Source organism: Toxotes jaculatrix, chromosome 18 (genome assembly GCF_017976425.1).
Source record: "Toxotes jaculatrix isolate fToxJac2 chromosome 18, fToxJac2.pri, whole genome shotgun sequence".
Lineage (NCBI taxonomy): Eukaryota > Metazoa > Chordata > Actinopteri > Toxotidae > Toxotes > Toxotes jaculatrix.
The window spans coordinates 8,681,858-8,787,545 of record NC_054411.1 but is presented as its reverse complement, the minus strand read 5'-3'; the positions used below and the strand labels follow the sequence as shown (position 1 = coordinate 8,787,545).

Genomic DNA, 105,688 nt, shown 5'->3' with positions numbered 1-105,688 from the left:
TTACGTTACCTTGATCTAATGGATTTGACTCTAGAGACAAAGTGATCTGGATGCATCTGCTCCTGTGTTTATAGAAAAAAAAAGACAGCGCCATCACCCACAAACAGACATACCAGCTGATGCATTATTACAAGAATCAATGGCAGGCATTTACTTTCACTGTATTTCCTCAATTTGTCATACCGGGTAGAAGACTGCTCTCCCTCTGTCTTTTTCTCACATTTATTCCTCTCTTTCTCCATCTCGCTCTCTCTCAGACATGTCAACAAATTCTGTGAGCCAATCCCATAGGTGCATGGTGCAGATTGCTTCAAGTTTAGGCTGAAAGGCTATTCCACTTGGCAGTCACTCAATGGAGACCCCTCCCCTCTTCCACCCATGTCTGCTCTGTTCAGCAGGTTAGATTGCAGACCATGAGACAGAGCGGCTGACTGTCATCGCAGAATGACAGTGTCCTGACCAGTCACATTCCTTTGAAGCTGATGCCTCCGGGTCTGCCCCTGGGTTGTTGAGGCATGCTGGAGTCTGCCATAGGTGGAGGAGTCCTGCAGTACCTCAGCTCATTTTGATTAATGGACCTCTCTCTGCCCCTGAGTGAGCAATTATCAGAGGGTAGGCAAAGTCGTTCATCACTGTAACTGAGCAGCAGGTCTCTTCCACTGTCGAAAGTCATACCTGGAGGGCGAGGGGTCTACGTCCACATCCCCAACCTCCTCCTTGACTTCCCTATAAACCAGACTGCAGCCCCATGTTTGACCAGGAGGGTCTGTTTACGGAAGGTCAGAGAGGGGGGAGGCTTGGTGCGGAGTGCAGACCATACAGCTTACGAGCAGATCAGATTTCCCCACAGTAATTGTTTAGCTGCTGCCTGGGCTCCCCTGCCTTGATCAAATTCAAGCCTGCATGTTATTGTGAGATCAAGTTCCTAATCAGTCCTGTGGCACCAAGCCTAGAATTCACTTAGTCTTTGAAACATGACTGGTACGTGCTGTGGATGTGTTCAGCATACCAACTGTCCTTCAGGGAATGAAAGACAGCTACAGTATTTCAATTAAAACCAACACAGACTCCATGAGGGTGCCACGCTGTCTAAATAACTCTGACCACCAAGAACAATAAATTCAGCACTGTCTTTTGTTATGGTTTATATGAAAGCGGTATTGCCATAAAAGCTTTTGTAGACTCCATTAACGGGCATGGTTTTATTTTCAGATGTACAATGGCAGTCATTTTAATTTTCTACTGCTTTAAGGATTGAGCAGAAAAGGTGAACCACCGCACCCACAAAGCAAACACACATTGATATTAAGAACATTACTAAATCATGTGGCTGTACTAACAGATTTTGAGGGAGTTGATCACTGACACATGATCAATAAATAATGTGCAAGAAGCTTGACCACATCATGGTCAAGCATTTCTATCAACTCACTCTTAACAGGCTAGAGGTAGAAACAACTGTGAAATGTGCGCAATCAAGACTCTTCACATTCAAGCACACAGACGCACAGACACACAGACACACACACACAGACACAGACACACACACAGAAACACACACACACGCACACACACACACACACACACACACACACACACACACACACACACACACACACACACACACACACAGATGTACCTACAAAAGCATTGACCTTAAAACTGTTAGTGTCCATTAGTGTGACTGACAGTTGGTTCCTGAGGTTTTGTTAGTATTCAGAGGATTTATATGTCTAGCCAAACAAACTCTGACCCTTCATCCATGCAAAAGTCATAACTAGTTCACTATCTTACAAATCATTTGCAAAACCATACATCTGTGTCTCTACTGTCAACATCTTTCTAGGCGCATGATTTCTTCAAATACAACATCCCAGAATTCACTACAATAATTCCCCATTACTGTGATGTTTGCATTTGAACTGGGAGGACATATGTTTATAGAGCTGGAAGTAATAGGACAGTCTGATTACAGGGCCCATTGCAGCACTGTCATTGCTATTATACACCTTTAATCCCAGGGACCAACAATTTACCTGCAATTTACCTGAATCTATTGGTCAATTACCAGTTTGTCTTTAGGCTGACCCCACTGGCTAATGGCTTTGGAGGAAGGCCAGAATCTTATTTCCTTTTAACGCTGTCTAATGGGCTGTCAACCTATACATTATGAATGCAAACCAACTGAACACAAACCATCCCACCACGCTATTAGGGCCTTTTTCTATTCATTGATTTCTCTCTTTACTTTCAGCTAATGGTTTCCTCCTCTTTTTATGCATGCTGGTGGATCTGTTAAATACTATTGTAGACTCCACAAAAAGAGGATTTGGAATGCATTTGAAGCACAGAGATTTTGTTTGACTGCCCTGTTATCTAATCACAATGTGTGATGCATCCGAGATGAGCGATGTCTGTGTCACTGTTTATGTGTATGTGTGAGTGTCTCTGTCTGTCCACCTGAGAGCAGATTTGGGAGGGCTGGCATTGTTCCCTTTGACCCATGTTTTGAATACTAAGTGGCTAAAGAAAGATACAGAAAAAGATACTGAATTTTTTTTTAAATCTAAATCACAATTTAACTGATTGACATTCTCCTGTAAACCATTCTTATAAACTATTGATTCCTTATACATTATTTTTCAGCAGTGTATATTTTGCTACAAGAAGCAAACAGTTTAAAGTAAATAATTTACTGAAGTTTGATAGCAACATAGTTTGTTTTGCCACATGAGTAAAAGCTATCACAAGAAATCTGGTCAAGACATTTGCTGCTGTGCACTGGAAATGCTGAAATCTGTGTGCTGCCACATCGTCCACCCTCCATCTCATGCTCTCCCCTATATCTCGCTGTCTGCATCTTTTGCCATTCCCTTGCCCTCCTTTTTACCATGTCTGACTGTCTTCTCCATCTCGAGCTCACATCTTTATATCACTCCAATTTTCGCACAGTGAGATGGAAATTGAGTGGGAGGACTGGGTTGCAGGATAAGATGGAGGTCTCAGAATGGACAAAAATAAAATCCAATTTTAACAAAAAAACTCATAGCCCCCCGAACTGCAGCCCTCCTAGCTCTCCCTGCCCATCTTCAGAAGGTCTCACCTGCACATTTCTGGAATCTCAAAAACTGACACACAGCAGGAGGGCTAAAAGAGAGGGACCATGCACCAGCCACCTCCATTCTCTCACAGCTGAGACTGGACACACACCATTGCCCTTGTTTTTACTTTTAAGGCCACCACTTACTTCATATTATAATAGATAGACAGTGTGTGCCAGGTGAAGCTGTGCTCCAAAGAATTTCTAATACTCGAAGATGCAGGTCCAGACATTTAAAAGATCCAAACAATTTTAGGAGTGAAAAGAGGAGAGTAGTGCTTCAAGGGGCCTCATGCTGTTTTTTTTTTTTTTTTTTTGGCTGAGCTTTGTGATAGCTGGAAGGTTTGATCTGGACAGATTAACAGCAATAAGCTCTTCGTCAGTTGAGATCACTTTCCATGCAGTACACATTGTGTGTCCATGGTGCAGGCCTCTCAAAGCAGCAATAGGCATCTCTCAGCCATGGATGGGCTCATTCTGCTCCTCTGAGGGGGAAAACACTGGACACCTCACATGGCCACATCTAACTAAGCTGACGGCTCAGTGCAACTGTTGACAGGCGAACAAAGAACCAACAGCTGAAAGAAATACAACATGAACATAGCTGCAAAACAAATAAAATGAAAAAGGACTGAAGGTTTGAACATGTCTGTTTGATTACCTTCTGGTTTTTAGATCAGATGATCTTTGCATCCACAGGGTTGTAAAGTATGTGAGGATTCACTGATTGATAGCAGCTTTGTTGAATCTAATTCAGTTTTAGTCTTTCAATTCTGTCCTTCATGTTGAGTATTTTGTACCTCAGCGTCCCCCCAAAAAAGAGCCATCCTCAGATACAGTGCATAGATACAGTTTTTGGAGGGTGAGCAATAAGGATCCTCTGGAGCTGTAATCTAGTTGACTGACAGCAGCACACAATACCTTTCTCCACACCTAACCAGAAGACATTCAGTAAAAGCCATGCAATTCACAAGAAGAGAACACAGGCAGGGAGCAAGGTGAGAGAAATGCACTCAGCCACAAAGAGATAAGAAAGAGTTAAGAAGATGAAAGACAGCAAAGGTGGGGGGAAAAATCCTCACAAGATCTTAAATTTTGTTCCTCCTACTGCACATTTTTGAGTTAGATCCATGACTTTCTACTGTTACCATGGCGTGTGCTCACATTCTGCTGGTTTTAAATGAACACATCTTTCAAGACAAGCCCCTTGAGACGAGGTATTTAAAGATGTGGTGTCGTCAATTTGTACAAGTCCACGTTGTATAGGGAAAAGACTCAATCCAGTCTTAATAAAATAGGACAAATATAGTGTGAGATACATTTACAACATACTCTTCTTTGAGGCAGAAAATTACAGCTTTTATGCAGCAATTGAGTATCTATTACATATTGATCTTAATCCATCATTTGTTAAAAAAAAAATAAAATTATATATATATATTTATTTATTTCAGTTCACATCAGAGCTCCTACTGGACATTTGATATTAAATTAAGACTTCACAATTTCAACCCCCTACTCTCCAGATATTTCAAGCAAATAAGCAGAAAATATGTATACAATGAAAACACACTCAGCGACAATCTCTTCATCAAGGTGAGTGAGGAATATACAAATTGTGTTGGACTCACAGGATTAACTGCAGATATGATAAATATAGTCACAAACTTTCAGGAGGATAAGGTCAGTTCAAGGAGTAAACTAGGTCATGCGGCATATCTACTGAGTTTGTGAGACATATGAATTTGAGTTGGACTGAATGCACTGCACAGAGTCCAGAGGGACCGTGAGGAGGAGAAAACAGGAGTAGAGATGAGTTGGGGACACAGTGCAGCCCATCAGACTCTGCAGCTCATCTACTGTTGTTAGATTTTCCTCATAAGACCTTATTCTAAGCTTCTTTTGATGCTGGGACATGGCTCACTCAATCATTAAAATTTCCATAAACTAGCAATTTTGTGGAGGATAATAAAAAGGTCTAATTCAGTGGAAGCAAATAGCACCTTGTGTCCTCGGGCACCCTTATCTCACAAAGAGATATCAGATTGTACACTGTGCACAACCAAATTATATTTTTGTTAGCCTCAAAGTGCAAAACAATCTTGCAGACATCTAACAAGTGGTCTGAAGTGCTGCATGTATTCCAGGATGAGGACATTTCTACACTTCAGTTTAATCTTCCAGATGAGCAAAATGCAACACTTTGGCTGGGTTGATGTTAGGGAATCCTGTTCGTCACTTGATGAGTCCTGCTGTCCTCCCTGGAAAAAGTAGGTGTCATCCAAACATCCAGATACACAAGAGATCCATCCACAATAAATGAGCTGCAGCACAGGGCTGGTGAGGTGGAGACGTGAGTCTTAAGCAGGATACAGTCTCTGCCATCCCATGGGTGTGACCCAGGAGAAGGAGAGCCTGTTTGTTCAGCCACAATAAACCTGAGCTTATTGTTGGGGTCATTGTTCTGAAAATAGAAAACATATAAATACCACTTGAAACACCTCTGGCAGGGCATTGCCATATTAAGTTTTTAAATAATTTATGACTTAATTCAAAACTTAATATATTCTATTATACAATATGAAACAGAGGCAATACATGATTATGCGTTATTTGCCTTCACACATAAAAGCTTTCATGACCTTTGAACTTACAAGTCTGCGGGAACGCACATGCACACACTACAGCTCTGCAGACAGCTTTTTTTCACACCCGTTGTCTCTGTGCTTCTCATCTCCATCCTCATCAGACAGCAGCATAGCTTGGCTCCACAGTCACTGCGGAACGAGCAGTCAGACTCTCTCCAATACACACTTGTCAATCAATCTGATGTAAAGGAGAGATATCAGGATTTCACTGGCCATGTTTTTATGCGCAGGTCATGTTGTGGGTCAGACTAACTCTATGGAATTTCATGCTGCCAATTCTTTATTGTTTGTGAGTTGAAATTATTGTGCAGGAAGCAGTCATTATTTTGTCAATACAACGTGAGTATAATGAATACATAAACCTTCTGTATTACAGAGCAGCCTCAGCAGCAACATAAAATGTTAAATCGCCTAAATGACTTTGTGAGATTCATGGCCCCAAATGTATATGCTGGGTTACAAATGTATTGGGTACATCTGCACAGTCTAATGCAATCCAAACACAACAGTCCTGCAATTAATTTTATCTTTGTGAACGACTTTCATGAATCATTCTGTGTTCAGTTCTGAGATTTCAGTCAGTGTTGCTGTTGTATAGGATTGCTGTAGTATTGGATTGCTAGTCATTAAAAGGAGTTGTTAATAAATAGGCAAGTGAAAACATAGGCTGTTTGATGTCCAGCTCTCTATGTCACGGGGGGGTTCTTACATGAAAACAGGAAACCAAGGTAAGTCCATGAGGGGGAAAATGCAAGACACGGGAACATGAATAAACACAGGGACTTGACATGGTGCAGACTCGAGCATAGACACAGACACAGAAACAGACGAACCGACAAGAACACAGGGAAACGAGACTTAAATACGTAAGGCAATGGGCAACAGGTGAAACCAATTAGGGCGGGGCAGACAATCACAAAGGCGGGAAACGAGACCAAGACAGGAAGTAGGACAAGACAAGATACACAAGGGCCATGATTTCAAAATAAAACAGGAACTATGAGCAAAACTTACACTTAACAAGAGTCCAAAACATAACCAAAAGGGTTCAGAGAACAGCCCCCTTAGGGGCTAGTCATGACACTCGAGGATGCACAATAATTCCAACTGTCTTTTTAGTCACAATATTCTGATATCACTGGACCAAATTAGACCAAATATATTCCATCTACTCAAAAAACACAACATGAAATACAATCATAGTTGTGTAGAATAAAAAACTTAATAAATATAAAAAGGAATTTTTTGTATAAATATATTTTTATATAATATATATATAAAAATATATAGAGTTTGATTCCTACATCCTGAATCTTGATCCCTCCAATCTATATTTCCTCATCTTAATTAATGTACCATCATTCCAAACTATGCTCGTATTTCACTGTCCTGTCTATGCTCAACCAAATCTGTGTTTGACTTGTTTCTGCCACTGTAATTGCATGTGTTGTCCACTGTAATCTTATTTTATTTTTACATCAATTCATTTAAACATTTGTCTTGCTTGAATTGTTCTGTATAATTTACTTGATTTGTAAATTACATGTTTCTGTGCTGTATGCTTGCTGCTCAGTTTTATCTCAAAAATATTTCGTAGATGTTCATTATGTTTAGGTGTTTGCATTCTATTTTATTCATTTTAATCAATTCAGTCATCTTTATCTGTACATATGTTATATTGAGAGTGATGTCTATTGTCAGTGGTAATATGTCGCTAGATATAAACAAACCTTTTACTAATTCAGGCTTCAGCTTTCATGTACACGTTCTGGCTTTTGAGTTTAACATCACATGTCGCAAGTCTACTTTCCTCACACACAATAGTGGGTCACGCCCTGGATCTGTCGGGTGTTGCTGTTAACCATCCACTCGGTCCCGCTGCCCTCTCCGTCTCTCAGACCACAACGCCATTTTTTTTTTCCTCTTGGAAAATTGTTCTCAATTAAACGTAAACACTCCCTGGACCATCACTTTCAGAAAACTGACAGACATCCATTCCGCTTCTCCAGCAGTTCTGCTCAAGACTTTTACCACCTCTGAACCCAAATTATCCATCTCCACTGTGGCAGCACAATTTCATGACTGTCTCATCTCTTCCCCAAAATGCACTCACTGCACTCAGAACACGGGCAGTCTTTGACTCACAATGCTCCATGTACATATCTAAACTCTCTCCCGCTGTACACTCAAACCTGTTCATACTAATCCATGCCTACAGCTAAGCCTTTCCCAGCTATTCAAATTTCCTTTTGAAGTATGACTGGCATTCTGTCTCTTACAGATTCTCAGGCTTGTCCTGTAATTGTAAAGCATATATACAGTATCTCTGTGTTAGATGGGGGAGTGTTTACAGCTCATGACAAAAATGTTAAATCACAGGTTTAATGTTATGGGTACTAAATGTTCTAGATGTTCTCATTATGTGAAAATCTAGAACACGTTTTCTTTTTCTTTAACTGTGGCACTCCAAACCCTTCAGACTTCTCTTCCTTTAACCTCACTGGAAGTTTCTTCAGTTGTTACATCTGGAAAAAAGCTATCTGCAGTTTTTCAAGGCCCCACAGTGCAGTTCTTTTGTTACTGGATCAGCCTGTACATAGTGAACGAGCACTACACTGATCATCCAACACAAAACAAGATGCACATTCTTTTTTTTCCCTGCTAAGCAGATGTGAGAAACCCCGCAAAAGGCACACCATCAGACCAAAAGCAACTTTGCACTTAATGCAAATGAGACAAAAAAACCCCCCCAAAAAACATTGGCTTAGCAATGTGATATAAACTGTCAGCATCAGGTTTGGGGAAACTTCCAAAAGATTTACCACTGACAGGTCAACTCAAGATAATTTAAGACAACTTACATACACATGCCTATTTTTGACCCTTGTAAGTTAGAAAGTTAGAGGGTGATTATTGTTTCTAGTTAAAGGCATTATGAGACTTCTGTTATTGTCAGCATGCCTTGGGATCAACGAGCTCTTTACCACTGAAATGCACTTATACTATCACTGGAGTGCACTTGGAAGTGAACAATACAAACGGCTGGATCTATTCCACAGAATGCTTGGCAGGAATTTTAGAGGTCAATGTGGATTAAATAGCTCAAATGAAAAATCTTCTCATTTAGTTACAGTGCAGCTGAAATTGGCATTAATCTCGTCTTTGATTAAACACAGGACCCAGCTGCATTAAAATCCACAGCACGTGTCAAGACCCCGGAGCAAACAAAACAAATGCTGTGCACCTAAGTTTAATTTACCTGGCGTAGCTGTGAGTTCTCAAATGAATGCATCTTTTGGGTTTGGTCCCAGTTCTGTCACATTTTCACTATGCATGCTGTTCTCAATCCATCATGGTCTATAGAACAGATGAAAACATTCGGGATAATAACTGCAGTGAGTGCACAGGTCACCCGTAAATGCATTTTGAACAACAGACTTACTTTGTGCTTCTGATGTTTCAGTTTGTTGGGTGGCAGAACGTGAGACACAGTGCTGTGCCAGGCCAAGGCAGAGAGTACAGAAGGTGTAGCTGCAGTCTCCTGAACACAAGCCAGAACACACGTCCACACACATCTGGCAGCAGATGTCACAGCAGCGGTCAGAGCAGTATCTCCAGTCGTTGCACACACATGAGCAGCCACCAGCTGGTTTGCATTTCTCCTTACTTTGTAGGCAGGAGTTGCAGGGCTTGCAAAACTGTAATCCCATGGGCCTGCCTTTTAAAAACACACATAGACACCACTCACTTTCAGTAAAAATGGTCTTCTTTTCAAGTCCAGAAGTGGAACTAAAGATGTATATATAAAAGAAATCTGAGGAGAAATAGATGCTGATAATTGGCTGTCAGCCTGTCCTGAACATTGTACAAGTTCCCTGCTGTCTTAAGTCCAAAGTTCTTGCTACATGCAGTATTTGCTTATGTTCTCTGTGAACAGTTTGACCAACTTTTAGATATGATGCTTGTTGTCATACTTTGCCCCCTGAGGCCTTACTTCTGTCTGCTCTATCATCTCCCACGTTCATGAGACGAGGAATGAAGTCAGCTGAACAGCAATTCAGTGAAGAAATCTGCCCTTCAAAAGAGCGTGGCAACCTCAAATGTCACAATCAACAGGGTTTTTCTCTTTTAACACAAACCCAAAATGCTCATAACACCAAGAAAGCATTTTTCTGTTCTGAGCATGAAATTAAACAGAGAAGCTCTTTCTCAGGCCTACTTGTCACGGGGCTTTCAAGATAGAGATGGTGGTGAGCAAGGATAATGAGCAATGCAGCACGAATGAGGGAACACTGTTTTAATTACAACGGCTGCACTAACCATCTAAGTTTCTGAAACTTTGATACTATTAGCATACCAACTGTTATTTTTTCTTGTCTTAAAAAGAAGACAATGTGTACGTTTACTGTAAATCAACTGAAATGATTCTTATTTATACATGGAATAAAGGCCTATAAATTTGCAGGGTAAGTCATACCTCAGATAAAGCAAATCTTACCAACTACTTACTCTGCAAACTGAAGGTTTGTGACAAATCAGAGCTTTGCCAGGAGTGCAAAACAGTTCCCTGTATGTCGCAGTGATAACACCTGATCATCATCATGGCAATTAGTCTGAAGCCAATCACATTAATGTCAGAACACGCAGTGAACCAAATAATTAGCGCCAACAGTGATGTGATATATACAGACCAGGAAGCTTACACAAAAAAACTAGAAACAACAACTTGAAATGCATGAGTGCAGTTATCAGGGAAAGCAATTGGTTTGCCCAGTACATTTAAGGCTGAAGTAATTTAGGTTATTGGAGTACGAATATCCAGGGTAATTGGGCTCAGTAATTACACTTAGTCCAATACAGCAACCCGGCAAGAAGGTTGTGAATCAACTTTATGGTCATTTTAGAGGTGATAGTGTTTGTTGCACTGTTGAAGTGCATTGTGTTATGCAGAGAGGTGTTTACATCAATTTGGCATTTCCAAGAGTCGAAGAGAAGATGTGAACAGCTGTTTTCAAAATCTGGTTGCAACTGCAGAAAATTTCAGGAGCTTGTGCCAAACAGGCTGCACCTGAAATAACTTGATACTCAATTATAAGAAACTGTGGCACATGAAACCCCTAATTAAAAAAAAACTTTTGCCAGGCTTGTGAATAAAACATGATTCTTTAGAGATTTTGCTGTCATCATGTACAGCATATGACAGAAAATGATAACAAAGTTGATTGATGAAAGTTAAATTGACTATCTTTCAGTTTGTGACAGATGCAACATTTAATTTTATTAAGTCTTCAACTGTCTTTGAAAAATGATCACCTCTTTCCAAAACCCAATGATCCTGTGATTAAAAATTCTCCACAGGAAACAGATTGCCTTTATATTTTTACTTACATATTGTATTCTCACAGGAGCTATGCTCATCACGGTTAATCAAGGACAGAGAACAGGCTACATCTGTTCACATGGCAGCTCTCCTGACGTTTTATTATTTCCCTTCCTTCTCCTCTCTGTCATACTCTCTTTTCTCTCTTTCACCCTCTTCCTCTTTTTAGACACACACACATTCCTTCTTGCTCCCTATAACACAAATGTCAGCAGGCTGAGTGTGACAGGTGAACGACAGTGAAGCAGATTTGACCTTGACGGCTCTGAGAGTGAAGTGACAGTAATAAAAGGCTGTAGTGAGCTATTGTTGGCCCTGGGGCATCCATTAATGAATGACATGAAACAGCCGTGAGATTCAGCGACACACAGGGGAGGTGGAATGATGGAGGACAGGTGGCAGAAGCCCACACACGGCCCTCACCTGTGATGAGCTCAGCCAGCACCTCAGCACCTCATACAGGGCTCACACTTAAACTCGATGGCACGTACTCAGACGCTGATGTGCACACAAGCATACAAGCAATGTACAGAGGTGTCAAAACACACAACCACCTACAAACTCTCACCGTCGCCAGACATTCTGTCAGAAGGGTGTGTTTACTGTAGAATAAATCACCCACTATTTCATTACATTATTCATGTGTTAAGTAGACCCCTTCGCACCTGAGGGAGACTTGCGTTTTTTTCACCTCCCACTCACTCTGACTCCCATACCCGGATCATGCACTGATACAAACTCCAGTGACAATTCAGCTTAATCCCCATCTTCCCCTGCAGTGCATCCTGTTACTCAATTGTTGTGAGTGTGGAAATGAGGCTATTTTGGGGATTTGAGAATCTCATATTCAAAGCACTGGAAGTACAGCACAGTCTTGGGTTCTTACAATCTAGTAGAATTTTTTGTACTTTTCAGCTGATATCAGGATAATTATAGATAATGAATTGATAGGAGCGATAAGTGTCAGACCACTATTGGAATGCAGTACTTAACCTCCATAATCCCCTTGTGCCCTTCACTTAGTGTCAGGATAATTAGATTACGGCTGCTGATGCCACACACACACACACACACACACACACACACACACACACACACACACACACACACACACACACACACGCACACACACACACACACACACTGAGCCTACATAATGGACTCATGAACTTGTCAACACATTTGAATACATGGTCATATTGTATATATAGATAAGTGAGAAGGAGACTAGTTTAAATAAAAGTGAGAAGTGCTGATAAGATTTTATCATTCTTACTTTCAGCTTAGGAATTTCCCTTTGATGGAGTCTAGACACAGTGCTGATCTCGAAATGATTTAGCGACCGAAGAAACATCTTCTTTCAGACAGACCTTCGGCTGAAGAGTGGAATAAATGTGACCTGGATCGGGATTTCTGTAGAGCTCACTTGATGGAACCTGGAGCTTCATCATTCTGGCGCAAGGGTGCATTTACATGCAGCACTGACATGCCAGCTAAGAGCAGTCCGGAGAGTAATCATCTGAAAACAACAAGGTGCTTGGTTAATGAGGGTCAGATCAGAATCAGACTTGTGAATATCAGATTGGTTAAAATGAACAGCAACAAAATCCAAAGTCAGCTGATACATGAAATATTCATTCATTTGAAATGAGTATGAAATCTGTCATTCTGATTGAACTTATGCTATGTTCAATCATCAAAAAATGTGTGTTCTAAGGAATAAGATGTGTCCTCAGAAATCACACGCTGGATAGTTGTAATTAAAGTTCCATCACTTCAGTACTAGGCCTAACAGTGCTTGGCATGATGTCCATAATGTTCCTCCACAACCTGCCTTGGGAGGATGGCTCAAGATAAGCAATGAGCACCAGTTTAAACAGTAAAAACAGTGAGAGATTTACTGAACCTGTTGGAGAAGATATGGCAGTAATGGGTGATATATGACGGCGGGGAGGGCACACTGCGAAACAGGCGACTCCAACATTTCATCAGGATTGGCAAGATGCTCATATTTTACCTCAGCCATCCCCCAAGGGCTCTGCTCCAGCACCCCACATCTCTACATCACTCCTATCAACTGGATGGGAAGCAAGATCTAATTGGCAGGGAGCATGTCATTTACAGGGGTGACAAAGAGAGAAAAAGAGGGGAGGGGAGGAAAAAGATGTTCGCAGAGGAGGGGCCTTGGTGGGTATTAGTAAAAGAACTTGTGTGAATTCATTCTAAGGACTGTATTTTTGTACAGATATCCATGGGGTTCAGAGGATATACCCAAATGACCCCATGGTGATCCCATGATCCCACCAGCACGACATAAAAAAAAATCTGATTTGACACCCCTCTCAAAAGGATGATAATTTGCAAGATCTGGTTTGGATTAAGGGAAGAGTGTGGTTTAAGGATAAAGCACTTGAGGTTATATAAACATTTTGGTTTGGGTTAAAACCAAACTTCATTAAGGTAAGGGGATCTTCTTCAACATGGTTACAAGGAATGACTAAAAAGAAACCAGCTTTGACTGTTGATAGGAAACAAACAACTATATCTCCTGTGGCAAAGTCCCACGGCCACTAGACAGCTTTGTCACATTTTGGGCAAGCGGGACTACAGACTCTTATTCTTGTTTGAGCATGAACACAATTTTAACCACCATTCACACTCACACAGATAAAGAGCCTCTCTGACATCTTTTAACCACTGCACAGCAGAATCAGACCAGGTGAAGGTTCAGTGCCTTGCTTAAGGGCACCTTGTCAGAGTAGATGTTGACAAAGGTTCTCACTTACATCCCCCCCCCCCGAGACCTCCGGCCTCTCTAGAGATTTGAATGAGCAGCCATTTCAGAGGCTTACTTCTTCGACTTTTATCCTATGGTCACTCAAGGACAGACTAACCATCTGGAGTGTGGGAGACCTTTGGGCCAGTGGTGGCTCCAGCAGCACTGATATGAAAAACGAAAGAAATAAACGGTCCATTCTGTTTGGCTATCCTAATTTAGACAGGCCCACTGGGTCCACAGAGATGCCTGTGAACAGAAGTCATCAATTTATACTATCTCAGGAGTCACATCTTTCTTTGCTGCCAACTTTACTTTGCTACCCTCATACACTAAGTTAACACCTACAAGCTATTTAAGTGTCAATGCTAAGATTTTATTGAAGTAAAATATTACATTGTATGTTAATTATCAGTTTCATTTTAAAGAAGTTGCCGTACGTGTGTTAAATTTCCTGTGACATCAAGGCCTGAATATTTTTCAGAACTCATCTTGCAGTTGCTGATAGGATAATTTAGAGACTGTTGACCAGGGTGTTTTTATATCAAATGTTTTAATGCGTAATTTATCAGCTCGACTCATACAAAAACATGTACAACCCCTGTTTGCCAGCTGGAAACTGACTACACTCTTTCCCTCATCACCTGTGAGGTATCAGGTGAAGTTGATACTGAGAGTGGCAATGGAGAAGTGCCATGACAGGCTTTTCATAATGACTGATGTCATCTGCCGTACTTTCATTTACTGTTCAAAGTGATGGACAAATGCCCAGATTGCACCAAGGGACTGTGTCATCAAGACGTCTTTTTGAATGAGTGTTTCTGGCACTTGACAGGCTGGCAGTGTGCGTCTGTCTCTTTCTTGCCCATGGTGAGGCAAGGCGATCGATTATGATTGGTTTCTCAGCAAGTAGTCAAGCTGCAAGATTGACTTGGTAATGTGTGTTGACATGGAGATCAACGGGGCCTGCTCAAGCAGCTGGTATTAATGAAGCACAAAATAACAACTGTTTGTTAGCTAGTGGCTGCGCAAATCCTCATTCCCTCTCATTAAGCACAACACGCACTCACGGTTGAGCTTGTGTGGCAACAAACTAGTCTTCTGCATGAAGCTAGCCCTGACTTATGTGTTGTTATGGCAATTAGATGATCCACTGTCATGCTTAGTCAAGCCTCAACCTTTGCTCATGACTTTGTACTCTGCCTTAAACATTTCACTGAGGAATTGAATCTTCAAAACATGACCTTCTTTTCTTCTTTTAGTGAGTGAATTACTTGAAACTGCTGGCTTTTATGATTGTCTTCTAGCTGGTTTGGGGTGTTTTTTACCCTCAGTATATAAAAAAAAATACAGGTGTTGGGACTGCATTCTTCCTGAACCTACCTTTACAAATTGACAGAAGATCTTACAAAAGATCAAAGCAAAAAATAGATAAAATAAAAAAGAAGAAGCTGTTCCCCAGCATTCAAGTATCAGCAGGGTGAACAACTCACCTGTATTCAAACTGCATTGTTTTCTACATTAGAGGTACTGAGAATCACCAAATAAATGGAAAGACAGATATGCTGATGCTAAGTTTAACATTGTCGAATCTCCACTGTCTGTTTGTGTGGATTATGCGCTCTACTGGAGTTTGCTTGGCATCCAGTACTTTCTGTAGCCCATTCATCAAAAGGACCAGTACTCTTGTGAGTGAGAAGATTTATGCACCATGGGAGAGAGGTGGAGAATTAGCCCAGATTTATGAGCACAGAATGCAATGGTAAGACACTGGCAGCTGCTACTTGACATTTGAACAGAGAATGTGAAAGAAAATTGGAGACAGGGGAAACAGGAAATTGGAACAACAGTGAGGTGGAGAAGTACTGAGGAATGAATGAGACGTGAGTTGGTCCAGGGAAAAAAAAAGGCCTGTGATTAGGAAAGCTAAATTCTGGTTAAAAAGGCTAAAGAGCTTTACATCCATAGCAATCAACTACTTCATTAAGTTGATTCCCAAATTTTTGTTTTTCATCTGTTCAATTAGAGGCACTACAAGTGAACAAAAAAATAATTATAGGCAATACATTTGACATTTCATAAAATGACTTGTAATGATGAGTAAGCGTAGGTCAGTAATGCAGATCCCACTAAGGATAAACTGAAAACATTACAGCATTTACAAGATTTCAGCTCATTGTTTTGCTCTGCATGATTGACTCCCACCAACTTTGGACCCACAGAACAGAGTCTCTGAGCTGAAATTAGATATTTTCAAATTCAATGAGGTGAAACATCCTTGACCTGAAAGAACCTGATAATCTTAGACATAAAACAACAGTGAACTACAGATTTTAAAGCTCTGGCGTAGCAACCTTCCAACTTTCAACTCTCCACTGACACATCATGGTTGATAATGTGGTCTCATTCCTTCAGCAGCTCAGAGGCTACAGCCTGTACATTGATGCCCAGGGACTGTTGACACACTACATGTCAGAGTTCAGTTCTCACCCTTGCAGCAGCCAAGGTAGTTATGATAGGTGTAGAAAATATCAGGTCAGGCTTTGGATACACAACAGAGCAAAGAAGCAATGTTGTGCAGAAAGCAAAAGAAAGCATGACAAAGCTTGTCAGGGATATTTGAGAAAAAAAAAAATCCAGTCCATAGAAGAATTTTTAAGCAATGCAGCATTCCCAAGTAAGTAAACATAATTTTAAACAAGACAAGCAATTCTCTGAGAAAATGGCTTACAGATATGACCTTCGAATAGAATATTACACAACCTTTTGCACCAGATTAGGAAAGAGGATGCAGAACCAACAGGACTGCTCACTGGGTCAACTTCTTTTTGTACATACAACCCCTAAAAAAGTGGGTCATTTTGCCTTGTAGGAAGAAACAGTGGACAGAACATGAATGCCCTGGATGGCCTGCACCACAGTGGGCGACTGCCCTTCTCACCTGGGTTTAGAACGCTAGAATGGCTGGAAGATCAGACAGAGGTGACAAAAAGCATGGAGAAGGCTTTTCGGCCATGGTGTGTGTGCAGTCACATCAACATGGGATGAATCATCGTGAGGTGACACAGAGAACCACAGAGGACAGTGGGCGCTTGGCCTCGAGGCATACATCCACATCCAAAGTGAGTCCAAACCTGACTCACAAAGTCGGTATTCAGCTTCCATTAGTCTGCCAGTGGCCTGCATTCTACCTACTGACTTCATCATGATTCACCTAAATCCTGTTAGCCATCTGTGAGCACTGACACAAAGGAGGCTACTCTCAGTCAGGGTCAGTTCCTGCCACAACTAGTCATGACTGTCCTGGCTGGATGGAAAGAGCTCCAGGAGCAGCTAGCTGGCATTAGTCCACTGTTCTTCACCATCTGAGAGTCGCTGCAACCAGGGTGGGTTGCTTGGGCTGACGAGGCTCGAACTGAAGCAGGCTGGGAGCCAACAGAGTGTCTTCATCTTCACAGATGCTCTCTCTTGAGCTGGAAGATCAGAAGGAGTGGAATAAACAGCAGTCTTTCTGGCCATGGTACAGTATGTGTGCCGATGTGCTCAGGCTAGATTGGTGAGATGTGATAAGGAAAACCACAAAGGACAGTGTTCTGTCACAAGGCACACAGATTCTCTTCTGACCTACTGTATTTAGGTCAAATCTATCGCACTGAGATTACAGAACTATATTTTTTTCCGCCAGAAAACTTTTATTTAAGTTGGCAAGAGGTTCTCTGGGTGCTCTCAACATGTTTTCTTTGTTCAGTGCATTCATATTTGGATTTATGGTATGAAATCATTCATCCTAAAGATGAAGCAGTGAAGAAATGTTCACTGACATCTCATGAGGCAGCTGATATTGAATCAGGAACAACAGAGTTAAGTCAATAAAGACCTGTGAGGGCAGGATTCAGAATCAGAAAAACTTTAGGTCAAGATCAGAATTTCTCCAGCAAATGTGATCTGTAGAATATATAAATTCTACAGATCACTCTAGTTTTTCTATACACTTTCAACCTTTTTGTGTTGATAGTCTTGCATAATTTAACTACACTTGATTCTAGCTATTTTATCACAGCATAATTACTTGGGGATGACATCAGCCGAGGCACAGCAGTGTCTTTTAAAGATAATTCCTAATGAAGTTTTTTTTTCTTCCTAGGGTTGCTATGTGCTGAGAATGTACATAATATTGGAAAGGGAAACATCAGTAATGATGGAGATAAAGCTGTTTCTGATGTGTTTGACTATGATCTCTTGACAGTGGTAAACCCCAAGCTGAAACATAAAGGCTTTGCGCTTGGGAATAGATAAGGTCTCAATTGTTGACTACTGAGACTGCTGAAGCCTGCAGGCATTCTTCCTGGAGGTTTGGAGGCTGACTGTATAGACTGATGCAGGCTGTTGCATCAACAGGAGATAATATCTGACTCCCCTTTCTAACTGCCTAAGGGGGAAATATATAAACCTGGAATGCGCTTACTCTCTTCAATCCAAGACTGTCGTCAATAAGACAACCACGGGCCTGCTCAGTGGTTAATGTTTAATGGACTTAAAGGACATGATTGCCCGTTGGCACTGTATCAAATTTATGGAGCAGCCATATTCAGTACCAGGATAAAAGCTTTGGCTCCATGCTCCTAATGACAGAACTGACCTCTACCATAAGTGTGTGTCTGCTGAAGTTACAGCAGCTGCCCAATTTCAAGCGCACTGTCTTGACGTCACAAGGACACTAATTATGTTTTTGACATAATCACTTCACAAGAGCTCTCTATGATTAGCTCAAGTGGCTTCTCTAATGAAAATGATGCCTTGCTTTGTTAACCTTGTGTGGCTTTAACACTCAGGTGTTAAACAGTGGAGGACGTGGGCTGCATGCCGAAAATAAGAAATTACATCAAGAATATAAACTCTCAGTCTGAACAGCTCCATCAAATCTCATCAGCTTTGATGCTGTTATAACTGTGTTATGGTTGGATGTACTTTACAGCTCACTTTATTGCTGCTGTATGAAAATCAATATGTCATTTTATGGCATATCTTACAAATACTGCCAATAAACAGTTAACAGGTCATCTAATCTCATTGGAGATTTGATGACCCTCTTTTCTAATGTAATTGACCAGCAGTGTGGCCAATTACATTAGAAAAGAGGGAAGGAGTAGTTTTTCAAGCTTCATTTACAGGACAGGATTGTGTTGCTAATGCTTTCATTTCTCAGTTGGGAATAATTTCCTAATGACAGTTAGAAATAATTTCCTAATGACAGTTAGAAAATGCTCTTGCAAGACATCTGTGAGAATCATTGATGTCATTACTCATTATAACCAATCGTTGGTATGTCAAAGGTGTATGCTGCATTATCTTTTTGTTGCTGTATAAATAGTGATTTATGTTAGTCAGAGTGTAAATTTCTCTAGCTGACTATGTACATTTGATGAAACTTACCATAAAGCTGTGTGCTCTAACATGCCATGATGTTTGGAAAGGATGAGTCACTCATTTTATAGTCATCTCATTTATGCAGTGATTGTGTTGACAATAAGAAGGAGAGGGCGCAGAGCATTTGGACTGAATTCTAATTTTTGTATACACCTTGTCTTGTGTTTTCCAGACAGCCCAAACAATGCCTGATCCACATGGGAGCACTCCAGCTCCACCACATTCATTTACATTACACCACAGCCCAAACTCCTGAAAACTACATTAATCACCCTGTCTCGGGCTAAGCCACTTTGGCAATTCAGTTGGCTTAAGTTTAGCCAGATAACATGGTGCAATGGCATCCTTGCAGTGCAATAATTCAAAAGCACTGATCTGATTACATGTATTCTGCCCCATAATTCATTGTGTTGAAAATGCAGTTAATGTATGCAGACCAAGCAGACAATAGTTTCATCTCTGTGGGATCAATTCAGTTGGGCTGAACCTGCTGTATGTGTTTTTAAAATTCTGCCCATGCTAGCTGTGAATATAACAGTGCTGGTTTTGGAAATCATTAGGTTTTAGAATCTTCACACTTTGTTAAACTCAAGAGGGTATTATCGCTCTGCCTCCTGTATTGCTTACAGACAAACTGAAGCATTGCCAGGCTGTAATGAACACCCAGAAACAGGCATCACGTCCACAGAGAGCCTTTTCATAATGTTATTAAGACTACGATATGGATTCGTCTCTGTTTTGACGTCGGGTTGAACAGGTATGCTGCAACAGTGCCGTACACACAAGAGACTTATGGCAGAGTGACGGCTACAGGGAAGAATTTCACAAGCTATAACCAGTGTGAAATCGTAAGAGACCTCTGGCTTCTATATCTCTGTTCATCCCACCTAATCTTTAGTGTGCCCAGGGTATTTTATAATGCCATGATATACCATGGCAGGGTTTATGGGCTCAAGGATTTAGCAGTATGATGCGATCAGCCAAAAGGCAGAGTTGAGAGTTTATGGGGAAATATTATTTTACTATGCATGTAAATAGCTGCTTTAATTACCTTCTAGAAGCTGAATACGAAGATGACAAAAATGACCTTTATCAGCCGGTGATCTAAAATTATCAGGGATATGCTCTCTCCTGCTTTTCTCTGTCACATTTTTAGCTTGCTTTTGTCTACAGTGATCCAAACTGTCTCGTGATTAATGAACCGCTTTTCATATGCAAGGAATAATTGTTGATTGGTGTGTTTCAATTTAGCTAGAACAAAATCTCATAACTCTGTGGCACAATGTGATAAACTCTGATTGTATCACTATCTATGTTGTGCTATAAACTAATTTTTCACTCTCTCTTCAGCTCAGAGTGACCACATGTAATGAAAATACTGTTCTTTATGCTGCAGTGCTACAGCTCTCACACTATCAGCTGCTCAGATGGAGCCAGCTAAGTGAGAGACAGAAGAGAGAAACAAAAAAAAAAACAATTTTCACAAGCAGTGCTTTCTTTTTCAAGCTATTCATTCTAAACAAGGACTCAGAGAGGAAGTAGAAACAATAAATTGCCACCTAAGTGTGGAGAAGGTCACTGGGAGTGACACTGAAAGGAGGAATATATGCGAACATAAAACAGGACACAACAATCACTATACAAATGTCACGTTGTCAGGTAACTTGGTGGATTCACGAAAAGAACTGTTCTGAAAGCAAACAGTTTGATAAAGACTTGGCCCTAGAGTGGCAGTCTACAGCATAACGTGAAGTCACAATGCAACTGTTAGACTCTGAGGTGGTCATTAAACGTAATGCGTGTGCATGTGTTTATACCATTTCATGTGCTCATTTCCGTCAGTGTATGGTGGACAGAAATTGCCTCAGGCGAGGCACAGAATCAATCCCAATAATGTTGTATCTTTCAGGTGGTGCAGTTTCTCTGACAACTTGAATGAAATGCACACTTCACATCTCCAGTTTAAGACATTCAATTTCCAGCTACTTCTTGGGGCAGAATTCTGCAGTGGAAGATCAATGCAAAATGACTGGAAAATTGCTAATGTTATTTACATCAAAGTGAGACTGGAGGAGACCAATTATGCTACTGATTCAAGGCAATATTCCTAAGTGAGTTGTCCCTTGGGTAATAACGGTATAATATTTTCATATTATTAACATTCTGAAACCTACCCAGTATTGTCTTTTTTTTTAACTCATAAACTTAGATAACCTAACAGGTATTTTATATGTTGTAGATGCTAAAGTCAATATTCTACTGTTCAGAATAATTTATTTGGAAACTTATTTTGTTATGGTGAAACCATGAAAAGAATTTCAGTTGGTAAGTCCAGAAGATGCACAAAGATATACAAAATGGGTTTTGTTGTGTGGCGAAAATGGTGTCTTTTCTGAGGTGCAGTTATGCCTCTTGTAGGCAGCAGTTTGGTTGTATTTTCCATGTTTGAATTAGCAGTTTGGGGTTTATCGCTGTCTCAGGGAAGGAGCAGTGAGATGATCTGTTACTGGGCAGAAATCAGACTTTCTCTGTGAGACACTACAGATGAAGTGCCAAGACTGATGCAGCAACTTTTGTATAGTGTATGTACTGCGCGTGTGCGTGTGTGTGTGCTAGCACTGGTGAGAGATCACACTTTTTTTTCCTGAGGAAAGCACATCCATGTTGGAAAATCAGCAATAGAAATATGTGTATCAAATGGAAGCAGCATCTATAGAGGAACACAGAGAGTGAAGAACAAAGAGGAAGCTAATGGCTGGACTGTTTTTCTGTTTAAACAGATGGACCGTGGTAACGTTACTGTTTGCACCCACAGATGTGATAGGAAGAGACTGGTATTTCATGGCCACTTTGTTTCCCTTTGCACTATCATGCCTGCATGCATAAGTGAGGCAGCACAGGGCCAATCTCAAATAAAGCTCATTTCAATCAAGCCATTTCAAATCAGGCGAGCTGATGGAATGAAAACAGCTTTCGAAAGGCCATGGTGCATTCCCCATCTCCCACACCAACATGAGCATTTATTTAGTTGTGACGCTGTATCGGAGTACATTATCGTTGCGGTCCCTCTGATGTTGAACTACAATAACCTGCCAAGTGACTGCCAGTGACCCTGGGAACATGGTAGAAAATTCCACGATACTGCTGTTAACAGAAAATAACAAAAGAAGACCAACAAAAAAACAATACTTATGTGTGAAAGATGCCTCTTAGAAGAATTGATTAGTTATATTAGTACAATTTATGTTAATGCTACACTGCAAAGAGCATCTATCTTAGCAAGTAAGTTTATTACAGATTCAGCTTTGAAGGGTTAGACTTTTAGTTTACTTGTCATATAGCCGAATCACTTTGATTAGAAAGATCTTTGATTTGATCTTTACATCAACTACTGGAGCAGTTGTGATGCTTGTAGGTCAGTAAATGAGTCTGTTTTTATGTTCTGTGTAACACTGTAATACCCTGTGTCTCACCTGGCGAATAAAACTTGCTACTTTCTGTAAGTGTAAGTATAAATGTCAGCTACACAATACCTTATTGTTTGACACCATCCTGTGGTGCCGCCCCACCCACCCTACCCCCCAGTGTGGCTTCAGTATCAGGCAGCCTCTGCCTCTCCTGCTGCAGAACAGTTTTTGAGACGGAGACAGAGCACCTGCCCTCGTGCCTGAGCACCGTTCCCAGCAGCTTGCTAATGTCAACCTGCCCGATACGCACAGCGGGGTGGGTGCTCCAAGACAGCAGCAATTTTCCACTGCATGCGAATGAGACTGAAGAGCAATCTGCTGGCCTAAGAGCCTCATAATCAGCACATCATTATCAGGAGGAGGTTGGTGCATGGGGTGGCAGCGGGGTGAGGAGAGAGGAAATAAAGGGAGGGAGCAATGGATGACACCAAATGAGCCCCAGGCAGCAATGAGACGTAAGACATAGGGAAAAGGGAAGTTGGTATTTGTAGAATAAAGGACGGGAGAACAGATTCACTGTGGGATTATAAAAAGCACAGCATAAAAGGGACTGAGGTGAGGCAACATCCCACAGGCAGAGAGTACCACCTCTGTTTACACTTTAACTTGGCCCTTTGAAAATCAGCGGCAGACTTTACCCAGCTCATAGTAGCTTGGATGTTCCCTGTTAGTCAATATTACTGCTGGTCTTCAAAACTCACACAATCTAATGGCACACACACAGATATGTTTTTAAGGCAGAAATATTCTGACAGCTCTTTGAAGCTTACCTTGCCCTGCATGCGTTTTTCAGCGAGTTCAAAAGGAGCAGGAACAACAAAGCTTATATCATAGCCCATATGTACCCTCCTCTGTTTTCAGGAGAGCCTGGCATTTCTGTGTGCTTAAACTTGCCCCTTTATCCTTTGTCTCGTGATAGATGGAACAGTCTGATTCACAGATGGCAACAGTCTGCCATTCTGATTGATCTCAGACTAATTCCTGGATCACATTAAATTGTTCAGGTATTTCCTATGCTATTTGTCTATGTAACAGTATAGGCTGTTCTGCGTTGAACCACACCACAGATCCAGGGTTTACTGGGGCCAGTGCAGAAGAAATAGAGTTAAAAGAGCACAGCTCATACCACTTACTTTTAGTCTGTGACCCAGTTAATACTTTATCCTTAGCAGCAAAAACATCAAAAAACAGCTATTTGTTAAGATTTAGTTGTCATCTGGTAGTTTTGAAATCCAGGCTTTTGGTTTTAATGTGTCAGCAATCAATCATAGCTGTCCAAAAAGATATTTCCTACCACTTTCTGCCGCGTGGTGGCAATAGCGTACAGAGCACATGGTCGAGCCTCGCTTGGCTCAGGCTGTGCGCACTGGTGTAGTCTTTGTGATGGTCAATTCATTAAAAAAACTGGCCGAATGTATGGTTAGCGACCACCCATACTGACAGAACTGGAGCACAATAGAGATCATTTTTGTGGGCATAAGGAGTCCTTTTTAATTTGTGTAGGAAGGTAGTCTGAGTCGGTTTTCACTTGCAAACAGCAGACAAACACACACCTGGGAGTCACAGTGCAACCTTACTGCTGGCCACTGGGTAATGAAAGGGAGCAGGTGGCTTCGCAGAAGTGGCGTCCTCAAAGACAGTTGCTGAAGAACGGCATCCGTGGAGGAAACATGTAAACAGTCATTTTCTTGAATCAGAAGACTTATGACAAATTTCAGTTTAGGCAAAAGCTGTCATCCAGACATCACATGAACTTGAAGACTATATGCAGTGAACATCTCGTCATATGTCCTTTAATTTTATTTCACTCATATTGCTCTGTGATACATTCAGAGGTTGTTCGGAGCAGTAAGAAGATGATGTCAATATTCTGTCTCGCACACTTGACAGCCGAGCAAATTCAATTGGACTGACTCCGCCTTGCTCATGCAGGACTTGTCCACAGGCTTTTCATACTACCGCGTGCCTGTCTGCATGCCTGGTGCTCTCTGACGGACTGAGCTCTTTCCACACTCCCCCAGTCACTCACCCTCATCACCAGTGAGAAGCAGTCTGACGCACAGGACCAGCAGCAGCCAGGACTCTTCCCGGGAGAGTGTGGCCACCGAGCAACATGTTCCCAGCGTGGAGACGGGGAAGGCGCACCGGCGGCTCGACGGTGGCGCCGTGGACCATGGTCACCGCTGTACGGACTGGACAGGTCGGACAGGTGTGGGTCTCCTGTTGGATTCTGCTGTCGGCGACTTGTATCCTCGGCGCTCAGGCTCAAGGTAAGATGTGCAACTCAGATTTGTTTTTAAAACCACATAGTGTAGCTACTGTTGTTGTTTGAAGCGAGCAGAGAAGCGCGCTAGAAAGTCTGTGATAGGGATTTATATTGGTGGATAAGGTTAGGACAACAAAATGGCAAACAAAAACTGCTCCTAAATTAGGCTATATGTTTTTGAAGGTCTGCTCACACAGTCAAAGTTACAGTACAGTGCCTGGCACACACTAAATAAGATTCGTTTTTGTCAAATTCGTTTTCTCAAACAACAGCGTGTGCAAACTGTTGTTTCCACCTCCACCTCATCGCCCACCGTTAGCACAAGGCCACTTGCAAGCTCTGAACGCTCGAGGAGCACATCCTGCCTTTGCAAAACTGGACTCTAATATTTAGGAACAAATGTTGGTTGGTTTGAGTTAGCATATTTCTGAGGAATCTAAAATCCATCATTCATCCAACAATTATTATAATGCAGTCTATCACTTTAAAGAGTTCTGTGTTAGTGACTTTAAATCTTCTAGATATAACATTTTCGTATTAGATTTACTGTTTTACAGTTGATTGTAACAGTTAAAAAAGGCTTGGGGTGAATAGTTATTTTTTATAAGGGTTCACATGACCTGTAAAATGTTTTTAATCTTAAGTGAAATCTGTAGAAAGACCGCTGACCCTGCTGAGAAACCCCAGAATATATTGTTCCACTGCCTGCATATTGAGCTGCCCCTTTTGCCTGTAGGCCACCTTAATAGCATAGCAGAGGCAGTCATTAACTTGTATGAATATGACTATGGGACAATGAAGCAGGGCCATTATTTGAAGGCTGTATTACATTTGCCTAATGTCCACTACGCTCTTGCACTCTTACTCACAGGCTGTGTGAAAGTAATGTTCATAGTTCAAAATAAATAAGTCAAAACATTTATGTTTCATCCATGTCCAGTACGGTCATAGATATTCAGATAAAGGCATAAAAATGATCTACACTAATCATACGGTCACTGTGAAATTAGTGTGGCATGTCATCATTTGTCATCTGTCACTGGATGACCTGTGCCTCTTGACCAGTGACATGGTAATGAGATATACAGTAGATGCTAGATAGAGACAGAAAGTCAGCAAGAGCAAAACCTTCCTGCTTTCATATTTCATAATTGGAATTATATACCAGTTGTTACAAGAACTGAAAGTAAGTTGATAAAGGACAAGGTATATTGCATGGGCTTACTGGGCTATGAATTTCATCAGCAGACTTGATGTATATTCACATTAGATTGCCTGAACCTTACGCTTCAGAATTCAACCACAAGGTCATGGTTTTTATTACGGAGTGGCGTGCAGAACGACAAAAGAAAGACGCATGTTTGTCAGACAAATCCTTGAGGCATTTCCTTCAATAGGTCCCAATGGAGAAAAAAGTCCTGTATTAGAAGTTGATTCATATGAGAAGCGGTTCCTTTATGCACTCCCCATCTTATAATCACAATGCTCGGTGCACCAAAGTGCTAAAAGCAGCATAATCCCTTTGCTTGTTTGTCTTTGAACAGGTCGCATTGCTCTAAAGTGCTCCCAACCTTATCTGAAAAGAGTCTCAGGCGTCTCTTATTATGCAGGTCACAGTTCCTCTAGCTGTTATTACCATCCTTTTCTCAAGCTAACATGCCTGGAGTCTGTGAGGATCTGTTGAGCGCTTCTAGGATACTTCACAGGGCTTTACCTTTCCTCCCCAAACAGACCTCTTTCTCATCCTTGCAGTTGGTATTCAGGCCCCCTTGAATGTTCCCGGCTGCGCATTAGCATTGGTGAGAGATTCACCCTCTGTCTGCCTGCTCTTTCAGTTGAGAAGGACCTCCTCCATGGTGCACAATCGCTGCTCTAGGTTCTTTAGTGAAGACGCAGTTGCGGCCTTTGCAGGGGATCCACTCAGCACCCAGAGAGGTCTTGTTCTTCTGAAGTAGGAAGCAGATCTCATCCTCGTGGGGCATCAATGTTTGCAAATGACTGGCAGTGTGGCTGTGCCTGCCTAAAGTTAGAGATGCTATAGTCATTTCCTGAGAGCAAAGGACCTCTGAGGATGTCATAAATTAGGCGATACACAGGCACACGAGGCCCCCAGGGAACCGGAGGTGGCATGTACTTGTTTTTCAGCAGGTTCCTACTGAGGCTCCTGCTGTGTTTAATACTCCAGGCTGCTCCGTTGCACAAGAGGATACTTGATAGAGTCCACGGGGGGACCTTTCTCCTGCCACAGGCTGCTCTCAGCAGGCCATTTTAAGACACATTTAGACCCCCTCATCGAAATACCAAATAAATAGATGTGAGGTTTTGTCATTCTATGCCTCTTGGCGGTCTCTGTAACTCCTTACCCCCCGCCCCCCCCCCCCCCCGAAAGCCTCTGCTGTTGAAATCTCTCTGCGTGTCTTGTGAGTGACTGTGTTTCTATGTCCATCTTGTTGTATGCATCTGAAAAATTGTGTGCATGTGCTTGCTGACGCTTATGTTCCTGTCTATTGAGCTTTAATCTAGATAGCAGCATTGACATTCTGCCAACTGGCAGCTGCTATAATTTTCTGGACGTACGTTATTATGCAGCTTGACAGCTGTCAGCCATTTCCAAATCTTTAAATCTTATGATAATCCACCATGCTTACAAAAAAGCATTTGTTTAAAACACTCTGAATCCTTGTGTGATTAAAACTCTCTGCTCTAACGCGGGCACCAGATCATAATTCATCTACATCAGTGACACACTAACACACACACGCATGCAAACACATCCACAGAAAGAGAGAAAAATCAATGTGCACCAGATTACACAACTCCATCAAGAGAAATATAATACAGTTTTAATAGAATCAAAGACATCTTCTAGTTCCAACAGAGAATGATCCATATCATCTGCGCCCACAGTTAAAACACTCCATCACAAATAATAAAAGGCTTAATCTGTTTTACATGTAACAACACAAAAGTAGATCCATATACTCACACTGATGTCATGTTGGCCTCAGGCGTTTGATTTTAGACATGATACTAAATCTGGAGCCCTATGTGATGAAATAATTGTGTTTCCCTAAACTTACAGCACTTTGATCACGTCACAAGTCCCATATGGGGCATAGTGACGTGGCAGTGGGAGTGCTGTAACTTCTCAGCTACCATACCATAATTACACACAGTGAATATTTATGACATATGTATCTCCCTGTTTGGTGAAATGTAGTCAATTAAACATGTTTACTACTCCAGAGCGCTAACAGATGTCTGCTGAAATTTGGACTAAATGCTTGTTTTCTTCTCAACGTGGCTCATGCCCAAAAAGACCAGCTCGTGGCTTGCACAGCCTCAGGTGAAACGCAGTGGCAGCCTGACTTCCAAATCAGACTCCTTGTGTGTCTTCAGTGCCTGCCTCCCATGTCTGGCTGGTTGGCTGCTTTTTCTTTGGCTGCCAAATGCTGTCTACACATGTTTATTCATGTTGCCACAGGATGCTTTATTCACCAAGATGGAACATATCACAGCTGAATTAAAAAAAAAAAAATCTGTGCTGACTGGCAGCAACATCTGAAATAAATGAATGAAAAAAACCTAATACATTCTCAAAAAACAAAAAAAAAAAAAATTATGGTAATGTTTCAGAACAGAGAAATGCAAGTACCTCAAACATGTTTAAGGGTGACAAATAATTATGATCTACTTTATTGTTGAAGAACAATAAGGCTGCTGCGCTGTCAACGTTTTTTAGCTTCAGGAGGCCTTTAATTGGCTCAGTCGAGCAGCAAAACTGTGTTTCTAGTTCATAATGGAAATGTAATCAAATGAACTTGTACCACGGGGTTTTGGCATTCACCCCTTGCCCAGTAATTGCCATTTGCCCGTGGGGTTATGGTAATGGCTGTTTGCATGGGGCAAGTCCTGTCTCCCATCATGTGTCTGTCATGCTGCCATATTAGGGTAGCTGGCTGAAATTATTACTTACTATGCAGGACTTTTGCTGTGTTAGTGTTAAGTACTTATTAGTATAATGTGAGTTTGTATTTGGAATTTTATTGGCTAAAGCAGGCATGTAGTAACCTGGGTTGTCTTTTAATGATAGGCTTTTAATATGGTAACCTGCAGCCGTGTGGGATAAGGAAAATTCTTCACCCCACAATATTATATACTGTAGACTGATTTTCTTTACCCACACAATGCCCTTCTTTGTCTTACTGGATGAAAAATACAGTTTGGGAAAGGTATAGGCTACAAATTAGATTTTTCAATAATAGCAGCATTGACTGAGGAGACAAGTCCTTCTTTTGGGGCCAGTTTTAATCACACAGCTGAGAGTGCTTTTGTTTCCATGTCTCCTTGTTTACTGATGAGACTGAGGGGAGAATCGCTGCAGGGGGAAACAGACAAATTCTTCACATATTAATTCTCTTGGCTAAAAGTCTAATCAATCTGACACAGGACCAGGAGGCGCATCTTCAACTATCAAGAACAAAGAGAAACTGTCTCAGAACGGGCCCTTGGACAAAAATTAGGAAATGACCTTGGATAGGGAGGGGGATGCGAAGTGGCACTGTTCGTTTAATTTGTTTAATATCATTTTGACAAGGGAGCAAAGATGTTGTGCATGCTGCTTCATCAAGTGTCATTCTAAGGAGACATTTGAAAAGCCCTCAAAATGGTGTCATTACTTTCATCCAGGGAAAAGAGGGATTGTACTGAGGCAGTATTCTTGGACCATACATCTGTCTTGAAGCCCCCAAGCTGTTCCATGTAAACATTTAAACAACACAAAGGCAACTCACCGAAAACTGTGGTGAGAAACAATGCTTTTTACAGCATAATGTGTTCACTGAATCTGCTCTCATTCAGCTTTCCCCTCCTGGGGACTGGTGAGTGTATTCTTGTGTTGTGAATAAATGGCAAAAGACGCAAAGAAACAGAGGAATGGAGGAGAAACTGTGGTGGAGGTGGGGGTTGTGGGTCCATGTTTTTTCTCCCTCTCCTAGTAAAAAGAACTGGTGATACCAATCCATTTTTCTTTGTACATTCACATAAATAAATTCTCATCTTGATGTTCGGCTGACCTCAAACCACCATCACAAGACTTGGTTATGTTGCCCTACCACCAGCAGCAAGATTTCCTGCAGTAAGTGATGGATAGACATGCAAAAATTTCTTTTTCAGTCAATACAGATAAATGGGAAAGGAAGTATGAAAGAATCAGTTCAAGTCCCAGCATATGAAACTGAAGAGAACAAAAGGCTTCCACTTTTTCTCTGACTGCTGTTTGACTATCACAGCTGCATCTTCCAGGTGATATTGCGAACTTTTACACTTTTTGTAGGGTTTTTTTTTTTGTACAAGCACCATGCAGGCAGGAAGTGGAGTCAGGGGTCAGCAAGTTGGCAGGGCTGGCTGAGCAGAGAAACTGTTTCAGTCTGTGGCATACTTCCTATCCAAGGGCAGGATCTTGTCTGGAAAGAAGGAGCCTCCATGGTCTCCATCTGCAGGCCTGAATTTGCTGCTCTGCTCAGGCTGTGCTTGGCAGGAGGCCTACCAGTCCCACTAGGGGGCCTGGCGAAATGCCTCCTGCTGCATCTCAATGCCTTGTGCTCACTATTGATTAGGGCCAAAGCTGACTCTCGTTCCCCATTGTCCTGCTCTTGGACACATGGTATCCCAAACCATTTTTGATATCAGTTTTTGTTTCCCTGCGTTTGCCTTCTCCCTCTCCCCCAAGATAGGCAGAACTCCACATCAGGCCCTCCCCACTCCTGTCACATTTTGACAGGACTCCACCTTCACTGTAAACAAATGGCTTGCAACCAAGATACCAAGGGATGTCAGTGTGGATGTTAAAACATGGAACATGCAAAGGCATCAACTGAGATAAATCTAATAAATTCCTGCCTATAATCTTATCCTGCAGTGCTTTTGGGTTTGTTGAGAATGAATTTCTGTCTGGTATGCTTGGCAGAGTAGAGTTGTCATGAGAGCATGGCTGCTCTTCAATGTACACATACACCGATCAGCCACAACTTTAAAACCTCAAGTAAATAACATTGATTATCTACTTAAAATGGCATCTATCAAAGGATGGCATATATTAAGCAGTAAGTGAACAATCAGTTCTTGATCTGAGCAATACTTAGCTTTAGCAATGGCCAAATTGGGATGGCTGGATGACTGGGTCAGAGTGTTTCCAAAGCAGCAGGTCTTGTCAAGTGTTCCGAATACGCAGTGGCCTTCCAAAAGTGGTCCAAGGAAGGACAAGCAATGAACTGCTGACAGGGCTGTAGCACAGATTGGTGAAAAAGTTAAGGCTGGTTATGATAGAAAGCTGTCAGAACACAAGGTACATCACAGCTTGCTGCACTTGGGGCTACTTAGCTGCAGACCAGTCAGAGTGTCCATGCTGATCCCTGACCATTGACAAAAGCGCCTACAGTGCGCAGGTGAGCGTCAGAACTGGACCATGGAGCAATGGCAGAAGGTTGCCTGGTCTGATGAATCACGTTTTCTTTTACATCATGTGGAGGGCTGGGTTCATGTTCATTGTTTACATGGGGAAGAGATAGAAGCAGGATACACCTTATAAGAAGGTTTAATGCTCTGCTGGGAATCCTGGCATTCATGTGGATGTTACTTTGACACTTACCACCTATCTAAACACAGTCGCAGACCAAGCACACCCCTTCATGGCAATAGTATTCCCAGATGGCAGATGCCTCTTTCAGCAGGATAATGCACCCTGCCACACTGTAAAAATTGTTCAGCAATGGTTTGTGGAACATGAAGAAGACTTCAAGTTGTTGACTTGGCTTACAGTATTTAAAGGATCTAGCATCTTGGGGCCTTATACAACAGGACACCTTCAGAGATCTTGTGGAGCCCTTGCCTTAACAGGTTAGAGCTGGTTTGGTGGCATGAGGAGGACGTCCACAATATTAAGCAGGTGGTTTTAATGTTGTAGCTGATTGGTATATCTTTGATCACTGTCCTTGCCTCTAACATCAGCAGAGTGTCAGTTAAGAAATGTGATGGTGATGGGACCTGACAGCAGAACTAGAGCTTCTGCTCTTTGGCTCATGTCACATCTGGATTCCCTTTCCTTGGCCCCTCAGTGCAAGCCATGAAAGCGCTTCAGGTGTGAGACTGGAAGCATATGGCGGGATTCAACCTTGGGTGAAAGCCCAGACAAAGCCTTTGTCCGACACTGAAGGAGAGGCTGCTTTCCTCTCCTAAGGCAAATTGTATGTAGTGAGATGTGTACAAAAAAAACACATTTCAGGCTGATGGTATCTGTGTTTTTCTTTTCTTTTTCTTTTTTTCTTTTTTTTTTTTTTTAAACCTTTTTATAGTTATCAGGGTATTTATCCAACTAAACACAAGTGTTGACATATTTGACCATAATGTCCTGGATCCTTACATTTTCAATTTTTGCTAAGGAAATAATTGACCGGTACAATTTTAATTTCTTAATCGAAACATACACAAAGAACACGGGCTCCAGAAAAATAGGGGTGGTTTGAGAGCTTGACTGCTTGAATGATACAAATTATGTAAGCATATAGTACAAAAATCAATACAGCCTAGCAGCCTCTATTGAAATCAACAAATTGAGAAACTTGTGGTATTCACTCTGCTTCTACATGCTTACGGGATTAATAGGTGCAAGACCATGGAGAGCCAGTGTTTGACAATGAAGCATGAATCCACCAATACGCAAATCGGGTCCGCCATGTGTTTCTGCCTTGAATGATTTAGGATCAGTTTGGGAGAGCTCCTCAGAGGTTAAGCGGGAAGTCTGTGGAGCATTGCATCTCTGAAAGCAACTGATACTGACAAGGATAAAAGAGATCCGGTGCAGATACATTTGCCTATTTATTTTAATTTCAAAGGCAGCTTGAAAGAGGAATCCAATAAATGTGCCTTTATTGCTTTAATGCATATTAGCAGATGCACAAACATGCACACAGCAAAAGTGTGCTTCCACGCTTATACCCAAACACATTTTCTTCCTCTAACACATGCATCCACACACGCGTGCAGATTGTTTCATTATCGCTAAATGGAGCTTTCTCAAAAGACCAAACCAGTTTTTGAATGCTGTTTTCGGCACAACTAATGAAAGTGGGGCACAGCCATGGTGTCTCGTGTGAATAGACAAAATCAGAATCAGCTTTTTCAGCGTGAAACGTCATGTTCGGATGGTCCTCTGTGCAAAATACTTTCCAATTTAACCTGTCTCCCTGCCATGTTGCAGCCTCTGCCAACTGCAGTGAGGTGGTGGAGAGAGGGGAATAGAAAGAGAAATGAATATGGACGTTGTGAGGAGGCAATGGGTAGGGGGGTGGAGTGGGTGTTGGGTGGGGTATTGATGAAGGAAAGAAAGGAGAGCGCTGCATCAGTGGGGTAGAGATTGCTGTAGTGTACAGTAGCACAAATCCTAAATTCTGTGCAGATCCGATGGTAGCTAGGAAACAGCTGACAGTAAAATGAGGGGATCAAAGGGATTAGTGTGCCCAGTTTGAGCCCAAACAGTAACCCTTCCACTTCTCCCACTGCCAGCCTTTTTATACATTCACCCTTGTATTTCAGTGGTTTACTCGGCCTGTTAGACACAACCCACCTCTGGTTATTCCCCCTTAGTCTAACTGTTTGATTTGGAATCACCCTTTTATACACTCTTTATCTTTTGCATACTTTCATAGATGGGCAATATGTAGAAAAAAGGTCACAGTTTTCAATTTTAGAGGAGAAGTAGGCTGTAGACACTCACTGTAACACACTCACATACACACACAGGCTACAAAAAATACAAATGCCTACACACAAATAATCCAGACAAAACAAAGACATTGCATCTGATGGAAGAGGATGCTCATGTCAGACGCAATCAGTGCTGCCTTTTGTGATCTGAGTGAGATTTCCTGTCACTGGGGCCTGAGACACAGCCTGTTTAATTCTGCAGGGCACTGCCATGTCCCAAATGCCTTGGTCACTGTCTTTTCTTGTTTCAGAGCCAGAGTGACGTACCTAAACAAACGAGCCCAAGCGTCCCCTGTTGGGGACATGGACTGTACTGCATCAGTAGGACTTCTGACAATGCTGGCCCCATGTCTCCACAGTGGAGATGCACTGGATATGTTAACACACTCTAGGTTGACACAGAGCTCTACCCAAGAGAGTAAAGCCAAATCAGATCTACATCACATGTGACGTACATATGATGCTTCAAAACTGATTTGTGATGCCTGACTTAAGTGAGAGCATTGTGGCAGCAACAAAGGCTGGGCTGGCTCTTGTTGTTCCCCTATGTGAGCAGATTCTACACGTGGACACATGAAGGGTGCAGCTGCTCTGACTTGTGTTGCTGTTGCAGAAGCCTCAGGCTAAATTTCACTGTCATTGTCCTCAAAGCTTTCACAAATCGCTGGTCAAGCTATTTTAAATTGCAAGTGGGGGGCTTTCAATGAGTAATTTTCTTCTTCTGTGAAAGGAAATGTTTTAGCACATATCTTATTGTAGCAATGCTGGACATGTTCTTTTCCTGTGGGGACAGCTGAAATGAGAGAGTCAGTGGGATTATATCAGTGTAATGAAGTTACTCTGGCCCATGTTTAATTTCATGAAATTCAATTAAAAAGCTTTATTTCCATTTCTGTAATCACTCAAGGGGTCGCCGTCATTAGATTATAGAGAAGGAATGTAAGAAGACATCACCAATCAAAAATGTGTTCTTTGAGTGCTTGTTACGCTGATCCTCGAGTGTCTTTCAAATTCTTCACAGCGAATATTGTGACTGTATAACAAGAGAAAAGCTGCAACCGAAGACTTAACTGTAGGGAGGTTAGGGAAGAGTGCAATAAGGACATGGCTGGGTCTGTGTGATATGCAGTCATAGGAAGAAGTACGACTGTTAGATGCGGACAATAGTTGCAATCACATCAGCACAGCAGCTACCTTTCTTCTTTTATCTTCCTCTGTGGGCCCTGCTCTTGATGCTCAGATTTTATTGTTGAAGCCGCCTGGTACTGCTATATACATACAGTATGTTAAAGTGGACATAACACTCTTTTTTTTTCCCCCTCACTGCTTTAATGAGGAATATAGAGGAACAGAAAAAAAGACAAGGCAAACAACAGGGAGAACGTGTGCCCTACCAACCTTCTTACAAACACAGACTGCAGAGCTGACATATGCAAACTCAAAGGGTGGCGGTGTTTAAAAGCTTTAATCACACCACTGCTCACAGCCCAATGTGGCGTTGCACTCTGCATCATTGAAAGCTTGTTTTATTAATGTTGTCCAGAGTGAAGTACGGTGGGTTAGAAGGGTTGGGTGGGGGAATGGATAGAGGGGGGGGTTGCATTGTGTTCTTGATTTAAAGTGGGGTGGAGCAGAAACAATGGCCATGAAAAAAACATGGCAAGGCTTTGAGAAACAGCCCACTTCCATTCCTTTAGTAAGCACGGTGACCAAAACGGTTCATGAGAAAGTAGACATACAGTATATGGAGAAACATTCACATATGACAGGGTCTTAATGATTTGAGAAAAACAGTATTTCTATGACAGAGTGTACAGGGATGTCATTCGTAGCAGAAGAGTGGGTTTGTCCAGGATATCACACATAGAGAAAAACTTGACTCTTGTGCTCGGGTGGACTGTAGAATTAGGTCATCATGTGCGTTATGTGACACATACAAGCCAATCAAGGCAAAGTATGCTGTCTTTGAGTGAGCGGGTGAAGTTAAATCTCGTGTGAGTCTGATGCCTAATTGCTCTCATTAGCAGCCGACTTTCACACCAGTTATTCTGCACAATTAACCGGCTGCCACCAAGATGTTATGAGGCAGAATATTGCGGTGGGTCAAGGGAAAAAAAAAAAAAGGTTGTAATTAATTCTCACTTAAATTAATGATTTCACATTTCAAAGGCTGGTACAATGGCATTTTTGTTGAGATTCCCCAAGGGGAGACCACTGATGAGTGTTTTTTTTGTATGTGTCGTGGAAATGAGGAAGTACGCACAGTTGATGGAAATCAGGAGCCATTGTTGTTTGACAGTAGGCACCTTTGCAGTGATTGCCTGTGTTATTAATTTGTGAGATGATAGGAGGCAGGCTCCTCCAGCCTCTGATGGTTACGCACCGCATTAAAGAACTGCTGCTATGAATGACACTCAGGACTAATGAATATGAATACATTTATAAAAATAGGCACGGGCTCCCCTCTCAGTGCAGATTGGGAGTGACAGTCACATTGGCTGGGCATGGTTGATGAGAGAGGGAACCGCTGCCCCTGGAGATGGAGGATGTTGCAGGGATCAGACAAACAACCCACACACAACACACACATACACAGTTACACATACATTCACACACAGACAAATGCCCCAGCATGATGACATTCAAAAGGGCTTCAGCATTTAAGACAATCTTGTCATCTTGTGATACTGTTTACTCACTGGACACAAACGATCTGATGTATCAAAGTCTGTCTACCTCACTGTTATGTCTCTGAAATAATAATTATCCCAGTATCCATCATAGCTAATTGCTGCATTTGTGCACAGTATCACAACAAATAGATAATTTATTTCTGTGTGAAATATTGAGCAGGTGGTGACTTGAAAGAGGATTTCTCTTACTTTTGGAAATATACAGGTGACATATTGTTAGCTAGTGATTTATGCTGCACAAACAATACATTTACATTGCCTGTCGACCAATTTATAGACCGTTTCCTGTGGAAATAAAGTGCAGTAATTTATTGTCATTAACGCACAATTCATTACTTTCAGACTGACTTTGGGGACATAAAGATATGTCAGTTTATCTCTCTGCGGTTGAAGCTTGGCATTTAAGCACAGCCATTACCTTACGTGGCCATTTATAATAAACCAATGTTAAATGAAAGGCATTTGTTCATATTGTATTCCATATACAAGGATGAATATTTTTTCAGCTAGTTGCAGAAATATGCAACTTACTTTTTTTTTATTCTTCAAGACATGAAACCATCAGCATCAAAAGCCCTGACCTCAAAAAAAACAAAAAACAAAACAACCCGCAGTCATCCCACCCCACAGCCATAAGAGAAATTTATTATCCGTGAGTGTGTTCTCTCTTTAAAACAGATGAGAGATATGCCAAACAAGAATAACAAGAATATGCAAATGCGTTCATCTGTTTGCCTCGGTAGGCGACAATTTTAATTGATTAATTGAAGATGTTTATTTGATTGGTTGCGGCTTAATAATCCGCAATGTTATTTGTCAGGCTATTCAGTTTAGGCGCAACAGCGTGACTGTTCCCCCCCTTACATATTTTCCCAGAAAGTTAATGTCCCTGTTTTTTCAAGTTTGAAGCACAGGCAGGACCAATTCCTCAAAGATTTGTGAAGGACTTTGATTGAGATAAGTGGGATACTCATTGGCTCTGACAAACGTAACCTTGGTGAGTGTTCTCTGGCAGCCACTTGAGGAGAATGGCAGACTGTGAGCGCCGGACACTGGGCATGACTGACACCATGGTGCTAACCTTGAGCCAGGTTCCTGTAGAGCAGCGGCTCAGTATTTAAGGCCCAGAGAAAACTCATTGAGCAGCTGACTTAACTGGGTTAGACTGCACCCATGGATGCGAGCCATCAAACTGAACTAATTAACAGCTAAAACAACCTTGAAAGCTGCAGACAACAGTGTGTTAGCAGCATTTGCCCCCACCACCACCACCCCTCTCATTCCCCCACCATTTTCTGGTGTCTGTGCTATGTGCTACGCTACTCAATTCATTTATTTTGCACTTGAACAACAGTTACTTTATAATCTTTTCTCACCAGCTGAAATTAGGTTAGAAGTACTTTCCCATCAAACCGTTCTGTTGAAAATTGGAGAGGCATAAAAGACAGATAAAAGCAATACATGTTGCCCCTGAAAAAACATGTTGGTTTGTGAGGTTGGAGACCGAGAGAGAAGGAGGGAGGGAGAGAGCAAATGCAAGAGCAATTTCAGAAAAATTCTCATCACTTTCTAGGATACTCATGAAGATGCTGCTTAATGGGATGACTCATTTATTTATTTGTTATTTATACGTTGCCGTGTCTGTCATATGTTCATGGTGTTGAGTTATGTTCAGGGCCCCGAAAAAGTTAATGTCTGTGCTTCTGACTTATGTTCGTATGAATCAAAAACAGCAAAAAGGATTTACTCAAAGGGGAGACTCATCAAATTCTGTCAGATTTGAACTCTGATACCACTGAGCCCCAGGGATTCTGTTTGATTTCCTCCTGATTCAGCAAAGCTGCCATTTTCTTCTGAGGGTAGTTTGGTGTGAGCTGCTGCTGGGGGTCAGGGGCCAATTCAACGTTATTGAATAATAAATAAATAGAAATGTGTTCCGGCTGTAGCTGATCCCTGTTGTTTCTTCTCCTCTCACTTCCCTGGGCAGACAGACAGCAGCTGGGGCCTTGTATTTGCTGTAATGGCCTGTATATATGCAGGGTTTCATATTTCAATCACCGCCACGGCAGCAGAAATAGGTGGTTTAAGATGAAGTTGAAATTGGAAAGTGGCTATCGTGTCTGCATGAGGAAACACATTTGAATCCTAGTGGAGAAGGTGCTTGGCAGCTGCATCTGGAACACCGACTGACAAGTCCTTAGGAGTGGAGTTAAAGTTAGAGCCACAAATACTCCTGCGCCTTTCAAGCCTGAGCCAACTGATTTTCCGCCGGAGGTTGCATCTGGGACATAAGATTTGATTTGAGGAAGTATTTCATAATAGCCTCCTAATCAATGATTCATCACTGGAAATATTAATGAGCCATAAATGATGTATTGGACTCTGATGAGGTAGATCTACAATCACATTGTTAAATGTCACAGGGCTGTTCATTCATGGTAATAAGGTATTTGTAATAATTAATGTTTCGTGTTATTTGGCTGTAAAGTCTGTAAGGGAAATGATACGCCAGTGTACATTCATTTGATTTTTGTAGTTGTGCTGTAAGGGTGTTGAAAATGCGTTCAAGAGTTTTACCTTCCTTTCTTGCTGTCACTTATTTCTGTTACTCACAGTCTCTTCTCTCTGCTACATTAACTGAATATTCATTATGTAGCTAATAGTGGTGCCTTTGAAGAGGAATGATCATATTTAATTTTCTCGCCTGAGAAGGAACAAGTCAGTGAGGAGAGCGTGTTGGAGAGGAGTGTATGGGAAAGATAAAGGGGAGGGAGGGAGAGAATTAGATCAAGCGATGAATGGCGCGGCACAGGGGCATGGAGTTTATGGACAGGCAGCCGTGGGGGGTGGGGGCGGAGGGAGGGGGTGAGATGAGTCTCCAGATTACAATATGATTATATCAGTCTATCTGCCTGATAGCATTGATTGACCTGCACCTGTGTCTCCATAACTCCACCGTCTCTCAATGCCAGTACAGTGTATGAGGATGCATTGTTCTCTCCCCCACATTGTGCCTTCTGTCTGGAAGAAGAGAGTCTTTCTTTCTGCTTTTTTCCCCCTCCCTTACTCTTGGCAAGAGGGGATCAGATTATGAGAAAAAAACTCAACCAGTGGCCGCAGCGGCATTTCTTCGCTCCAGCAGCTGCAGTGCCTGGCTGCATTTATCGCTTTATCGATTACCATCACAAGGCAGTAATTTGCCAGGACTTGCAGGGACATGATTAAAGATCCGCAAGCGATGCATGGTGGCTCAAGTTGGTGCCGGGGTGTCATGTTGATGAACACGCGCTGACACACATACACACATACAGAGACACTAACACGCTGGTAAGCAGGGAGTGCTCAAGGAAGGGGGGCGAGGAGTGCATTCCTGTCATAGACATCAATGGCTTTAAATCTCCTGAGCTAACCTTTTAATGCTCTCAGATCCTTATGGCTGGCTGGATAATTGATTGTGTTTGGTCTAATGGGATTAAGAGGCAGTAGTGGCCTTGGGCTGGACACAGTGACAGTGTTGGCAGCAATGGTAGTGGATTGGAAGATGGAGAGGTAGATAGAAGTATAGAGTGAATTGAGTGCGGATTGAATTGAGACAGAGGTGTGTGTCTATGGGTGTGTGTGTGCGTGTGTTAGAATGAGAGAGCGGGAGACAGAAAGAGTGAGACATAGTGACAGAGACAGACAGGCAGGGCAGAGACAGGGAAACGCAGCAGATTTGAAAAAGACTGAAAGGAGAGACGATAAAAACAGGGTGGATAGATAGCTGCAGGTCTGCGTCTCAGTCCATCCCTAATTAGCTGTATGAGAAAACCAGGGAGCTGATGGTATCCCCAAGTGAAAAGCTTGTTAGCGTAAGAGATGCTATCTGCCGGCTATTGGTTTTGGCTGTGTTTTGCTCACTGGGTGAGTCACTGGGTCTGCGGTGCGCAGCGAGATGAAAGCGGCGGGAAAATGAGAGCCAAGGTGGTGAGGCCCATCCCCCCGCTTATCACCCAGGATAAAACCTGTCCTATCCTAACTTATCAACAGCCGCTGTGCTTTAGCTTCATCCCTAACACCAGAGCTTGTTTGAATGTGTCAGTCTGCTGGCCCCCCTTTCTTCTCTGAATTATTTTTAACTTCCCTCCACACTTGGGATGAGATAAAAGCAGAACTTTGTGTGGGAGAGTAGTGAGGGATGAGGCTGCGGTTAGTAAATTTTTGCTGGAGTTTTCACTGACTGCCTGTCGCTCTGTATAGTGCTGCCGTGTGTCTGGAATCCCTAGTCTCTTTATGCGGCGCACGGCTCTATCATGAGCGCACACGCAGCACAGAGCTGTCATCATCAGTGCCAGTTTTTTAGTTTTTACATCTACTCCCTTTCTAATACTACACACCAGCACATCCCTCTCCATTTATGTTGTACACAGACAGGCAGAGCCTCATAGTATGAGGGTTAACAGGGTTTGTCGTTGCTGTATCGCTGGCTCTATTCATAAGTCCAGCCAGCCAGATCATACCACAGATCCAGGTTTTGTCTCTAGTGAATAGAGAAGCTGCAGCAGCCCACCGGCCTTTTATACTGGGCCACGTTTTCACTTGGGCTCCGAATATGCCAGGTCAGGATAACTGTTGCCATTTTGGTGGGCGGCGGAAGGCATTTTGCCAGCTTCCTGTGGTGAGAGTAGTGAAGCTGAAGTGTGTTATTGTGAGTATGTGTCTGTGTATGCATCGATGACAGTGCAAGTGTTGGTGGTGAATAAGAGACAGAGAGGAGAAAGCGCAGCAGAGAAGAGAAAAAAGGCACATGGTAAATCTGGTGTGTATAGAGAAGACTGTGTGTGTCTGCTTATGCTCTGGTGGGAATATGAGCGAGTATGGGCGACTGCATAGCACATGAAAAATCATCCTGTGTTTGCGAGTTAGAGAAAATGTGTCACTCTGACCTGGCTGTCTGCCTATTCTTGTCGAGGAGACGACAGGTGAGGGGTTGCTATGGTTACCTGAGTAGGGTTAGGGTTGGAATGAGTGTTTTTGTATGGTGGCTTCACAATTTCACATTTAGAACTTTTTTTTTTTACGCCTCACATGTTCCAGTTTTGTTTAGGTGATGGGTGATATTGTAGCGCCATATGGGTGCAGCAGGTGTTACGAGTAGCAGAGTGCCAGCCTGTGCACATAGTGGGTGTTAGAAAGAGCTATCAGTCAGCCCCTTTCTCACTCTATAGAGACTTCCCAGAGAGCTGTGTTGTCCCTACAAGGGCCAGATGCTGCCTTAGTTTGCTCTGCTGCCCTCTTTCCTCTCTTCCCTCGTTCCCAGGCCCACATCAAACACATGCAACCCATTTCCCCCACAGCTCTAAATCTCTTTAATTCCATCATCTGTTGCCCATTGAGGGCAGCAATTTAGTCTTTACGCAGCATTTTAGTGTGCCATTAAAAATTCTGTGAGGTTGGTGGCCAGGCCCTGTAGCGGAGAGGTGGCCAGCCTTCAATCTGTGTCTCTGTGTCTAACCTCTGCATTGCCATTAAAGACAGTGTTTGAACAGCTCGGCCTGAGCACATAGAGAATACATTAAATATGGCCTACGCGCCAAGCTGAACCACTCAATCATGATAACTGTCTACATCATTCATAAATTGCGATAACCACGGAGGCCACATGGTGGTGTAGTGAGGGGATGCCTGAGTAGTTAAGTAGATATTTTTCTTTTTTTTTTTTCTTTTTCTCTGCAGTTAACTAGTCTTATACATGTAAAAGTTAGTCACTTCAGGATCTGCCAATTGTATGATCTGACCTGAAGCAGCATCTGGAGTGGAAGGCGCTGCTGCAAGGATTTTATAGACACTAGTTTTATGTAATTTCCAGCAATTTCACCATTACTTTTACAGTGATTGGAAACTGGCTGTGCTCAGTTAATGACTTCCCTATCTCCCAGATGGAGAGCAACACCCACACTCAAAACAATGACAGAACAATGACTTGCAAAATAATTCTGTCTCACATAATGATACCAATATGAACTGTTTACATCATTACAGCAACAGCACTCCAGACTAACCTGAAGCTGCTCAGGCTTAATAAGCAAGCGGTTTTGCCCTGTATAGAGTTAGGGGTCTCCTGAGGTTGAGTTTCACAGGTTCACTCCTTCTAATAGGGTGGTTGGTTGAACCCCTCTGCCACTCTGGCCAGCCACTCTCCTCTTCAAAAGTGAGAGCGAGGCTATGTCCTTAGCAGACCTGACATTGACTCTATGAGCGATTGGTCTGTCTTAATCAGTGGAGTGCCTTGCAGCAGCAGGGAGTCTCTGTGCTTGGTGCACACCTGACCTGTCCTACTGCCCTGCTGCCCTGTTGCCCTGCTGCCCAGCTCTCCTTCTGACTCCAGTCAAGGTTGTGGAGTAAGAATTTTTTTTTTTTTAATTTTCTTACCAAGGTCTTCAAGTCAATAAACTTTAACAGCTATGAATACCGAAACAGATAAAAAAAATAAATAAATACATAGAAACTGTAAAAACCATAGAAACCTTCTGGAAATCTTACAAATCCATAGTATTATACAGTGGTCTTATCTGAACTTGCTTCTCGGCAGGGTCACAGTGACCAAATGAGAGTATCAAGTGTCCCTGGAAGAGGCAACAGAACCCAGGCACGCTCAGTGAATGAGTCATAGCACATAGACCAGCACCATCATCAAATATACAGTGAATCATTGCTTTATCTGTAGCACTGTGTGAATCATTCCCTCTTGGTCTATATGTACATTTAAACAACTATTTTTTTATGCTTGCTTATCCCACTGCATTTACCAGGATAGATGCAGAATGTGTTTTTCCACATTCCACATTCCTACCAGTCTAACACAACAAAGAAGATGTTTATTGTTGAAAAAAGAGAACTTCCATTCATCTGTTTGATGAGATTATTATCAGTAAATATTTCCTGTCTACCTATTTACTCTGGTATCTCATTGGCAGCGGCAAGCGCCCATCTGGGAGTGTTTTTCACCCAGTATCTCACAGACAAAGATAAACACTGGTGTTGTTTGCTGGTGAGCTGATGTCAACACCAGTGATGTCACTGATACCCATTGTAACAAACAAAACCACGAAACAATGATACAGGATTAGCTGCACGCCGATCAGGGACGGCCCAAGGGTAGCACAGAGATACGGGGCCTGTATTGCGCTTTGGTTTAGCACATCTTGCTGACAGCTGTCTGTCCACATGTCAGCCAGTGCAACAAGCCTAATCCAAGGTTGCATGGCACCTCACAGATACAGCAGCAGTGACAGTAAGGAGAGCAACAACATGTGCCTCCTCCCTCTCACTCTGGAAATGCTAGGTGCTGGATTATTCCTGGTGTGGCAGATCATCCGCGGCCCTCTCACCCACCCAGTCAGCCTCAGAGGTGGATTAGAGGCCTGGTAATCTGACTGTGTGTGGTGACACATGTCAACCATGGGATGTCTAAAGAGAGGAGCTGGGGTGAATTAGAAATGGCTGGGTAATCCAGGCTATAGACCCCCAGAGTCTTTCACTTCGCTCCCCCACACCAACCCTGCAGCCACTCAGAAACACTAATGTACGCGCGCACACGTATGTAGGCATGTATTGCACACATACCTTCCTGTTCCTGGGGCCCATGGGCTTCCTTGACATTACCTCTCTGACATTACCTCCTCAGCATAAGCCCAGCCTGGGATTCCTGTCACATCTTTCCATGGGCAAGACTCACATTTTCATTACGGTGGAGCCAGTGGCGCTGCACAACCTTTTTCTCCTCTCTTCCTCTCCTCTTCTCCTCTTCATCACCGTGTCAATCATCACAATGCTGTCACTTTGGATCTGTCTCTGAACTAAGCTGTCTCAGAGCTAAGATCCAGACATACTTGAGAGACCGAGGCAGACTACTCACCCAGACGCTTCTCTCTTGAAGTTGTACCAGCTTTTCACTCCTTTCTGCTTCTCGACACTTCCCTAAGTTTTTTTTTCTTTTCCCAGATTTTTTTTTTCCTTTTTCTTTTTTTACTGATCTAATTTGCAATATTTCCACATATTAGATGAAGCCTGTACATGCGGAACAGAGTACACATGGCCAGGGAATTGAGAAGTGCAAATAATTCCCTCATGTGGAAAGGCTGCAATTAACTGGGGATGTCAGCCTTTGTAAAATATAATTGAGTTCAGGACGAAATGAACGTCTCTAATCCGGCCGACAGAGCACTGTCAATCAGCGTTCCTTGCATCCCCAAAACCAACTGTCATGCTTGTTTATATCTGGCTCTCTACTGAATTTTTGGACACTAATGCTCTGGCAGCTGCCTCTCTTTAATGCGTGGGTGACTGGGTGATTTTGTGCATGCCCGACGGGAGCGGGATGCTGTAGTGTAGGGATAGACTGGACATCTGTTTTCTATGGTCGGGCTGAAGATAACATTGTGCGCTCAGGCATGGTGTCAGACACCTGTGTGATTGAAGAAACATTTTCTCCGTTACTGAGCATAAATCGCCTCGTGTGACGTGTGGAATGATATCAACAGGGAATGCAGCTATTAGCATAGCATGGCTTCACCTCAATTCTAAGGGTCACGTAACAGTCAGCCGTTCAGCTGTCTCTGTAGTCAATAGGCCTCTTCCTCTCCCGTAGATACTGTATGTGAATTACCTTTGCCATCATTGCAGAGCTGTGCAAGGCATCTCCAAGACATCCTCCTGGAAATGTCAACCATTTACAACACTCAGATATTGCCTGTCATGCCAAAAAGACGAGTGTTGACCTTAAAGTGCCTGGATAAATGAGTCCACTTAGAGAACAATCATTTTTTGTCCTCTTTAATTCCTTCCCACCTGTCTCTCCTATAGCGACGGCGGCATCAGGCTCTGACCCATGGCCTTTCTCTAATCAACCCACTTACAGAGAGGTAAAGGGTTGGGAACACATCAGATACCTCTGTGTCACTCAAAACAGGCCTCTATGTCTTTGTCTTGTGTGTGTCACACAGTTCAGTTTTTGTGTTATAATTGCCTTTCAAGGGCCTCCTCAGTGATCCCCACAGACTCCCAACAGGCTCCCATGGAAATGGATTAATTACAGGGTGCCTGACAAATGGCTGCCCACAGTTGCGGCAGCTTTGTAAACTCTCTTGACTAATCAGCTGAAGACAGAGCCTGGTCACTCAGCACGACCTTATCACCAGCCTGACACTGTAGCTTTGGCTGAAAGGCCTCTAGTCAGAGATTAATTGCAATGAGAGTTCAATGCTGTTCACCACTAACTGATGCTGTCATCTCAGTCTTGTCAACAAAAGCAGAGACTCTTCACCCCAGACACCTGTGAACCTGCTGTGATAGAGAAAAATCTCTCTGGTCCTCTTCAAACCTTTTATCTCTACGAGTTTTGATCTCTCAGTGGAATAGATTTGGGATTGATTGTTTGCACCTTGTGCTTGGTTTACTATGATTTGGTGTGTTTTTATGTGCACTCTGTTGCTGTGCTCTCTATTTTCTCTGGGATTGTAGAGCAGGTGGATGCACATTTGCGTTGCTGTCTTTAAGTGATCAAGATGAATTTTAAGTAGAAGTTCTTTTGCAGCCCACTGAAGTCTCATACGAGATGCATGACATTTCCGTATTTCCAAACAGGAAATACGGAAATGTGGATTATTATAAACAACTGATGTGCAAATATCCAACATGATTTCACTAAAATCCCTAATAACCAGAATTCTTTGTCTTCATTCCTGAGACCGGCACTGAACTACTACTGTCTGTAGCCTTTTCTCAGCCACTTACCCACCATATGTTGGTTTTGAAACTAGTTTCCTATCTAATGCGTCAAAATTAGATACTCATGTCTGAGTTTTCATTTAATATATTCAGTCAGCATTTTTTGAAATACAGAGAAATGCCTACAGCATTGTTTATGAATTTGAATAAACCTAAATCATTGAATACAGCAGGAATGCAGAGCAGTGCCCTGGTGTACCTCTAAGAACACCTTTGTTAGTGAGGAAATGTGTGTGTGTATGTGTGTGTGTGTGCGCACGTGTGTGTGGAGGGAAGAAGAGGGTGGATGAGAGAGCGTTGGTGGGGTGTTGGGCATGCGTGATCCCCTTGACTAGGATCCAGATCCACAGGCGGAGAGCACTGAGCCCTCAGTCAGCACATCACATAAAAGCACCAGGCTTTGCAGGATTGCAAACTGAGAGTTTATTTTTTCCTCGTTTGTTTTCCTTCCTCTTGGTGAGGACAGGTTTTCTACTATTGTGAGGAGTACACAAAAGAGTCTACCATTATCACAGCCGTAATCTGCCATTATAGTTTCTCTCCCACTAGAGTGCTCGTTAACTGCAGGACAAAAAGCCTCCAAAACAGACAGCGTGTCCTGGTGCAAACAACAGGGTGGTTCATCGTGCCAGCTTAAACCAACAGCTTGTAAATTGAATCCTGTGGCATACAGTCAAGTTTACAGTGTTCAGTGGAGCTTTGCCACTATCAACCAGCCAGCAGGGCCCTAAACTGACCCTGAAGCTCAACAACACCTGGCTCTTCCCTTGTTAATCATGGGCATGGATCCAATCTAAACAAAAGTTTCTGTGCAGCTATTGCATTTCATGTCAGGCGTGACCCATGCTTATACATCCCAGTATTTGTATACATCAAAAGCAATGTGTTTGCCTCGTGTCTATGGGTTTATAGTCTATGCCAGCTGTGCTGCATTGGAGCTTTTTCAGGGTTAGTCTAATTCACTGTGCTTCTCACCGTGTCTGCATCCATTTGCAGGTTTTTGTTCCCTTTGTCAAAACGCATTATTGACACTAATGGGCTTAGATGCCACACATGATTGGAATTGTCAGTATCTGGATAAAAATAAAGGCTAGCTGAAGATGGAGTACATGTTTGGAAAGTGTGTGTCTGGAGGACAAACTGTTACCTGTGTGTATGTGTCCATGCAACTTTACCTACGCTTCGGGTGGCTCATTCTAGGGGCTCGCTCGTGACAAATATCCAGTTGCATCAGAGAAATTACGTGCGACAGCAATCACTTTACATTCCCAGAGCTGAGCAGATGGAGCGTGCTATACAGTGAAATAAACACACTGGTGAATGTAGCAATGGTACAATCAAGCCAGCTCTTGGGGGGAAGGGGCAGAGAAAAAAAATCATGGAGAAAACAACATTTGGCAGGGCTTTGTTTGGGGTTGTCCACTGTGTTGATGGACTTAAGGTAGAGAATTAATCTGTTGGTCAAAGTAACATTTGTCCTTAACACCACGTCATCCGTTTATTTCAAACACATCTTTCCATCCCTCAATCTGCTCTCTAGTCTTCAAATGTCTTCTACTTTAACTGTGTTCTGGCCAAATAGGATTATTAAGAACTGGACCACATATGGCCTGTGCTGGTCCCCCTCCCTGTTGGGGGATGTAATCCCCCCCCCCCCCCATTCTGTTCTGCCCTGACTCATTATCAGATGGTCAGCATGTGTATTAGTATTATGCCACATACCAACACTATCAGCCTGTCACATGCCTGAATATGTTATTTTTTTCAGTTAACTGTCTCCTTTCTCTTCCTTTATCTCCCCCAAACTGTGGCTGACCAGGATGTTTGATATACTAGATGTGGTGGATTGGGGTGGGGGGGTAGAATGGACTTGCAAGGAGATTACAGTGAGGGAAGTAGAACAACAACAATGTACGGATTACAGGCAGGATTTGTGTGAGGAACACATGATATCCTCTCTCATCCTTTTATCAGATTGTCCGTGATGGTGAGGCAGTTGTGGCTGGGACCAGAGAGGAGTAGGTTTGGATTCATTAGGACAGAGCCAGATCAGGACAGAGAGTGATGATAGCGGCTCATAATTCAATAGAAAATCATCTCACAGTCAGATTAGGCGGCAGCCTGCAAAGTCCATCTTTGCAAGTAATGTTAGAATCAGCCTTTTCCTAAAACAAGAGAATAAATTTGCCGGTTGGATTGGATAATTTCAGCAGTCTATGATTCAACTTGACTTGATTCATGGATTTCTATAATTAAGGCACATTACTGTAGTTTAGAACAAGTGCAGTGATTTCACTTCATTGACAAAGTCTCTTGTTCCTGAAATAAGAGAAAACAGCCTGCTGGAAATGTGTCGTAAAAACCAACCGCGACAGCGGTTTGTTGTTTTTAGACTTCATTCCCTTGAAAATCAACAACATCAGTCACTTCAGGACATGTCTTGACCAACATATATATGTTCAAGTGACGAAGCTTTCAAGTGGCCATAGTAATTACGACTCTTGTCTGTCGATAGCTCAAAGGGAAGTGAGGTGACGTGATTAAAGTCTGCATCGGGAGGAGGTGGAGACAGCTGTTCATTTTCTGTCTGATTTCTTGTCACCATGACTGCAGTTGTTTTTTAAACTTAACCAAGTAGTTATACCTGCAACCATAACAAAGGTGCACCTACATTAACAGAGTAGTAATTTTAACCAAAAGCTAAATGTTTTTCTAACCTTGACAAAGTATTTATTTTGACCTAAACCATACATTTTGCCTGAACCTAATCCAGTCATTTTTGTGCCTAAACCTAACCAAACCTTAACCACAGGAGTGTCAGATCATAAAGCACATCTGTTTTTCCGTTAGTGTTTTGTAAGTTACTGATAAATTCTGCCTTTCTTCCTTCAGGAGCATCAGATTAGAAAACACTTAACTGCCTTCATTCTGAAAGGTGGTTACAAACAATTTATTTTGTAGTTTATTGTTGAGGATTTATTGCGTATTTACAGATAACTGATGATGTCCTATATGGGCAGGAATGGTCTCATTTCAGTTTGTTGTCACTCAGTAGTGCATTATATTGAAATATTCTACAGTAAAAACTCTTTTGGTTGTTTATTCAAAGAAACTTTTGTCTCCAAGGTTTGTGAGTTGCTCACTGTAAAGTAAAAACAGCAGTAGTGTAAAGCCAAGTTTATTTGTAGTTGATAGACTAGAACACACAAAAACAACTATTATGGTCCTTTAAGAGAACACAGTGGGCATTTTTCTGCAGTGAAGTCTGCTTAATAGGAGTCTATTGAATCCCAGTAGTGACGGAATTATAATTTAACCTGTACAGACAGAAAATCTATTCTTTTCCTCCCATGAAGCTGTACGCATACACAGCATTCAACAGCATGCCCTTTACCTATAGTTATCTGAACTGACCGAGGGGGAAATGGATACACAGTTCGCTGCCATATTTATGGTCTGTATCCTGGAGAACCCAACTCTGGCAGCATCAAACCGACAAGGTTTGGTCCATCACTATTCAAACTGATACACCTTTTCACAGTGCTGTCCTCCCACACCTTCCTCTCCGCTCCCTCCACTTGTATCTTCTAAATAGCCCCAGCACAGGTTTGCTATGCATGCAACCACTGTACAGACAAAACTCGGTAAGGCTGACCTTCTGCAGTGTAGTTTCACCACGGTGCCAGACAGAGGGAGTTGGGAAAGTGATAGACAAATGAAAGAGCAAAGAAATTAAATAGCTAGAGTGAGAGAGAGAGAATAGAGGACCTACGAATGGCAAAGAGCAGGAGGAATAATAGAGTGAGAGGAATAGGGAAGGAAACAGATCGAACAAGAGGATGCCATGACAATTATAGGCAACAGAGCCCTGAACGTCAAAGTGGAACCTTATTTCTGGGAGCTGTCTATTCTTCCAAATGTGAGACAGTAAATACCTTGTTTCTATCTTCCCCAGACATCATTGTGACCACCAGTGCCACAATGGAAACCCTGATGAGGAGAACATGCAATTGCTCTCTCTTAATAAAATCTCAGAGTTCCCATTACACCACAGCACAATGGGCTTCTCGCCTGGCCGCTGATTGAGTTCCTACTCTCCGGGAGCTATAATAGCAGCCAAGCCACTCCTTCCCACCACCCTCACCCATTTTACCCTGCTTCCCTCCTCCGCCTACGCCAACCCCTGTCCAACTCCTTCTCTTGCTCAGGCTTCGATTTTTTTCACAAGTGAGATCTTTTCTCTCCATCCTTTCCTCCTCTCCTGTCCTCTTTTCTCCTCTCCTCTCCTCTCCTCTCTGCATCTACCTTTCTTTATTATTTTTTACCCCCCCCCCGTTCTTTCCATCCCTGCGACATTTCCTCTCACATAGAGGAAATGAGTGACAGAGACCTGGTTTCTTTAGCTGCCATTGATCTGATCAATAAGTGGCTACTTTTAGAGTGTTACCCCATCTGATTGATGTGAGGCATACCTTTATCAGGACGGCTTTAGTAGCTGTGGAGACAGAGTCTGTCAGGGAGCAGTGCTGATTATGAGGGATTTTGAGGAGGTTTGCTGAAAGGGTCACGAGGTGGTTTGGACTCCTTTCCTCGGGAAAAGGGCGAAATGGTTCTCAGAAGTGAGTTAGGTGGTGGGAAAGGGGATTTATTTGGTGTAATTGCACTTTCTTCTCTAGCAGCGCTGTGGCCTTAAGCATAAATACAACTTGAAGGAGAATTCACTCCATAGTAGGAACGCAACTGACAAATGTAACAGTGGATTTAGACAGGTCGGCTCTTTAGGTTAAGATCAACAAAAAGTACTCAAACTCTCAGAGCCAGTTTAATGTCAATATTAATGTCTTTCATAGACGATGTCCGTGAATACAAAGTTGGCTTCCCATAATGAAAGGAGCATGAAATCTGCTCCAAAATGCATTTTAATCTAGCAGAGGAATGTAGTCAGTGGTGGCCAGACCATGACCTCATCTGACCTTTGCAGCTTTTTGAAGGTGTGGTTTTCGTGTTGAAATGCAGCTGTGGTTGAAACGGTCGCGTGGTTACTACAAATTAAAGGATGAGCAAGAAACTCGGATTTGATTTATTAAATTCTGCTGACGCACACCCACTTTGAGGGCCTTCACAGCACAGCCCACATCCACTTTGTAGTGGATCAAAGAGGTAATTTTCTTTTCCTTGTTGACTTGTAATGATATAATCAAAACATTATATGAACATATACACAGCGAAATTATTCACATGCACACCCACATCCACAGTCTGACCTGGTACATAAATACACACACATCAGTAAATAGACGAACACACACATGCAGCTCCACACAGGTGGTAACCCATTAGAGGCCTTCTGATTAGCTGTTTTCAAGATGTGAGTCAGGTAAACCGAGGCACTCCCTGCTGTTGTGTGATGCTAGTAAAGGTCAGCAGCTGGTGGCTCTGCTCCTGTCTACACCACACTTACTCCCTGAGCAGAGCTTAGACACCCTGGGAGTGAGGAGAAAAAAAAAAAAATGCTTGTATTCACTAGCTGGCTTCATGTGGAGGCCGCATATGTATGCTCCAGGGAAAACACGCAAAACTGTAAGCAGATATCTAAAAAAATAAAAATAAAAAATGGAATGTGCAATTTGACTTATCCTTCACTTTGTTTTTGTTTTTTTTAGATAAGAGTAGGACTTCAGCTGGCAAGGACAATTTCAGATTCCTAAACTTGGCAGTTTGTGTGAAAGCAGAGATAGAGAAGCGGAGATAGAAAAAAAGAGAGATGTTCATTCTGTCCAGTCTACTGTTAAACTTCACTGAAGCTGTTTCATGTAGGTCAGAGCTCTCAATGCAGGCTTTCTCTCACTCTGATACTCCCCAGGCCTAATATCAGCTGCTTATGTCATATTCATTTCATATGGACTGGTAGATGGGCAGCCTTTGATGTACTTTGTATTGATTTTTTGTGTCACTTATATTTGATCCAGTTGGCTGACTTGTCTATGTGTGAGGGGACTGATACCATGAAGATAAGGGTGTCAGATCGGTGCCATGCTTTATTTCCCCCTCGACAAATCCGCAGAAGTTTTCACATCTCATCCCCGCGCCACGGTGACAGCCCGACAGGAGGGGTCCAGCCCGACACACTGCAACGACAGACAGCTCACGCTGACAATAATGCCACTGTTGCTCATGCTGACAAGAGCCCATCCTTTCTCATTTCATTGAGAAGGGATGTGGAGAGAAGAGAGAGGGGTAGAGAGCGAGTGAGAGAGAGATGGAGGAAGGGAGAGTGGAGAGGTGGGAAAAAGAGGGAGGCTGACTGGTATCCAAGCAAGGAAAAAAGACCAATTTTTGAGCTCCAGACTGTCTGCCACCACAATGGTAATTCTTCAGCAACGCCCTTCTTCTGCTGTGTAGGTAGACTGTCAGACTGATAAACACGCACACAAACACAGATTATATAAACCAGGCCTGCACACACGTAAGCAACTTGTATGCATGGTGAGACACTGCTCAGTAATATTGTGACGTAGAAATCACTGTCACACTTTCAGCAATAGAAATGCAGTTACCGATAGAAATTAATCACTATCAAATGTCTAAAACCAAATTGTACCATGGAGCTATATTTACTGTAAAACAGTATTTCTATTTAATAATATAGGAGAGCTTTGTTTTGTATTGAAGACTGACTCTGACCCTGTAAGAGCAATGCTCATGTTTAAAATAAGCATGCACGTCTAATTTTCACTGGTACATATGTATGGTAATGTTGATGTAGTCAGCAGCATACCCATGGCTGTCTTCAAAAGTCATAACACTGGGCAGTGTTGAGCATTTCAGAGCAGCTGGTTGTTTGCACCCACGTCATAAAATCAAAAGACATATGCTTTCTTCCCCTGCACTGAAAAATATGTCAAACTCCCCCCAGTGAAAAGCTGCCAAAATCATGAGTGATTTCATACTATACTGAGAGGCAACTAGTCATTTACTGTGCTACAATGTGGGTGTGTGGCTCTTTGAAATTAATGTGATTTAGTGCTGCACAAATAAGTTCAACTTGACTTTTCACACCAGTAAGTATGATTGCTTTTAGCCTGAGCATAAGCCATTTTTTTATTAAAATTACAAATTCTCTCTAAGATCATTTTGGAAATGTTCCCTATACTTTTGCTCGAATTACGGTAGATGTCAGTACTGGAAATATGAACACAGTTTATATCCTTCGCTTGACCAACAACCTGTGCAGCCTGCTTTACGCTGCTGGGATGTATAGTTGATATGTTAAGAGAACAAGCACAAATGCATAAAAGAGTAGCGAGTAGGCGAGTGAGTTTTATTTTTGTGAGGAATCCCAAAAGTGTTAAACACATGTAGGACAGCACAGCAGAACTCGACTACTGAACATATAAACAGGACATTCTCTGGCTGATACTGTATGCATTGGATTAGATCAGAGTGGATTAGAGGAATGTGGAGGCAGGTTGGTGAGAACAGATCACCTAGATTGAAGAGGGATTTCTAACACTTCTAAATGAGATATGGGCACGCATTCAGAGATAAGAAGCTACATATGAAAATGGGTCAATTGTTCTGCAGGTTTAGCTTGTGATTAAGAAGATTACATTCCACCAGTGAATAACAATGGCAAAGTCAGACAGCAGCCCAGTTGTACTTAGCCACTCTGTCAGCCTGGCTGAGCCCTATTCTGTCCTTTCACCAGCATTCAGTCTTTCATGTTTTGAGCGAAGGGACTTAAGTACTGAGGCTGTGCTTGTCAGGCAGCAGATTTTCTGCTGGAACAGAACATAACAAAGCACAGTATAATTTGACTCATTCCCAGACCAAAGACTGTTTTGATGAAAGTTTATGTGGGTGTGTTTCTGGTCCTACCACCTCATCCTCCATTTTTCAGAGGACAGTGATTAGAGTGGGGGCACTTAGGCCAGATCCAGTGGACTGCTATTGATTGATCAAACCTTGCTGTTCAGACCTGGAGAAGAGGGAGCGTTTCCACGCAGTCCTCTATTCCTCCCTAATGAAAGGGAGGCAAAGCTTGCTGCCTCCTTTGATCCAGAAGGGATTAAAAAGAGTGTTGCTTATGGAAGTAGAAAGATCAGGGCCGTCTGTTTCTCTGTCTGTCTGATGTACTGCTGGGAAAGATACAGTTCTCTGCTGCGGAGTCGGAGGAAGGGTCAGTTCATGGTGGGGCCAGGAGATCTGATTCCCTACGCGGTCAACTAACAAACCACCTGCAATCAGCATTCCTTGATCATCACCATCATCACTTGCTCATCTTTATTTATTTTCAACCTCTTTCAACCTGTTTTCTCTCCTCTGCTGGTTTTGTAAGATGTGGGGTGTGCCTTTATATCTTGTTTCTCTGTTTGATTCTCATTTCCTTGCAGTATCATACCTGTGTTTACTACTATTACATGTTTCCTGTGTGTCTGCTAACAGTTGTCTTTGTAATGCATCACAAGCCTTCCACTGAAGGCAACAGATCTGAGGTTTTTGACAGTCTGTCTTTTTGCCACATGGAAAGCAGGTTAGAATCAATAAGATCATTTTGATATGCACAACGGCGCCTTGGACAGCAATTTGAAGGAAGTCCTGAAAAACACTAATAAAGTTGAAGACACGCTTTCAATAATTAAAGCTGATTTTCTCTGAGAGAAAACATTTTTGAGTGAGCTGGTGAGGTGGAAGGCTTTGATACAGCCTAGAAGCCTTCATAAAAGTTTTAGATGTAGAGAGAGTAATTGACATTTTTTGCAAGTTGGCAGTCAGAACCACATATGCTTTGCCAAGTGGGCCCTCAAGTTTGTGCGGTCGGTCTCTCCTTTTCTCTCTTTCTTTCTCTCTCTCTCTCTCTCACACACTCAAACACACACAAACAGAGTAGCACACACTTTCTGTCCTGTGCATTTTCAGTTTGATCTGTTTTATGGATTTCTCTCACAGCCCAGTTGAAAAATTCAATTAATTGAGCTATGCCGTGAAATATCTATCAGATGAGGATACAGTCATTTTTCAGAGTGTGGACCATGCAGTATTCATATCTGCATGATGCATAGAGTGCAAAACATAAACCATGGTGGAACAGTTGATTTATGCACATATCTGCCAGATTTATCTGCGCTGTCTCTCTCTCACACACACACACACACACATTGTGGCAGGCACTTTAGGTGATGAAGCAGTCGTCAGGTACTTAGGTTTTCAAGCCCTGGGGGCAGTTGGATGCACTGTGATATGTACAGTGACATGTTACTCTGCTGCTAACCGTACACTTGTTGTATGCCCTTGTGAAGCCACTGTTTGTATAGCCTTCAAGCACTCTAGAGAGGTCTATTTATGCTAAAGATGGCCACCAGAGGGTTTTTGTGTGGCGAGTTAACACACACACAGTTTTTCCCACATGTATGTAACCACGTGAGGGGGTGTTTAGGTTCGAGTTGTTAAAGAGACACTGATAGCCGCTGGCAGAAGCCGTAGCTCCGTCTGATCATTCTCTCTTAGTGCGTTGTGCATGAGAGAGTGAAAACACAGCAAGTGGCATCAGAGAGAGAGAGAGAGAGATCTCCCTCCAACTACCTGCTCATTAGGCTGGAGACCGGAGAGCTGCATGAGGCCTGGTAACTGTGTGCCTGCCAGAGAAATGTCTCACATTATCGCCTATTTATCAGAAGTTGCTGAACTCGTCAATGCACTACCAGGCATCAATACATCAATAAATCAGCTTTCACTCTGGGCGGTCTTGACTTCTATAGCTTCCTGCCGCCCTGACACACTTTTATATACTCCGTTTTATTCACTTTTTATGTGCTGGGTTGATGTATTTTATCGAGCTAGTTACTACAGAACATAAACTAGGGATTACAACCTTGTGCATAAAAAAAATCTGCCCCCAGAGAGAAATGGAAGCAATCTGTTTTTAATATACCCTATTTCCCATTCTCTGCACTGCTTCCATGCTTCTCTTTCCGTCACTCAGCCTGCCTTCCAAATGTATGCAGAAACTGAGCAACATTGTTTTTATATCCTATTATCCATAGAACTTGCCTGGCCCTCTCACCCACCCCCACCCCACTTTACCTTTCTACCTGTTAAGACTTCCAGAAGCAGATGCTGTTATCTCCCAGGCTTTCAACAGCCTGTCACATCCACTAGCTGCTCCCTTCCTCAAAAGCTGTCTCCTACTACCTTGCTGGATCCACTCCCTGTGGATGCACTCCCTGATACCTGCTGGGAGGCGCAGCCGGTGATATCAAACTTGGACAAATGTGGGGGAAAAAAATGAGGAACCAACACAAGGGTCAGAATGATGGAAGGAAGGAGAAAGAATATGAGTGAAAGACTGAGTAGTACCGTTGCAATAAGGTTGTTATTTATTTTTTTCCTTCTGTTTCCAAAGCTGACTTTATTGATTTTTCTAACCTGAAACACAGCCACAGTAGAACCTTCCATCGTCCTATAGATTGGAATTGATTGCCTTGAGGCTCTCTTGTCCTGTAAATATTTGCAAGGCTTTATTGATTCCATTAGTGGCTGCCTGCTATTTGTGACAATGGTATGGATGGTTGCTGTTGGTAAGACTAAACTAATGCTGGGAGGCCAGTGCTTTTTTCACAGCACATTAAGGTCTTGTTTCACACATGCGTTTTTGTATATGACCTGTCCTTGCTGTCATTATGAGGCAAATGGTCACCTACTTGATTTGTATGCCAGCTTTTGAAAGCATGCTGTTTAGGCTGATGATATACTAGCTCACAGCCATCCTCATTAATCCATTTATTCATCTTCAAATAGGGCATTGATACTCTGTATAAAGCCATACACAGAGGGTGACAGAGATGTGTTTTGTTGTAAGGTGCCAGGGGCCTGACCTTGGATGTGACCCTTACGAGCACAAGCTGATGTCCGTATGATGGAAAGGAAGGGAGGAGGCCATTGCATTAGAGCTGTACAGTACAGCCTTTACGCAGTGCTCATACAGGGGCCAATGATGTACAGTGGATATAGACTGTGGGTGTTTCATCTAATCTGAGGAAGCAAGGGGCCAGGAGAGTGCTGCTTAAGAGCACAAGGGAGAACGAGGTGGCCCACGCACTGCTACTTTGTTAACCCACATCTCCTCAACCTCCCCTCCCATCCTGCATATTCTGCTGTTGTCTCAGGAACACAAAGACTATTTTCAGGCAGCCAATCCATGGCAGAGTGGGAAACTGCAGCCCTGCATGCCCCTAAAAGCCTTCATGACTTTTTAATCAGTGGCTCAGGGCTCTGCGTCCGGCGGTTGGAGAGTGGACCCCAGTGCCAGTGCTCCACTCCACGGAGGGATCAAATCCCCTCCCGCTTGAATCCCGGGCCTGTCAAAGCAGTCAGGCATGGAGGCAGCGGATGAGTGGCATCTGAAGGTGAGAGAGGAAGGGAGAGAGACAAAGTTGGCAGTGGAAAAGAGCTGTTTGTGGTTGAGAGGGGTGGATGGTAGAACGGAGCCAGGAGGGAATGTTTGTAAAGGGAGAAAAAATTCATGTGAAACTGCTGAGAGAAGGAATAGCCCTGCACCAAAATAGAAATTTCTGAGGTGAGAAGGAGTTTGTTCAGTTGAGTTAAGAGGAAAGTGATGTGTGTGTATGTTTGTGTGTGCATGGTACGTTCAACACAGCATTTGGAAGTGATGGATTGTTACAGCATACCAAACAGAGTGGGAAAGGTGGGTGGTGGATTCTATTGGAGAGCTGGAAAGGTTTTGTGATGAATAATAGTCATGAGTGAATTGGTCATTGTCAGAACCCTCCAGAGCCTATTGAATCAGCAAGGCTAGGGTTTTACAATGAGCTTCAGCCATGAAGATCAGCCTGTTGGGTCGTAATAGATGGAAAGTGAGTTGATGGAGGCAGGAGGTACAATAGATGAGGCTAGCTCTCACTGCTGGAGCGGCATTTGTCTGTGGGGGAAATGGGCCACAGGAGAGACCTGCGTTCCTCCCACACACTGTGCAGAGAGATCAGAGAGCAATATGGATGCATTTGATGATCAGGCACATGCACGCACGCACACACACACACATGCACAGGTATACGCACACATACGATTACACTCAGAACGTAGTAAACATGCTGCAAGGGTAGCATGCTGGCTAATGATGCCCTGTTGACCCATCACTAATGATCCCCCTCAACTCAACCAGGAACATGATGAGCTTTGATCTGTCTGTCATTAAGGGCCTGTGGAGTACGTGCACATCTCTTTAATCTGATGAAGAATTCAAATATACATGGATCAACTCTCTAGAGATACACACACACACGTTTAGAAGCGTGTATCAACATATGAATAATTATAAATACAGACTCACATGTGAAGGCACAGTAAACGCCTACTGTACACTCTCAAACATCTGCTTTTACTGTATATGCCAAAAAGTATGCAGACACTTTTACGCAGTAACAGAGATTTTACACACACACAGACACACACATACACACACACACACACACACACACACACACACACACACACACACACACACACACACACACACACACACTCATATAGACATAAGCAAAAGCACAAAAAGCCCTTGAATCCATGACAGAGATTAAACATGTCATTTACTCGCCATGGTAAAAGAGCAGTAATAAATAAAACAGATGATTTATTAATATCCAGAGTTGTAATCCACTGAATTATATGTGTATTAAAGCACATTACTTACCATGGCATGGTGAGCGTTAAAGTGCTTCTAATAAAATTCTTAAGTGCCTACAGGCATTTCAAAGCAGCAGCAGATCTCTGAGCAGTATCTCCTCAGTCTCTCGCTAATGGGACTGATGTAAATATGTTCATTTGTGAATCTTCCCTCCAATTTAGCGCTGCTCATATTGTAGATGAAGATTATCCAGGGATTATGAGGCTTGAAAAAAAACGCTATTTGATGTGTATTTATGCACAGCTTATAGATGTAGTAATAAGGAATTAGGCCCCATCATGGGTGGAAAATTCAAACGTGAAAAAAGTGTCACTCCTACCTCCCCCATTTGGCTCCCTGTCAGGTTGTCATTTAGTGATATTCATTTCCAAAAGTGGAAATTTAACAGACGTTTATGATGCAAATCACAGGCTATAACTCTGTGTGGTGTGGAGGGCTGCATTAAGCCTTCAAATCACTCATGCCATTTCTTGGGCTCCAGTAACATAGTTATGCCATATCCGTTTGATCGTTCGCACATATTTCAATGTATGATTGCAGCCAACAACAGTCAATGCCTCCGCTTTGTAGGTCCTTAGAGGCAGAGAAAGTTCAGAGAATTACCAACAGGATTTTTTTTTTACACTGGCGTGTTAAGAGCAGTAGTGGGAACATTTCAGTAACACAGCGGGAAAAAATGCTCTCTGAATACATTAACCTGATGGGAGATGGTGTTCCTATTTAAATTTATGTAATTTCTAACGATAACCTCCAGGATATACCTGACATTGTGTGAAGACTAAAATTGCTGTGGTTGTAATTCTTTTTTTTATATAAAGAGCTCTTGCATATGTATAAGACTGTGTCAAAAATAGAGCTAACCTTGGTTTTTACTTTCTCAAATTCAAAACTTCTTTACACCTTTCCATACTTCACATCCTCTTGCATATGAAATGGATGTATTGGGGTGCAGAGATTCAAAAGTTTGAATCCAAGATCGGAGAGGGCTGAATTTTCCCTCTGGCAAGGTTCTTAATCTTTGCTCCCAACTCAAATGGAAGAAAGAAACCTTGCCAACATCACTGCAGCAACACTGGGAGCAATGATAGCTTGAGTGCAAGCTTAAGAATATAATTAGAAAAACATCATTAACCTCATATATTAGATAGCATTGTTGGCACAGGGCTCCAAGCTGTAGTTTGTGCCAGTGTTATGATATCTATTGATTAAGGGATATGGTTTTCTTGTAAGGCAGCTTGCAATTTTTAGATCAAAATGACACAATCTTTACAAGCAGAAATGTGGACTTGTTATATTAATCAGGAGGGGAAGAGATGACAGGAATTTTAGAAGGAGAAGGGTGATAAAGTACCCTGAGAGTTTGATTGCATGTATATAACAAATATAGAGTGAAATATAGAGAACAGATCATCCACTTTGTTATTATAAGTAGTGTATTGTAGATAATCAAGAGAGATATATTCATCTTTAATGTTTTGGTGAGATCTGTCAGAATAAGTGTCTCATCATTATTCTTATTATTAATTTAATCCTCAAGCATGCATAATTTCATAGTATTCACACAGGACGTTAATATGCACATCCGATTTTAACAAGCCGTGTTTCTCACACTAAACCATCCTAAAGGATCATGTGGAGAGAGCACAACAATTAGTATCTTTGACTGAGAATTTTTCCCGCTTTGTTTGAGTTGCCTGCTTCTCACTCAACACCCGTTACTGTATCTGATAATTGAGATGAACAATGTGGTGTGAAGTCATGTAAGAACCAGCCAAACGCTCCCATTAGCATAATGTCAGGGCGTTCAGATCTTTGTCTGCCTGCTGGCGTAGTGCTGGCTGCCTGTCTTCACACAGTGCCACAGAGCTGTGTTCCTCCTCTGTCATTCCTCCTGTTTGGAGGGCATGTGCACTTCAGAGACAGGAATGGGCAAAGAAGACTCCCCTGTCTCTGTGGATGCATCATAGGTCAGAGATGGGAAGTTGGATGAGAGGCTGGCAGCTTTGAGGTTCTGTGAAGGAAGTGATTTTTGGGGTGATGGAGGAACTATCACACCATCACAGAGCAGGACTTTGTGCTCTAGCATGGATGATGGGAGAAAATAGTGGTCAGAGGGCCTCTCTGTAATGTAGTGGAGAGAGGCAGTGATGTGACGAGCTCCATTCTGTCAGCTTTCACACTCTAGAGGTCCCAATTAGGAACAGGGACTCTGTGCTCTCACAGGCTGCCCTGACCACAAAGGTGATGATCCTGCTGCACATCACTCCCAATCTCCACCAAAATTAGAAAAAATGAGAGAAAAAAAAATCTATTCCATCCTCCACACGCTTTTCAACTCTGTTCATCTATCATCTCTAACTCTTTCCCGCCAAAGACCCATTGCTGGTCACGTGTAAATGAATCTGTGTCACATACAGTCAACGTGAAAAACTCCTGAGATAGTCCCTGAGTGGATGATGCGTTGACACCAAAAGAAAGTGTTTTCTGCAAAACAGGTAAATAAAGCATTGCCACCATTGATTGCTGTTCACGCCTGGGCCCAGAGGGAGGAAGGGAGACAGACAGGCAGGCCATGTAAATGTAATGAAGGGAGATAATAATTTTTTTTCTCTGTCAGCTGCTCTCTGCCATTAGCATTTACTGCCAGCCCCTGCCACTCACTGCTTGGCGCCCATGCACTCTGCCACACTGATAAGAATCACAATCACCAGCCATTCCACACGCATATATTACAACGGCAGGCGCCCTGATACCTCGCACCTAGCAAAATACTATTAGCATGCCAGTGGTATCTCTCCAATTCAGAGATTCAAAGGGATCGGCTGGGGAGAAAAGCATGAATGGGACATGGCAGTTTGAGACCATGCATTTTTTCTGATAATATTCTGGTGTCTGTATCTTAAAGACGCAAAAGTACACAAAGATGAGGGTATTCACACACGTTTTCATGCACAGGCACACACCTGCACACACATATACAGTATGAAGGATAAAGGAGAACAAGGAGCAGGTAGGTTTTTAGAATGTCAAGAGCAAAGATAACTCTGTCCTCCAAAAAAGTACAACTCTATCTAAATGTTAATGGCGAGAAGGAAAGATCCAGATTCTGTCTGGTGATTCAAGCAATTAAATCAGGACCTGTCTGATAGCTACATCCTCATGGAGCTACCCAGAGAGGTCCCAGGATGGACAGGCAGCACACCATTGCAGGTGCGTCTGATCATCTCCATCTCAATGCGTGTGAAATAATGTTTCCCCCACCATACCATCCACTAATTAGGATCTAATTATCCAGCCTAGTGTAAACAATCACGGCAGATGGCATAGCGCGCAGTATTAACTCTAATGACCCGGGGCCCTGTGGAATTCACATTTCAGCGCGTTTGTTTATTTTCCTCCATTAGTCTTTGCCCTACTTTCTAAATTCACTTAGGCCTATTTCCAACCTTCTCATGCCTTGAGAAAAAGCTGCCCGCCTCCTATTCCCGTTGCTGTTCTCATTGGGTTTTTTTTTTTTTCCATTTCCTATTTCTTCCGCTTACTGTCGTTTTTCTGTTTTGTGTTGCTTTCTCTTGTTTTCTTTTTTTCAAACAATGTCAATTAGCTCTCACAAAGATCAAGTGAAAATTTGTACCTATTTTCTCCCCCACCTACTGCCATCTCCGTTCTCCCTTGTGAAAAGACAAAAGAGCAGAGTCGGAAAAAGACGTGTATGTGATCTGGCGCACAAAAACCTTACTTCTACCCCCAAATCGTGGAAGCCGTCTGTCACACCTGGGAAATAATACTGTGATGTCAGTCATAAACGCGAGTGGGAAGCCTGAAAGATTTCCCATTATGTTCTACCCGTACAAGCTCTCCAGACCTCACTTCCTTAAGACAAAACAATTTCATATATCTTGTCCTTAGAAAGTAAGAAATTGCCATAGTGTCGGGCTTACATTTCTAAGTTGATACATCGATCTGTTGGCTCCACGAATATGCTCACAGCTCACTGCTGCAAGACATAAATCTTACTTGAGTGCCACAAAGTCAGACAAGAATCCCTGCTTTATCTTTTACAAAGCTATGACTATCCCTTGGTGATTAAAGACATAACTTCCTTACATCTAGCTACAGTTGTTCAGCTGTGGTTTTCCCGCTGTTCATCGGACAAGGCTGAGCTGACTAGAGACTTGATGCTGCAGAGGGCGTGTAATGGTGGCTGTGGGTGTGTGGGGTCTCATTAATTGACGCCAGGCCTTGTGCCTGTGCTCCTCTGCGTGCCGTGTTCTGTGCCAGGAGCTGGACTTGCTAATTAGGCTCCTGGATATCACAGACACGTCCCTCGGTACGCCATACAATATACTGCTAGTGACTCAGAAACAGAGTGCTAAAGAGAAGGAGAGAGCAGGGCAGGAGGAAGGAGGGAGACAGCGAGTAAGGAGCGATGAAGAGAGAGTGAAAAAGATGGAGAGACATCTCGACAGAAAGCTCAGAGGGAAGGGACGCGGTGAGAAAATGTGAGCGAGAGAGATGACAACTGATGAGAGGGCAAGGAGAGAGAGTATGAAAACAAGGCCAGAGATCAAGGCTGACAAGAAAGAGAGACTGCCACAACACACAGAGAGGAAACTGCTATTGTGGCGGGGAAAAGAGAAAAGAGAAGAGAAACTTAAGATGGGAAGAGAAAAAAGAGGAGGGAATCAAAAAGAGAAAGATAGTTCGAGACAGGCAGAGCATAGCAGAGAGGTAGAGAAAGGCACTCTAGAGGAGTAGCGAGGCAAACAGGGAAGGATTCCAAACAGGGAGGGTGTGTGTGTTTGAGTATGTGTGCAACTGTGAATTTGTCTGTGCTGCCCGCTGGAGTGTGTGTCCAGATAATTCAATCTACTGCCCATTGACTGGCCTCCCGCTCCGTCTTCACTCCTAATTAAATCTCCATTTGTTGGCTGGATGCTACTGCTTCTAATTGTGTTGCTGTAGCATCAGATAGACACACCTAAACACACACATATGCGCGCACACACACACACAAAGGCCCCCGCAGCAAGTGGGATCCCAGACACGTCACCGCGGTACATTACACCTCAATTAATCACATCAATTACAAATCAATTAACCCGTGGCGATCCACTAAACACAGCTGGGACGCAGGCAGTATTTCATCTGCAGCGACCTGAGGACTTTTTCTGCAACATCAAAGCAGACACATCATCAAAAAGAAAAACATTTTAGACAGCTTAACATGAAAATCCATATTCCTGCTTCATATCCTCCTCTGAGCAATGAGCATGACTGACTCTATGAGCTTTTAAAAGCATGTCACTCGGGCCATGAAGTCTATATTGCAACAACATAGATACCAAGGGATCTTATAAAGTGCATAGTCCTACTGAATGTTGGGCAAACATGATTTAGGGGCTATAAATACAAGGAGGGGTAGGGAGACATCAGGCTGTGATGGACTGGCACTCACATGCAGCATGCAGATGTTGATCCATGGGCCATTCCTCGGAATAAATGTCATGGTAGATGGAGGCTCTCTATCTCCCTTTCCTGTCTTACAGTCCTGGCCTGCTTGTTTGGCTTCTGATGTAATGGGTCGCTTCACCTTGCTGCCTAGTGTTGGAGGACACCCCCCTCTCCCTTTTCATTTTTCTTTCTCCCCCTCCTAGTCCCTCACCTCAACCTGCCTCTACATCACTTCTCAGTCTCTCTTTCTTATCATTAAGCCGTGCATTTCTCTCACCATCTGTTTCTACCTCCTTTCTGTCTTCTCTTGTTCACTCTCTTTCTTAATCCCTCCTTTTGTTTCTGCCTGCTTTCTGACTCACCTAAGTGATTGAGTGTAAATTGACGTGGTGCCTGTTGTCACGGTGACAGCAGCTTGTGACAGAGCGACAGATCAACCTGACCTTCAGGATGGACCGTGGTTTCACGAATATTTGAACATTTGTGGGTGTTTGTGTGTGTGTGTATTTATGTATTTGTTGAAATTGTTTTGTCATGGTTGAAACATTGTCATCTCAACTTGTAAAGCAACAAATGAATTGTAGAAAGCAGCCTAGTATACCTGTGTGTGTGTGTGCGTGTTTGCTTGTTGTGCATGTCTTTATCCAGAAGGGAGGTGTTTCATCAGCTTTTAAGATGCTTTTAACCCCCTTGATCGACCCCTCCAACTCACACCCTTTCACCAGCCCATTACTAGGCCAAGGTCACTGCCATGACTGTTGCATAACCCCCATTGGAGAGGCTAACCATAACCCATCTCGCATGTTAAAGTCCAATTGAAGAGGCTAAATGACAGCTCTAAATTTTCGTGGATGACATGGTGCACCAGGAGGTGAACTGGAGGTGGTCGATGGAGCAGGGAAGTTATGTGCATATGTATGCGTGCGTGTCTAGGAAGAGAAAGAGTGGTGGAGAAAATAGATAGCAAGGTAGCGTGAGCGAGAAATGGGGATAGAGTGAGAGTGGATAACAAGAGAGTAGAACTCCAAATGTTTCAACAGGCAGGGGCTCCACTTTATCGCTGGATCTCAGTGATACTGTTGTGTCGAGTGCCAGCGAGGACGTGGTTGCATAGGCTCAAACACAGGTGTCTGGGGGGGCAGGAAGAGCTCCCTGCTGCTGGAGTGGAGCAGGGGTAAGGAGGTGAGGCATTAAATAAGCAAGAGAAAGAATACAAGACAAAAGCCGAATGTGAACACCGTCTGTGTGATTGCATGCCAGCATGGCGCAATGGGGAGCACAATGGGCCTTGGTTTATAAAGCTGCCCCAGTGCCTGTGGTCTTTGTCTCACAGCCATTAAAATTCTGTGTATGCAGCAGGGGACCCGGCTGGAGCCATGCCACCATTCAACCTCAGCTGTCAGGTTAGAATAAGGTGTTTTTATATCTGTGGTGAATGAGCTGTGGTGGTGCAGCTTGACTGTTGGGGGCAGCTGCTATGCACAGCAGCCACATTAAAGCCCTCCGAGTCTTCCCATGCCAGTTTTTGGTCTTCCCTAGATCTGCCGACCCGCTTCGGTTGGCTTTTATCTCTGCCCATAGTGCTGCAGGAATTCCTGGTCCAGAAGGACTGCCCTCTAGCTTTCCATCTGGATTTGAAACTTGCAGCAGGCTCTGCCATGCACCTACCACCGTCCCTTCGTTCATCACTGGCATGGAGGAAGTGACATTTCTTCTTGGCCAGTGCTGTTCCTTTTCCTCCTCCCTCCACCACTGTCTCTTCTAGAGAACATGTCAGCTTTACCTTGACACAGTGCAACCATTCAGTTGCTGATGGGCACCTATCCTCCATTCCCCATTCCCTAACCTGAGTCTGTAACCCATTTTGTATTGTGCTTAATTTTTGTTTCTACAGGCACGTGTTACTGTAAAAATGTATGAGCTGTATTTACAGCATGCTTATGTTCCATGAAGTCACAGTTCTCTAAAAAGAGATGACATCTGAGACAAATTATGGATCAGATCAAGGATGATGATACCACAGTGGAGGCAGAGACATTGATCTGACACCTCGCCGATCAGTGACAGCAGCACCCTCATTTACAGTGTGTCACCTCTGCTGTACATACTGTATAAAAAGAGTTTTGTGCTACTGCAAGTTCATACATGTAAAAATTCACATCTGCGTAAGAAAAAATAGACAAGGATGTTCCCACATTGACTTAAGCATGTGCAATAACAGACACTTAGCTCATATTAAATTTTCTACAGTGACTGACAAGCACACAAAGAAAACCAGAGGAAAAAGAGATATCTCACTTAAAAATGATCATGCTACTGTCATCACACATGAAGCATCTACCACAGACACAAACATGTATCACCAGCTCTTGACCTCAGTGGTTCACTGTGAAGATCACAAGCACAGTGATGGAGAGGGAAAGGACAACAAGGGTCACACAAGAGGTTCTTTGATTGAAACTCATTAGATCCCAGAGCCCAGTGTGGAGAGGAATTGGCGCTATCTTCCTTCACCAGTAAGAACAGTTAGCGGTCACTCAAGTTCTCACCTGGTCTCAAAGAGAAGAAGGCAAGCTTTTCTTGAGTTTAGCAGCATGGTACTAGAAGTCGATCTTACATGTGATATTAAACATTGACTTTTCTCTCTCCCTAGCTGGCTTTGTTGCTAAAAATGTAGTCTTTTTCTCTAAATGTGAAATTGGTCACAAGGGGCGCATATAGCCAGAGTGCAGGGATTCAACTTAATGGGTAATTTCAGGCAGAAACAGATGTGAACATACAAAAGGCAAACAGGTAACCAGAGTGGTGATTACAGTTTGGTCAATTCCCTGTTCTACAATTCCACATCAGTAACTTGGTATTATACATATTCCTTGACTCAGACGATTGATGTGTGAGTCTGGGTTTGGTGTGTGCAGGTCTCTAATTGTGGCAGGTTGATAGGACCATATTTCTAAGTGCACATAGCCCCCAAGTCCCTGAACCAGCTGGAAGTGGTTGGGAGTTGCCTATATATGTGTTTGTTCAGGCATAAGTGAATGTTTTGGGAACATTCACTTATGTGTGTGTATGTGTGTGTGTGTGTGTGTGTGTGTGTGTGTGTGTGTGTGTGTGTTTGTTTGTTTGTTTGTCAAGTGTGAATGCATTTACTAGTGGATGGAATTACAGCAAAGCCAATACTCGAGTGGCTAGTGCCTGGGGAAAATAAGGATGGCTCCTCCATTTGGGCTCAGACAGGAATCAGTTTCAAGGGCGTGTTGGATTTGACAGTGTTTGTTTTAGAGAAGTTCACGCAAGAATGGTCGAAAGAACACATTAGCTAGGTAGTGGGGTATTGTTATTACCAGATGGGAAAAATCTAAGGACTGGTTTTAGAAACAGAAAGCTATGGAAACAGAATGATGGCTGTTTGTTTGCCTCCTTTCATGAGTGGTGTGTTAGTGGATGATAGAAAGGGGTGTAGGCTACAGCTCTTGAAGGGTAGTGTGTGCATGGCATTGTGTGAAACACACAGGTGCGCAGTCATTCTTTTATTTACAGTTTCAATCAGGTTCAATTTTCTGTATCCCCATCCCCACTGCCCCTCACATTCACCCAGTTCCACCACACCATCCTCTGCATTTAGCTCCATAAATCTCGGGTGTGAACTTGCTTATGGGTGTGGAGAGAGAGAGAGAGAGAGAGAAAGAGAGAGGGGCTCCAGTAATCAGCCATGAGAGTGAGTCAGCTAGTGTGGTAGACCTAGAACCAGGCAGCTCCAGGCCTTGGCAGCTTACTGCAACTATTAATACAGACTTTAATTAGCCCGCCACTAACACTGGCACAATCGGCTCAGCGTCGCCCATGGCTGGTGAGGCAGACAGATCAATAGGTCTGATCATGCCTTTTTCATCAGCTCAAATGAAAGCACTTTGTCTCCAAGCTCAGCCCTGGACCTTGCGTATCACCTTAAAGGCTTTCTTTGGCTGCACTGGCTGTGTGCAGTGTTGCGGATGGGGCCTGTATAATCTGGCTGCATTAGGGAACTATAAAGATAAATGAAGGGAGGCACAGAGCATAACTCATCCTGTCAGAGAAGGGGGTTTAAGGCTGGGAAACTTTGTGTTTTCTAAAGCAGCCCCTACCGCCCGCACCCCCCATGGCTTCCTAGTTTCTCACTCTCTCTTCCTCCTACTTCCTTGCATTCTTTGTGTGTATGTGTGTGCACAATCTCTGCTGTATTTTTCTCCATCTGCTTTCTGTCTATCCCTTTTTCCCTCCTCTTTCCACCCTCCCCCTTCCTATCTCTCTCCCCACCCTCTTTTACTGATCTAGAGGTATGGAAGTGTTCATTTACACTTCTTCTGCTGCACAAATTGCTGTTCTACCTCTTTGCCAACGCATTTCAATTTGAAATGAAAGAGTAAGCTGCTTTTGCAGTAACAACTTATTCCATGTGCTTTTTGGCAGGCTTTTCTGTTGACCTTCAAGTTCCCAATCAGTGCAGAAGAAAAATGGAAATAGCTTGCTCTGAGTCCTCATTTCCCGTGAATTGCTGGAATTGTGTTGTGTCTCTGCTCACAGGGGCTACTGAATCACTGCCTTTTTTTTTTTTTTTTTTACCAACTAACCCCTCTTACTGCTTCACCTTTGTTTTCTTTCTTTCTCTCTATATTCCTGTCTTTTCATATGTCTTTCTTTCTTCATTACTCTTTGTCTTTCCAGTAGATGATGTCCCTCCGTACTTTAAGATGGAGCCTCCTCAGACACAGGTTCACCTGGAGGGGAACCGCCTGGTCCTAACCTGCATGGCGGAGGGCAGCTGGCCCCTGGAATTCAAATGGATCTACAATGGGACTGAACTCACACGTTTCTCCTTGGAATATAGGTAAGGAAAGCAACCTTGCCTGCTGGAGCTGATTCCGTTATCTTTTTTTTTTTCTTTTTTTTTTTTTAATTCATCATATACTATAATTAGCTTACTACACAAGGACATTTAGCGACATTTAATTGTAACTAATAGCTCAATTGCTCATTTTTATTCATATTCCAGACTCATTTTTATGGATTTATTCAGGACTGTTTTGGCTGCATGTCTCCCTTGAGACATAACATCTTGTGTTCAGGGGATTGTCAGATTTATTCCTATTTGTATCTCACACTGTATTCAACATTCAGAGATGGTGTGAGCAGATAACTGCTCTTTTCGTACTTACTGTTTGTTGAAACTATCATTGCTGCAACAAAATCACACAATGCATACAGTATTTTTCATCAGATTCTACAGTGTGGGTGGGCTACTGTGCTCTGTCAGCAGGAAGATGCTGACCGTAGAGTTATTCTGGACACTTTTTATTATATATTACAGCCTCTAAACACGATGCTGAAGGATGCTCCAAACAGCACACAGTGTGGTCCTGAGAAAGCCTCAGTCTGTGCTAACAAGGCCTCTGTGTGTGTATGCATGTATTCATCAGTGTGCTGTGCCCGTTTCTACATGCTTGTGTGCCAGTATGACTACACGTGTGTGTTCACAGGTCACAGTTGCAGTCCACAGTGAAAGTCAGTTCCTATTGAATTCTAGCCCTGTTTTCTGGACTCTCTCACACTCAGTCTAGTCTGACTTGTCCCCTAGACATGGAGAGACGCTCTCAGGTGGCATTGCCTGATTGCTATCGCTGGCTACCCCCCAACCCACCCCACACACCTTCCCTTCCCTGTCTTTCTTTCTCCTTTTCTCACATCCTCTGTCTCCTCTTCTCCCCCTCGTCTTCTTCTTCTTTCACCGTCTTTCCTCAGCATTTGGCTGTGCACTCACGTGGCTTAGTCTCTGGGTCTGCCTTGCAGGCCAGCCCTCTGCTTGTTATTCTTCACCAGCCCTGATCAAAGAGGAGAACTGGAATCCATTTAATCAGACCCCCCCCCCCCCCGCATCCCCTACACCCCGAATTGCAGTGCAGGAGGAACATGGCAGGGGCGGACTCCACACTCCTAAGTGGCTGTAGCAAACCAATTAAAGGGGACTCAGCTCTGGAGTTATCTAGCTAGCATTTCACACACACCATTTAACATGAATGCACATCACGGGAGAGATGGAACTATGGCTGTCCAGGACTAACGTGATAGGTGCTTGTATGATTTCATTCAACTGACTGAAGATACAAGATAACAATGGGGTTTTGTGAATCCTGCCAGTCAGGGACTCAGTGCTGTCTTTGCCTTAAAATTACATCTTTCTTTTTTTAGTTTACTGTCTACTGTCCAGTGCTACATTAGTACCAAATTGCACTTCATGATTGCTCTGTTATATTGCCAATTTAGAACATTTATGTCTCAGAGCTAAGTGGAATGCCATTTAAGTGGTGTTTCAGGTGCCCATCGAAACATCTCGATTAATTTAGCATCTTGAGTGTAGGGGATAAAAGCGATAAGATGACAAATGTCGCTGTCTCTCATGCTGATGATGACTAATGGGACTTTGTGTTGTGTGTGCCCATTAGGTACCTGATCCCCTCATTGGACCGATCACACGCTGGTCACTACCGCTGCATTGTGAGAAACCGAGTGGGTGCGATAATGCAGTGCAGTACTGAAGTACAGGTTGCCTGTAAGTGCTGGTTTCTTTCCGTACATCCTCAGTTCTGTCAGAGTAAGGGGAGAACATTGTTTTTTTTTTTTTTGTGAAAGGCTTGTCTATGTGGATGAGTCACTCTGAATTAAAGGAGCTTAGTTTTAGAAAAAGGTGCATAACGTGGCAATAATGACTATTCTTCCTTTTTATCTTTGTTGCTGGCATGCATTTCCAACATTTTCTCTTCTAGCATTAATTTTTCATTTTTACTCACCTTCTTTGTCTCTCCCTCTTACCCTGTCTTTCCTTTATGTCTGCTAGATATGGGTGGTTTTGTGGAAGGTGAGAGGGCTCAAACTGTATCTCAGGGTGAAGGTTCTCTCATCCATGTACCGCGAATACACAGCTTCCCCAGGCCACAGATCACCTGGTTCAGAGATGGGCGTAAGATTCCCTCCAGCAGCCGTATGTAAGTCTACCTTCACCTCAGCTTGGTTTGTTTGGTTTGACCAGCATGTGTGTGAAAGTGACTCGTGTGTGTCTGCACGTATCTGAGCAAGTGCTCTCATATGTGAGTTGTTGGTGAACGCTGAGCCTCTGAAGCAGAGTATCTTTCACTTCAGAGAACTGTAAGAAGTTCAATACAGCTCACAGATTTTCTCCAATACCCCCACACACTATGAGTGAAGTTGAGCAGAATAGTTGATGAACGAATGTTGGCGCAGGCCCTATGTTCATCATTGAATCACCTCTCAGTGATAAAGCGGGTTATTATATCGCCCCTATTGACTTTGCAGGCGGAATGATTGAAGGGTAGAGATAGAGCAGGCAGCAGGGGAACCAATTAGACAAAATTGGACAAAAGGCCTCAATTGATGATATTTTTGACTGACAGTGCTCACCCCTGGGTGGATTTGTGTGTAGGAAGGTGTGTGTGTGCATGTGGCAAGAATCTGTGTGAGGCTATGTATGTACAGTAAGAGTTCTTGAGATGACTGTATATCTGTTTGGGCTACGCTTCGAGTGTGTGTGTGTGTGTGTGTGTGTGTGTGTGTGTGTGTGTGTTTGTGTGTGTGTGTGTGTGTTGGATTCATGCCTGTTCAGATATGCAATTATCCTGGAGACACTGTGAAGGTAATCACCTGAGATTAATTTTGCCATCCAGACAAATAGAGGTAGGCAGTCCATAACTCCTCTGAAACCACCTTCTTATCTATTATTCAGCAGCGAGCTCTACCATGTTGTAGCTGACATGAAGACTTCTACCCTGAGTTGCGTGCCCTTCCTTGAAGACTGGATTGCTGTGTGTCTCCTCTGCCTGGAGGGCTCCAAAAGCTTAGCACAAGCACTGAAAAAAAGTATAAGAAAAATCTCAGCCTCTTTCGTGAATGTTTGACCAATTTCAGAGCTGGTTGCTATGCAGATGACTCTTATCAGAAATGAAGCGGTGACGCTTTGCCCTGTGACTATGAGAAGCACTGACAGGACACTCTGTATTTACCGCTTGTTTGCTCCCTTTGTGTCAGGCTACACTGATATTCATGGGCATGTGTGTATACTGGTGTTTGTGTGTTTGTGTAAGTGTCTGTTGATGTGGGGAGAGCCATGACTCCTAATTGTCCAGGAGTGTGTCTGTTTATCCTGCACCGATCAGGCAGATGCTGGCAGATACGAAGAGCCTAATCTGGCTACGTGCTTAGCGTCAGCTCTCATTTAATGGGCCCTTCTCAAACGTTCAAGACCATCAGCCTAACCAGCATTCTCAAATCTCAAAGCTGCTGGGCTACTGCAGTTACAAAAGGGATTTTAAAGGGCTAGCCTAGAATTTTTATAGTACTTACATGTTTGTGTTTTTTTACACTTATCCATCCTTTTTATTGTATCCTGTGTAGATTAGCATAATCACTGTAAATCTAATTAATGTGGAACAAATCAAAAATCTCTTGTAAGTGCAAAAGATTCAACAGATCTAACATAATACTCAGCTAACACAGTGCTAATAAGACACATTACAGTGACTTTGAAGGGTTATTTAAAGAATTATATGTGTTTATTGCTAAATTAGAGACTTTATTTGCTCACTCTTTTAGCATTTGACTGTTGCTCTTGCACAAACATGGACTTGGATTGTGGCTTGCAGTTATATATGTAGACATCAAAGTTCATCAGTTCAACCATGCTGTCATAGGACCTGCTAACTTGTCTGGATATACTGAGACTCTTTTCCAATTAAAAACTATGATCAACTGAGCTTCTGTGGACAAAGCTCAGACTGGCCTATAGTATCTCACAAGACCAGCTTAACTTATCTTAACCCCCTTTTGGGTTTATGCGGTGATTAAAATGGCAATGGACTTTGTACTTACTCAAGTCCTGCAGGGACAGTCATAGTGAAATAAAATTCTGAGCTATTCCTTTAAGACAGTGTGGTATCTTGTAGATAGAAGTGCTTATGAAAATTGTTTTGTGTGCTTCTTTTTGGACATAATTTATGAGTACGTGTGTGTGTTTGTGTAGCTTAAGCTCAGCATTTATTGACTAAGAAACAACTACTCACTGATTTAATGATATGAGTGTGCCTGTGTATTTAAAGTGTGTATGTGTGCACAGTTTGGTGTATGTTTGGGGACAAATTTTGGAAAGTACACCAGTTGACTGGGGATGTCTGTTTAATTGGGAGGTAAATTGGTGGCCTCAATTTGATTTAACTACATTCAGCACTACCTAAAGCGGTTTGTGTCTTTATTAGGTTGAGGTTAAGTGAGTGTCATGAGAATAAATGCACATTAATGCAGTGTCCTTAAAAGTTTGCTTAACTAACGTGTGTGTTTGTGTGTGCACGAACATGTGCTCAGTGCCATCACGCTGGACAACACGCTGGTCATCCTGTCCACGGTGGCCCCTGACGCCGGACGTTACTACGCCCAGGCAGTCAATGACAAGAACGGGGAGAACAAAACGAGCCTGCCCATCACACTCACAGTGGAGAGTAAGTACGCATGCAAACACACAGGTGCACGCGTACACACACATTCTGGCAACAGATTTTTTCACCCACTCAGCTTGCTAGCAGATTGTTTGTGTCATCAGCAGACTGCATTAACAGGTTGTTGCAGATGAAAATGTAGTTTTAAAAAAGTTTTTTTTCTGATATTCTTTCTCAGTTCAACACTTAAATTCGTTCAGCACAGCAACTACACAACAGGTGGCTTGGCTGAAGACAATGGAAACAGAGATAGCGCCCTCTACTGGCTTGCCCTTTCTATCATAGCACTGTTTTCTCCTGTTTTCTTCTCTCAGTCCCACAGACTTAATCATACCCATTACCTGCACCACAATAGTTGTCCTCTTGTAGCGCAGTGCTCCTCTAACCTCTGCCTCAAGCAGTGAATTACAGTCATAAGGTGTGTTTGAGGTGGAGCTCCAGCAGTACCTCTCTGGCTGGCTGGGAAGTACAGGCCCATAAAGTGGACCTTCAGTTTAATCGCTCCTCACAAAAAAGCAGATTTATGAAAATGACACTGAGAAACGGGGAATGATTAAACACACACACACACACACACACACAGACACAAATATACACATTGGATTAGAAGGTCGGACTCACTTATAAACAGACCATGATCGCAACTTGAAATAAAGTTTGGCATTGCTCCTGCAAGCACAGTTACATGTCACATCATTAGTGTTTAGCTGAACGTGACGCTTCACCATCCTCCCACCTACTGTCACCTTCTTTCATCTAAACAAAGTCACACAAATCATCCCACGTAGTGTTGCTTACTTTCAGCTGAACAATTCAGTCTCTCTCTCTGCTTACTAAGACCAGCCACTCAAAGGAGTCACAAAATGTGTTGTATGACTAACAGGCTCTGAAGATAATATTTATGATAACATTTTATACCACATATAATACATACATTGATAAAAACAAAATGCATGTATATATCACCACAAGATCCCTGATGATTTGTATTATTTATCTGCTGGGGTTTTGACTATCGTATGAGGATGTTAACCTGTTCACTGTGGAGCTGCTCATTTTTAATATCAGCTTCCTGCTCGCTGCAGCATCTGCTCATCATAACGTTAATACTGTGTTTGTAATTCAGAGCTCAATACGCATGACACAGCAATCTGTGGGGACCAGATATCACTGAATATCACTAAATCTGACCTTGCGGATCACACAACTGAATTTTGCATCTGAAAGTCAATAAGGTTTTTACAGCTGCATTTGTTCATTTTAGCAATTCTGTGGAGACGAGACAGAAAAATATTCAGAAGAGGGAGCATCTTGTTCCAAAGGGAGCATACAAATGAGACAGAGCTGACTCTAATAGTAAAAAGCAAACTGACATAGGGTAATACTCCAAGTGGGCTGGCATTTTGCTTTTTGTTTTATTCTTCAGAGTGTGCAATACTCTACAGTTGACTTGGGTCTACAGTTGTCTTTCGGCACAGACAGATGTAAACAATATGGTGATATTAGTAGAGAGAATTTGCTATGCAGGTCACCACGTTGTTTACTTTTCCCATTTAATTAGAAGATTACACACATGAGGTATTCTCAACAATGAGGATTTATGAACTGCAATACATGAATTAGTGTCTGCCAAGGAACCAATCATGTCTTTCCGGAAAATAAAATGAGTTCTTTAACAAGTCAAATGGATTTTGTTGTGTCATTGGCAAACATAGACACAATTATCAGTCAAATATTATGGAATTGAACTTAATTTAACAACTCTTTCATTTGTGTATTTGCACAAAAATGTAACACATTTAATAAACCTCAAAAAAAAAAGGTTGAAGGGAAATATAAGCATAAGGGAGAACATCAGCCATCATATTTTTCAGTGATTTCAACATGACTTCATCAACAATTGCAATCAATAAATCATTCATAAATGATTTATAAATGATGTGCTGTTTATGCCTCTACCAGATGTTGACCTTAGTAACAACTTATTCTTCATCACTTACTCATCTTGGTAGAAGATGGATATTGGTCGCGATAAAATTCTTCTTTGCTCTCCATCAATCATGTCCTCTCCTCCTCCTCCTCCTCTCTCTACATTTACTTGTTGACCGTTAAATGCATCAGGATCTCAGAGACCATTAAGACCCACGCCAGTCAAACTTTCCGCATAATCTCACCCTTTAATTAGGCAACAAAAATTACATAGATCATTCAAATACTGTAATCTTACATTTTAGCCAATAACTTCAGACCTGAGTGATTTACATTTTTCCTCATAAATCCCTTGGATTTAGGCAAATCATTATAGGCTGTTTAATTTCTGCCCTTTTCAGTTTTTCTGACTCTTCTGATAACTTGACAGCAATCTCTTCTACAGGGATTGATTACTCTTCACTATGCTAATTAATAATAATGTCAATAATGTCAAGATGCTGCTTGTAGCCACCACGATGAAATGGATTAATAAGGATGTGTAGCAGAATTCTAAAACCTTTCAGTCAGTTACTTATCAATCAGTGGGTAAGGTTTTTTTTTTCAAATAAAAAAAGAAAGAAAAAAAAAAGTTTGTCAAAAGAAACTGTGTTTTTAAACAATCAGTCTTCTGTGTGCTTTGAGGTTTATTCAAATGTTTAGATTCCAAAATGTTATATGCATTCTTTAGATGTGCCAGAAAAATGTCAGCATAGCAGCTAAATTTTATTCTTCAATTCCTTCCTTGATATTTGTGCTTGAAGCTGCACAGCCATAGTTAATAGTATCTGGATTAGCTAAAATCACTACTTTTAAATACAGTTAGCAGCTTATTTTCTTTACTTGTCAAATGTAGAATGTTCATACAACTGAAATCATGATTTCAAACCTTACAACTGAAAAGCTGGAGATTTGAATGTAGCAATCAAATAAGGAGCAGAACCAAACAGCAATAACCCATCAGGGGGTGAGCTCCTGCATTCAGGTAGTGTTTGAGGAGAGGAACCTTTGTCATTACACTGCTGAGATTCCACAAAAATGGTCCTTGGAAGGGTGTGATTTACAATGAGGTGGAACAAAATAACAGTAGTGATACTAAAAACTTGATTAGGGACACTATTAACCTGGGCTAGCCATGAAAAAAATGTACATCTGGACACACATGGGCACCCACAAACACACTCGCAGCACACCATAAACACGCAATCACTCAAACACATACAAGCGCACAGGCCCATACCCGTACTCCGGGGAGGTGGGGGAAAATGAGATCAGATTCAGAGAGAGATCACTGATTGAGGGCAGTGAATCGATGGTTGGCTGGAGGCTCCGTGAAACCCGTGAGTGATGGTGCTGCATTTAATCGCCTTTTGTGTTTGTCTCAATTATGCTACATAATGGCTTCTAACACCTGGGCTAACACCGTGCTGAGGAAATGCTGTGTGCACTAGAAAAAAAAAACTAAAGTAAAGACAGGAGTGTTAATAGTTGGGTGATAGCATGCTGTCTACCTGCTGGTGATAGTGACAGATTGTCAGTCTCCATGTAAGGATCGAGTCATGCTCAGCTGGCTGTATCAGGCAGATGCACAGGCTTAATCTGAGGTCTGCATATAGTTTATAGATTTTTTTTTTTTGCTTTTGCTTTCTTTCTCTTTACTTCTGTGTGTTTCTCTGTGTGTGATAGATGTTGGAGGGCCCGCAGACCCCATCGCCCCCTCTATTATCATCCCCCCCAAAAACACCAGTGTAACAGTGGGGAGAAACGAAGCCGTCATGGAGTGTGTTGCCAATGCAAGGTAAATTTTCCATACAGACACTCGTGGATACCGAGGAAAAAAAAAAACACATGCAAATACAGATACACGCTCATTGTCACTTCCCCTACCCTCCTTCTCTCACCTCCATATCCGATATTTTGCGATTAAATGAATTTTGAAATCTTTTGTTTGAACATGAAAGTGTTTTGTACATCTCCCTCATTCTTTCCTTTGATTCAAGGCTTCACTCTGTTCTCTCTGTCTGGCGCAATCCCATTCTTGAATTCTGACTATTATCTCCAATTCAAAGACTTAATCAGAATGACAGATGTATCCCATTGCTCCCTCAGTGCTCCGTAACCTTGAAACAGAATATGAATCTGTATTACAAACCACACTCCCTATCTCTGGCTCTCCATTTCTTCTTTTCAACTTTTTCCTCCAGACCCCTCGTCAAAATGAGTATTACTTGGAGGAAAAATGGGGTAGTGGTCAACACAGGGATCCGGGATTTTGGCCGTAGATTGGTCATCAGTTTGCCAGCTGTCAGTGATAGCGGCTACTACGAATGCGAGGCATCACTCCGCAGTAGCAGCGTCCCCTCCGTCACTGCTGGGGCCTTCCTGCATGTTCTCGGTAAATAACCCACAGCTTACATTTTAACCTCACACAGAGCAGCTGAGCCTAAATTATCCAAATATTGCATCAGCACGCTATCCCCCATGTTGAGAGCACATTTTGTTACCATTTTATATTTCAGTAATTGAGTGTGATGTTGTTATCTAGAGTGGTGCAAATGCTCATTCACCAGAGAAGGGTCGAGATAAAAAGCACAGATGATTTGTGAGTTGTTTTTAAAGGCTTTAATAGAGCAATGTTTTATGCTTTTTCATCTTTGCAACAGAGTTTCCTCTGTTTGTAAAAGAGCCACCAAGTCACATCAGTGCAGAGATGGAAAAGGTGGTGGATATCCCCTGTCAGGCACGAGGTTAGTGATGTTTGTTTTTTGCGTGTGTGCGTGCATGTGCATACTGTGTGTGCGTGTTTGAAAGAGCAAGAAAGCATGAAAAAAAGAATGAAAGGAACAAAAGGGTCGCGGTGACAAGGAGAAAAAAAAATAAATCCTCTCCTCCCTCTGCAGGCACACCACAGCCAGACATAGTGTGGTATAAAGATGCAGTGCCCATCAGCCCGGTGAAGATCCCCAGGTACAGGGTGTTGGTAGGAGGCAGTCTACAGATCAACGGTCTCCTGCCAGATGACACTGGGATGTTTCAGTGTTTTGCCCGCAATCTCGCAGGAGAGATCCAGACAAACACCTACCTAGCTGTTACTAGTATGTCCCCTTGAAAAAATTTTCAAAGCTATCTGCACGTCTGCTGCTTAATTCAGCTCATCTTCCCCTGTCTGTTCCCTCCCTTTTTTTTTTTTATTCTTAAATCCGCTCCTCAGTTCTCGTTTCTAATCCTCTTTTCTCTCTCTCTCTGTCTTGCCTCCTACACCCATCTATCTATATATCTCTTCGCAGTGACAGATTTGTCACCTTGGATGCTCGGGCATTTATTGGCTATTTATGAATCAGAGAATGTGCAGGAGAAGCAAAGAGACGGAGGCGCCTTGTCAGATTCTCAGAGCTGTCCCTGAGAATGAGACCTGACAGCCGCCCCTTTTGTCAAGTCTATTAAGCTCTCAGCTGCCGTCTGCTTTATTATGGAGAAGGCTGTTTATGTCTCTCATTATCACCTCTGTCTTACCTGATTTTGTTTGTATGTGTGCGTGTGTTTCTGTGTGTGTTTGCGCGTGTGTGTGGCTGACCCCTCCCCTCTCAGGTATCGCTCCGAATATCACCGCTGGTCCCTCTGACAGTGCCGTGATTGACGGCATGTCAGTCATTCTTCATTGTGAGACCTCAGGAGCCCCACGGCCAGCCATTACCTGGCAGAAAGGTGCGTAGGCTAAGAGCACAAGCTTCTGTGGTGGGGGGTTCATTATGCCTCATTTCGGCTTGTCAAAGTTAGACGAGAGCTATGGAAAAGATTCAGATTATGCATTTCTTCCAAACAAGCTTTACTTCTTTACTTTTGCTGCACTGCCTTCCCCCCCTGTTTGTTTTCCCTGACATTTATCCAATACCCTAATCTCTCTCTCTCTCTCTCTCTCTCTCTCTCTCTCTCTCTCTCTCTCTCTCTCTCTCTCTCTCTCTCTCTCTGCCTCCACTCTTTTTTCCCTGTTCTCCATCCCATGCCATCAATCACTTCCACCCTTCCGTGCAGGTGAACGTGTCTTGGCCAGTGGCTCGGTCCAGCTGCCCAGGTTCACCCTTCTGGAGTCAGGCAGCCTGCTAATCAGTCCCTCCCACTTGTCTGATGCTGGTACCTACACCTGCATGGCCAGTAACTCCAGGGGCATTGATGAGGCTTCAGCTGATCTAGTGGTCTGGGGTAAGCAGACACTGCAAAGTATGAGACCGAGCTGAATCCAAAAAATCCTTTTTTAATCTGACTTGTTTACTTGTAGATGCGGAACCTACGTGGCTTTTGGAATCTATTGGCAAAATATTCTAAAATATAGTTTAATGACTCATAGATGTACTCATTTGCTGTGCATAAATTCGCATTGCCAGTCTTTGAAAGCCTTTCAAAATGTTCCACCCATTGGAAATACGGCACGATTCACTCTGTTTCAAAAAGACGTTCGGCAAAAGACAAGACAATTTCAAGCAAGCTCAAACGCAGTCTCTCAATAACAGCCTCTGTGTGTTCACAGCACGAACTCGCATCACTAAACCGCCACAAGACCAAAGTGTCATCAAAGGGACAAAGGCTGTTATGACCTGTGGCGTGACCCATGATCCTAGTGTCACTGTGAGGTAGGAATGGCATCTATTTCTAATAGCTGTTGGACTTTTTTGTAATCACATTCAGTTGTAAAAAATGTCAGAGATCACATACTTTTTTGTTACGATTTCTTGATTCAACCGTAGCCTAGAAAACAAGCTTGGGTATCAATGTTGTACTTAATTAGCTTATGAAATCTGCAAGAGATCTTGTAGTGTTTATCCACCCTTTGACGACCTCCTATGGGAAGATTTTGAAACTCTTAGAGTCAGATTGAGGAATTAGCCCATCGCTTTTCCTCACTCTTCAGACAGTCTTGAACATGATAGAGTGTGTGTACATGCATCTGTCTCAGAGGGACTGAAATGATGTCTATGGAGCCCAGTAATTAGAGTGCCTGTCACCTGTGGGCCCACGGCATTGATCAGATCGCGGGGTAAACAGATGAATATGTAAACAGAGTAATAACTTCAGACAGCGCCTTTAATTAAACGCAACACAGAGGAGATTAGCTGGAGAGCCCGAACAGTTGCAATTAATCACAGGAGCTCCTAGTGTGTGCATGCATATGTGCATGTGTATGAGGGGGTGGGGACATCCATATGTGAAGTTTGGGTATGTGACAGGGACAGAAATACATAGAGGAGAGTGTGTGACAGAGATGTTTTTTTCAGATTCTGATAACTTTGCCATCAACCTCACAAGGCTTTTCATCTGTGTCAGCACCTCCTGTGTTTTGCTGTATGAACTGACACAAAGCAAACAGATTTACTGTCACAACACTCAGAGAGTGTTAAAGTGTGAGTGTGTGTGTTTGTGTGTAATACACTTACATACGCATGTATATACCTCTAGATATGTATGGGAGAAGAGTGGCTCAGTGATTGACGTGAACACGTCGCCCCGCCTGCGGCTGGATCCCGACGGGACCCTGCACATCTCCCAGACGTGGTCGGGTGACATCGGAACATACACCTGCAGAGTGACCTCAGTGGGTGGCAATGACTCCCGCAGCGCCCACCTCAGAGTCAGGTCTGCATATTTTGCCTCATGTCTCCCCTGTCTTATCTTGCATTTTTTTTCCTCTTATTTACATCTGACCATGACATGATGGATGGATGTTTTCTCCTCTGTAGCGATTTATCACTGCTCTGCTCTCCAAATCATCAATTCCCTCTAATATTTGCAATGCAAGGCTCTCAGATTGGCTGTTTTATCTGTTATTTGTTGCCTCTCTTGTCTGATTCTATTTGCCTTTATCACTTTGTCCCCTTTATTACACACAAATATGCTCATGCAGGCAACTGCCCCATGCTCCTGAAAACCCAATAGCAGTTCTGAGTGTCACAGAGAAGAGGGCCATCAACCTCACATGGGCCCAGGCCTTCGATGGAAACAGCCCCCTCATCCGCTACATCCTGGAAGTCTCAGAAAACAGTGAGTGGTTTAGGGTTCAACATCACCTAAGCACCAGAGTCACCATCATCAGTGCAAAAAAACTGATGCATTCTATTGTTTCTCATTAGTCATTTTAAAGGAAGTAAACATTTGCTACCACTCTTACTGTGTTACATTTCCACTGTGTCCCAAAATTGGCAGTTGCATCCTCTCTCACCTTCTGCAATCAGTAAAACTCAATTTCCTCACCTGTTCTTTACGAATGATCAGGGGAACAAAATTGTGTTGATGTCCAATACTCTTATCTTGCTTTCGCTTGATAAAATCAAAGAAGTGAGAATGCTTTCACCCATGGAGAGTGACTCCTTCAAACATTTCTCACTGTAGCTCAGGCTAACTGAGAAGATGACAACTCATTAAGAGGAAAATGAATCCGAGGATGCAGATGGGATCTGGTTTTTGGATAATTGAATTTCAATCTGATAGAGGGGGAGTATACAAAATAAGTGACTTGTTTTTTATCAGAGGCTGCGGTTTTATTACTGAAAATGAAACAATGGTGTGGCAATAATAGTCAGAAATAACATTTTCAAATTTGACTTTGCAAGTGCTGGAGAGATTTTCCTCAGGAATGTTAATGCTCTCACAAGGTCATTTACTGTTCACTCGCTACGGCTCACAGTTCTGTCTGTATGCCTGTCTTCTCTCAGATGCCCCTTGGACGGTGCTGCTGGCCAACATTGAGCCAGAGTCGACCGGGGTTACAGTTGGTGGCCTCATCCCAGCACGCTCGTACCAGTTCCGCCTGTGCGCTGTCAACGATGTGGGCAGGGGCCAGTTCAGCAAAGAGACTGATCGGTGGGTTCTGTTGTTCTGCATCTACTAAGCATTAAAAATGTTGCTGCTAGTCTGCATATCTGAATATTTACACTGGCCACGAGAACAGCATTGCACTTTTTGTGGGCCTTCACAGTCCTGGAACAGCCCGTTCCACCACCTCATCTTGGCAGTTCAATAGAAAAATCCCGTGATTATTTCCTGTCAAGTCCACTTTTTGGTCTTCACTCCTGTGGGAGTGAGTGAGAGATGAGCTGGCTTCGCGACAGGCCTTTTCAAGATAAAACTGTGAATGAGCTGAAATTGCGCTTTGTGAAGACTTGATGGGTGCGCTGACCCAGCTTCATCTCTCTCCCTCCTATTAACTGTCTTTGCTGTACTTTATGAGTAAAATACAGAGAGGTTTGAAAGTGGCAGAGGTTCACACAGACTCAAATCTCAAGTGAATTCTCTTCACTAGTAAGACGAAATGGTCATAATCACACAGGCACACCCCACACACACACTCATCTCATCCCAATTCACCTGCACACACCACTGTGTGACCTTCTCCGCATCAACACAGGCCATTTGCTGCTTTTATACCTGCAGCAAGGAACTCCCTCAAACTGAAAGCCATCGCTACCCATCATGCACCTTTTGCACCATACTCTCATTCACAGAGCCGAATTCCTGTCTGAATGTGCCCAGACAAGAGTGCACCACAGGAGGGTGACTGAGCGTCAGCGAAAGTGCAGGGCTTTTCTGAGGCATCTCTCTGGCACACCTCTTTGATCCTAAACACTCTGCTTTATCTCCTCCAGAGCAGTGCACCGGTGCACTGGGAAGAAATCAAGATGTCATCTTAAATTGACTTAAGGGAAAAGTCTGCCTGGATTTCTCTTTCTTGTTCTTTTATATCTTTCTCTCACTCACAGTGTCTCTCTATTGTGTTGCTCCATTTTCACCAAGGCCCTCTTTGATCCTTGTCATGCCACAGCAAGATGTCCCTCTGCGGACAGTATAATAAAGAATATGTTTTGGACAAAGACACAGTCATACTTACCCCAACTTTGCCTTATGGTGTTCTAAAAAATAGAAAAAGCAGGCTTTATTATGATTCGATGTCTATGATGAAATGGAATGGAAATATGTGAAACTCATGATAATTAATGCATAGCTTCACTCTTTGTCTCTTCTATCACATCTTTTCCTTTTTCTTTCTTTGCCGCACCAGACTAACTCTCCCGGAAGAGCCTCCCAGCGCGCCCCCTCAGACAGTCATCGCGAGTGGCCGCACCAATCAGTCCATCATGATCCAATGGCAGCCACCCCCGGAGAGTCATCAGAATGGTCCACTCCAGGGCTACATCATCAGGTAAGAAGACCATGACAACCTGCCTAATTTCTTCCCAGGGATAGGTGCCTGCCTGGGCCAGTGCTATTCAGATGTGATAATAACTGTTATGTCAGCTCCTTTTCTTCCTCTCCATTTCGCTTCATTCTCGCTCACCGCTGCAATAGAATAATTGGTGCCAATTAAATACCTTCCTCTCTATTCATCTGTTGTCACCTCTCTTTTTGTTACCGTTTTATAACTGTTCTGCATGGTTTCTCTTCTGTTGCTACTCTTCCTCCCTCTTTTTTTCAAAGAGGGAGATTTTCATAGAATATGTGTTCTAATATATTTATGTTTCTGTCTGTCTGTGTCTGACTGTCGACTACCCCCTCTGCAACCAGGTACTGTCTGTCTGGGCTTCCGGTGGACTGCCAGATGAAAAACATCACCAACCCAGACCAGACCAGCCTGCTCCTGGAGGACCTCATCATCTGGACCAACTATGAGATTGAGGTGGCAGCCTATAATGGAGCAGGCAGGGGCACCTACAGCCACAAAGTCACCGAATGGACCCTGCAAGGAGGTGAGGACTTTATTTGGTTTTACGAATTCCGTTCGTTACCTGCAGCCTCATCATGGTGGCTTGGCTAATGCTGAGCCTGGAGCACGAAACTAGTGAGTAATCCAATCATCTGTTTTTTTAACGATCAAATTGAGAGTGGTACAGCTATGTTTTCTCCGCGGCATAGCGTTCTTAATCCTTAGCCAACCTTGAAAAGGTGATTCACACATTTTTAAGACAACAGCCATTTTCTTTACTCCTGTCTCAGTCGGAAGTCAGCAGTTAGCACACACTCCAGCTACCAGGCTTTTAAAAGACACGGTCATGTAAGTGCTCTTTGCCTCTCAGCACTGCTTATTTGTTTTTGTCAGGTTTTATGTGGTTAATTTCTCAGTAAGTGCTGCAATAGTTCAGAACAAATTGTGTGAAGTCATGAGCCAACGGCTTCATCAGAGCCTTTTTTTTAAAATTCTATCCAAGCTTTTTCTTACTTAGGTTTTTGTGTTTAGATTGATCACTTTCATCTTGCTGATTTTTACTGAATTATCTATATTGGTGTGGTTGCTTTTACTGTTTTTATTCCCTGATTTGAATCTTGTGCTTTTTTTTTTTCTTTTACCTTATTGTGCCATGAAAAAGCATGCTGTTATTAAAGGGTTTTTTTCTGATGAGAGCACTTCACAAGAAAAGACATTGGTCAGCCTCTCTGAGCACGGATTTAATTGATTGTGCACATAAATTACCAGTTGATAATGAGCGTCAGGCTTGTGAAAAACCTTTCAATGTTGCCGAAGGAAGCTGCTTCTTTTCTCATTCCACATGCTGAGTTGTATAATTAGAACACATATTGTGAACTTTCATCTGTGTCATACAGCTACATATTTCCATCACGCCCAGTGATTCCAACACCTTATGTTCTTTGTGTCCCTGTCTGTTCAATATCTTCAGAGTATGAAAGTCACATTTGTAACCATAAGGTTATATCAAGCTGAAATATGTTCAGTACCAAGTCAGTGCACACTTAGGTTGTGAATATGGCTCCTCAAAAATAAAATGTGATTATGTGACATGTGGCATGTGACATGACTCAACTTTTTAAACCACACATTAACATGCTCACTTTCTATCAAGAAATATAGCTATAGGCTATATAGGCTATAGCTAATGCATCAGCAGGTTGAAAGGTTAATCCATATTTTTATTAGAAGAAGATTAAATAATTCTCTCTTTTTTGGCTTTCCTAAAAAGTCAATTCATAGATTACAGTTTAAAATGCTGCTGCTAGACTTTAACAAACACAAGAAAGAGGATATCGCTCCTGGTTTAGATATGCTGCGCTGGCTTCCAGTTTGATTTTAAATTCCTTTAACTTGTATATAAAGCTTTGAAAGGCTTAACACACTCACATATCTCAGAATCCTTGTCATGTTAAATCCACTCCATGAACAGAGATCCTCTACACCAGACTCACTAAATATTCTCAAGAGCACTCTTAAGAAAATTGGGAGTGTTTCCATCTCCTTTTCTGTTCTACTCCCTGCTCTGATACTGTTGTTAGAGAGGATCATCAATATTGTGGTTGCATTAGATTTTACAGGTGTTGTATATTAGCCTGTTACCCTGGTTCAAATTTATTTATTTATATATATTGTTTTGTCTTGATTAAGTCTGAAATACAAGGACAAACAGAAGAAAAAAATATAGACTCATACAAACACATACATTCCCCTCTCACTCCCTCTGCCCAACAGTATAACTGTGCTGCATAGCACAATATAAACTTGCTATAAAGAAGTTTCTCTCATAATTGTCCATTGTCTCTCTTAGAAGTCATTTCTCATGATATGCTTCATCTCAGCGTTTCCTCACCATTTCATCTTCACATTCCTCTCTATATTGTTTCTTCTGGTTTATTTATATTATGAGTTCTTAGTAGGTGTGTGTGTGTGTGTGTGTGTTTGTGTGTTTGTGTATGCGAGTGTGTTTGTTTCTTCTATTTCTATCGCTTTCATTTGCCTGGATGATTACAAAATACTTCAAATGCTTTATAAGTACTTGATTCAATATTGTCTGATTATTGCTGAAATCTTGGATATTTCAGCATACTGTTGTATGATGCCAACAATCAGTTAATGAGTGGGTCCAAATCAGAGTCTGCAGCATCTGCAAACACACGTATGTACCGCATTTGAAAAGAACCGTACGATTGTTGCGTTTAATTAGCAAAACATTGAAACCTGGAAGGTAAGGCAAACAAAACCATTTTGTTTCCATCTCACTTCCCTTGCAAAAAATAAATAATAATTTCATCATCCAAGTCACTGTCAGTGAATAACGACCGTGAACAAGGTATTCATGTTGTTTAGCTCAGCACTCGTTAATTGGATGTTTCCGTCACTCACTCCATTAAAAGCACAAGAGCAGATCATGATGTGCATTTAAATACATTCAAACAGAATCAGGTTTAGCATGAGGATGTGAGGTCCAGTACTGGCCAATCAGCTTCATTAGTGTGTGACTCCCTGACTGTTTTCCGGTGTTACATCAGAATGGCATGCTCACTTCAAACAAACTGCTGCTGGGTTCACCTGGAAGCCGCCTAAGGCAACCGCTCTCACACCGGGTTTGATTGGCATGTTCTTACCTCCCCAAATGAGCCAAAATAAAAAAAAATGCTTCAGCCTGATTCTCACACTCTAAACAAGGTTGGTCTGAAAGTTTTTTCCTACCCTATCTCATCACTAGTCTCTCTTCACCACCCTGCCCCCACCCCCTTTCTCCATCTCTCGCTCGCCTCCTCTCTATCTCTCTCAATTTTTTTTCCCCATTTTTTTTTTTCCATTCTCTGGATCAGTGCCCACTGTGCCACCAGGAAATGTACAAGCCGAGGCTGTCAACTCCACCACGGTGCGTTTTACCTGGAGTGCTCCGAGCCCTCAGTTTATCAATGGAATCAACCAAGGATATAAGGTGAGCAGCCCCTTTCTGTCAACTGGTGCTCTCTAGTGGTCAGAGGTAGAGGAGCACCCTCTCATCCAAATCTCATTATAGGCAGGTGTCGTAACATTATGAAAGAAAGTAGAATTTTGTACATGAATCATAAAGTTTTTTAGAGTTTGGAGTTTTTATGTGAACAGTTTTAAGTTGAATTTTTAAATTCTTAATTAAATTCTAAAACAAGAATAGTGATGCCATACTAATATCACCATTTGGGAGCCTATTATGTATATATTTAAACATTAGATGCCCTATCACCTCATTTCTAGCTGTTGGCATGGGAACCCAGTCGTGCAAATGAGGTCACCATGGTTACCGTGCGTCCCAACTTCCAGGATAGTGTTCATGTCGGCTACATCTCCAGCCTTAAAAAGTTCACTGAGTACTACACATCAGTGTTGTGCTTCACTACCCCAGGAGATGGGCCCCGCAGTCCACCTCAACGGATACGTACCCATGAGGATAGTAAGTGTCCCCATTCAGGATATTATTTAGCATTTGCAGATAATTACATGTCAGGCTGTTGTTCTGTTGTTCGTTTACTGCCTGTTTTTATTATGTTCTACAGCCCCTGGCGCTGTGGGACACCTTAGTTTTACTGACATCTTGGACACCTCACTGAAAGTCAGCTGGAAGGAGCCACAAGAGAAAAACGGTGTTCTCACAGGTAACCGTTAAAGATAACAGCACAATGTTAACATGTCTTCTCTGCTTTGCACAATTTATGTGTCACCAAGCTGTGTTTACTGTGAAAACTATGTAACGCTGTACTGTTTGGAATTCGCCACTTCTTCCAGGCTATCGTATCTCCTGGGAGGAGTTCAACAGGACCAACACTCGGGTGACCCATTATTTGCCCAACCTGACCCAGGAATACAAGGTGACAGGACTCACTGCTCTCACCACTTACACCATCCAGGTAGCAGCCATGACTTCCAAGGGCCAGGGCCAGCTCTCCGCTTCCACCATCTCCTCTGGTGTACCTCCAGGTCAGTGGCCGAATGAGCAGATTAACAATTTGACTTTAAGCTGAGAATTTTGAAGTACTTGAAATATCCACTGAACAGGCTACGACTAGATTTTAAAAGTCATTCCACCTGCTGTGACTCAACAGATTTCTATTAAGGTATTTCAAGCCGCTGTGATGATTTGAATGTCATTTTAATTTGTGTCTCCTCTATCCTCTTCCACAGAGCTGCCCGGTCCTCCCACCAATTTAGCCATTTCCAACATTGGCCCTCGCTCTGTCACTCTGCAGTTCAAACCTGGTTATGATGGCAAGACATCCATTTCCCGTTGGCAGGTTGAAGCTCAGGTTAGACACTTCATATCTATTTTAACATAATTAGAACAGTCTGTTTTTGTTGTCTGATGTTTTAATATTGGCGCGCAGGTTAAATAAGCTTATTTATTTAATTTGTTCGGCTGCTGATATTACCCCATTTCTCTCTGTGCAATTCAGATTGGCATAATAGGAGAGAATGAAGAATGGCTGATGGTTCATCAGCTGGCTAATGAACCTGATGCTAGATCACTAGAGGTCCTGGACCTAAACCCTTATACTTTCTACAGGTGAGCGCACACACACCATTTTACACTTGTACATGATATGTAATAAAACCAATATTTTGAACTTCTGTCTTGTGTAAATTACACAATATAGATGCTGTAAAGTGTAGTTTCTTCACTTTTAAATCTGTCGCTGATTATCTTTTATCTTAATGAATCATTTTACTTGTTGTTGTTCATTGTTTTCTTCAGTTCTCCACTCATAAATAGATCATATTATATACTGTTTCTTCAATGACCTAGTTTCCTTGTGGGTATCATTAAAGTTTCATCTAATCTGATCTCAAGTAATCTAATCTAATCCTTTCTCATATCAGCAGCATATCCTGATTAAACACCCACCTTTTAGACAATTTATCCACCATCAGCTGGTTTTCTTTGCTCCAGGTTACGAATGCGTCAGGTAAACATTGTGGGCACCAGTCCTCCCAGTCAGCCCTCCAGGAAGATCCAGACCCTGCAGGCCCCTCCAGACATCTCCCCTGCTAATGTCACGCTGCGCACAGCCAGTGAGACCAGCCTGTGGCTTCGCTGGGTGGTAAGTTGTCATGGCTCATTGCACACCGGGCCTGACTCAGTGTGTATGAAGTTAGTTGAGTTTTATTAGATTATTGTTCAATTTAAATATGCAGGTTGTTCCTGTTCAGACTCAGGCTACAGAAACTGTGTGCTGTAGACTCGGGTATGCCTTTGCATGCATATAAGCCGTTTCATATTGCTGTCTTTTTTGTCCTTTTCATTGGTATGGTGGAAAATAATGTTGGAACAAGGCTGAATTGGCAAAATGCCCTTGGGATACTAATTGGATGCAACATTCATAAGATATGCTTTGTGAGAGACTGATCTAGGCTCATTTTATCCTTAAAAAATCAGAAAAATCAAATTTTTCTTGTATTAAAAAGTTTGACGTTAAACGATGACTTTCTCTCCTCAGTTGGTTTAAAAGATTATTTTTAAATCGAATGACAAGCAGCACTCAAAGCCTCAATTTGAAATTTAGCACAATGTCTTCATTTCATGTCTTTCAATCCATTTTATGTCTTCATTGTGTACCACATTTTTTGTTTTTTTTACATGAAGTATTGCCTCTTCCAACTTGTGTAAACCTGTTCTTGTACTTTCGGGACTGGTTATATAATGAATACAGGTGATGGCACTGGTAATATTTTTGGAAAGGTGCGTGTACTCTGTCCTTGATTTTTGCTGCTTTCTGCTTCAGCATTTGGCCAATGTATTCTTTGCTACATCTGTCCATTATCATTACTGTGCCAGTGCCTGAGCAGTGCCAGGCAGTGAGAGAAAGTGAGTTTTACTCCTGCAGCTCCTGCTGGGTTAAAATAAAAAGTACATGTTACCTGGAATTAACAGCAGAGGGGTGTCAGCTATGTGATACAGCTCTACAAATTAATGGCACAGCTCAATGATTGCAGCCCTTTTCAAAAGCTGGGTGTTAAAATGGTAGTAAAAATTTGTGGTCCATTTCATTTTCATGACCATGGAAGTCTCAGTCTGACTCAAGGCCACATTAATTTCAAGAACATTAGCACTTTCCATAGAAATAAGCCCAGTACATATCTATGTTCACTCTGCTCACTTATCTCACTCAATTATGTGCATGTGTCTGTGTTAGACATAGAACACAGGAAGGCCTAGTTTTTTTTATTCTTACTTACTGGCTTACTGGCTTGGTGACTTTGAGAGTGATTGCAAATACTCTCAAAACATTGTTTTGCTCAACAGCTAATTTCAATATTGACATACTAAAAATCACTCAAACCTGTACTTATGCCCTCCATAGCAATCATGTTTTCAATGGCTTTTCAAGAACTATATTTTCAGATGAAATACAAATATTTAAATATTAGGATTCTATTATTAGTTCATGAACCAGGGGAATAAAAAAAGAAAAAAAAATTCTCAGCCTCTTCCAGAGTGGGAGTACAATGGGAATCCAGATCTCGTTGGCTACCGGGTCCAATACTCCAAAGCTGGGTCTAAAGGGGGAGTTCTTTCACATGTCATCATGGACCGGCTAGAGAGGGAGTTCACTATTGAAGACCTGGAGGAGTGGACGGAGTATGAGGTCAGAGTTCAGGCCATCAACGGTATCGGCTCTGGACCCTGGAGCCAGCCTGTCCATGGCAGGACCAGGGAGTCTGGTGAGGAGGGAAATACTTAAATATATATATATATTTAAAATAAATAAAAATGCCAAGATTAAATCCCACAGGTATACTTGAAATGTTCTAAACTTTGCCCTTTACCGTCTGCTGCAGTACCCTCCAGCGGTCCCACCAACGTGTCAGCCTTTGCCACCACCTCTAGCAGCATCCTGGTGCGGTGGGGAGAAGTCCCAGAGACCGACCGCAATGGACTTATCTTGGGCTATAAGGTCACTCCACAGCTCATACATTCATTCATCTGAGTCCAGTCAAGTGATCCGAATCTGAAACACAGTAATCTATGGAAAAACCATCCCTTTTTAACAAAGAATGTACTCTATGATTGTAGAGTAAAATCAAGAATATGAAATCAGCCCCCTGCTACTAATTCCTCATCACTTCAAAAATCACCTAAATGTATAAATTTCCATATGTCTCTCAGGTAGTGTATAAGGAGAAGGACTCAGACAAAGCTCCCAACTTCTGGACAGTGGAGGGCAACACCAGCCACAGTGTCCAGCTGAGTGGTCTGGGCAAGTATGTCCTGTATGAGATCCAGGTTCTTGCGTTCACACGTATTGGAGATGGAAGGAGCAGCTCGCCGTCCATTCTAGAGAGGACCCTGGATGATGGTAAACAGTTGTCATCACTGAAATTGTGTTTTTCTCTAAAGAAACAGAAAAACATAAGTTACTGAGCTGAGATAATTTCAGTGAATGATTGAAATGTTCTGCCCTATTACTCCTTGTATTAAGAAACACACACACACACACAGAGGTTTTTTTTAATCTTGTTTTGACAATAACTGAATAACGGCCCTGCATTTTGAGATGAATACATTTCCTAGATGCTGTTTTTATCAATGGATTTATGTCACAAATAATACTCATTTTGGTAATTTTATGTCTGATAGTGCCTGGTCCTCCAGTTGGCATCCTCTTCCCAGAAGTCAGAACCACCTCAGTGAGACTCATCTGGCAACCTCCTGCACAGCCCAACGGCATTATCCTGGGTTAGTTTGAAAAATGCAGACTTTCATCTATGACCTTAGATATTATTGAGAGATAAAGGCAAGGTGAGTTTGTAGCTTGTTAGCGCCTTTCGACAACACGGCAGTTCAAAGTGTTTCACCTACGGCGTAAAAGGCATTAAGACAAGATATAAAAGAAACACAGGCAATATAAAAAGACACATATAAATAGGATTTAGAAAGTTTAAAATAAAATGAAAGATAAAAATAAACCAAATAAAATAAGACAGATTTAAAATTACAGCACAGCTACAGTGAAGTGTGAGATATGAATAATTTCAGATTAAATTTAATAAAAGGCAGTGTCAAACGGAGAAGTCTTAAGCTTTGTTTTAAACAAAATGTGTTGCTTTGTGTCTTGGTCTAAGAAGAGAATATACTTTAGTTTGATTTTGAAGTGCAGTGGGATTTCTCTCTTTGCTTCTTCTTCTTCTTTTTTTTTTATGAGAGGCTTTATCTTAAAAGAGTTTGTCTTCCTAGCCTATCAGATCACATACAGAAGAAACTCTTCAAATAGCAACGCCGCCACTGTAGATGTCCTGAGCCCCAGCGCAAGACAGTACACGGCGACTGGACTGAAACCAGAGATGGTTTATGTATTCCGCCTCACTGCTCAAACACGAAAAGGTTGGGGGGAGGCTGCTGAGGCTTTGGTGGTGACAACAGAAAAGAGAGGTAAATACAGCAGCTAAAATGAATTATTTAAATTATCCACCTCTAAATATTATGTTTGAAGGTGACTGTGTGCGCGTGCGTGCCTGCGTGTGTGTGTGTGTGGCCTTCAGCTCGACCGCAACCCACAAGCCGTCCTGTAGTGCCTCAAGAGGAAGTCCAGGCTCGCAGAGTGTTGTTGTCATGGGAACCAGGCAGCGACGGCCTGTCCCCAGTTCGTTACTATACAGTCCAGTACAGAGAGCTGCCAGACAGTAACTGGACTGTCCATTCTGCATCTGTCAGCCACGAGACACACTCCTACATAGTGAATAGGTAAATATAAATGTCCCCTTTAATCCTCCTAAACATCAGCAATTTTTTGGCTGTGCCGTCAAAAAATAGAAATATGAGCGTGGCAGCACATTCTGTACACGACATACACATTGCACTTTTTTTCCCCCTCTTTAAAGGTTAAAGCCGTTCACTTCTTACCAGTTCCGCATTAAAGCCACCAATGACATTGGAGACAGCGAGTACAGTCAGGAGAGTGAGGCCATCACGACGCTACAAGATGGTAAGACCTTGTGACTGTAGTTAGACATGGCCCAAACATGTTGCCATGCAGCACAGTATCACTGTGTCTTGATTCTTTGTAGATTTACACAAGAATACTTTTGTAGTTGCGTGAGCATGCTATAACATCCATATTTTGACTTTGGATTTTTACAGTGAATGCTTAACATCTACAGCTCATGTGTTTACTCTCAAAACTATTCCCTGCCCAAATGTTTGAATTTTATATCAATCTCCACAGCTGTGTTGGTTTGCTAACACCAAAATGTATTTTTTTGCTTATCTTCTCTAGCCCCAGACAAAGCCCCAACAATTCTGTCTGTTACACCTCACACCACCACATCTGTACTGGTCCGTTGGCAGGTATGCTGTTGAATTACTTGGCACTGGGTTTTGTGAATGGGCGGACGAATGGTGAAAGAGGAATGTATTGGCCAAAACTGTTGATTGTGTCATGTGTTTGTTAAGTATTGTGCATTCAGCAGACCTCTTCTCTTTGTAGCCTCCGCCTGAGGATCACATAAATGGAGTCTTACTGGGGTTCAGGGTCAGGTACCGAGAGTTACACTACGACCGGCTACGCAGCTTCAGTGTCCGCACAGTTAATAGTCCCTCTGCCAACTGGGCTGATCTCACTGGTGAGTTGACCCTGTCACTGCTTACCCTCCAACTACTTTGGGTTATGCAGAAAGTGATGCTACCTTAAGTCATAAATGTACTTTAAGGCCTATAGTCTGCTAATATCGCCACCCTTTCCTGATCCTGTGAACCCCACCCCACCCCTTTTTTCCAAACTCCAGCTCCTTACAGTGTCAGGAACTTGAGTGAATCCTCGCTTACCCAATATGAACTGGATAGTAAGTCTTGTATTTCTGTTTACGCCTCTCCTCCATCACTCTTCATGTGTTTGCGTGTCATCTGTTACATTTTACTTCCACATTATGCCATTTGTATAAAAATTCTCAGCAAGTGTGTGTTGCACCATCCTCCCACTCAGCTTTATTCACTGAGGGCCCACTGCTGATTCTTATGATGTGTATGTGACTTTAATCTCTCCAAGCTGTCCTGTCATTATTTCACTGTGTTTTCTTTCTTTGTAATCACTGACAAATCTTCCCCATGTCCCCACAACAACCCCATCTTTTCATCACTTTGCCTTACAATTCCACCGCTCTGTTTTTTGGGGGGGTTTTTTTCTTTTCAATTTGTGATATTTTCTTGCCACTGGCATCACTATGACTGTGTCTCTCCATGGAATAACTTCTTCTTGCTCTTTTATCTTAACTGTTCTATTCTAATGCTGTTATGGGTTCTCTTCTTGCAGATTTGAGTAAACACAAACGCTACGAGATCCGTCTCAGTGTGTATAACGCTGTGGGGGAGGGTCCTAGCAGTGCACCACAGGAAGTGTTTGTTGGAGAGGCGGGTATGTTTCTTCTCTCACTGTGCTGCATGTGTGTTAGTCTGCTTATCTTTAATCTTTATTTCTTAAGTCATATGGGACGTGATAATGACTAATAACCCAGTTACTAATTACACCCTGACCCATTCTAGTCCCAACAGCCCCTCCCCAAAATGTGGTGGTCCAGTCCTCAACAGCCACACAGCTGGATGTTACATGGGACCCTCCTCCTCCTGATGCTCAGAATGGTGACATACAGGGTTACAAGGTATCAATTATGTGTCATTTTCTGTGTTTCCACAAATCACGTCAACTTACATCATGCCTTTCTTATTTCTGTTTTCATTGGAAAAAATAAATATAAATTGTGCATCCTCAACTCTATTATTCTGTTTATAGATCTACTTCTGGGAGTTTCAGCTCCAGAATGAGACAGAGCGCCTGCGTACTTTGTTCCTGCCGGAACTCGGGGTGAAGCTTAAAAACCTCACAGGCTACACAACATACATGATCAGTGTGGCGGCTTTCAATGCTGCAGGGGATGGACCCCGTTCCCTGCCCACCAGAGGGCGCACTCAGCAAGCAGGTGAGTTACACTGAATCCAGATGTGGATAAAGAGATTACACTTGTTGTTAAACTCACCAGTGGCATTTATCTTCCAGCTCAAACCTTCTCCCAAAACCATATAGCATTTCAAAGTTCCTCTCTATCTCTATCCTCTCTATTCCTCTCTACCTTTTCTCTGTCTTCCTCTTCCTGTCATCTGCACAGTGAAACTGCTTCTCATTATGTAGCCACATTGTTTATGGTGCTCAGGTGCTTATGTAGAGTAGTATCTCAAGGTAAGTCCTCCATTCAGTAACAAAAGATACCTTCCAAAGAACAGGTGATGAGTGCTTTGAACTTGAGTCGCTGTGTTGCACAAAACTGCCAGCTGCAACTCAGAGTTTTAAGACAAATAATAAAGGACCTGCTCCTCCTATTCACTAAGAAATAGAACATTTTCACTGAATAGTTTCATCCTCTGAGATATAGCATAAGAGATCAGAGTCCTCTTGGCGCCTCCTCCAGGACAAGCCACAAGGGTGGAAGCCCAATGACAGCGGAGGAGCAATGAATACAGAGTGCAGGGGACACATGTAGATTAGTTTTTTGGCTGCAACTGCACAAAGACGTCTGTGTTTACCAGCTAGTGAGAGTCCCTCCTCTGCGGTTTCAGCACAAAAATGGTTTACAATATAAATTTCTCTCGTCTTTTCCACCCCCTTGAAGGCTGTGACATTGGCGAGGGGTACAAAGTGCTGAGAACTTAAAAACACAGGCAGGAATTTTGGCTCTCTGCACCACAGGGTACTGGGAAGTGAGCCAGCACAAGCTTTTGTGAATTTTATGCAGAATTGTGGCTAAATCCTGACACTTAGCTGGATCTGGGTTGGGTCAGCAGGCAGAATTCTCACAGCTCTTGTTCAAGGTCGCAGAATGATTTTGCACACTCTTGTGTTTACTTTGAGTTGGCTTCTTAGTGACTCATTTGCTTAAACAGTCATACAGGATTAGGGTTTTTTTCATGTTGATCTGAGCTGTATGCCATGTTAGCTGTTTTTACATGCACAAAACATTTTATTGTTCAAGCTCTGATAATGAACAATGAACAATGAAACCGCTTTCAATGTTAATCTCATAGAATTTCTGTTTCCTGTCATCTAGGATAAAGTTTTTCTCTTTTTTTTATTGGGAGAAAATTGGGGAAACTACCTGCAAGAGAAGCAACTTAAAAAATTGAAAATGTCCTAAATTACTTATGAAAACTCTACTGGAGAGTAATGTCAAAAACAAAAGAAATAAATATTGCTGAACTTCAAATGCAGTAAATAATTAAAAAATAAATGGTGGCTTTATTTGGTTGTTGTTTGGGGGTTTCTTTGTTTTTTATAGTTTCGCTGAGATTTTGCAGATGATTTTTTTGTGAATATGTGCTCCATGTGGCATATCCAGGTCACTGGAGCAGTGTTTTGCCTCTGTATTTTGAAGAGATCCAGCTTTCATCATCTCTCTTTACCCCTTTCTTTACCAAAAGCACCCAGTGCTCCCAGCTTCATCCACTTCAGTGAGCTGACCACCACTTCGGTCAACGTGTCCTGGGGAGAGCCCAAGCAGGCCAACGGCATCATTGAGGGCTACCGCCTCGTTTATGAGCCTTGCACTCCAGTCGATGGTGAGAAACTCTGCCTGGAGCCTAATAACTCTGCCATGTCTTGACATTCCACAGCTTGCTTTCTCAGACAGTGATTTACAACCTCTAGCCTTGTTACTATGTTCTTTTTTAACTCACGCTGCTTAAGCTCATGCACTAATCTGTTACAGATGAGTATAGGCCCTGCAGTAGCATATATGGCATGGCTGATAAAATATGTTGGAATGCTCTGGTGAGACTTTGCACAGCTTCCTCTCTCACTTAGAGAAACATGGCTAATAGCTGGCTAAGTGTAGTTGCCTGGACCAGATTGTCAAGTAATTGGGTGCAGAGGTGGAATGCTGAGCTGAGGCTGCTGTGGTCCCTCAGCTATCCACTAATGAACCCAGAGCAAAGCTGAATAGAGTAGCAAAGACAGGAAATATCAGTTGGTATGTTATAAAAAAAAACAGGGTCCTGGTGTCTCTTCCTGTCTGGATATGTCGGAGATTGCTGGAATAATACACCTTTTCTGTTGAACATGCAATGATGTGTGTGTCTTATAGTGTTGTGAGTGTTTCTGTCTGGTCTTCTAACTCTTTGTCATTGTGAAGCTGTCTACGTACCTCTATGTGTCTGTTCATACGAACGAAGCTTGGCAATTTGTCGCTTGTAGAAAGCAGCATCTAGAGTCTTAGTGTTTCCTGTACAGACTCCTCTCCTCGCACTCCAGGTGTCAGTAAGATAGTGACAGTAGATGTGAAGGGCAGCACTCCCTTGTGGATGAAGATCAAAGACCTAGCCGATGGGGTCACCTATAACTTCCGCATTCGTGCTAAAACTCTCACTTATGGCCCTGAGGTCGAGGCCAACATCACCACTGGACCTGGAGAGGGTGCGTTTTTCTAATGTTCATGTCAGTAATCAAATCGCTTTGAGTGCCTCTGACAGAATGTCAATATTTCTAACGATCCATTTTTATCTTCCACAGGAGCCCCAGGTCCTCCTGGAGAACCCTTTATTTCTCGTTATGGCACTGCCCTCACGCTGCACTGGACAAGTGGTGATCAAGGTCGTGCGCCCATCACGCGATACGTCATTGAAGCGAGACCCTCTGGTGAGCCACATACATAAACAGTTCACAGGTTCTTTGCACGGGTCTTTGTGTCATGATAACTTCAGCTTTGATAGTCAATATATTGACATATTTTCTCATCTTGTCTTTAGATGAAGGATTATGGGATATCCTTATCAAAGACATTCCTAAAGAAGTGACATCCTACACGCTTAACCTGGACATGCTAAGAGAAGGGGTCACGTATGACTTTCGAGTAATTGCGGTGAATGACTATGGCTATGGGTCCCCCAGCGCCCCCTCACCTTCCATATCAGGTTAATTGTACTTTATAATGAAGAGTTAATGGAAAACTGTGTTAATTTTATGATTAATATAATTTCATTTCCATATTAATTTCTGTTATTTATTATATTTTCAGCCCAGAAAGTTTCTCCGTTCTACGAGGAGTGGTGGTTCCTGGTCGTGATTGCTCTGGTGGGCCTCATCTTCATCCTCCTCCTTGTGTTTATCCTCATCATCCGAGGCCAGAGTAAAAAATACACCAAAAAAGCAGATTCAGGTAGGAAGCACGACTGACTGCTAAACTCAGTGCTAGCGTTTCAGTTTCTCTGTCTGTTTCTGCAACTTAAGCTATTGACTGGAATTTGTCTTCGTCTTAGACAGGTCTGCTGAGAATTGCATTTTAATGATTGCACATCCGAAGTCTATTTTATAAAATGGAAGGGTGAAGGCTCACACAATTAGACAAACTACCTATATACCCTTACATTGTTTGGCTGACAGGGGAACGATGAGAGTAAAGGCTACTAGTGAAACAGCTGAAATGGGCAGATGAATAAACATTATTGTTCATGTTTAACTGCAGTAAGGATCAATACTGGGATAAATGGCTTGGCCGTGGTTTAATGCTGAGGCCATTAGTCAGGCTGAGAGTAATTATATAACTACAGCACTAGTGGCTCTCACGGCACTGTATCACGAAGCCAATTTTCATGATTGTGAATTATCCCAGGTGACATTACTGCTGCTGGAAACTCTTTATCAGAGTTTCTGTCTTCAGACTTAAAAACATAAGGCAGGGGGAGTTAATCAACATTAGTGGACTTTTTGTTAATACTTCACAATGTGGTTGGCTGGCAACATTCAAGGCATGCAGGGGACAGACCTGGTCTGGCCACCCAACAGCCCAGAGTAGCTGGAAATAGAGATGGACATAGATGTAAGAGGGGAGAGGAGGGAGATTTTGGGGAAAGATTAAAGGTTCAGGTCAAGCCTTCCTAAAGGCTTGTACTAGTGACTTTTTAAGCTTAGTCAGCATTTAGCATGGTGCCAGGGTTACCAGGGTCAGTAAACAGGGCTCGGCTAGACCAGTACAGACAAGGACTGTGTTTGTGTGGGGATACAAAGAGGGCTTCTTAGCCCCCTCTCAGCCCCTCCCCAGTTTTCCCAGCCGTGAAGCTAGACTGTCCAACTGGTAGATGTTTGTTTTAATAGAGGCCAGGACTGGACAGTGGGCCTGACAGACTGATGATGATGTTCCACTGATGAAGTCAAAAAGTTGCTGTTGTGACATGTGAATTGAGGATGATGTGATTAATAACATACCTTTTTTGTGTACTGTTATAAAAGAACTACCAGCAAGTTCAAGCCTGCAGTTTTATTGTGTTGTTTGCAACTAGTACTTAAAACTGAAATTGATTCTAGACTTGACTGAAGAACACAAATCACTTATTTCATTCCACGACCCACGCAGTGTCGTCCTCATACCCCTGTCCAGGCAACCACTCCAACTGCACAGCGCTGCCTCTGACCCACGGAGAGATGGTGCGCCTGGATGAGGGACGCTTCCCAGCCCTGGAGCTTAACAACAGACGCCTCTCTGTGAAAAACTCCTTTTGCCGCAAGAACGGCATCTACACACGGTCAGTCTAATCACTGTAAACATGCTGTCAGTCAAACACTCTTAATCATCCATAGTTTTCAGCTGACCATTGCATTCAGTACTTGCAGGCAAAGATTCCACTTCACAAAAACATTGTTATCTCAGTTTTGTCTAAGTTTCCTCTTACAGTTGAGTGTGTTACTTGTGATACAGGCAGGAATTAATAATGCAGTGTTGTGTGTCGCCTTCTTCCGTCACAATAGTCTGTCATTCTTGGGAGAACAAACCGGGCCTCGAGGAGCCCAGCTGCTGATTTCAGCCTCCTTCCGCTCCCCTTGTTGATATTCAGTGTTTGTGCGAAGCAGCAATTTATATAAGGGGAAACAATACCAGCTAATTAGCATTCATGAGCTTCTGCATGGGCTCTTTGTCTGTCCATCACTGCTTCAGACAAAAGGGTGCTTATGGGTCAGAGCCGGCCATTTTCCTTTGGCCTTGAGCTTAGAGTTCCTCTCAAGGGTTAGTGCTGTGAGAGGTATCTCAACATAAAGTACAACGCTGTCAGGATGAGAACATGTCCTTCTACCCATCAGGAGGACTTTGGCAAGCTGGCTCTCTGGTAATGTTTACACAAACAAGATAAGAGGAATTTCACAAACCCTGCAGCAGCAAAAGGAATGTTCTGTGTTGAGACATGGGTCACACATTTCGTTTTTTGCACATTAGCGTGCACATTACTGTTGAGTGTGCTAGAAGGGGTGCATTAAGGGCAGAGGAATCTGTGCTGTTTTCTCCTTGACCAAGGAGGCCGAGAAGGGGATCAAAGGGCCTTGAGATCCTCCCTCTCTTTGAAGGGCTCCGGTCTGGTTCTGTATTCTTAGCTAATGATCTATGTACTAAGGAGAAAAGAGGGCTCCCTGTGGGATGTTTGAAAGGGTGAGTGATAGAGGGATGAATTAGACAGATAAGGCAAAGGGAAGGATACAGTGCTTCTAAATAATTCAAAGCTCACTGGCAGCATTTTGTGTGGTAGGTGGCAAGATCCATCGCCCCTCCCTTTCACTCACGTGGCCCTATCCTTTTTATGTCTGACTCAACCATGTATGAATTCTAAGTAGATTTTTTTTTTTCCTCACAGCCCACCCCCTCACATCATCCCCTTTAACCCAAAGATGTTCCTTTGTTGTGTCATGGCCGTTGTCATGTTGTGTCTTCTAAGCATCCTGTTCTTGGCATTCCCAACGATTTAGTTCCTGCACATATCTCAGTACATGTTAATTTTTATTTGAGAGGTTGTCAAGGTTGTCTGCTCTACGCTTTAGTGTAACACTTGACACCCCAGAGTTTTATGTTTGTCTATTCTGCCCCCACATCCAAGGTTTTCCATTTCAGATCATTTAAAAATTTACTTTCATGCCATTCCTAGTTTATATAATTCTTTAGTCTTTTTTTCTGAAGCCAACTGAGCAAACCCTTCTTTTAATTCTGTGTTAGCCTGAGTTACATACTGAGCCCACTAATGTAGCTCAGTGATGTGAACGCAGTGGTCCAGTCTTGGCCCTCTGACCATCCAATTCAGTCTCAGCAGACCTTGAACACAGCAGCAGTCATTACTGCAGAAGAAGAAAAAATAATTGTCTCCACAGATGTTTCTCTCGTCTTCACTTTACAGACTTAATCAGTGGAGCCAAAAGAAGCCAGGGGTCTGTTTACTTGACCTACACTCATAAAAGAACTTTATAATACTTTTCTGAGCTCAGAGCCATGCTTAGTTACGCAGCTTTTCTGCGGGAGGTCTAAATCTATGACTGACTCAGTCTGTACAGTCATTCAGCTCTAATCACCACAAAGAATCCTTTCATGGAGATACTAATATGTTTTTATAGAGAATCCTGTTTGTGCATCTCATGACAGCAGAAGTGAGTTGAACTCATGCAGAACTCACCCCCCGCCAGTGCTCCCAACAGACATTTGGCAAAGATCAGGATCAAGGAAATAGCAAAAGAATAAAACTAAACATAATCTCCTCACTGCATTGTGTGGCTTCCAGGAATGCATAAATAACCCATTCTGTGCTTGTCTGAAGTAAGCTATCATTTTCATTTTCATAATCAATGAGTGTGCACTGAATCTCTGCATGTTCAACCCACTGAACCCCCTGTGGGATGTGAAGCTTCTTCATTTTGAGAGCTGTTTTGCAGGCTTTCATTAGTCATCTGAAAGGTGTCAGTCACAGGGATGACAGGGCTTTTAAGGTTTACTCAAATGTGTTCTCAAAGAAGAGAGAGCTCTAGAGTTTCCTAAAGAGAAATATGACGATGATAAAAATGTCTTGTGTAACCATTCTCTCTCTCTCTCCCTCTCAGATTCTGTTTTTTGCTCTCTGTCACTCATAGACACTCTGCCTCCTTTTCTCAATCTGTCCAGGTCTCCACCAAGACCCAGTCCTGGGAGTTTGCACTACTCAGATGAGGATGTCAGCACTAAGTATAATGACCTGATCCCAGCAGAGAGCAGCAGTCTGACTGAGAAACCCTCTGAGATATCTGACTCTCAGGTAAGCAGTGACCCTGGCTTGCAGCTCATGTCCTCTCCATGTCTGGAATGGGCAATGAACTTGAATTAAAAAGTATAATTCAACTGTTTGAATTTCTAAAAGGGACAAAGTCCTTTCAGGGAAAAGTCATAACCTTTCTAAACTCAAAAATGCCTCTCATACTCCACAGTCTTTTATTTTTGTCAAAATGATCGTCCATCATCTTGATAATCTCCATTCTTTTTGTCATAATCACTGCTTCGCTAGATGCAAAACCTAGATAGCTGTCTAATTATAAAAGCAACATTTCTAAGGATAAATTAATGACAATCAGCAAGATAATCTGCCTCAAATGGATCACCTCAAATTAAAAGTCCTGTGTTAGCATAGGCCAGTCACGGCTGATATCTCTGGATCAGAGTTCTAATACTGATTTCTCCCATGGGAAGAAAGTATGGGGACACTTCTCATGTCTCATTTGTCTTGGAATATCTTCACAACTAATTAATTTTCCTCAAACAGAAAACGTCGTGTTAATCTGGCCAGCTGGGTCTCAGCTCATCATGTCATGATCTGCACAGCTCGGGGGTGTGTGTGGGTGTGTGTGCTTGTGCGTGTGTGTTAGAGGGAGGTCCAGTAAAGAGACAGGGGGTTTAGAAGTGATGAGGGATGATGGATACCAAAGGCAGAGAAGCTGACTGTAGCAGATTCTGAACATCTGTCTTCCCACACTCGCTCCAGGTCTCCCTGGCCAATTTATCTGGTACCTGCACAGTCAAAACATTGTTCAATTCGGTTTGAACACACACTGCTCTCCCGGGAGACACAAACTGGTGTTATTCTTTTCCTCTGCATAGCCTCCCACTGTTTACCTGCCACTTGTGCAAATAAATGGCCCTTCAACATCTGTTAAGCTGTAGTGTCTCAATAGAGCAGGAGATGGGCAGGCACTTGTCAGGCACACAAATGTGCCAAGTGTGTAATGTTTTCTGTGAGAGCAGTTTGCACTTTTTTTTTTATAACTGTTTGTGTTTCTCAGCCTGTACAATGTGCTGGAACAGCGACAAGACTCACCCACACAAACAATTGTAACTTAAAAGGCTGATGCCTTAATATTACAACAAAAGCAAATTAATCCTGTAAACATTATCTCTGTCCAATTCTAGGACGCTCTTGTGTACACTTATCACATCTGTCCTCCACAGAGCTATGGGTGAGCGCCTATGTGTGAAAGATGCTCAAGAGAAGTGATTATGCGCCCCATAGAATTGCACATGGATTAATAGATTGCCAGTTGTCTCTCAGTAGATATTCCCTGCTGTGTTATGACTCAGTATTGTGCGGTTTGTCAGTGCGGATGCTGGAGTAGAATTAGCTTTAATTTGTGAGCATGTAAATGTAGCTGTCATTGTTCTCTGTAGTCAGCATCCTAAATGTATGGTTTTGATTTTCAGTGTTTTATATATATCAAACTCTTTCCTAACTCCGTTTCCACATTGACTCACAGGGCAGCGACAGTGAATATGAGATGGATCAGAGCCGGCAGAAGACCCACTCCTTTGTCAACCACTACATCAGCGACCCCACCTACTACAACTCCTGGAGGCGGCAGCAGAAGGGCGTCTCTCGCCCACCAGCATACGGCTACTCCCAGCCCGAGCCCCTGGTGGAACAGGAGTCACGGCAGCACCCCCCACCCGTGCCCCCACTGCCTCCTCTCCTCCCCCAGGGTGCCCCATCGCCACAGCCACAGTGCCAGGGCCAGGGCACTCTGTTCAGGCCTAAGGGAAGCCGGACTCCCACCCCCTCCCTGCTGTCCTCCGAACCCCCCAGCCAGCACAGCACCCTCTACCGGCCCCCCAGCAGTCTGGGCTGTGCCGCTCAAGCACCCACCGCGGGCTTCTCCTCTTTTGTTTGACACACAGCTCTCCTTCCAATAACAACAGGACCCTGAGGACGAGTCTTTGATTTTGTTGTTGTTGGTTTATTTGTATTTTGCTTTTGCTTTTTTTTTATCTTTTGTTTTTCTCTCAACTCTGTCTTACTGACAGAGTAGTTGCTCAATATTAAGCATTGCAAGCATCTTGAATAGCGCTTTCTCCTCTGTGAAGAGTGTGTGTGTATGATGTGTGTCGCGCGTATGGTTGGTTAGTCCACGTGATATGTATTTCATGAAAAGACAATCATTTTAAAGTTTTTATGCGTTGCTTAAGTAACTTTATTTGAAGGTTCAACCATATAAACAAGGGATAAACAGAACCTGAGGTTCTGAAAAAAGAAATCCTTGTTTTAAAATACTGTATTAATGTTTAATATGAGAGCTTTATGGAAAAACAACCACCTTAGAACCATATAGAGGATGGACCACTTGGCTTGCTGAGATTGGAAAAACCACCTCTGACGGAAAAATGTGATGTTTGAAGAAAGGATAAACTAATAGTGAGAAATTGACTCTGACTTGAAGAGAGGCACAGATGGTCAGTGTGGCCACTGGCTGCCTTTGAGTTTCTCACTCTGCCTAATCATTGCTGGAACTGCATTATGTGTTTACTATACAGTATGTACCTGTCTTATATTGTTTACCAGATATTTATATCAATCAGCTTCAAGCTCAACATTTTCAGAACATCACTAGTGACAATGTTATGAATCACATTAAAGCATTGTGGCACCTTTATAGTAGTCCGGGGAATGTGTTGATTGTGTGCTGCTACTCATGTCAATAGATATACAAACTTAGACAAACATGCACTGGTTTGCTTTTATTTTAATCACAGGACATGACAAATGGCCAAAAGCACAAATCTTCTTCTTCAAATGATATTATCCAATCACAACCACATCAAACGTAACGCTATTAATAGCTGTCAAAGAATTACAAGAATAACTCACTTTGATCAGGCTACTAAGGCATAAAGAATATTAATAAAAGGTGTGATGAATAAGCGTAGAGTAGTAGATCTATGCAGGT

At 42.6% G+C, this 105,688-nt stretch overlaps 1 protein-coding gene across 1 annotated transcript; it reads left to right on the top strand.

Moving 5' to 3' along the window:
• Positions 1–24,911: 24,911 nt before the first annotated feature.
• Positions 24,912–104,635, top strand: sdk2a (sidekick cell adhesion molecule 2a). The gene is made up of 45 exons (XM_041062773.1): positions 24,912–25,068; positions 69,150–69,312; positions 70,925–71,031; positions 71,317–71,464; positions 73,851–73,984; positions 77,636–77,747; positions 78,154–78,344; positions 78,613–78,696; positions 78,850–79,044; positions 79,538–79,654; positions 79,982–80,149; positions 80,475–80,577; positions 81,401–81,577; positions 81,846–81,982; positions 82,654–82,801; positions 83,997–84,137; positions 84,500–84,681; positions 87,515–87,630; positions 87,927–88,122; positions 88,226–88,324; positions 88,455–88,646; positions 88,851–88,972; positions 89,120–89,229; positions 89,614–89,764; positions 91,148–91,385; positions 91,503–91,618; positions 91,831–92,020; positions 92,302–92,400; positions 92,899–93,093; positions 93,204–93,405; positions 93,543–93,646; positions 93,938–94,008; positions 94,148–94,283; positions 94,446–94,502; positions 94,970–95,071; positions 95,200–95,315; positions 95,447–95,633; positions 97,126–97,263; positions 97,955–98,116; positions 98,213–98,338; positions 98,449–98,613; positions 98,718–98,858; positions 100,053–100,221; positions 102,609–102,738; positions 104,225–104,635. Exons 1-45 carry the CDS (start codon positions 24,912–24,914, stop codon positions 104,633–104,635), a joined length of 6,705 nt encoding a protein of 2,234 aa, XP_040918707.1.
• Positions 104,636–105,688: the final 1,053 nt, after the last annotated feature.

Bases quoted from the DNA above. Each gene is read 5' to 3' on its own strand.
- sdk2a (XM_041062773.1), top strand. From the start codon at position 24,912: ATGTTCCCAGCGTGGAGACGGGGAAGGCGCACCGGCGGCTCGACGGTG. The intron at 88,973-89,119 runs GTTAGACACTTC...TGTGCAATTCAG, and splicing joins GTTGGCAGGTTGAAGCTCAG to ATTGGCATAATAGGAGAGAA. The intron at 95,316-95,446 runs GTATCAATTATG...TTCTGTTTATAG, and splicing joins GTGACATACAGGGTTACAAG to ATCTACTTCTGGGAGTTTCA.